This window comes from Rhinatrema bivittatum, chromosome 11, assembly GCF_901001135.1.
Source record: "Rhinatrema bivittatum chromosome 11, aRhiBiv1.1, whole genome shotgun sequence".
NCBI lineage: Eukaryota > Metazoa > Chordata > Amphibia > Gymnophiona > Rhinatrematidae > Rhinatrema > Rhinatrema bivittatum.
In genome coordinates, this window is record NC_042625.1 from 64,918,809 (window position 1) to 65,047,056 (window position 128,248).

General features: G+C 44.1%; 3 protein-coding genes and 1 long non-coding RNA gene across 7 annotated transcripts; 2 read left to right on the plus strand and 2 right to left on the minus strand.

The window, feature by feature from the left end:
• Window positions 1–2,314: 2,314 nt before the first annotated feature.
• Window positions 2,315–4,809, minus strand: LOC115073497. The gene is made up of 3 exons (XR_003852031.1): window positions 4,709–4,809; window positions 3,945–4,011; window positions 2,315–3,831 (listed from the first exon to the last, which is right to left on the minus strand). It is a non-coding gene; the product is annotated as an uncharacterized LOC115073497 (long non-coding RNA).
• A 302-nt stretch (window positions 4,810–5,111) lies between these two features.
• LOC115100799 (protein DGCR6-like) lies at window positions 5,112–24,799 on the plus strand. Of its 3 annotated transcripts, XM_029619689.1 has the most exons (7): window positions 5,115–5,290; window positions 7,529–8,258; window positions 8,659–8,819; window positions 9,244–9,344; window positions 12,166–12,306; window positions 21,850–21,963; window positions 24,090–24,799. In XM_029619689.1, exons 2-6 carry the CDS (start codon window positions 8,149–8,151, stop codon window positions 21,931–21,933), a joined length of 597 nt encoding a protein of 198 aa, XP_029475549.1. In that variant the 5' UTR covers window positions 5,115–5,290; window positions 7,529–8,148; the 3' UTR covers window positions 21,934–21,963; window positions 24,090–24,799. The 3 variants fall into 3 exon arrangements, with proteins under 3 accessions (XP_029475550.1, XP_029475549.1, XP_029475548.1); XM_029619690.1 differs by having other exon boundaries at window positions 5,112–5,290; window positions 8,659–8,807; window positions 21,850–24,799; XM_029619688.1 differs by having other exon boundaries at window positions 21,850–24,799.
• Window positions 24,800–31,404: 6,605 nt separating this feature from the next.
• On the plus strand, window positions 31,405–77,949 carry SLC7A4 (solute carrier family 7 member 4). The gene is made up of 6 exons (XM_029571519.1): window positions 31,405–31,501; window positions 50,179–50,279; window positions 51,206–52,291; window positions 59,423–60,111; window positions 65,002–65,110; window positions 68,192–77,949. The coding sequence occupies exons 3-6, from the start codon at window positions 51,310–51,312 to the stop codon at window positions 68,392–68,394; spliced, it is 1,983 nt and encodes a 660-aa protein (XP_029427379.1). The 5' UTR covers window positions 31,405–31,501; window positions 50,179–50,279; window positions 51,206–51,309; the 3' UTR covers window positions 68,395–77,949.
• Window positions 77,950–82,503: 4,554 nt separating this feature from the next.
• LRRC74B (leucine rich repeat containing 74B) lies at window positions 82,504–120,876 on the minus strand. Of its 2 annotated transcripts, XM_029571338.1 has the most exons (11): window positions 120,315–120,876; window positions 112,963–113,119; window positions 106,049–106,191; window positions 105,288–105,420; window positions 101,671–101,877; window positions 98,546–98,655; window positions 97,347–97,462; window positions 94,848–94,926; window positions 89,541–89,636; window positions 88,654–88,770; window positions 82,504–82,932 (listed from the first exon to the last, which is right to left on the minus strand). In XM_029571338.1, the coding sequence occupies exons 1-11, from the start codon at window positions 120,498–120,500 to the stop codon at window positions 82,930–82,932; spliced, it is 1,347 nt and encodes a 448-aa protein (XP_029427198.1). In that variant the 5' UTR covers window positions 120,501–120,876; the 3' UTR covers window positions 82,504–82,929. The 2 variants fall into 2 exon arrangements, with proteins under 2 accessions (XP_029427198.1, XP_029427199.1); XM_029571339.1 differs by lacking the exon at window positions 89,541–89,636.
• Between the last annotated feature and the right edge of the window lie 7,372 nt (window positions 120,877–128,248).

A 128,248-nucleotide genomic window follows, 5' to 3' on the forward strand; every position in this document is an offset into this window, starting at 1 on the left:
CTAGCTCGGGGACTGGCACAAGGATACAGAGCCTGACACCTCTAGGATTGGTTGGTCCAGCTCTGCAGAATGGTACAGAGTACACAGCAGTGATTACACTGAAAAGATGCCGATTTACCAAAAGAATTGATATTGCACTGAGAAGGCAATATCAAAAAGAAGAAAAGCCTTGACATTTTCAGGCCTAAAATCTGCCATCATGGATTTTTTTTCCTGGCCAGATGCCCCTACAGCAGTTATAAAGCAGGTGGATTTTACACTCCAGCACATTTTTGGGTAGTTTGTGATACACAGATAATTAGATAACTTGGTTTGTATTCACTGGGTGAGGTTATCTGCTGTCACTAGCCACATTCACAAAGTAATATAGCACGCTTGCTTTGCCATTTTAATAGTTAGATATGTGGAAATAAAGGTGAACAAATACGTCGTAAGTGATATCCTTTTACTAGATTAACGTATGAGGTGATTTACTATGCTGCAGTATTTTCTCCAGAATTCACTAACCTGCAGGTCCGAGTATCGCAGGTTTGTGAATCCTGTAATATTTTTGGCAATGGTAAAATACCAGGGGGGGAAAGTATCATGACCAAGCGGCAGCCCACGCTTGTGGCCCCACATCGCAGGGATACCATCTTTCAGAAGACGTTTGACCTTATATATCATGGTGCTGATAATTTCCCATCCGTGAAAGGGAAGTAACTTTCCATTTTTTATTTTCAAAATTTAAAACACAAAAAAAGTTCATTGCCTTACGGACCTATGATTAAACATGACCCATGTGTGAACCCTATTTAATAAGCGTATGGGGGTTATGAGGATCCACCACAGCAATTTCTGATTGAGCTGAATAAACTTCCCCTACCCATCTCTGGCGCAGTTTCTGGTACTCTGCTTTGTCCAATCTTGTTTCTTGAATCAATGCTATAGGTACCTTCCGACGCTGCAGAGACTGTAATGTTTTATATCGCTTATAAAACAGAGCCTATTCCGGATACATTCCAAGTCGCATATCTAATAGACGTGTGAGCCATTATTCTAGTTTTTCATGAATTATCAGTTTTAACGTATAAAGAGTCTTCCTAATATTCGGTCTAAGTCTCCCCGCCTGGACGCGGAACTGTATTGTACAAATTTGATATCAGACATTCCCGCACTCAATAATCTTAACTCCCTTACCCTTTCCTCCCCTCCCCCAACACCCCCCCCCTTCCATAGTGCTTCTTCATTCTTTAATACCTGACCCTTTAGACCACCTTTCCTATCCTCCACTTCCCAATCTCTCTCTAACCTTTCCCTACATATAGGGGCAGATTTTTAAACGAGCGCATGCAGGGTACATATGTGCGCGCTACCCGGCGCACACAAACGTACACCCGATTTTATAACATGCATTTACTTGTAAGTATTAAAATTGTGAGCATGCAAAAACCATTTACTTGATCTGAAAAGGTGAAAGTACTGGTTCCTGTACAATTAACCCTGATGTTAGTGAATGACTAATTTTAGTCTTGTTGCTTGTCATTCGCAAACTAGTAAGAGTCGCCTACTCATCAATTTCAAAAAACCTTAAAGGTCGATTTTAAAACGAGCGTGCGTGCACCCATACATGCATGTATCTGCGCGCGAGCGAGGATATGCTAGAATTTTTAATTGTGCGCACACTTACGAGCATGTTTTAAAATGCACCAACCGCGCATAAGTATGCTCCTAATTTTAAAAAGTCATTCGAGCGCATCTAGCACGTGTGTTAAATAGGACCATATCAGCTTTTACATGCGCATGTCAGCGAATTTTAAAACATGCTTGCACGAGGCAGCCCCAGTTTTTCCATTTGTCCACAAGTTTGTTCAGTGACTAGCGAGGTCTTTCAGGCCCCTCTGGTTCTTCATCCTGCATACTGCTATTGCCGTAGGACTTGCCTGCCAGACGGGTTCGGAAGCGGCTGCGCGGGTTGTTTGCTTCCCTCCCACCCACCCTTTATGCAATGGTGTCATGTAACGTTTTGTGATCACGAGAGTAATTGTCGCAGTGTGGCGGAATCCCGAGCCCAAGTTGAATGTTGTTATTATATTGGATGTTTAAAGGACACGGGGGGAGGCTGCTGCACGAGAAGGCCGGAATGAGCTAGGGGGCTAAAGCTCAAGGCCACGTCTTACCCTCGCTGGGACGCGGCGGAGTAGGATGAAGGGGGGGGGGTACATAGCTTACCACTGGGACGTGGTGGGAGTTAGAGCACAAAGGGGGGGGGGGGGAAATGTTCGGCTGGTGTGTTGTCAGCGTGACAGTTATATCGTTCAGGATCGGGTATGTTAATAAACTGCGGCCTGTTATAAAGGCAATAAGGTGTCTGTCTTTATTGGGTGGAAGGGTAAAGAGCCAAGCGCAGATCTTGACTCCGGACATTATAAGTAAAGAAAAAAATTACAATTAGGAAGAACTAATAAAAGATTTTATATGTGGATGCAGTTTTCCCTGCACCTCATTTTCCATTTGGTATACTGGACATTGTATCCTACAGACATGCTGCAATACTTTATAATTAAAACCTCAGAACATCACATAACTTGCAAGACAGACTGCCAAACACTTATTTATAGCCATTTCCTAAGAATGAATTCAGAGCGGATTATAACAAATTTCAGATCAGTTACAGAACATTGGTCGAGGATCACTTATGCTCAGAAGGTATAAGGAAGGGGTACTGTTACTGCATTATCAAAAGCGCAGGTATAAACTTTCACAGAGTCCTCTACAGATTTACAAGATTCTTGAAGGAGTCTCTCCCGTGCAAACTGTTCTTTATTAACAATCTACGGAGCTTGTGATGTTTGAGATGGTGCTGCACAAAACATCCAGACGTAAACAGTGACAGCTGAGAAAGTCAAATACAAATGGGCATCCCTAGTGCAGTCCTCTTCTGTTTCTTCTTCAGGAATTTCCTATTAATTCTTCGCACTTTACTTGCCGACATTTTTGCTCTCTCACCTTCTTTTTCCGAGTCGGAACCCCATCCTGGAATCCATCTCTGTTCCCTCATTAGCAATCCCGTTGTCTCTCCGACGACCCCTAGAGTTCCTCTCTGGTGCACATTGTCTCCTCCCCTGCTTCAGCGCCATCTCGCCCTTCCCTCACCAGCGCCTAGTGAAGCAGAGAGCAGAGGCGCGCCGCGCCAAGAATTGCCCCTCCAAACTCCAATCAACTGCCAGCTCCTTCATTTCCCCCTCCCCGCCCACGAAAAAAAGGGAACACCCCCTGAATTGAACACCTTCCCAGCCGCCAGTCCAGAGCCCTCACTCATTGGCTCCCGGGTGGAGAAGTGCACAGCCAGGGGTGGAGCACCGTGAGCCTCTCCTTCAACCTCTAGTCCACTGCCAGCACCGCCCCCGATGTCGAGCACTGCCCTGCTGCCTTTCCATGACCCTTGTTTATTGGCTCCCGGAGAAGGATTGTGTGGGATGGAGGTCGCCTGGCTGTTCAGTGACTGTTCCAGGATGTCTGCTGCTCCCGGCAGACTAGAGAAGGGACCCCGCTCTTCAAGGTTGCCAGGTTTTCATGAAAGAACAAGCACTTTTCCCCAAAAAACCAAGCCCCAAAAAAGCCCAAAACACGTAAGATTGAAAATCCAATCCCCTCACGCTCATTCCCCCCTCCTCCCATTCTCCTGAATTCATGCTTATTTCACATTCCTCTTCCCACGCTTTGCAGTACCTTTTATCGTATTTAGCCCAGTTCCTTACTTTAGCCATAGTAAATCAAAACCATTTAGTAGCGCAGCAGCCAGTGACGGAAACAGTAGGTATGGACTGGCTTTCTTACAGAGGTGAACTTCTGCAAGGAGAAGAAATGAAAGAAAAAAAGCAAAATTAGATGACAGCAAAAGTGGTGTAGAACAAATAAAAAAAATAACATTACAAGTTTCCATGTCACATTATTTTTTTTACCTGTAGTCAGCAGGTATGGACAAGCTTTCTTTTTGTCAAAATAAGGATTTCTTACAAAGGTCATCTGCTGCAGGGAGAAGAAATGAGAAAAAAATAAATAGATGAAATTAAGTGGTGTAGAACAAATTTAAAAAAAAAACACCAGCCCCTCACACTCATTCCCCCCTCCCAGCACATCCCTGGCCCCCGCACGCTCCCTCCCAGCACATCCCTGGCCCCCGCACGCTCCCTCCCCCTCCCAGCACATCCCTGGCCCCCGCACGCACCCTCCCAGCACATCCCTCCCCCCCGCACGCTCCCTCCCCCTCCCAACACATCCCTGGCCCCCGCACGCTCCCTCCCCCTCCCAACACATCCCAGCACATCCTTGGCCCCCGCACGCTCCCTCCCCCTTCCAGCACATCCCTGGCCCCCGCACGCACGCACCCTCCCAGCACATCCCTGGCCCCCGCACGCACCCTCCCCCTCCCAGCACATCCCTGGCCCCCGCATGCTCCCTCCCCACCACATCCCTGGCCCCCGCACGCTCCCTCCCCTCCCACCCCTGGCCCCCACGCGCTCCCTCCCAGCTCATTCCAGACCCCCACACGTCCATTCCCCCCCCCCCTCCTCCTCCAAGCACATCCATGACCACTACACGCTCATTCCCCCCTCCAAGCATATCCCCCACACACTCATTCCCCTCTCCCCCCTCCAAGCACATCCCTGGTCCCCCACACTTTCATTCCCCCCTCCCAACATACTCATTCCTCCCCTCCTTATACCTGGCTTTAGCCAGCTGAATACTACACTCCCTTCTGCATTCAGAGCTGCAGCTACACAGAAGATTCCTTCTCTGTTGCTGCAAAGCGTGCTGGCCTGCTGGGTCTGCCCACCTACTTCTGTGAAAGTTTCTGATTGGCTTACCTCTGCAATAATTTAGGGTACGCCTGCTGTGGACTGGCCTCATCGGCGGCAGCAGCAGCCAATCACTTCCACATCAAAGCACAAGTCCCGCCCACCAAGCCCAAAATAAAACGCGATTGGCAGGAAAAATCGCCCAATTAAAAGCAACCCGCGAATGACTAAGACAAAAAACCCAATCTCGCGGGAAATAAGCGAGGTCGGCAACACTGCCGCTCCTGGTCCTTTTTTTTTTTTTTTTTTTAGAGCTATGGCTGTCCCCTGCCGGCCCCTTTTTACTTCTGCGCTTGCTCTCCTACCCCGCCCCCCAGCCGGCTGCTCCTCCCACTGTCGCGCTGCTTAAACGTCGGTTCGGGTTGGCCCCGGCTTTTCAGGTCTTGAACGTCTTCTACAGTCTTGTCTAAGGGGGCTAGGGCCTGCTATTTAAAGGGGCAGCGTACCAGGTAATTAAATAATTAACTAAGCCACTAGCTCAGGGACCCATACGGGTTCCCCCTCAGCAATAACCGGTCCATGGAGGCCGGGTCTGGGGCTTTCAGATCAGGGCCTGGTATTTTTTGCTTACTGGCCGTGGATACAGACGCCTGTTGGGGTCCTATCATTTTCTGAGCTCTATGGGGATTGACGGAGATTTTCTCCAGCATCTCTCAGCTGCTGCGCCGCTAGAAGTTTTATTTTTAAGGATCTTTGGATTGGATTTCAAGTTACATGCTTAAAACAGAAAAGTTCGTCACGATCCTGGCATAATCTTTAACGAAAGTAAATGTTGCGTGGTTGCAAATTGCTTGTTAATATGACTGATATTACCAAATTACATAACTCTCATCCCCACGAGCAGGGGCAAAAGTAATTATCTGATTTCTCTGGATGCAGTTTAAGTTGTGCAATTGCTGAGAGGATGGAAGGAGTGACTTGAATATGGCATTCTGTCATGAGAAAATCAACACCATTTGTCCAGCTAAGCGTCGACTTAGCTGGACAAAGAACAGAATATGAAAATCCCGTCATGTTGAATGCCTCAGAGTTATCTTGAGTTAATGTCTGGGGTGAGTGAGACCCAGTCCCAATCTCCTTGCCCCACTGCAGCAAAAAAAAAAAAAAATTCCTCCCAGGGACTGTAGCTAGGGAGAGGCCTGATGCAGGAATGTCCCCCCCCCGGCAGTCTCGGGACTGACCTACTCTTTAAAGGGCCTGGCTCAGAGGAGCTTGACTGAAGGGCTGTGCCATTGGGTGTGCTCATTCATGTGCACAACTATGCAGCTGAAAATCCCACACAGACCCACATATCTCCTCTGCCCAGACACATCACCCACTAGTAAGATGCATTCTCTGTACGTACCTGGATCAGTTCAGACAGAGGGTTATATCCCCCTTCCAATCTGCCCTCACGACTATGCTGTTTTGCACACTGCACTTGACAAAAGGAGGAGGGGGGAGATGGTTATCAGGACATTTCTGAATTTTACACTATCTCCTACATAAAAACTAGATGGTATGGAAACACTCTTTCTGCAAGTGGATGCCCACTCCAAATGGGGGTTGCTCCTAATCTATAGACCACCATCAAGTAGTAAGTAAGCTCCCTCACCCTCTGCAAATTTTCTCTCTCACTGATGCAGCCTTGGGCACTCTTGAGACACCATCACCAAGGTCCATGTGCCTCACCAATACCAGGAAAAGGGACATTCACAGGGTCCACCTCCATGCTATAGATTTCCTTCCCCCTGCACATTAGATCTGCCGCAGACCTCACTTTCAGGAAAACATTGAAAACGTATCCTTTCAAGGCGGTGTCTGGCAATGTACAACTCTAAAAATCCCAAACATATGAAACTCAACCTGCTAATCTTACTGAATCTTTTGAACAACTGTCTGTCAAATATTAGATCTGACAATGTACTTCAATAACTTGCACACTCCTCAAATCAAACTGCCCCTACTTGCTCTGACCCTACCAGGAAGATAATGAAACTCTGCATTATGTATGGAAGAAAGGGGATTCATCAAGCACAATAAACTATCAATCTACCATTATGATGTAACAGTTATTTCTTAATACTGATTATTTGATATAACATTTTTAACTCTTGTTGGAAAAGTGTGTCGTAATTAAACACTGATGATGATAAAACTTGGCTGGATAACGTGGAGGCGTTACAGAATGGTGCCACTTACCCAGCTAAGTTAGCCAAATAAATACCGATATATGGCATTTTCTGGCTAAGGCAGCTGGCTAGCTTTAGGCCTGCCTGAAAACAGGCCTTAAGTCAACCAAATAAACTTAAGTGGCATACTTTTTGAGAGCTGGGTATTTTCAGCAGTCTATTTGTGTGGCTGAATATCTGGTGTAAGTTGGCCAGAAGCCCCATGGCTGAATATTAAAGTTCTATTCCATCTTTTTACAGTTAACAAAGATGCAGACCTTTTACTGTTGTAGCATTCGGTCAGCGACAGGCAGTTATCGGAGAAGCAGACCACTTATTATCCCAACTTTTAGTTAGTGATAGCACAAGCATTTAGGGTAAACATTTTTAAAGTATTTTTCTCAATGTGAAGGATCAAGCCAAGTTTCAGATCTGTTGTTTACAAAGCATTGGATTGCTACATGTATTGTTTAGGCATTTTTCACCTGGCAGTTTAAGATATGTATTTTTGCAATGTATCATCATTTTGTATTTCAGATCTGGCAACACTGCTCCAAGTCCACAGTCTGGATCTTTGGGTCGGGATGCGCTTCTTAGAGCCTAAGGCCATGAATCAGGCCCCGTGCTCTGAAATCGGAGCTTAAATCCTTGAGCCCAAGATTCACAGCCTGAAATCCCAGGCCTTGAGTCTACAGCCTGTGGCTTGAGCCCCTTAACGCTTGAGTCTGTTGCTTGTCCTCCTCCCCAAACCACCTTCTTAATCTTTTGAAATCACAGCCTGAGCCTCCTAACTCAAATTCATCTCCTATATCTCCACCCAAATCTAGGCATTAAACTCAGTTTGAGTCTGTTTCTTAAACTCTGCAAACATTCTGTGGTGCCCCCATTCCTCTCTCTGATGCCCTCTAGAGATACTGTCTCCTCCCCATGCCCTTCAAGATTTTTAACTTCAGCCTGAGTCACCCAAATGTACAAACTGTCCACCACCCTCCCCAATACCAATCCTAATCTAAAACTCAGCTTTTGAAACACTTAAAGCTCTCAGACCTGCAGCCAGATGCATCACACCCTGACCCTCTTGATCTGAGGTTCTCCTGGAATCTTTGGGAGAGAATGAAATAGCCCAATCCAGAGTCCTCTGTTTCCAAGGCATTACCATGGATGGATTCTTGGGGATTTATGAGGAGCCTGCTGACACATCCAAGCAGCAGGAGAAGCACTACTACTTGCTGTCAGAGTTGCAGAATCTGGTAAAGGATCTACCCAGGTAATGTAGAGCTTGCATGTCATGTTTGGGCCTTCAGTACGTTATACGTTTTCTCTGAGGCCTTAAGTATTCACAGTATTTCTTATGCGACTGTACATCTCATCAGGCCTTTGTTACTTGCCATGTTCTGTACATCTCTTGGGACCTTCATTACTCCATAGACACTGTACATTATCTCTCAGGGCCTTCAGTGCTGACTCTGTACATCCCCTTCTGGTACCCATCATACATTATACTTCCCATAAGCTCTCCCTCTTCTAGGGCCTTTAACATTCACCATAAATTGTTCCTATACCCCCAGAGCTTCAGCATTTTTTATGAAATCACTGTGCTCTGATGAAATGCAGAATTCCTCTCTATTTCTTGTCCCTACTGATGTGTGGTGCATTTCTCTTTGCAGCTCGTGCCAGCAGCGTCTGTCATACACAATTCTTAGTGACCTGGCACTAGCACTAATCGATGGAGCAGTATTTGAGATTGTTCAGGGTCTGCTTGAGATTCAGCACTTGACAGAGAAGAATCTTTATAACCAACGATTGAAGCTACATGGTGAGCACAGAGGTATGAATCATAAGTGATGGTATACGCGGTTCTCCTCTGAAACTTTAGAAGGGATGAGGATTACATACATTTTTTTGGGATAATGCAGTTGTAAAGGATCTATTCAGACTTTTGTACATACATGTGCTAACTGCTCTATGTTAATGCAAAGACATTTTTCTTTTTTAATTTTTAACTTGCCTTTCCAAATGATGATCAAGGTAGCAATGCAAGTGAGTTGAGTTATGAGCCGATTACAAAAGAGATGGTTCTGGAGTATCTTCTTCTTTCCCCATTAGATTTATCTGATGGTCAGAGAGAAAAAACACCGAAACTTCAGTCATGCAGTTGATGGTCTTCTACAGTATATTACTAATAATGATAAGCCACAAACAAAATAAATGGAAAAAATTATAATGGCTTTTTTTTTTTTTTTTTAATTCAGTGCTCAAGCAAGATTTGCTTCGCAGACATAGGGAGGCCCAGCAGTCCTGCAAAGCTCATAACCTGCCAGTCCTTAGAGCAGCACAGCAGAGGGAGCTTGAGGTAAGAAGGCTGGACTAAGATGAGAAGACTTTCCTGTAGTTTTCCAAAACTCTGCTTGATCTCTGAAGCCTGAACTCAGTGTGTTGAAGCATGCAAGAGTCACAGCAACATGAAGAGGGCAAGTTTCAAAGCCTTTTTCCCAGGCTATTCTTTTTGCCAGACAGTGGAAGCGTTCTTGGGGTGCATTTGGGTGGGATTGGAAAATACTGCACACAGATTGTATTTTTAAATGTGGACATGCTGTTTTCCATGAACTTGTTGCCTACGCAAAAAGGTGCAAAATCCACATAGATTCCTTTTGAAAACCAGCTACAAGGCCCACTGGTTCAAAATTACCCTCAGACTTTGCAGCCTGAGCGCACACACTACCCCACCGCAGAACAGGTACAACAGGCCTCAACAATGCAGCTTTCCCTTACAAGCTGCACCACTGCTGAACAGGTACAATACAGCCATCAACTGTGCAAGCCACACCACAGAACAGGTCCAGCAGGATCATGGCACTCTGTCGTGAAGCTCTTCGAATTCTGATTTGGGCAAATGCGAATGGAGTAACGCTTCAAGCTACTTACCTTCTGGGACTAGATAACGTCATGGCGGATCACCTGAGCAGAATATTTCATCCACATGAATGGACTTTAAATCGGGAAGTAGCTCTGGCAATATTTCAACGCTGGGGTTTCCCGACAGTCGACCTCTTTGCAATACAGAGCAATCGCCAAACGCAAACCTTTTGCTCCATTTACCCAAGCAGTCTTCGCTATGCTCCAGATGCCTTCCTCATTTCTTGGCAGGGGCCTGCTATACGCCTACTCCGCTAATCTCCAGGACAATCCAGAAAAGCATCCAAGACATGGCAGACTTGATCCTCATTGCTCCAGCATGGCCAAGACAACCATGGTATGAGTATCTCATGCGACTCTCCATACGCGGTGGGCTCACCTTTCAACCTCCATGCTGAGGTTGAAAGGTGAGCTTTTCTCCAGTGGAGAAAAAATCGGTGGGATTCTGCTGGAGAACCTCCCACATCTTTTACCCTACTCCATCAAATGCACCAATCCCTCCATCTGATAGCATGGAGGTTGAAAGGTGAGTATTAAACCACTTGGGCCTTCCTTCACATTTAGAAGACATACTGATCGTCTCAAGGAAACCCTCGACTAGACGTAGCTATGTGGGGAAATGGCACCATTACGCAGAATGGTGTCAGCCACGGAAGTTGGATCCCTTCTCATCTACAGCGACCCAGCTACTGGAATACCTCCATACGCTCTACATCTCCGGTCTAGCTTATACTTCAGTTCAAGTTCACAATAGCACCATTGCAGCTTTTCACCACTATCATAACGGTCTTCCAATTTCTAATCATCCTCTAATCTCCAGATTCATGCGCAGCATGCTACATTTGAAGCCGTCGATGACAAAACCATCTGTACCATGGGACCTGAACGTGGTGCTGGAGCAGCTCATGGTTTCCCCCTTTGAACCCTTAGACTCCTGCCACATAAAATACTTAACCTGGAAGACAGTATTTCTTGTAGCAATCACATCAGCACGGAGAGTATGTGAACTTCAAGCCTTGGTTCACTATTCTCCTTACTTAGAATTGGTCACTCTCCGGCCTCATCCCTCTTTCCTTCCGAAAGTGGTTATGCCTTTTCATATAAATCAAACAATTACACTACCAATTTTTAAGCCAAAGCCGCATCATAATGACCGAGACAAACTCCTACACTCATTAAATTGCAAAAGAACTTTGGCTTATTACTTGCACGGAATTCACTCTCCATCCAGACCATCTCAGTTATTTCTTTCCTTCAATCCAAACAACCCAGGTCAGCCTGTTTCCAAAAGAACCATAGCGAGCTGGTTGTGCCATTGCATGCAATTCTGTTATGACAAACGCTCTGCAAAACTTACCAGCAAACCAAAAGCACACCAAATACGCACCACAGCAACATCAGTGGTGCATTTACGAAAGGTACCGCTGATAGACATTTGCAAAGCCGCAACTTGGTCGTCTCTTCAAAACTTCATGTCACACTACTGTATTGACAAACAAACATCTGCAGACGCTACACTAGGTACGGCAGTTTTGTCAAATCTTGCTAGTACTTACGGTAGGACCGTCTACTCCACTGGGGGTTGTTGTCCCGAACTTCAAATACATACTGAATGGACACAACTCAGGAGCTTGGGACTCCCAGGCAGCATGGCTAATTCAGCCCTGCTATCAACGGGAAAAAGTAAGTTTGCTTACTGTAAACGGTGTTTCCATAGATAGCAGGATGAATTAGCCATGCGATCCCTCCCACCTCCCTAGACAGTCCAGGCCTATTTAATGTCTTCTTTGCCATACACCTTGCTTGGTTACAAAGAGACTGAGGAGAGAAACTGATTCGCACGGGAAGACGACCGCGCAGACGCATAGAGTTAAAAACTCTGTCACTATCTGAGAGAAACTCCACCTACTCCCGGTCATGTCGACTCTCCCAGGCAGCATGGCTAATTCATCCTGCTATGTACGGAAACACCGTTTACGGTAAGCAAACTTGCTTTTTCTGATGTTTATATAAATGTTGTGATCCATTTAGAATGAATAGTCTTATATAAATAAAATACAAAATCTTTTAAATAAAAATAAATATTTTATTATCCAGTTAACAAACAGCTCTTCATGTGTTAGTTTAACTTTGGATTATATCTGTGTTAACTTGCAGTCAGTTTTCTTATGATTTACCCCATGATCACATCTGCTGTATGCAAAAATGTTTGGCCTTTCCTTTTCACAGAAAAGTCCTAATGATGTCATCCTTTTTAGACTCTGGAGCATCGCATTAAAGAAGAACAACGAATGATGGATGAAAAGATTGTCCTTGAACTGGATCAAAAAGTTGTGGATCAGCAGAGCACACTGGAGAAAGCTGGAGTTTCTGGATTCTATATAACAACAAATCCACAGGTACAGAGTGACTGACATCCCCTCCCGCTTGGTCGTCTTTTGTGTCACGAAGATACAAAGGTATTGAGTGATGCTGATAACACCCTCCCCAAACTATGAGTAACAAGCTGGAAAGTGCACCCATAAGAGCGTGATACAATGGCGGATGTCTGTGAGGGGCATGGTGGAGTATGACTCATTAGGATGGCCAGGTTTGTGAGGTGAGGGAAATGTTTGTGCTGATTGAAAGTATGTTCCCTGTACGTACCCGGATCAGTCCAGAGTCCTGGGTTTTGCCTCCCTTCCAGCAGATGGAGACAGAGAAGTTTTAAAAAACAAACTCTGCCATATATACTAAGCTGCCACCTACAATCCGGCAGTATTTCTCTGTCTCCAGCAGATGGTGGAGGTGGATAACCTACAGTCTGTGCTAATTGCTTAGGATTTCATAGAGTTTAGTTAGTTTTGGGGAAGTTTTGTCTTTTCAGTTTTACTTTGATTGGGGGGAAAAAAAGAAAGATTACAGAAGGAGCAGTGTTTTTCTCTTCAGCCTCCCAGGGGGTTGTAAGGTCCTGAGGGGACCATCCCCCACTGGTTTTGAGGCAGCTGCATCACAGGGTCAAGGGCCCTATTGTTCCCATCCAGCAGTCTGGGTGTGATACCAGGGAACCCAGTTCACTCCACCCAGCAGGATCAGGACCCTGGACCACTGCTGGGCAAGTGTTGGAAAAAAAAAAACAAAAAACGTTTTATTTCGGGGTTCCTCCGTCGTGGCGGCTCTCTTCCCTACCTGTCTCAACGCATTGCTGTACCGGGTTCTCCTCTTTTCTTTTTTACTTGGTTTGTGAGTTGTCACTGCTCCTGTTCTCTCCCCAATGCCGCGATCATCAGCGTGCGGCTTGGCCCACGCTCGTCTTTCCCTTGAGGGTCTTTGTACTGCGTGCCTTTCTGTGGGGGAGGGATCCGCAGGGGCCGCAAAAATTATAAAAAAAAACCAAGTCTGCACGAGCTCCTATGGGGACTGCTGTTTCGTGACCGGATGAGACTGATCCGTTCCTGCTTAGCGTGGGAACGGAGGCCATTTTGGGATCTTGCAGATCAGTGACTCATGCAGCAATGGGGGAGGGGATTCTGCCGCCTCCTCTCTCTCCTCAGCAAAAGTTTCCTGGGGGGGGGGGGGGGTGACCCTTTGCAGCAATGCTCACTGGCAATGGAGGATAGCCCCGAGGGGGCTTCTGATTCCTCCTCCTCTTCCTCTTTCTCATCGGAGTTCATTTTATTGCTCCACAAGGCTTTTAAAGCGAGAAAGTCAGGGAAGCAGCAGGCTGGACTCAAAATGTCCTCACTGGGTCCCAAATCACAGTCACGAAAGCGGTCCAAGCCTAAGTGGGGTTCAGGGTCCTTAAAAGCAAAACACCCATTACGAACAGGGGCTCCGCAGTCCGCTACAGATTCCTCTGGGCAGGATTCGGACCCAGAGGACCCGGACCTACAGTCCAATCCCCCGCAGGGGGTGGACGCGGACCCTGACCTGCATCAGCAGCACCACTAGGGGCTCACATGTGGTGGAAGGCGATGATCCAAAAGTGGTCAGTCTCTTTAGGAAGGAAGAGTTGGGCCCACTTATCCCTGCTATTCTTGGGGAGCTGGACATTGAAGGGCTGCCAGAGGAATCCAAGCTGGGGGCTATGGATCCTGTGTTGCTGGGTCTGAGAGACCCGGCTACTGATTTTCCGTTTTATTTTTCGGCGACAGATTTCTTGTTCCATGAATGGGATACTCCGGATCTGGAGTTGAAGGTGAGCAAGGCCATGGATAAGCTATATCCTCTGCCAGAGGATGCTTTAGATCTGCTGCGAGTGCCTAAGGTTGATGCGGCAGTGTCCGCAGTTACCAAGAAGACCATGATCCCGGTTACAGGAGCTACTGCACTCAAAGTTCTGCAAGACAGAAAGTTGGAGTTGCAGCTTAAGAGGATATTTGAAGTCTCGGCACTAGGAGTGCGGGCAGCAATGTGCAGCAATTTTGCCTTGCAAGCGGGCCTTTGCTGGGTGCAGCAGTTACAGGCCAACGCTGGCTTCTCTGATGAGGAAGCTCTGCAAGCAGGACGCTTAGAAGCTTCAGTTGCTTACAGTGCTGATGCACTTTATGATCTGTTGAGGACGTCGGCAAGGTCCATAGTGTCGGCGGTTTCAGCCCACAGACTCCTGTGGTTAAGAAACTGGTCAGCAGATGTATCCTCAAAGGCTCAGCTGGGATCTTTACCTTTCAAGAGCAAATTACTGTTTATAAAGGACCTGGAAGACATGATCCAATCCCTGGGGGAAAATAAGGTCCATCGGTTGCTGGAGGACAGGCCCAAGTCAAGGGGATCCTTTGCTTCACGGACTCGATTCATAGGGAATTGGAGGTTTCCTCCATCTAGGGCTCCCAGTTCTTCATTTCGGCAGCTGTCAGGTAGGCAACAAAACTGGTCCCAGTCCTTTCGTGGGGGTCAAGTCTTCGCAATGAAGGGGTGCCGGCCCATTCCTTGGTGCCAGTGGTCGGGGGCAGACTGTCCCTGTTTTACGAGGAATGGGCCGAGGTGACTTCGGACCAGTGGGTCCTCACCATAAGACAAGGCTACGCTTTAGATTTTGCACGTCACCTCCAAGGCCGGTTCCTAGTCTCTCCCTGCGGGTACGAAAACAAGTGGAGAGCAGTGCAGGACACGTTGCAACACTTACTGCAGCTCAGGGCCATTGTCCTGGTTCCTCCGGCAGAAAGAAGAAAAGGGTGATAGTTCCATTTACTTCATAGTGCCCAAGAAAGAGGGGTCTTTTCGGGCCATTCTGGATCTAAAGCTGGTAAATCGATGCCTCAGAGTACCACGTTTTCGCATGGAGACACTACGGTCAGGCATTGCATCGGTGAGAAAAGGAGAGTTTCTAGCGTCCTTGGATTTCATGGAAGCGTATCTGCACATCAGCATTCGAAAAGCTCACCAGAAATTTCTACGGTTCTCTGTGCTGGGCCATCATTTTCAGTTTCGAGCACTGCCCTTCGGTCTTGCCACCGCGCCCAGGACATTCACCAAGGTAATGGTTGTGGTGGCAGCCCATCTCTGGAGGGAGGGGCTCACAGTGCATCCTTATCTAGACGACTGGCTGATTCGGGCGAAATCAGAGTCACTTGCCCAGCTGGCGATTCGCAAAGTGCTTCAGCTCCTGAGGTCGCTGGGTTGGGTGATCAACTTAGCCAAGAGATGGCTGGTGCCCACTCAATCCTTGGAATTTTTGGGGCCTCTATTCAACACTCAGCGCGGGAGAGTCTTCCTTACCATGGAATGGATTTGCAAACTGCAAGGTCAGGTGTGAAACTTATTGGTCAAGTATACTCCCAGAGTTTGGGATTATTTGCAGGTCCTCGGCTCGATGACTTCAACCTTAGAGCTGGTTCCATGGGCCTTTGCTCATATGCAGCCTTTACAGTCCGCATTGCTGTCCCGTTGGAACCCAGTCTCCGAGCTTTTCCATCTTCCTCTTACAGATACTGCAAGGTCCAGTCTCGATTGGTGGCTGGTCTCAGACAATTTATCCCGAGGAGTTCCCCTGGAAGTACCCGAATGGACAGTGGTCACTAAGGATGCCAGCCTCTTCGGTTGGGGGGGGGGGCGGTATGTCGGGGGAAATCTGTGCAGGGGCTGTGGTCCCAGGAAGAGTCTTAGTGGTCAATCAATCGTCTGGAGACCAGAGCAGTGTGGTTAGTGTTGCAAGCTTTCTGTCCTCTCCTAACGGGAGGTCTGTCGGACAATGCGACCATGGTGGCTTATATCAATCGCCAAGGAGGAACCAAGAGCCAGCCAGTGGCGGTGGAAGCTCAGCAGTTGATCAGCTGGGTGGAACAGCATTTGGTCAGCATAGCAGCTTCTCACATAGCCGGCATCAACAATGTGCAGGCAAACCTTTTCAATCGGCACCGCCTCGATCCCAGGGCATGGGAGTTGGCAGACGAGGCCTTTCAACTCATATGCGATACGTGGGGCATGCCCAACGTGGATCTAATGGCAACGTTTCAGAACACCAAGGCCCCGCGCTTCTTCGGTTGCCGCAGGGAGACAGGAGCAGAGGGGGTAGACACCCTGGTTCTGCCCTGGCCAACCAACGTTCTGCTGTACGTCTTCCCACCTTGGCCATTGATCGGCAAAGTGCTCAGACAAATAGAGATCCATCCAGCAGAAGTCATCCTGGTAGCTCTGGAATGACCAAGACATCCATGGTTTGCAGACCTGCTCAATTTGGCTGTGGCGGGACCGCTGCGGTTTCTGGGTCTCCCAGACCTTCTGCATCAAGGGCCCATCTGTTTGGAAGAAGTCGATCGCTTTTGTCTAGCAGCATGGCTTTTGAAAGGCAATGTCAAAGAAGCAAAGGTTATTCTCCTGAGGTCGCGTAAAACATCCACCAACATTGCATATGTTCGAGTGTGGCGAAATTTGAATCTTGGTGTTTAAACCGTGAGGATGTTCTTACCTGGACGTCAGTGTCGGCTATTCTGTGTTTTCTGCAAGCTGGACTATCCAAGGGCTTGTTGTGTAGTTCCCTGAGAGTACAGGTGGCAGCTCTTGGTTGTTTGCGTGGTTCCATTCAAGGCGTAGCATTTGGCTGCACATCCAGATGTGGCTCGATTCCTCCGGGGAGCAAAGCATTTGTGTCCTCCAGTACGACACCTGTGTTTGTTTTTTAAAACTTCTCTGTCTCCATCTGCTGGAAGGGAGGTAAAACCCAGGAGTCTGGACTGATCTGTGGTACTACAGGAACGAAAATTATCAGGTAAGAAACAAATTTTCCTTTTTGGGGGGATGTGTCTGTGGAGGGATATATGTTTCTTTACGTCTTGCATTTTCCCTCCTCTTCTATAATTTTCTTCAAGGAAGGATTAGTGGGCAGGACCAATAAAACAGCCAATGCAAGTGCCAGATTTTTGTTGACTAGTGGCAGTCAGACCAGCAAAGAATCCTGCCACCCCCTCCCTATATGGAAGACTGGCAGTGTCTAAAGCCGCGATGGTGGCGGGGAGCCCTGGTCCCATCACACAAAAAGAGGAAAACTGGCAGCCCCCTCACCTTTTTCTTGCCTCTCCCCCTTGGACGTTTTCTTACTAAAGTCCAATACTGGCGGCAGGAGCAGGTTGTAAAGGCAGATGGCGCCATTGGTGCACATGCCCCTTCCTCTCCTGGCTTCTGTACCGAAGGCAGGGCCTGGGGAACATGCACTGATGGCTCCATGTGCCATTACAACTTGGTACCACTGCTGCCACCATCAGACCTTGGACCAGCCCCTGCTAGTGGAGGAGAAGGAGCAGATGGATTATTGAGCTCTCTGTCATGTCCCACTGTGTCTGTCTCTGCAGCTGGGCATGTATACAGACAGCAACAACCTCCGAGATGGACAGGCTTACTTTTAGTGAAATGTACTTAAAACAGAAAACTACTAGAAATAAAATGAACACGTTGTTATATTACAGCTTCCTCGTATGAGCAGTCTGTAGATAGGTTTTTAGCTTTTCCTTGAATAACTATTCACTAAAGCAAAGTCTAACCCATACCCTCTCCTGAAGTGAGTATTAAATCCAGCAATAACTTAACCCTAACTCCCTTCCCAGAACATTTTTTACTTAAAAAAAAAAAAAAAAAAAAACAGCCAGGCAAATGAGTAATTAGTAAGTTTAATCCAAGTACAGTTTGAATGCAGTAGCTAGTTTTTTCATGTCGAGGAACCCTTTCTGTGTTTTACTGTGCCTGAGAAGCTTCTGGAACCAGGAAATCAAATATAAATTGCACCATATTCAAAGCAGATTAAAATCCAAGCTACTCTTCCAAGCAAGCAGCTGGCAATAGAAAGTTAAAATTCGAGTCTGCTCGGTGGCCTTGGTGAACAATATTGGGAGTTCCAGGCAAAATATAAAATTCCTGAGCTAAGCATTTTCAGAATCCCTGGTACTCGATGCAAACCTGAGGGACAGTGTAAGTAGTTGATTTCTGCTGTAGATAATTGAATGTCTATTTTTGAAAATTTGAAGAAAATCTTTTGCTCTTTATGACTCTGACCCAAGCCATCTATGATGATAAATCAAAGAGAAATAGCTGGAAGGCTATGATGAGAACAAATGCTCATAGTCTTAAAAAATGCAACTCCAGCTCTCCAATATCTAGTGACAGAAGCAGAGCTGTTTATTGTTTCTGAGACGTGATTCAATAGCTCCCATGAATGGGATGCAGCCACCGTGGTTATAATCTGTTAAGGAAGGGCAGGAATGGCAAAAAAGGGGAAGGAGAGGTTCGTTATTCAAAAACCAAATATGCCAAAGCACCTGAAATGCAGGGAGCAAAGGAAGAGGAGGATTATTTTGGAAAGGGGAGATGGCTCCAAAACAGGGGGACGAGCTGGACAGAGGTTTGGTCAAACACGCCCAAAAAGTGGGAATAAAGGGGGGAGCTGGTGTTGGGGATTTTTACCTGCTAGATATGGGCTAGAATATCTCATCTGTGGATATATATATATATATATATATATATATATAATTTATTTTTTTTTAGAAGTAGAGAAATGCTGGATTCCCTTTAAGGGACTTTTCTTAGACAAATGGTAATGGAACCCATGAGGTGATACTGAATCGTGTACCTATGAATGAAGAAAGTACTTTTTTTTAGCTCTTTATAAAGTTAAAACATTTGGCAGCAGATAGAGTACCGTATGCAGATGATTAAAAGGAATACATATCTAGGCATAGAATGCAATAACAAAATACCCTCGTTCAAGTCCCCCCAAAATAAAGTATTTCTAATGTGCAGCTAAGCAGTCATCTGAGCACCAGTGCTCATTGTAAAAGATGCCTTGTGATATTGGTGATATTGCAAGGAGTGTCCTGCACTATGAGGGAGTGACTTTGATACAGCTCACTGGTAATGGACTAGCCTGACTGAATGAAAGGGAAGGAGAAATGACTACTTCCCTGACTTTCCTTTCCTCTGGCCCGGTCTGTGCTTCCTCCCAAAGGTGCTTTCTGTCGGTGCATTTTTAGATTTTTGCCAGTTTGTCCATCAGTCAGAATCTAAGGTCTTGGTGAGTATGGGGGGTGTTCTTTTCCTTTTCCACATGTTTTCCACTCCTCCTGTTTTGGTTTCTCAGTATTTAGCATTCTTGGTTTGTGGGGGGGGGGGGGTTTTTGTGGTCTTCCTTATTCGTCTGGAAGTTTAAAAAAAAAAAAAATAAAAAAATTCAAAGGATGACTGAGAGAAACTAAAGTTGTTTATGGTTTTAAAATAGTGCACAATTAGCTTTTACAGAATTTAAGGGCAGGCTGACATCAGCGAGATTAGGATCTTTCTCCACCTGCTGGTTGGTGGTCATAATTCACTGGTAACGGACTGGCCTGACAGTTCTAGAGGAAAGGAAACTGCCAGGTAAGCAGTCATTTCCCCTTCTGCTATAAACGGGATGTACAACAGTTAACAGTATCCACACACATAAATTTGTACCAGCTCGATTTGTAGTGACTCCCGCCATGCATACCTTTTACTTATCCCACGTGGGTAAGGTTTCTCTGAAGCCATGGCACAACCTCCTGCCTTTCCTCGCGTTCCTCCAGACGCCGGGGATTAGGAACAGGTCCCGCTCACATTCCACCACCAGGGACGCAAAATGGACGATGGCCCTGGTGGCGACGTTGGTCTCTCTGGCTGGTGGCAGCATTTTACACATCCGCACCCCGAAGAACCAGACGTTCTGCGCGTACTCGTGTATGCTACGCACAAACTTGCACATATATATCTCTTAAACCCTGCGCAAACGTACACACAACTGCGTGCGCAATCAGCAGCTTCAACGTACACGTAATTTGTATTCTGTGTGTACATTTGTGCGCACAGTTCATAATACATGTGATTGTGTGCGAGCGCCCATCCACATGCATTTATGGGCGCACTCGCAGTTCTTTGAAAGTTATCCTTCCTGTGTCCGGGGGGTGTGGTGGGGGGGGGGGGGTGTTATTGTGTATATATCTAGCAGAGAGTAGGGGCCATTGCAATATATGGTCAGTTGCTTGCTGTAAATTGGTTTCATTTTGTATCTTTCTTCCAAATAGAATGTCTGTGTCACAGTTTCATACTCCACATACATGCAATCACCCCCGGGGTGCATGGACCATGCTACATACATCTGGCAACCAGAAAAGGTTGAGGGGATTAAAACAACATTGGTATTAAGTTGATTGAGCTCTGCTTTGTTTTTGTGCTTGCTCATGTATGTTAGTGTCCCTAAAAGAAATTTTTATTTTTTTTTAATGAAAATGTAATGTGAATTTGTCACAGGGCAGGACATGCTGGTTAAGCGTAAACCCCCAGCAGGCACAGAGCAGAACACAGGGCAGGGTCTTCACCTAACCGGCTACCTCCCCCTTGGGTTGAGCCTGCAGGTTTTGATGGCTGGTAGGACTTAACTAACAGGAGGCAGAGGTGAAGGCTGGCTGTGGTTAAGGTTGAGAAGTCCGTCTAAGGCAAGGAGTTGCAGGACAAGCAGGAACTAGTACAGGTGAACAGTCTGGGGCAGAGCAAGACAGGAAACGGGTCAGACGAGACAGAACCAGACAAACCAGGACAGACAAGGGACAGAAACTGGAACAGGGTGCAAGGCAAAGAACACACAGGCAGGAGCAAGGTAAAACACATAGGAATAAGGAACATAGACAAGCTAGGCCATCAGGAGACTTAGACAAGACAAGGTGGTCCAGCAGGAGGCCCAAACAGGATAGGAACAAGGTACAATATAAGCTAGGTCACTAGGAGACCTAGACAGGACCAGGGCAAGAAATATATAGATACGGAGGGCTACCGTAAAGCCCAGACAGGACAGGAACAAGCAAGGTATACACACAAAGCAGGAGAGCCACTGGGAGACTCACAGGGAAACAATCAGGCAAAGAATACAAGAACAAACAAGGCAAGAAGGACTCTTAACAGGCCAAACTGGGAACAGAGTCAAAGTGCAGGACTGGCCAGAGCAAGGAGTCAAGGCAATTCAGTGATGAGGGAAGGTTTTATAGGGCATCATGCAACCTTCAAGGCAGAGGCTAGAGCAAGGCTGAGCACGTTTCACTGAGGGCCCCTGCTGGCAGCCAGTATCATTCCAGAATTTTAATTAGAATTAAATTGTTTTGGCTTTTAATTCTGCCTCCTGTCACAGTGCATCTGTGGATCGGGTTGCAGTGCTGAGCTGGATTGTATTCTGCACCCAACAGGTACTTACCCAAGCAGATTACATTGTTCAGAGATGCTTCTCATTTATGATGTCACTAAAGATTAGGGCTTGGCAAACTTGATAATTTGCATTATGAGATGAAGAGTTACAGACTAAAATGAGTGAGTACTTGAAGAGGTAAAAAAAGAATGACAGCTTTCTTATCCACTTTAGATGTTCTGTTCCTTGCAAGGTGCTCAGCTTCTTTTCAGGAGCTGGCACTAGTGGGTATGATTCCTTTTTCCTTAGCAGAATTAAATCCTTTCTTGTCTGTCTTCTGTCCTTTTCCCAGGAGCTGACATTACAGATGAACTTGCTTGAACTAATCCGGAAACTGCAGCAGAAAGAATCAGAGCCTGTAAAAAAGTTTGCGTGAATAGGGTCATGATTTCCTTTCTCTGTTCAGGTAGACTTAGAGAATGGGCACCAATAATACTTTTTAGTTGTATAGTACAGTCCCTGCTGCAGATGTGTTACAAAATTTGGGCACAGGGAGACAAAAAGTGACCAAGTCAGGATTACTCGATGGTTTTCAAACTGTGATCCTTGAGGGCTCCACTTAGGTCTGGTTTTCAGGATATCCACAATGAATATTCAAGAGATGTATTTCCATATATTTAACCTGTGAGTCATGTTTTGGTCATCTTGCAAACCTGATTTGATGGCTCTCAAGGACTTACTTGTTGTTGCTACCAGATTAGCTATGCTGTTTATCTCTGGAAGTGGTCTGGTATTAGTGGTCAGCCGAACACCCATAAGCTAATGGATTAATGACCACCTAAAACAGAAACTCACTGTCACAGCAGAATTTTACTGCAACGCTGTGTATTTCCATTTGGCTACTATTGCCATTGTGGGAACCTGTGCAGGAAACAGGTAGATTTGGGGTGCTGGTTATTCTGACTCTGGAGAACCTCAGATTCCTACATTTAAAATGAATGATTTGGCAACTTGAAGTGATCGCAGAGTTGTGTAACTCCCCCCCCCCTCCCCCCCCTCCCCCCCAAACACACATGTAAACTCCAGAAAAAATAAAACCTCCTCTTCATCCAGTCAGGCGAGTGGGTTATGCTATGGGTGTTTGTAGTTACATGGTGACAGGATCCAGAGGCCTTTTAGCAGGTTCTCCCAGGGTTGCTCAGGGATTCCCATGCAGCTCCGCCAGCTCTACAGCAGCTCCAGTTTTAGGAGATTGTGAAGCATGAGGTCTTTGTGTCGTGTGCTTGTGGGCCCAGAGGAAAAGGGGCTCTTCCTTCCTATCCTAGTTCTAAAATGGGTCAAGAAGTTGTTGGAGGTGGCTCTGAAAGGCTGGCAATTTATGGCAATTTTACAGAGGACTGCTTGACTTTCTTGGCTTAAGGGAGGATTCTCTTCACGTTCTGCTGAGGAGGCGGCATCAGTTGAAAGGAGCCCAGTCGTTTCATGCTCCCTATAAACCTCACTTATTCAGCATTGTATATGGATTTAAGTCCCATAGATAGAGTGGCAGAGAACCTTCTGATAAATCAGATCAAAGATGATGTTCTGATTGTCTTAATAAAAGATGTGGCATTAGTGCTGAAGGTAGATGTCGGCTGTGCCTGAGCATTCCTCAGGCAGGCCTGCTCCAGTCCTAGTTGTCTCCAGGATGACGCTAAAAGTGGCCAGTGCTAGAACATCTGGAGCACTGCTGAAAGGCCTTGTGCTCAGGGAGTACCACGTACACCTTCAAATACAGGTGAACTGTGGCCACCCAGAAAAGAAAAGTAAGACTAAGCTTCTACTTTGGGCTTGTATGCAATTTAAGTAAATACTACAATAACAGGAATGTATTAGAAATAGACAAATAATTTAGATTTAATTATACAGTTCATTTTATTTACTAGAGGTTTATCAGTGTCTCACATGTGTAAGGCCCTTAAAATAGAACATTACTTTTAATTCTTCTTCCTGTTGCTTCATTTCAACTATAAATAAGGACCTTTGTTTTCAGTTTTTATTTTACTTTTGTTTAGAATTTCATTGTTTATTATAATGAATAAAAATGGGAGCAAAAGCTTCCACTGCAATTCTCTTATTTTTATTCATTATAATAAACACTGATAAATTCTAGATAAAAGTAAAAAAAAAAAAAAAAAACCCCAAAAAAATGAAAACAAAAATCCCTAACTATAAATAAGCAGCAAACATGTATGAATGTGAAATACTGCTGTTTGTGGTCTTGTGCTGTCATGAAATAAAAGGGATATCCCTGTTAACTAAAGTGAATGCCTTTGTAACATGATGCAGCTGATCACAGCCCAAGCAGTAGGATTGCACTACCATGGGTGTTAAAGCAAGGCAGTGTATTCTACTTCCCCTGCTAAAGGTTTATACATTAGAAGTTCTCTGGGCTGAACACCCTATTAAGGACACTTGAGCAGATTTGTCTAGGTCCTGTTAGCTCTCTCTCAGGCGGACCGATATCTAACCAGTTTACTGTTCTAAATACTTGTATTTCTGTGCTAGAGTGAAGATGTATGTTTAATAATCAACTGGACTTTGAATCTCTAGATTTTACACCATTGATACCATCTGATACTGAAGGCACTGGAAATGGACAGACTGACAGCTCAGTGAAAAAAATATCAGACTGATAAATAATAAAGCAAGAGGCTTTATTGATCACCTTCTTGTGGAAAACAGATGTATTCTACAGTGATGGTAGAGAAATGGTTTATGTTTAACCTGTTAAGTAAAATAGATTCGTGACTACCAGTTATGAGGGATCTGTGTTTTGGTCACTAGCTATTTGTTTCCTTGACTGTAAGTTGTGTTGATTGCATGGTGCCTCTGCACATAACTCTGTTTGGTTTGGTATTATTTTGTAAGGAAAGAATGAGAACATTCAATTATTTAAATGTTATTTCTATGTAATAAAAAAAAAAATGTTGTACATATTTTGACCATGTAGCTTTGAGTTAGTCCCATGGCTGTTTTTTCATAATGTCTGTTCTATATTGATGATATATAGTAACAAATAGATTAAAAAAGTTATTTATTCTGCCTTACTGAGTATGATGACACTTTCATGTTTATTTGACTGTTAGAATAATAGTAGGAATAGTTTATCTGAGGAATGCTCATCCTGTTTAGACCAAGTTTTCTATGGTTAGAATTTAATTTATTACCAGTTTCTTTAATGCTTTTACTGCCAGTGGTGGTTGCCACCTCTACATTCAAAGGAACTTTGTGTTTTGCCCAATAAACTTGTCAAACCTGAATTATTCATTCTTGCTTTGTGTACAGGGACATATAATTTTCTAATTTTTCAGCATCCATGCAAAGCTTACATGGAAACCTGGTGACATTTTAGCTAAAACTAGTGAGTATGTGGAACTATGACACTTTTAAACAATGTTCCAGTTCAGAGGGAATTATGAGTGAATACAATTTTGTAGGGGAATGGATTATCATCAACTTCTTTAGCCCTTATTTTTTTCCTAAGTGCAGGTGGTATAAAGTGTCAGGGTGCTGTTTCTTGGTGAGGCAAGATTTCTCTTGTATATAAATCCATGCTGGTTGTGTCCCATTAAATATGTCTTTCTCTATGTTCTGTGATTTTGTTTTTTAGAATAGTTTCCATGGTTTTTCCTGGTTCTGAAGTCAGACTCACTGGTCTGTAATTTCCCAGATCACGCCAGAGCCCTTATTAAAGATTGGGTTTACGTTAGCCACTCTCCAATCTTCAGGCATGACAAATGATTGCAACAATAGGTTACAAATTGTCAGTAATAGATCTGTAATTTCATGTTTGAGTTCTTTCAGAATTGTGGAGTGTATACCATCTGTTCCAGGGGATTTTCTACTCTTTATTTTGTTAATCAGCCTTCTTACAATTCACTGTGAAGCTGTTAGATGTATCAGTTCTTCTGAATCATCATCATTGAAAACAGTTTCCAGCACAGATATCTCTCCAACATCCTCTTCAGTAAACACAGAAGCAAAGAAGTCATTCAGTCTTTCCACAATGGCCTGATCATCCTTAAGTGCCCCTTTAACTCCTTGCTCATCTAATAGTCCAACCAACTTCCTCACGGGCTTCCTGCTGCAGATATATTTTTTAAAGTTATTTATAAAATTTATGAATCGTTTTATAGACCTTACCATAAGATCTGTCTAAGCAATCTACAACAACATATTACATACATACAATAAATGTCTATTAAAACAATAAAAATAATAAAACAATGAGTTTTTGCCTCTACAGCCAACCTCTTTTCAAATTTTCTTTTAGCCTATCATTGTTTTACTTCTAACTTTCAAATTTTTGAAAAAAGTTCTTTTAGCCAACATACTCTTTCATCTCATCTTTTAACCATGCCAGTATTCATTTGGCCTTCCTTCCAATTTGGACTAGGCTTCTGAAGTGGTAGTTTTAAACAGGACCATGTCTGATGTACGTTATTGAACGTTGTAGCTGCAATTTTCAGGGTTTTTTTCTCTATTTTCCTCATTTTATGAAAGTCTCCTTTTTTGAAAATGTAATGCTAGGTTTGTGGACTTACTTAATGTCCTCCCAGACATTAAGTTAAATTTGGTCACAGTATTTATTATTTATTTATTTTAAAACTTTTATATACCGGTGTTAGTGGGGACATCACATCGGTTTACATATGAACAGCGGGTAAGAAAATTACATTTTAACAGGGCATGGGACCTGGGTGGGGGAAAACAACAGTGAAGCATAGAAAGATAGGGAAAAACCGATAACATTAAATACATCAGTAACCTAAGGTGATGATAATGGGGTTTAGCAGACTGAGAGGGGTCCATGAATTTGGTGCGCATCCGGGGACATTTGGAAACATGGACTATTCTGGGTAGGCTCGTTTGAATAGCCAGGTTTTCAATTTCTTTTTGAACTTGATAGGACAGGGTTTGAGACGCAGGGTGAGGGGCATGGTGTTCCAGAGTGATGGGCCGGCAATAGAGAGGGCATGGTCAGGGGCGAAGGAAAGGCGGGCTGTCTTTAGGGGAGGGTACACTTAGTGTGCCTCTATTGGCGGTTCTGGAAGGGCGGGTGGAGTGGTGGAGGTTGAAAGGAATATCTAGCCAGTTAGAGTTGTGTGAGTGAATGGATTTGTGTACAATGGTGAGGGCTTTATAGTGAGTACGGGAGAGGATGGGAAGCCAGTGGAGATTTTTGAGAATTGGGGTGATATGCTCATATTTGCGTGTGTTTGAGATGATTCTTGCTGTTGCATTTTGCAACATTTGTAGGGGTTTAATTGTGGCATGGGGGAGGTCCAGGAGGAGAGCGTTACAGTAGTCCAGTTTGTTAGCAATGGTGGCCTGGATCACTGTACGAAGATCTTGGGGGCAAAGCAGTCGTTTAAGTTTTTTTAAGACGTTGAGTTTGAAAAAGCCTTCTTTGAGTATGGAGTTGATGTATTTCTTCATGCTTAATTGATGATCAAGGAGAACTCCAAGATCCCTTACGAATGGTTGGGCTGGGGCGATGTTAATATTGGGATCATTAGCAAAGGGTGGGGGGAGGGTGGCGTGTGGGGAGATAAGTAGGATCTCAGTCTTGGTGGCATTGAGTGCTAGATGGAGGTTGGTAAGGAGAGAGTTGATGGCATCAAGGCAATTTTCCCAGTGCTTTAGGGCATCAGAGATGGAACTTTGAATGGGGATGACGATCTGGACATCGTCAGCATATAGATAGAATTTAAGTTTGAGTTCGGAGAGGAGATGGCAGAGGGGTACAAGATAAATGTTAAAGAGGGTGGAGGATAGCGATGATCCCTGAGGGACTCCCTGTTGCAGGGGGCGTGGGGTGGATATAGTTTCACCGATTTTTACAGAGAAATACCTGTTCGAGAGGTAGGATCTAAACCAGGCGAGGGCAAGGCCTGAGATGCCGATGCTTTCTAGTCGCGTAATGAGGTGTTTGTGGCTGATGGTGTCAAAAGCTGCGGAAATATCAAGGAGGTAGCTGTGGCCTTGGCCCAAGCCCCTGAGGAGGTGGTCAGTTAGAGTGAGGAGGAGCGATTCGGTATTGAGGTGTTTCCGGAAACCAAACTGGGAGGCATGGAGGATTGTGTGATTTTTTATGTAATCCATGAGTTGTGCATTGACAACTCTTTCCATGAGCTTGGCAATAAAAGGGAGTATGATCACTGTTGCCGAGCAGCTCCATCACTGCTACTTCTTGCACTAAATTCTGCATTCCTTTAAGAATTAGGTCTAAAACGGTGTCCCTTTTCAGTTCCCAGACCAACTGCTACATGTAGCAGTCATTTATTTCATCTAGGAACTTTACCTCCCTGGCATGTCCTGATGTTACAATTCCCCAGTCAGTACTGTGCCTCTAAATTTATTAACTTCCCTAATCTGTTAGCATTTCTTCATCTGTCTGTTCATTTTGGCCCTGTGGACAGCAATATACCCCTATCACACATGAAATTTCCACTTAAGGATTCAACTGTGCATTTAGTTTCCTGCAAGATCTTTAACCTGTTGAACTCTATGCTATCCCTAAATAAAGCACCTCCCTTCCACCAGATTGATCCACCTTATCGTTGCAGTTTAATTTGTACCCTGGTATAGCACAGTCCCATTAGTTATCCTCCTTCCACCAGATCTCTGAAATGCCAATTATGTCTACTTCTTCATTCAGTGCTATACATTCTAACTCCTTAATTTTAATTTTAGACTTCTGGCATTAGCATACATACATTTCAAAATATGTTTTTGGTTGGTATTAACAATCTGTTTATCACTTGACAGGAATAGTTTCAAATGTTTTAACTCAAGTGGTTCTTTACTTATAGGCACGTGGGCTACTATTGCTTGTATTGGAATCCCTCTAGCAGGATGCCCTAACTCCTCTATTATTTTAGTATCCTTTGAAGATACCTCTCTTCAAACCATGCGCTGTTGAGCAACTGGCAGCTTTTCCCCCATGTTCTAGTTTAAAAGTTGCTCTATTTCCTTTTTGGAGGTTAGCATCAGCAGCCTGGTTCCGTCCTCTTTAAGGTGGAACCCATCCCTTTGGCAAAGGCTCCTTCCCCGAAATGTTGCCAGTTCCTAATAAAACTAAAGTTTTCTTCCCTGCACCATCGTCTCATCCACACATTGATAGAAGGCGCGCTGTCGACAACGTCCTCCAGCGCTGCTTCCTCTTCCGGGCACGTTGGGGGGCGGGGCGCTCGCAAATGTGCGCCCCCTCCCGTTGACATGCACACCATGTCACCGGGCTGCGATGCGCTCCGTCGGCGTGTTGCAGCACAGATATGTCTGCCTCGCCGCCACCATAGCCCTTTTCCTGTGGCGGCAAGGCCAGGCAGAAAAAACCCACCCACCCCATCTCAATTGCTTATATGCATTCCAATAACAAATGTTAGTTAAGGAGTTTCTAGAGTGATTATGTTTATTGTTATAGTTATAACGTCCGTTAGTTTTGCCTTTTAATGTTGCTTAGTTCTCTGTTAATCATTACAGTGTACAAATGTATGAACATATGTCGCAGCTTTAGGCAAACGGGTGCACAAGTCATGGCTGAATTTAGTAGGCCAGAGAGGGGGGGCCCTTGCTATGAGGAGCACAGTGGGGGCGGCTGGTGGAAGGGGCCGCCTTGCTCGGAGACACGGCGTGTGGCGCCTTGGATTTCTAGTTTGCTACTGAAGTGATATGATTGGAGACTCGTGCATCTCAATGTTGTTAACTAGATATAATAAAGCTGCGGCCTTTATTACCACACAAGAAGTGTCTGTCTCATATTGTTCGTATTGTATCTATGAAATACCGAGTGATAGTGAATGGAGCACTGCCCCGCACATCGGCAGTCGCGACGTTAAGACCGTGGAGGTCCGCCTGTGTCTGGGGTCCTGCACATGGAACAGGGAACATTTCAGAGACTGCTACCCTCGAGGTACTGGATTTCAACTTTCTACCCAAGAGTCTAAATCTGGCTTCCAGAGCCTCCCTCCCACATCTTCCTATGCCGGTGCCTACATGTATCACAATAGCCAGCTCCTCCCTAGCACTGTCTACAGTTTTACCTAGGTGACATGTGAGATCCATGTATCATGATAGCCAGCTCCTCCCTAGCACTGTCTACAGTTTTACCTAGGCGGCATGTGAGATCCATGTATCACGATAGCCAGATCCTCCCTAGCACTGTCTACAGTTTTACCTAGGCGACATGTGAGATCCATGTATCACGATAGCCAGCTCCTCCCTAGCACTGTCTACAGTTTTACCTAGGCGGCATGTGAGATCCATGTATCACGATAGCCAGCTCCTCCCTAGCACTGTCTACAGTTTTACCTAGGTGGCATGTGACATCCATGTATCACGATAGCCAGCTCCTCCCTAACACTGTCTACAGTTTTACCTAGGTGGCATGTGACATCCATGTATCACGATAGCCAGCTCCTCCCTAGCACTGTCTACAGTTTTACCTAGGTGACGTGAGATCCATGTATCACGATAGCCAGCTCCTCCCTAGCACTGTCTACAGTTTTACCTAGGTGACATGTGAGATCCACGTATCACGATAGCCAGCTCCTCCCTAGCACTGTCTACAGTTTTACCTAGGTGGCACGTGACATCCGCCACCTTTGCACCAGGCAGGTAAATTACTAAGCCATTCTCACATCCACCAGCCACCCAGCTATCTACATTCCTAAGAGAATTAACAGCTATGATGTCCCACCCAATCCTTCCCTCCTGGGCACTAAAACCTTGGAGGCTCATTCTTGGTGTGAGAGGATAACGCATCCCCTGGAGAGCAGGCCCTTGCTTACAGGATCACTTCCTGCTACATCAGGGTAGTGATCTCTGGGCACGTAACCTTGTTCCTCCAAAGAAAGACATTGAAAAAGAAATGACCTACATCCCTAGTCTTCCTTTTTAATCAAGGCACACTCAGACACTAAAACAGAAAGTGGCGGGGCAGAGTGAGAGGAGGAGAAGAAAGCCCTGTTCTCAGCTGTTTGGAGACCACGGGAAACTGCCCCATTGATATCACCATCCTCTTCTGTCTGCCTTACAAATTCTGGGCTTTGGCGTCATGGGTCTGGGGAGAGCAAGAGGAGAAGCAGCAAGCCCTGTTACTTTCTGATCCTGGGAATGTTTGCTTCCCCTCTGTCCAGCTATGAAGCACGCAGCCCCCAACAGTGCTTGTAGCTGGCTCGATGGAGGGCAAATTCCAGACAATCCGTTTAGCTGGTACATGGATCTGAAAATTGCCCACTGCATGATGCGTTTATGAACTTCAGACTGTAGGTGCTGGTGATTAGGATGCTGGCCCCTGCATCTCTCCTGATGCCTGCGCAGTCTTGTTCTGCCGATCTCTGCTGCCATCCTGGTAGGACACAAGTACTCTCCTCCAGCTCTCAAATTCAGTAGCAGTAGGGGGCTGAAGGACCTGGCCGAATGGAGAAATATGTGAAAGTATTACTCTCAATTTCCTGCCTTCAGCTATTCTTGAGAGTTATAACTGCCCTGACATCCCATATTATGCTCAGCACACTTTTGCAATATTAAATCACACGTAATTTTCTATGACATCTAACAAGTATGTGAAATGCAGAAGAGCAGAATCACTGACATGAAAATAAAAGGGAAAGATTACGCATATTTCACTTTCCTAACATACATTATAGCAGAACTCTGCTCACAATAGCTGAATTTCCCTTCCCTTGAAGAAAAGGCAGGGGAGCACCATGTATTTATTCTCTGCGCCTGAGGCTTACTTAACAGCAGCTGAACAGGAGCACACTGTCCCTTTAACTGTCACTAGCCCTGTGGGTTATTGCTCCACCTTCTGCTGTTTGTAAGAAGCTGAAGAGTAGCTGCGCTCATTCCCAGGGAAAGCCAGGAAGGAGCTCCTGATGGGAAGGCAGCACAGGTGGCCGCCCTGGACCCCTTTCGGCTGAGCATCAGAGCTGGAGGGAGGCAGATAACGCTGACAGGTGACACCCTATTGTATCTTAGTAACCGTAGCCGATGGGCCTCCACGGAATGGGTGTCCTGCGTGGCTTGGCTTTATTTAGTTGGACAGCATGTGATACATATTATTTGCTGGGTTTCTTTCCTGCGGATGCCTCTGACGCACACTGCTGCGTTGTCTCTGTGTGCTGCTGATGTGTTGCTGCTTCCATCTTGTTTTCAGAGCACATTTGTAAGGCTTCAGCAGCTCTGGAGACGAAGCGTAACCTGTTTGCCAGGCCTGGGGCTGTGTTTCAGGATGGCAGGTGTGTGTGTGTGTGCACTTCGGCAAATACTGTAATGATCTGACTAGGCTAGGTCTCCTAAGGCAAGAAATGAGGAGTACAGTTGTATTTTTCTTTTAAACGTGAATGCAATAGTAGATTACCTTATCTCATTAGGGCCAGGTGTACAACCCATTTTTCCCATCGAATGGGAAAAGCCCCTTTCATGCATCTGGTCCTAAATGCTGAAAACACTGTGGGGCACTTTTCCCTGAATAACAAAATGGGAGAAAGGCTTTTGGTGACTAACACTCTGTGTGCAGGAGGACTAGAAGGCAGCACCAGTGCGATCAGGAGTGAGTGCTCTCTTTGTACTCATGTAATTATTACTTGATGCCTTGCTAGGAAGATTCAATAAAGAGGTCCTGGAACAAATGAATATAGAAGAGCACTTTGCTGTCATGCCAAGATTTGCTGCTTCTTCCAGATGGTTAAGGAACACTGGAAATTCGGTGTGCTGAGCTTGCTACCTGTTCTGGGACGGGGCAGTGAGTGTATGTGACAGAAGCTTGCACTGCTGTTGCCCGTGCTGTCTGTTCCGGGGTGGGGGAAGCTTTCACTGCAGCCAGGATTGAAGCCATGGGTAGACCTGGTTGGGCTATAGCCACCCATGGGCCCGAAAGAGGGAAAAGGTAGAACCCCTATAGGCCCGAAGGTAGGTTAGCCATTGACTCCTTGGGACTGGAAGGAGGTAGAGGCTGCAGCAGCCTACATAAGCCAGAGGAGGGATGAGGCAGCTGAACGGGGCTGAGCCTGCTGGGGGTGGGGGAAGGAGGAATGCTGGAGTGAGGGGGTAAAAGTACTTTGATCTGGCTGAAGAAGAAGGGAAAGAGAGAGAGAGAGATAGAGTGTGTGTGTGTGTATGTGTGTGTGTGTAGTATACCTGAAGAAGTGAATTCTCTGTATAGCCCCCCCCCCCACACACACACACACACTCTCTGCTTCTCTTGCTACCTGCCCATGTTAACCTCATGCCCTGCCAAAAAAATCAATCCTGGCCATGTCACTGTTGCGCTGTATCTGTTCAAGAGTAAATTGGTGTGTGTGAGGGAAGCTTGCAATGCTGCTGCCCCTGTTGCACCTGTTCTATGGTACTGGTTGGACAGGTTGGAAGGGAAGTTTGTGTTGCTGCTGCCTGTGCTTCTCCTGTTCTGTTTTAAAGCAGTATATGGAGGATAACTGAATCTTTATTAGAATATCAGAAAATATAAACAAACCAACCCCACTTGGGTTTGCATATTCCGTGAGGTTTCTTTCTTCCTGTGTCTTGCTATATATTAGTCTGATTCTTGAGCTGCAGAGACGATGAGAATGTGATTAGTACAGCAAGGAGCTGAAGCTTTTGTCCTATGGGGTTCTGATGTTTTATGTTCCCTCTGTAAGGTCTCATGTCAAACAGCAGATGTGGTAGTGACGTTCCCAGGAAATCCAAACTGTGACGGATACGCAGGGCTGGTGCAAGGGTATTAGGCACCCTAGGTGAACCTTCTGCCTTGCTCCCGCCCAGCACCAGCCCTGACATTCCCTCCCCTCAGGCCTAAACACACAAGTAAAAATTATGCATTTATAATAGATTTTACATGAAAAAGGACATTCAAAGTAAGTTTTCTGAGATAAAAGTATCACTTACAGCAGTGCATGTAAATATAATATACATATTGTATGTCCACAGGAAAACCTTGCTAAAAGGCAAAAAAACCCCACTTGGAACCCATATGGTATTAGACAAATTGTAATGCGTGTTGGATATAGGCTTGGTACTCAAAGCCATGAGTAAAGTGAATTACAATTACAATATAGTAACCTCCCATACCAAAACTATGAAAAGGCAACGCTGTAAATAATGCACCAGGCCCTAAAACACCACTACACCTCCTATTAGAAAACAAAAACAAGCCTAGCTGCTATAGATCCCTACATAAAAACTACACACTACTGGAATACCTCATTTCAGTCACACATGCAAAACATAGATAAGACCCTCAAATACAGAATAAAGAGACCATAAAGTATAAATAGAAATTTACAGATAAAAACTGAACTGGAAACCACAACAATCCAAATTCTGTATGCACTGCAACAATGGAAAAACAGAAGCATTACCATTCCTCAAAATAATAAAATTAGTCAAATAATACCAATAAAAATAATAATTCAAACAAATGAATAGAATAGCATTCAATAATTGAAAACTCAAAAATTTTCCAAACACCAATAAAATATTTCAAAACAGACACATCAAATAACATCCAACAATTAAAACTAATATGGATTTTAATTTAAAATATTCCCCATTATTCATACCTGGGAACTTTTGATTTCCGGATGCTCTGAAATTGTCAAAGATTAGCAGGCAGAGAGAAAGTGGAGTTATTGTGCACACACATGCTCCCTCTCTTTCTCTCACAAACATACATGTTCTCTCACACATGTTCTCACTCACTCCTACATACACATACACACATACTTTGCCTCTCACTCATATAGTGATTTCAGTTGTATGTTAATATCAGTTAATGTTGCCCTTAAGTTTTTTATTGTAAGAAATTATGTGTAAACACTGTTGTTCACTGTTGTTTCTAGCACCTTTTGTTCCTATTGTTCCATGTAAACCGATGTGATATGTCAGATCGAATGTTGGTATATAAAAATAAATAAATAAAATAAATAATATACCCAAATGTTCTCACTCTCTCTCCCACACACATACACACCTGCTGTCTCTCTCCCATACGCATATACCCATGCTTTCTCTGATGCTCACATACCCATATACTCTCTCTTAGTCTAATACACATACACATGTGCTCTCTCACTCTCTCATACACACATACTCTCTCTCCCACACACATACACACATGCTCGCTCTCTCTCTCCCACACACATACACACCTGTTCTCTTTGTCCATACACATATACCCATGCTCTCTCTGATGCTCACATACCCACACGCTCTCTCTCTAATACACATACACATGTGCTCTCTCACTCTCCCACACACATACAAACATGTTCTCTCTCACTCCCCCACATATACATACATGCTCTCTCTCCCACACTTCGTTTCCTGCTTGAAACTGAGGTGCAGAGAGGAGTGGGGAAGCCCCACCACTACACGTAGTGTCATCACCATTGGCCTAGGAGAGCATTGCTAAAACAACCCCGCAGGCAGGCCCGCTGTTGGTAGGCCATCGGCAAAGGGCCTTGCCCCTTTGCCCCTTGCTCACCTCTTCGCTCGCAACTTTGATTGCATTTTGTATTACATAAGAACATAACATATGCCATACTGGGTCAGATCAAGGGTCCATCAAGCCTAGCATCCTGTCTCTCAGTGGCCAATGCAGGTTACAAGTATCTGGCAAGTACCCAAACTAACAGATCCCATGCTAATAATGCCAGCAAGAAGCAGTGGCTATTCCCTTTTGATTAATAACAGTTTATGGACTTCTTCTCCAGGAACTTATCCAAACCTTTTTTAAACCCAGCTACACTAAAAATCGTTGCCTGAGATGTCTGGAGTTTGCATAGCAGTGGTTCTAGGGAGAGGTAGGGTTGCCAACTGGCTCCAGATTTTCAGGACAGGTTGATCCAGTCCTGGTTTTACTCCATTGCATGCTGGGAAATATTCTGATTTACTTATTGCATTCCCTATGAAAATCAAGACTATAAGTTCCTACAAGCAGGGGAGTAAAACCAGGACTGGAGCAACCTGTCCAAAAAAATCTGGACCCAATTGGCAACCCTAGGGGGAGGTCAGTATAATAAAGAAGATTAGCAGAAACCCAAGTTGTTTACCTTATCCTCTGCGAAAACCATTTAAACCGGCTATTAAGAACTCCGTCTGTACCAGCCTGTCTATGCTGTATTCAAATGCTTCCTAAATGAGAAAGAACCTGAAATAATATCAAGCTTATCTTGCTGATGGCTCTCTGGATATTTTGTTTTTGACTGAAACATGGCTTTCGGATACATATATCCCCCTCATAAATTTACATTGTCTGGCAGGATATGCTTATTTACATCAGGGGAAGAAAAATACGAGAGGTGGTGGGGGTCATGTTATTTTATAAATCCTCCTAGGTGCATTCGTCTGTCATTGGCAATGATTGGGAGAATCTGACAGTGAAACTAAATGACTGACTTATTGCATTATTGTATTGCCCACCAGGTAAAGTCTCTGGTAAGGTGGTATTTTTCTTTGAGTTTGTAATGGGGTTACAGTTGCACTCCATAAGGTCCTGATTATTGGTGATTTAAGCACGCATTTGGATTGCAAGCGCAGAGGTATCTTTGAAGAGTACCAGGAATGTTTAAATGCTTTAAGGGAGGCCACATTCTGGATCAAATTCTTGTAACTCAGCCGCTTGGCGCTTACTCCACGGTTGAGGATGTTTCGATTCTGCCGATTTCTTGACCAGACCATTCCCTATTTTATTTTACATTAAACACACTTAAGGCTCTTAATTTGAGCAAAATATTTTACGCTACTAGGGCCTCCACAGGGCCTATTAACCCTGAGAAGTTTAAGTATAAATGGGAGCATGTGAAAAATCTTTTAGCTTTTTCTTCTGCTAAGAGTTTAGTAACGTCCCTGAACGCTGCCCTTTCCAATGCTAAAAGTAAAGTGATTTCATATAAAACTTAGGGGCTAACTGTTTTTTTTTCATGCTAGGGTCCCGTGGTTCTTTCAAGAGCTCCAGATGAGCAAAAGATCAATGCTTGGGGCAGAAAGAAGGTGGCAGAAGTCTCCTTGCGTTGAACTCCAGCAAGGTTTTCTAACAGCTCGGAAAGCCTATAAGGAATTATTTGAGACTCGCAGAAAGGAGTATTATGCTGCGCAATTGCAAGGCTCACTGAATCGACCCCATGAGTTATTGCATATAATTAAGTCTACAACGCTACTTTTCCACCTTTTAAGGCCCCACCAACCACGCTGTCGACTTTGGCGGGGCCGCACTGCTTTTTCTCTTACTGAGGCCTCACTGGCCGCACTGCTCTCATTGGCACATGGCGGCGCTATGGCGCCCTTTGGTAGCGGTGCCTGTGACCATGGCTGTATTGGCCACAGGCACTCTATGGCTCTGTCATAGGCAGCCACCCTGTACCCTGGTCCCTCCAGCAGCAGAGTGGGGGGGGGGGGGGGGGGGGTGGTGCAGATACTGAATTCTGCGCATCTTAGAGGTGACAGATGAATAAGACGTATTCATTGGTCATGCTTTACTAGTGACCAGCCCACCATGACTTTAAAGACCAGCAGTAGTGGCCTCCCGTCTTACTGGGACACCAGCTGGTAGTGCCCTTCAGCAATCTTTTGGGAAGCAAAGAGTGCCGTGGCACTAGTTAAAAGCACTTGGGGATTGTGCTGAGATGTTAGACCCAGCAGCAAAGCAGAAGACCTGAGTACTCACATGGATTTCTTTAGTTGAATGTGAGAAACGGAGGGAATGCCTACCTTGGTTTTTTTTCCCCCTTGGGGTAGGCGGGGTTTTTTATTACAGTGTACTATTTTGCTGCCTGACCGGCTCAGAATTCCATTACTTGGTGCACTCAGCATGCTGCTATGCATTAATTATGCATTATAAATGGTGGTGTGTAGTGCACTCAGTATGCTGCTGTGCATTAATTATACATTATAAAGGATGCTGTGTTGATATAACTCTATGCTTGCTCTCTCTATGTGCTATAAAAGAAGCTGGTCTCTGGGTCATGTACTCCGTTTATTTTCCTGACCATATAGCTAAAGATTTGTAAGCACTGTTAAATGTGGTAGAATTTGGTTTAGCTGTTTATTTCGCATTGTGAATGATTTTTTAAATAGCCCTCAATTGTCTCTGACTCCTTCATAGTATAACCAGGTTCCCTATTATATTCTAGGAGCACTGTTTGGTAATATCACTTTGTGCCTTTAAGCCCTTACAACACACTTTCCATTTTTTTTGTAAGATCCTAGAGGTCTCTTAGAGATTGGCACAGTTGTGAAGGAGGGTGTCTAGGAGACCACATGTCTCTCTCCTAGCTCCTATACCATCCAGGGATATGCCAGTCTATTCACCAAACCCCTATGACCGCTAAGAGGAATATAGAGAAGAATTAGTGAGCATTCCTTCTTCCAGGAGTCACTGCTGGAAGTCCTCGTAAGAGAACTGTAAGTAATGATTGGGTGTTTTGTGAATTGAGGGAGGTTCAACCTAAACGATGGAGCATCTCTGACTAACCTGTGAGACTGAATATTGCATTTGCAAAGCTTCACCCAGGACTATGCCTTATAGGGAAGTAATGATCAAAGTTGCTGCTACCTTCCCAAAGTCATGGAAATAGCCTGTTGACTGGACCCTTTAAATATTTCCCTGTTGTAAATAAACAGGCCTTTGTTTGGAACTATAACTACTTGCCTACATCTGGGATCTAGCTCAGCTAAGGTAAAAGATTGTGTGTTCCTGATTAAATTCAAGTGTGTGACTTAAAGAACTGATATCTTCCAAAGAAGGGGCTGTCAGCCCTCTGCAGCGAGTGATTCACCTGGCTGGTCCTCCACACCCACTGATCAGCCATGACTGTTAAAAAGCCCAGAACCTGGATTTGGTTTCTGCCCCCATTACTGAGGTGCATTAGATTCTCAGGATTCAAGCAGAATTGGATAGCACGATAGATACTCAGGCATTTCTACAAGACTGAGATTTTTACAATTCTCCTGTTCAGTTTACTTTTTTGTTAGTGGACTGTGGAGGTGTAGATAAGGTACTTGAAAGGATAAAACCCACCCAAGGTTGTTTAAAGTCTTTCAGGAAGGGACTCCTAGAATTTCTTAAATTGATAGCTAATGAATCCTTAACTAAGAGTCCCATGCCAGGTCCTCTTAAGAGTTAAGTTTTGTGGTTAGTCTGATCTTTAGGAAGTCCTCCTTATATTCTAATAATCCAGATAGGTACAGACCTATTTCTAGTATTCTACTTTTAGGTAAAGTAATTGAAAGCGTGATCTCCTTACATCTAAATGAGATCGATTATTTAGACCCCTGTCAATCAGGTTTTAGATGCAATTTTAACACAGAGGCTGCCTGTTGTGTCCATCGCTGTTCGACGTCTCTGCTCCGCCCACCTTACCTCGTTGGCGACTCCCTTTGGGGTTGATGGAAGGCTAGCTGCTGCGGCGTCTCCAGGCCGTCCTCCTCCAGCATTCCCGGACCGGCTCGACGCTGCAGGCCGCCATGTTGACCAGATGCCTAAGGGCACGCGCGCGCGCGTGGCCCGACTGATGTACCAGCGTTGGGGCGAACCTCAGGGGCGTCCCCCTGAGATGACGTCACCAGCTCCAGATATTTAAGGTCTCAGTTTTCGCTAACAAGAGAGTTAGCGAGGGATTGGTTTACCTAGCTTCCTCCTGGTCGCTACGGATGGGATTCGCTCTCCACAACCCTAGCTACTCTGCCTCCTCGGACTTCACTAAAGGTACCCGCTCCTCGGGGGCCTCGCTCTCTCTTTTTCTTTTCAAGTTGCAGTCCGGAACTGGTACTCGCTCCTCGAGGGCCCACGTCCCAGACTTGCTCCTGAAAACCACTTCTGCTAAGAAGTCTTCGCTGCTTACAACATTGTGAGTTTTCCATCTATCTCTCAGAGTTTTCCCTGGGTCCAGGTACTCGCTCATCGAGGATCTAATGTATACCATCTCCTGGGCTGCCATCAAGTGTTACCATCAAGGACTTGTTCCAGAACTCTGTATATACTGCCTACTCACTTTCTTAGTTTCTCTACAGCTCAGCCACCCTGGGATCGCTGTTCTAATACCTGAGGGACTACAGCCCAGCGGGGCGCTTCCAGCTCACTACTGCCACCTTTGATGGTTTAATATATTGCTTCTAAGAAGTCTGTGTTGCTTAACATCAGTGAGTCTGTATCTATCTCTCAGAGCATTCCCTGGAACCAGGTACTCGCTCCTTGAGGGCCTAATGCATACCAACTCCTGGGCTGCCTTAAGAGACTATTGTGTGAGTGTTACCATCAAGGACTTGTTCCTGAACGCCGCATGCTTTGCCTACTCACTTTCTTAGTTTCTCTACAGCTCAGCCACCTTGGGATCGCTATTCCAGTACCTGAGGAACTACAGCCCAGCCGGGTGCTTCCAGCTCACTACTGCCACCTCTGGTGGTTTACTATATTGTCTAATAAAAGAACTAGTGTGTGTCTGTCTCCTACACTAAGCCTGACCAGTGGTCCCTCTCGCGATTTCCCCCAAGGGCATGGTCACCTGCCACTGGTCCAAGGATCCACCCACATCTATTCTAAATAACTACAGATTGCTAAATACCAGCTTTATCAACATAGCTTTCTGACAGATTGCTAACTCCCAGCTTTCACTACAGAGCTTTGTTAACAGATTGACAACACTGCCCTAATAACTCTGGTAGATGACTTTCAGCTGGAGCTCGATCATGGTAATGTCTTTCTTTTACTTCTTGTTTCTGTTTTCAACAAGTAGCACATCTAAAATTAACTGGAGAAAATTCTTTTTCACTCGATGCACAATTAAGCTCTGGAATTTGTTGCCAGAGGATGTGGTTAGTGCAGTTAATGTAGCTGGGTTTAAAAAAGTTCTTGGAGGAGAAGTCCATTATCTATTAATCAAGTTTACTTAGGGAATAGCCACTGCTATTACTGGCATCAGTAGCATGGGATAGACTTAGTTTTGGGGTACTTGCCAAGTAGCCTGGATTGGCCACTGTTGGAAGCAGGATGCTGGGCTTGATGGACCCTTGGTCTGACCCAGTATGGCAACTTCTTATGTTCTTATGTTGATCATTCTATTTTGCCTTTCAGAACTAGATTTGGATGGCTCCATGTTAGGATGGTTTTTATCTTTTATTTATTTATTTTTAGAGTACAGAACATAGAGGGTCATTCTAGTAGAATTCTCAGCCCAGTCCATTGGCATGTAAGGTATCCCAGGATCCATTTTATCTGCTATATTGTTTAATATTTATGGCACTCCTGGGGAAGATCCTACAAAAGTTTGGCCTGCACTACCAGCCGTATGCAGATGATGTACCAGCTGTGGGCCCTGGGAGGAGCAAGAGCATGGCAGCATTGGAGTAAGTGAGGCTGGTCACCAGCTGTCCCATAGCCAGCTAAACGATACAGCTCACTTTTTATTGGCTTATGGCAAAAAAAGCTTATAGAGACTGCAGCTAGTCTGGAATGCAGCTGCAGTTATTTATTTATTTGATACATATTCCTCCTTTCGGCTAGTTGATACAAAATTTAGTGATAACATCTCTCCAGTCTTAAAAGACCTGCATTGGCTCCCACCTAGCCATTATGTTGTCTGTAAAAATCTTGTTTTGGTTTTTAAACTTTTAAGGGGCTCTGGACCAGATTATCGAAAGAGCCAGTTAGACTTTTATATTCCTGGCTGTACCTTGCACTCAGCTAGTGAGGCATTGTTAGTTGTGCCACCATTGTCTAAGGCAAGTCTTACCAGAACACAGGAAAATTATTTTTAATGTATGGCACTCACTCCCTCCTCCCCTGAGAATGAAATACCAAAAGAAGCCCATTTATTAAATAACTGTCTTTTAGAAAACTGGTCAAAATGTGGCTTTTTAAACAGGATTTATAGACTATTTAGCTGTGATTCATTTTTATGACTCCTTTTTTCTAATATTTACTTTGGGTGGCTGATTTGTTTGGTTAAGAAAATTATTTGATTTTGTTAAATTACCTTTCATGGTTTATGCATTTTTTTAATTTTTCAAGTTTGGAGTTCTTTTTATTGTTAATTTTATTGCTCAATTTTGTAGCCATTGGATATGACTATGATGCTTTTTATCTTAATTACTTGTTCTTGGTTTGGTTTTATGTTTGTCTTTCTTGCTGTTTTATTTGTTGCATTTTTGTCTTGAGTTTTGATTTGGAAAGACTTATGATAAATTTAAGAGTTTGAAAATTGAAAGCTGTCTACAAAATGTGTTGATAAAACCCAATGAAATGATACGGGAAAGAGAAAAAGATTATCTTTGAGTCTGATATTCAAAAGAGCTAGTCACCTCATTAAAAGTTAGGCACCTAGCTAGGCTCTTAGCCTTAATTCAGGTTCTGTGAGTCTTCATGTATCACTCTAGAGGTTTTCTTTCTTATGCCAGCATGGTTAGACAGAGAGGTTTTGCATACTGATATGTGAAACAAGGAAACCTGTTTAGTCTAACAGAACATGTGCTTCCCCAGCAGTGATCATGTTAATAATAATATAACAGTGAGAAGACCGTTCCAAAGAGCAGAAACTGAATTAATAGGTAAGAAATCTTCCTTTCTGCATCGTCATATATTCTGAATAATAGGATTTAAGAGAGCAGACTAGATGGACTAGTTGGTCTTGCTCTACATGTTACTGTTGAGTCAATTTCATAAAATAATCAGCTCTTTACCAAAGTTTTAAGAGATTTGATGTAAGTAAATTTAAGCTTAAAATTTTCTAAATTTTGGGTCACAAATCATTTGCCAAGATTTAGGTCCTTAAGCTAGGTGGCTAGTATTGAAAATCAGGGTTGAACACCTAACTTTTTTTTTCCCCCTGCAGTAACTCCTCCTTCATAACTGCCCACATTTTAGGTACCTAAATGTAGGGAATCAACCCTAGTTAGTTTTCAAAGGGGCAAGTTTAGGTGCCTGAATCTCAAAGGTAGCCACCTTAACCCTATAGATAGATATAAATGTCCCATGTAGAGATGGCCTCTGCTTTATTACAGCTTTAGAATTCTCCCAAAAGCATTACTGAAAGAGGCTTAGGCATCCAGTCCATAAGAACAAGGAGAAGCCCAAGTTGCAACTAAGATCAAGTCTAAAATGGATGCTTCAGCCATTTTAGCCCATGGAGTGGATGAGACCCTAGTGAAGTGAGTTTTCTCGGAAGCCATTTTTTTTTTGTTTTATGGAGCTCATGAATACAACACTTTATCCATCTGGCAGCTGTTCCGCTTATGCTGGAAGCCCTTTCCTGTTAGTTTTGAAGCAGACTGTGTGTCTTTATACAGTCTTTTACAGAAAGATTTTTACTAAAACATGCCTAATCTTGTCTGTTGAATTAATTCTAGTTAAAGGAAGGAGAATCTCCTCACTGAGATGAAGGGTTGGGTTGGTCTGTGCCTTAAAATGAGGAACAGGCCCCTGCCTACTTTCTTATTGTCACTATGAAGAAAGGGGATCAGAGATACATTTTTGCTTATGGCACCCTGCGTATGGTTCTCTTCGTGAAAAGGCTTGCGATTCACTAATTCACCTTGCTGAGCACATCGCAAGAAAGCTGTTTTGATTGAAAATCAAAATTCTGATGCTTTTCGATAATAATGCTGAGGGAAACCCACTAATTGATTAAAGGGCTAAAATCCCGTATTGGGCTTGGTTGAAGAAATCCTGATGATAGGGTACCGCTATGGAGCCATCAAGTCAGCAACTCAGACTGCCCAGTCCACTAGCTCAGTTAAAATGCTGATATTGGACAACCACTACAACTGATACAGGAATATGCTACTGTGGTATCCCAGTCCAAAGCATTACCATAGGAATCCTGCACTATACTGAGCCACATCAGAGCATTGTTATAGGAATTACACACTATAGTATGCCAAATCCAGAGTGTTTCCATGGGTATAAAGTACTATATTATGTCAAATCTATAATTATACTGTATGAATAGAGTACCATAGTTTGTAAATTCCAGATCGTTACCATAGAAATATTGCATGGCACTAAGCCAAGTTAAAATTGCTACCATAGGAATACCATGGTGTAGGGTAGTAAAGCAAGAACGTTACCATATGACTACCCCACTGCCAAACTCCAGGTTTGTAATAGTAACATGGATTCCATTATCTGACCTTTTGTGGCTTTCATGAAAAAACTTAGCAAACCAGTTTGGCATGATGGAATTGCAGCCAAAGCAATGAAATTTATACTGAGCTCCTTGTGTATTTCAGTAATGTTCTGACTAAAGAGTGTATATCAGTTGACATGGGGCAGGCTATTATTTCAGTTTTTGAAGCAGGAGCAGGAAACACATCTGTTGATTCATACCAACCAAGAACTGTAATGCAAGCTGTGGAGTTACCTAGTACAGATTATTGTAATGCCATTTATTTTGGGATTCCTGCTAAGCTTTTGTGAGTGCTGTAAATTATCCAGATTGCAGGAACTAGGTTAATTTCATGTATGTGATATTAGGCACATATTACCCCAGTGCTCTATGATCTTCATTGGCTCCCTGTTCAATGGAGAGCTAAATTCAAACTGGTAATGCTAGTTTTTTACACAGTATGTAACATGAGTGAGTTAATTTGGATTTATATTCCTTCCAGAAGTTTTCACTCCAAGAATCAAATGAAACAAGTGCCATTAGTTAGCTCTCCCCAGATCTGAGTAGTCCTAGGGCACGAGGTAGATATGTGCAGAGGCTAAATTTTTATTTTGATTCATTTTATAGGTCACCTCCATTTGCTTGACTTGTTTCCAACAAAAACATTCTTTTTTCATTTATTTATTTTATTTGTTTACCATTAAAGTTAATGGGAGAGGCAATACAAACTATTGTGGGCTCCAAAATTCTTTGTTTCTCATGAATTCCAATGAAACTTGTGGGAAGATGTCATCAGAAGGGAGAAAGAATTTCAAGGCATCTAGACTGTGGCAAAGTGGCAACAAAAGTGGCACGAATCGTCTAAGGCACCACAAAAGGATACTAGCCCTGGCAGGAGCAAGAGAGGGAGAACACCCCCAAAGCTTCAAAAGAGGGCAAAAACAAGAGTGGCATGAATCCTGATATAAGTTTGTATTACATTCCCTACTTGAAATTGATCTTGCTGCTGGGTAGAATTTTGAGTTTCTTATAAAATTTGCTTTCCTGTTAAAGCTTTTGTCACAATCAGAGCATCAGTGTGGCTTTCCTGGTAATTTGTGAGGTTTGCTTTATTAAGAAAGCTTTTCCTATATTCTGCAGCTGAACACAGTCTCTTCCCTTTATTGATTTTCTGGTGTTGCATTAGTTCTCTCTTTCACATTCAGAGAATGTAAATGTTTTCTCAGGAGTAAATTCTTCAGATTGGTTTGTTTTGCACATACCTTGACAGAAATGAGCCTTATTCATAAGACAGGGTCAGGAATTATCTCAGTCTCTCAGATTTACTGCTGATGTTCTTAGCACTTGCATTGGGCCAAAGAGAGCCATCTCCTGCAGTTCATAGGGTCTAATTTTTATAGGCAATATATCGAAGTGTGCTTGGAAATATTTCTTAAACAGGCCAGTGGCACCCAATATAATTGGGACTATTTCTATATCTTTCTGACAACGTTTTCTTGGCCTCTGATTGCATTTCTTGGTACTTAAAGATCTTTGCTTTCTCCTTCATCATGTTATCTGATTTTCTAGCATCGACTTTCCTGGTCTGTGGGAATAGGAATGACCCAGGTGATCACAACTTCTTCATTCTCTTCTGTTCTTGTAGGGTTGTGCTCCCAGTGTTTGTTTGATACATTGATGTTATAATGTTTACACAGTTTCCAAAGAATAAGCCATGCCACCAAATTTGTTTGCCTTTCTGTTTACAGGTTTTCTGATATTAGCATGATTCATCCAGCGATGAAATGTGTAACTGTTTCCAGTTCTGTTCCGCAAATTCTGTATTCATTCATTTTGCCAGTCTTTTCTATACTGGCTATGAACCATCTTGTCTTTAGTCCACCATCTTGTGCTACAATTATCAGTCTCTCATATTTAGGGTTGAGTTCACTACTCCTTAACCACTGCTGTATCAAATCTTGATCTATGAGGGGTTTCTTAATTAGCTCTCTGTTTGTGCTTCTGCCAATTATCCTGCCTTGTTTTCTGGTATAATTCTTTAAAGAGTGGGGTTTTTTTTCTCTTGTTTTGCTAATTCTGTAGCTTTCTTCCTTTTGCATGGTGATGGATTTTGCTCATTACCTCCATTTGGCAGAACGATTGTCCAAGCTCAAGGTCTGAAAGTGATGATGCTTGCTCGCTTTCATACGTCAGCACTATTTGAGCATTTGTTGCTGCCATTAAGTATACCTGAAGGCCTCTTATGGAAGCTCATTATGTATAATCAGTTTCTATAAGATCCATACCACCTTCAGCTCTAAGGATACACTGGTTTTTATAAATTGCCTATTAGGCATGGAGGAGCTTTCTTATCCAATTCTTCGAGATATTTATTGGGCCAGTCCATAGCTGTATGACAGTGCAGAAATTGCAACCTTTTAATAGCTTTTATCTTATTCCATCCTGTTAAGACATTTTCAGTTATAGTTTTGGTCTCCTGTAATACTCCTTACAGATCTTTTCTCTCAATACTTTATGCCAATTTAGAGGCAGTCATGGAAGAGGCTGACTTGTATATAGTGGCTGTCACGCAGATATGTCACACAGAAAACCACAACTGGATTATTCCATACTACAAACTACTCAGGAAGGACAGGGTAGGAATAAAAGGAGGTGATGCACTACACATAAAAAATATTAAAGCAACAGAACTACAGGGCTTACAAGGTAAAGAGGAGGCATCGTGGGTTAATCTATAAAGGGGGAATAGAACATTTATTTATACTGGTGTAATATACAGACCTTTGCAGACAGAAGAAATGGATAGAGATTTAATGGAGGATATTTAAAAAATTGCTTTTAAAGGGGAGGTGCTTTTGCTAAGTGATTCAATCTGCTGGATATTGATTGGGATCCCAGCTAGGATGTCTTCTAGAAGCAGGAAGGTCTGGATTCTCTGCAGGGAGAGCTATTCTGTCAACTGGTAATGGAACCCACATGGGAAGGGGCAATCCTAGACCTGATGTTTACCAACGGAGAAAGTGTTTCTGATACTGTATTGGATGATCATCTGGGATCCAGAGATCACCAGATAGTGTGATTCAGTATTATAGTGCAGGTAGTGATGATTCATTCTAAGGTGAAGGTTCTAGACTTCAAGAAAATTAACTTTGTTAAAATGGGGGAGTATCTCAAGGAGTCATTAGCTGGATGGAAACATCTAGGGGAGTAGAAAAGCAATGGCAAGGGAAACTAACCTTTTTATTAGGCAACTAAAGAAAGAAAGAGGAAAAAGGGGCCACTATGGTTTTAAAAAGGAGTGGCTGAAAAGATAAGGAACAAAACTATTGACATTCACAAACCACAAGAAATTGCAAATAGAGGAAGACGGGCAACAATTTCTGGAAAAGCTAAGAAAAACTGGGCAGTCATCAGGAGAGCAGTAGGGATGCGCATTGGTTACATCTGTTTTGGCGGGTACCTGTGTACCTCACCGACTTTCCAGTACACGCGGGGAAATGGAGAGTGTACGTGCATCTTGTTATTAAGATATGTTAGTGCAAATGTGGCATTGTGAGACTCTGAGGTGAAGGGGACAAATATGTAGAGGCTGAAGAGGAAAAAGCAGAATTGCTTACCACATTTCTGTTCAGTGTTCACTGAAGAAGGGTCAGGGCTAGGACCACAGAAAATGGACACACCCAGGACTGAAAGTGAGGTAACGTTGATCGATTTTCAGAAGACTGTGTTCGTGAGGAGCTAACTAAACTGGAAGTAGATAAAGCAATGGGGCTGGACAGGATAAATCCAGAGGTTTTAAGGAAATTCGGAGAAGTTCTGGAAGGTCCGCTGGTTGACCTCTTCAATGCTGGTTTAAAGTCCGGAGTAGTTCAGGAGAACTGGAGACAGACGGATGTGGCACCTCTTCGCAAACGTGGCAGTAAGGAAGATACTGGGAACTACAGGCCAGTTAGTCTGACCTCTGTGGTGAGCAAACTAATGGAATCGCCTCTAAAACAGAGGATAGTGCAGTATCTGGAATCCAGTGGTTTACAAGATCCGAGGCAGCACAGTTTTTCCCAGAGGTAGGCCTTGTCAGACAAATCTGATCAATTTCTTTGACTGAGTGACCAGAGAGTTGGATCAGGGGAGAGTGTTAGATGTAGTGTACTTGGATTTTAGTTAGGCATTTGATACGGTTTTGCATAGGCAATTTATAAATAAACTGAGTGCCCTTCATATGGGTCCTAAAGAGAGTGACTGGGTTAGAAACTGGTTGAGTGGAAGGCAACAGAGGGTGGTGATAAATCGAGTTCACTCTGAGGAGAGGGGGTGTTACTGGTGGTGTGCCGCAGGGATCAGTCATTAGACAGCTTCCTTTTCAACAGTTTCCTAAGAGATATTGTGGAAGGACTTTTGGGAAAAGGTTTGTCTTTGTGTGGAAGATATCAAAATCTGCACACTCAGGAAAGTGTGGAAAGCATGAGGAAGGGGTCTGGCAAAGCTTGAGGAAAGGTCTAGAGTCTGGCAGCTAAGATTTAATGCTAAAAAAAATGCTTTTGGGCTGCAAAACCCCAAGGGACTGGTACAGTTTAAGGGGGTGAAATTCTTCTATGCATGAAACAAGTTTACCAGTATAAGACGCCCGTTTGTAAATTGCTTCCCTCTGCACAGGTAAGAGTATATGTGCTGGCTCACGGCATGCACACTTTTTACCTGCAGCAAAAAAGAGGACGGGTTAGACTGGGAGAGGGAAAGTATACTCGGACATATTTTTGCGTGCATACTTGGTACCTGCTTCAGTGCTAGTGATCCCGATGTGTGCATTGGTCCAGATTTTTAAAAGAAAACTCTAGTTTATTTAGTTATTCACTTTTCCATAGTAAAACGAGAGTGGAGTTTTCCTTTGAAAATGAGCTTGCAGGCCTGCGAGTAGTTTGTGCCCATTGTCCTGCACCCTAGCCATGGGATTCGAATACTGCCCTGACCTTCTGGAGGGCTGCAATTGTTATCATTTGGAGAGACGTTCAAGGGAGAAAAAGGAGAAGGACATCCAGAGATCCACAGCGTGAGGGCTCAGCTCTAAGGCTTTGTGATCAACAGTTGTGGGCTGCAAGAAGGCATGAGGTTAAGCATTTTATGAAGTTTTAAAGGACAACTAACGTGGCTAAATTAAGGACATCATGTGCTTTTAGTGCTTCTGGTTTGTGCCAGCAGTAGGGCAATGGCCTCACCATATTGCACCCTATCCCCTCCAATGAGAAAAGTGGGGGATAAGATGATGGCATTGAATGCTCTGATGCTTCTGTCACAAAAAAAATAACCCTGCTAAACAATTTTTGCTAAATTACCCGATGCCCCACTAAACAATCTGCTACTCTACTAAATTGCCTGGTTTCTTGCTTATCTTCCTGATGCTTGCCTTCAGTGGGCTGTGCTTATATATCTGATTTGCCTCATAGAGCTGCTATTTTTTGCTACCATTACATGATCAGCTCTCACGTGGTGGAGTACATCAAAGGCTATTTTTTGGCATTAGTTTACATGCATTAAAACCAAGGACCAGGTGGTTCATTCTCTCAAGAACTGGAGATAGGGGCTGCGTTTTACACCTTTTGTGATTAAGGGCTGAGTAAGTAAGCAAATCCATTTAGAGGACTGCTTTTTTTTTTTTTTTTGTATTGTTGAAGCTTTTCTTTGTATTCACTTCCAGGGATGGTTTCATGTGAGGGTTGCTCATGAAAATGTACCGTGCGAGGATTGAACTTGGGCAGGGGGCGTGGTACCGTGTGAGGGGAAACTCACAGGGAAAGTGCTGTGTGAAGATGATTCACAATTTGCGGGGAGTTGAGTCAACGGTGGAGGAGCTCCATGAAGGTTGAGGCTATTGGACAAACAGTGCCCACAACCATGACCATGCCCCTTGTCTTTAGGGATATCTATCATTTGCATAGCTTTCTTATTTAGCTTGATTGCATGTTGTTCCTTTTTAACATTACCAGACCACATCTGTTTTCTGTACTGGTATGAAAAGAATTCTGTATAAGAACACTACTGCTCTATGGAGAGGACCTCAGAGTTGCTAACTAGCTCCATTTCTGCTCATCATACTAATCCTATCCTGGTTTTACCCTGCAGCATGCAACCTGTAGCTCTGATTTCCCTAAGAAAAATAGAACTACAAGTCCGGGCATGAAATGAGGCAGGAACAATGCTAGTGGTCAACCTTACCTTCCACAAGTGGCATTATTATGATGAGTCTGACAAAAACAACGGTTTTGCCAGCCAAAGTCATATTTTCCATTTGTATCACCCAGGGATGAGAGTGTGAAAGGACACATAATCCATACCCCATGGCTTATCTACTGCATGGTTAGCAAAGACCTGTGCAGGAGATCAGCCTTACTTTTTAAAGGAGATTAGCAAACTGCTGCCTTAACATTATTTATACATTTCTATAATGCATTTACCAAAGTATAATGCAGTTCAATCAGGGATACACATATTAGAAAATAAACAAAGAAATTCTGAGCCTTAAGTCATTTTTATTTTCACAGGAGAATTTTGACAGGAGCTCGTACCCTGGAAAATGTTCTCACCACCCTGGGAAATGTAGAGGGTCCTTTTTCAAACAGCCTGCATAGGCTCAACTCTGCAGGTATTTTATACACACAGGCTTAGTCCAAATTTTCAAAGTGGATTTATGTGCACAGATCCGCCATGCAGCACACACACACACAAAGTTGCATTTACTCCAGAGAAAGTATAACTTTATGCATGTGGATTTACATTCATACTTTGGAAATTCAAAAGTATGCATGTAAAACCCAACCTTGCCCCTGGCCCCTAGATGCTTATTTAGTATGTGAGTAAAAGTACGTGCAAATTCCTGTTCTGCACATACCTGATAGAGCTATTTTCAGAGAATCACAAACAGAAAACTGGGTTTTATACACATAAGTGCCTTTGAATATTACTCCCTAAATGTGCACAGAGTAAACTGGACTGACAAGATGACATCTTCAGCACGATAGTTACCCTTACCCATGGGAAACTGGTTTAGTGCTGGTTCAGTAGAAAACCTTTTGGTACTATGCTGAAGCATTAATTCAGAGGGAAGTGTTCCCTATCACCATTCTAGGATACTGGGTCAGTACTAGTTCATAGGGAAGAGTGTCCCTTATCACAATGCTTGGACATTGGGTCATTGCTGGCTCGATGGGAAGGTTCCCTCCTCCCTACTTAACACCATATCGAGAGGTTGGTTCTTCATTGGCCCAGAGAAAGTTGTATCCCACTTCAGCCACCAGCACTACGTCTCCCATCCAAATAATAAACCGTTGCAACACTGCTTAGATCTTTCATTATCAAGGCCCATGATAGGATTGCAGCAGGCTACATTTGGCTAATATATTTACATGAACTGGTACTGGACATATTGTGATGTTTTTCTTTTCTTTCGAGCAGCATCTTTTGTATGAAGTGTGGCAAATTAAATGCTGTTGCAAAGTAAGCAGAAAGGAAGGGGGACAGAATTGATATGAAGCTTTTATATATCTCTTTTCTATTCCTTTTGCTTTCTAGGTGTTCCCCTTGAAGGCATATGTTGGTCACAGTGAACTAGTCAGCCTCCTGCTACTCACAGAGCCCCTCTCATCAGTGAAGGAGTAGGATCTTCTCTGGCAAAGATGGTGAACAGACTGCCTTCCTCAGGGGATCTCGCCCGTTTCTTCCAGAAGCTCAACCGAGTCAAGACCCTGGAGAATGACATGATGGAGACCTCCTTGAAGAGATGCCTTTCCACCTTTGACCTGACCCTGCTTGGAGTGGGTGGGATGGTGGGCTCAGGCTTGTACGTGCTGACTGGCACAGTAGCCAGAGATATAGCTGGCCCAGCTGTGGTCATCTCCTTTCTTGCTGCTGGTTTTGCCTCGTTGCTGGCAGCCTTCTGTTATGCTGAGTTTGGTGCCCGGGTGCCAAAGACAGGCTCTGCATATATGTTCACCTATGTCTCCGTTGGAGAAATGTGGGCCTTCTTGATTGGCTGGAATGTGATTCTAGAGTACATGATTGGTGGAGCTGCAGTGGCCAGGGCTTGGAGTGGATACCTGGACTCTGTGTTTGACCACAAAATCAAAAACTTCACAGAAACTCACATTGGCACATGGCAGGTTCCCTTCCTGGCACACTACCCAGACTTTCTGGCTGCTGGGATATTGCTGATTGCCATGGTATTTATTTCTTTTGGAGCTAAAGTGTCCTCGTGGCTCAACCATGTGTTTGCTGCCATTAGTTTGGGGATCATACTTTTCATCCTCATTTTTGGGTTTATTCTCGCAGACCCAAAGAACTGGAGTGCCGCAGAAGGGGGCTTTGCGCCGTTTGGTTTTTCGGGCATCATGGCTGGCACTGCCACATGCTTCTATGCCTTTGTTGGTTTTGATGTCATTGCAGCCTCCAGCGAAGAAGCGAAGAATCCACAGAAGGCTGTACCTATAGCAACAGCAGTTTCCCTGGGACTGGCAACTTCAGCCTACATTCTGGTGTCAACTGTCCTGACCCTGATTGTTCCCTGGAAGACGTTGACACCAGACTCTGCTCTCTCTGATGCGTTTAACCAGCGGGGATACAGATGGGCTGGATTTATAATTGCTGCTGGCTCTATTTGTGGTGAGTATCCTCCAATAAGCAAATGTTGCCCTGATTTTTACAGCTGTTTTATCCTGTGAACTCAAAGCGTGTCACAGGCTCTTCCATGGAAAGGTTCTTGGCTGACCTGAATGCTCAGTGACATGATGCACACTACCACACAGAAGGACATTGATTTAATTCTTGGCCCAAGTTTTCAGCTGCCTGGGTTGACTGGGCTGGGAATGCTGTGGATTTTGTCTTTTGAAAAAGATGCTCTGGCTCATTAAAGCAAAGACCTACTGTGCCATCCTGGATGATATATTTCTTTCCTTTCTGCAGTTTACTACTACTGCTACTACTTATCACTTCCACATTGCTACTCAGTATACTCAGCACTGTATAAAAATATATGAGAAAGAGTTCCTGCTAAGTAGAGCTTACAATCTAATCAAGACAAACAGACTTTGGGAATTTCATTTATTAAGAATATAGTGAACATCAATAAGGCTATAAATGGGATAATCAGGAGTTAGTATTTAAAAGCAGCCTCAAAATGGTGGAATTTTAGAGTGGATTTGAATAAGACAAGAAAGGGAGAATGAGGCACAAACAGGAAATCTATACTAAGCATACAGTGCAGCCAGATGGAAACAACAGAATCAAGAATTGGTAGTAGAGATGAAGTACAGATTTATCTGATAAATAGAGTTCACGAGGAGAGATGTAGGGAGAAATAAGAGGGGATAGGTAGTCAGGAGCTGCAGAATGAAGACTCTTATAGGTGAGTAAGCGGAACTTAAACTGTATGCATAAAAGCACAAAAACATAAGAATTGCCATACTGGGCCAGACCAAGGGTCCATCAAGCCAACTACCCTTCCAACAGTGGTCAATCCAGGTCACAAGATCCCAGACAGAAAATAGATCCCGTGCTATTATTCTCTAAGGGGTAGATTTTAATAGGTGCATGCGCGTGTTCATGTGCGCTACCCGGCGCGCGCACATGGACGTGCCACCTGGCGTGCACATATGGAACCACCGATTTTATAACATGCGCGCCATTATGGATATCTTGAAAACCAGACTTGCTGTGGGGTCCCCAGGACAGATTTGGGAAGCCCTGCCCTAGGCTATTGAAGGGAATTAATTCTTCCTTCAAAGTTATCCTGGTGCCTAAAGTGCATTAAAATAACAAAATACAACTTGGATCCAAATAAGCAACTTCTGATTTCAGTAACTTCATTGGAATAACCATTTATACAGCCTGGGCAGTTTAGAAAGATCTGCATTCCTTAAACATCACCAAAAGTAAGCCATTTCCATTTAATTGTAAACTGTGCCTTCTCATCAAACACTTGCTGCTTGTATTATTCTTGGGGAAATAGGGAATATCAAAAACAACATGACCTTTTTACTTGAGTTCCCTTTGGACGATTGTGTATCTAAACCAAAAGGGGAGATATGATAGATACATGTTTAGCAAGTTTCCATAAAGTAGTAGGAGGAGTTTTCCATAATAAAGACATTCAAGAAAACAGGCTCTTGATGAATGTTCTTCCTTGGATGAACAAGCAGATGGAGGGTAATGCCGATACCTTTCATTCTGTCAGGTACACTCCAGTCATTTCATAGTTTGAACTGTGTGGTGTGCCGTAGTCTGGAGAAGTTGCTGGCCCCACATGGTTCAAGCCTCAAAGCGGAATCTGCCTGGTGAGGAGAAATGTGTTGGTGGTCTACCACATACTTTGAAGGGAATATTGGTCATAATATGAATTTGGAGAGAAAGAGGCTTACTTCTTTACTGAGAGGATAGTGAATGCCTGGAATAGCCTTCCAGCAGATGCAGTAGTTACCAAAAACATGACAGAATGTAAATAGCCTTAGGACATATACAAAGGGCAATGAGAAGGCCAGGTGGGTGAGTATTAGGTAAAACAACTATGGGAGATCTGGATGTTGGACTAGTTATGGAAACCTATTTTCTCAACAAAAAATAAAATGAATGAGATGAGGGTATACTCTCTGGTAAAGCTCCATATAAAAATAGTATAGTGCTAGAAAATTGTAGGATCCTTGTAGAAATATATAAATTGAGACGTAATCAGTGTGGAATATTTCCAACAAGTTTATTCAGATGCTGTAGATCTCATTTCCCCAACACAGACTGTGTTTCACCATAAGGGCTGCATCGGGAGGGACTGAAGCCCAAAGCTAGTAATGTGGCGTCAGTGAGAAATCAATCAAGCAGCTGCAAGTTCGCGTGAGTAGAGAGGCGCGATGGCCTTAATTGCCCGGATCAGGCAGGAACAACAAGGACTTGGTGCCCCGAACTACAACACAAAGTACATTAGAGTAGTACAGTTAATAACTTATACATTTAAGGTTGGCCAGTATTGGGTACAGCAAAGACAGGAACATGGCAGAAATGCCGTCAAGCAACTGGGAGCAGGGCACCCATCATGGAGACAGTCTCAAGAATGAATATTGTATTGTATGGAAGAGCAAAATGGCTACAACGAGGCTCCTAAGTCAACATGCTGTGGCAGCAAATATTTGACACACTGGGGAAGATGGCAAATTTACTAGCATGGGTTTCAGGCAGACTTGACCACACTTCCCAGTTAGGGAGAAGGAGCATGGACTTGCAGGTGTTGAGGTTTGTATGACAGCTGGAAGATACCTTCAGCTAGAGTAGTATGTCAGGAGCAACAGGCAGACTGGTTGGGCAGGTCAAATGATCCTTACCTGGCGATATCTATTTTGCTACTATGAAATGGCACCCAGAATGCATTGGTAATGCTTGCAGTGCTGCTCCTTGGTCAGGCACTAGCCAGTACCTTGAAAGCAGAACTTGGCTTTACCTAAGTAGTCAGATAATCCATACAGGACAGAATCAATAAGGTGATCAAAGAAAAAGTACATTTGCACATAATACAAAAAATAAACTAAAACTAACTGAACTACCCAAGGAATAAGTAGAGAGAATAAAGTCTCAGCTCCTGACCTGAAAGCTCACAGTGGGGAAATTGGGAAGCTCTAGGCCTATTAACTGAAATAGATAAAGAAGCAATTAAAATAGGACTGAAGCCAGAATAGTACTACAGAGACCCAAGAAAACTATAGGTGAAAACTGCAGGCAAAATGATGTGTACATATATGTTTCCATTTAAAACTTTGCTTTAGTGCTATCATCTCTTATAAATAAATGTAATTGGAGCATGGCATGACAATAGTTGGGTATATATAATTAAATGCTACAAAAGCATTCTCATTCATAATGAAAAGTACTAAGTGTCTGGCAAAATAGCATAATGTATTGAGCAGTTTTTCACTTGGTTGAAACTGGTCTATGGATTGAAAAGTTGGTTGTTGGGAATTTGGCCCCACCCTGAACTATTCCCTTCCTCCAAGTCAAAAGGGTCTTGGAGTTTACCTATCAAAATCTTGTCACCCTTGCTCTGAGACTCTCTCTCCCTATCAGTGCTGCTTCCTTGAACAGCCGAAGTCATTGCAGTTGTCTCTCCTCCCTCCCCGGGACTGAGTGAGTTACCTCTGCAGTGTGTAGGACCTGTTGAGGCTCACGCAGTTAAGCCATGGGACTGGCTCCAAGTTCTTTTTCTTTTGTCCTGTGCCTTTTTCCCATCTGATCTCATTTGCTTGTCTTCTGCCGTCTCCATTCCTTCACCTCTTTTCTGGCCCTGATCCACTATTTTGGTCACCTCGTCAAAGAATTAAATCAAGTTTGACAAGATCTCTGCTTTGTGAACCCAAGTTGTCTAGGGGTCCAGTAACATGCTTAGTGCCCAGTGCACTATCCTTTTCTTTAGCAGTGTTTCTATAAAACCCACATTTGTGGAGTGAGGCTAAATCTGGCACCTTCTCCACATTTATAAATAAACAGAGCTGCAAAGGATGCGGTGATGTCATTTTTCAATATTCTGGGATTTACATCATTAGGGGTTCAGATCTTCTTTAATAATTACCTCCCATATCTCTCCCTAGTAGAAGTGCTGCTTCCTGGTCAGTAGTGACCAGGCTATATTTTAGAACTCTGCCAGTGAGGAAATAAATACTTGATGCAATGTAGCATATGAACTATCCACCAGTCCTCTGCCACCTTACCTGCCACCTGAGTCTCTGATATTAGGTGTAAGGATCTTTCCAAAACTGCACTGAACTGCTGAAGAACCCTCAGATGAATATGACCTGGACCTGGTGCAGGTGGGAATTTTCTTAAAAAAAAACCATGTCAGGGCCAGAGGTAGCTCCATCCTTCCTCTTCAGGTGCAATGGGGAAAAAGAGGCAAGTTCAGAAAAGTTCCAGGTCAGCGACCTGGCAGAAAATCACCACTGCCTGCTGCCTTATTACTTACAGGACATTCGTTTTCCCTGTATCCTCTTTTCACTATTTCTCATGCTGCCCATGTCCCGTGTTCGTCTGTGCACCGTGCTAGGCACTGTTGGTTTTTCCCTAATAAATATCAGTGACAAAAGTGGCTATTTCAGATGTCCTTATGTGTACAAGTGCTTACTCCTAAGCACAGCCCTGGGGTGGCAGCAAACACAAGTAAACAAAGAACTTTCTAAAGCAGCCACAAACCTCCTGCCATCAAATATTTATTCTGCATCCCAGCTGATGAGACAAAGAAATAATCTCCTAGTAAATGGCAGCAGGTATAGATCAAAATGGTTCCATCCAGTCTGCCTAACGACGTTTAGAATTAACCTTAACGGGATGGGCCACTTTGGTCTTTACTAGCTGTCATTTGCCATTACTTGTCTCCCCAGCTGAGACGCAGAATAGATATTTGATGGCAGAAGGCTGGTGACTGTTCTAGAAAAAGATCTTTGTTTCCTTGTGTTTCCTGCAGCCCCAGGGCCCTGCTTAGGAGTCTTTCCTTCAGCCTCCGGGAGACACTGAACACAGATGAAATATTAAACATTTGTACCCCCATTGTTTTTCTATAGACGTGTGGCCCTTTTCAGTGAGAAATATATAGTGACCAGGTATCCAGACTGCTTTCTACTGCTCTTCCTGAGTCCCCCACGGCTCTAGCTGCCTGCTTCTTGGCTGGCAGCAGGCCTCCGCAGATACTGCTGCTCTAGGAAACCCAACAATATATTTGGGAGGGAGGCCAGGCAGACCATCGGTCTCCCGGAAAATCTAGGAGCCTTGGAGTGTCTGCTGAAATCTGTAGGCCTTGCGTGGCTTGTGAAAATAAGTTGGTAGGTGCCACTTACACCTCCCCCTGCCCAACTACAATTCTGGATGAAGCAAGTTAACACGGCAATCCTCTACATCCACCCTTCGAGTCATGAAATATAGTTCATTTTGTTCTCTTGGTTTAAAATTGGTTTGTAAATGAGCTTGCTCAAAGTTACTGCACTATAGTCAGGTTTTTTGTAGGTCAATGCAAACAGTGCCGCTGCACCAGGGGTGGGGTGGGAGGTGCCAGTGGCTGTCACACCACATAGGCCTAAAGACAGCTCTGCAGCACAGGGACGGGAGGAGGGTACAAAGTTTCACATACAGGGCCTCTTGCTCTTCACACTCCTCCCCCATGATCTAGATGGGCCTCTTTTCCTGCTCACACTCATCCCATCATCCCTCCCTTCCCCTGGCTAGCAGGAGGAGAGCAGGGTTTTATACCCACTAAATGCAGGCTACTGCCACCATCACATTGTTCCTAGTTCCCCATAGATATTGTGTGATACATTGGGCACTGCAACGTTCATATCACAGAACTAGGAATAACACTGGAAAAGCAGAAGCTGGCAGGAGGGGGCTATGAAGCTTCATTTTCCTCCTGCCAAGTGAGAGGAGAAGGAAATAGAAGAGAGGATCTGGATGAAGGTAGGGAGATGGGGAAGGATAGAGGTTGGGATGCAGCGAGGACCTGAGATCAGGGTAGTGGTGAAGGGTGAAGGGAAAAGGGAGAGAAGGCCTCTGGGGATAAAGCTGGTGGGTGGGTAGAGAGAAAAAGGACAACTGGGGCTTCAGCTGTTAGGAGGCGAGAAGGAGGAGAGAGAGAAAAAGGATAGAGAGGGAGGTGGAAGAGAGAAGGGGAATAGAGGAAGAGACAGTGGAGAATCAAAGTGAGAAGGAGGGAAGGGAGCAGTAAAGGTGGGAGAGAGATGTAAAGTAGGAGGAAAAAAAGATGGGAAGTTTAGAACATAGTAAATGATGGCAGATAAAGACAAAATGGCCCATCCAATCTGCCCATCTGAGAGTTACCCTCTTTTGGTAGATGTACATATAAAATTCCCAAATGCCACCTTCTTGGATTTTCCAAGGAGAACTGGAAAGGAATGGAAAAGAGAGAGGGGAGAAAGCCAGAGATGGAAGGTAGGGAGAGAATGACAGGTAGAAGGAAGGGAAGGCAGTGAAGGAGAACAAATGGAAGGAAGGGAGAGAAAAACAGAGGTGAAAGGAAGAGGCTGGAGTAGAAGAAGTGGACTGATGGAAAGAGGGAAGTAGAAGGCGAGAAATTGGGGTATGCAGGAGAGGATGAGTTAAGAAGTAGAAATGGAAGGAGGTGAGGTTTTGATGGTGATCTAGGGTTTGGGGGCCATTTTTACATGCAGAGTGAGACGTACGAACAGCACAGTTGACCTCGGTGAAGTTTTGACGTGATTTGGAGTAAGGGAAGTCAGATCAAGATGAGATTACTTCAATGTTCTCTCACCCTAGCTTGATAGTACCATGATAGAGAGTCCATCAAGCTAGGGCAAGAGAACATTGTAGAAATCTCATCTTTGTGTGACTTTCCTCACTCCAAATCACATCAAATCTTCACCGAGGTCTACTGTGCTGTCCTCTGTCTCCTCTTCCTTCATTTCTCATCCATTTCTTGTATTTTCTCCATTTCTTCCTTACACAAACCTGAAAAAGGTGGGGAAAATCTGTTTACTGTACTCTTTCCCCCCCCCCCCCAGAATCTCTAAATACAATTATAAAATGGCCGGTTTCGGAGGTAAAAACTTAAACCACCGCCCCTTTTCCAAGAGACTTTGCAGGAAGATCGTGGATAACAATCTGGTAAGGGGAATTTTACTGTGTGGTCATGGGATCTCTTTGGACCAATGGGGGCTTGCAGTCACCAAGTGTTTTATAATGGTGTTTAATGTACAGCTCATGAATCTAACCCCATTGCTTCTCCCTGCCCTACAGCAATGAACACGGTTCTCCTGAGTAACCTCTTCTCACTTCCGAGAATCATCTATGCGATGGCAGAAGATGGGCTGTTCTTCCAGGTTTTCTCCAAGGTGAATCCCCACACCAAAGTGCCAGTGATCGCGATTTTGGTTTTTGGCAGCCTGATGGCTCTGCTGGCTCTCATATTTGACCTGGAGGCACTGGTGCAATTTTTATCCATCGGCACGCTGTTGGCATACACTTTTGTTGCTGCTAGCATTATAGTCCTGCGGTTCCAGCAGAACAAAGTGGAGTCGCCCTCACCCGTGGAAGCCCAGGCTAGCCCACCGCCCAGCAATGCCAGCTTATGCAGCGAGAGCTACACTGAGCTGAAGGAGTATGAATCCTTCTCAGATAAACTGCAGCTGGTGGACCAGGAGAAAAGAGCAAAGGAGCGCAGGCAGCCCGGCCAGCTGAAAGCTGCCTTTGAGCCCTATCTGAAATTCCTTAGTAATTATTATCCAGGGGAAGTAGTTACAATTGCCATGGTCACCCTCATGGTGTCTGCTCTATCCATGTGCTCCATCCTGGTGTTCGGCAGCACCCACCTGCACCTGCCCACGTGGAGCTACGCATTGCTTATGGTCCTCTTCACATCTGGATTCTGCCTGAGTGTATTCTTCATTTGGGTTCATGAACAGCAGCAGAAGTCCAAAACCTTTCAGGTAATTAGTGGCTCTGACAGTATCTCTCTTAGTCCCTCTGCAGTTGCTTTGGTGCTGTGTATGGGTGCCCACGTATGCTTTTTGTAGAATATTCTCATCAGCTAAAAGCTCAAACCCCTCCTTAGCCTTCAGTGGGCTTTGCCTTCCTCGATATCCCATTAAAGGTTCAGCAGAGTGAGATGTGGGGGCTCACACCCCAGACCTCACAGGGTGTGAGGGTGCCAGACACAGAGGATCAGCACTGTGGGCTGTGTGCATTTACACATCATTCAGGCGATAAGGCAGGACAGAAGAGGGATCTGTAGTCTCAGGGGAGGCTAATTTTCAAAGGTCATTTTCCTGGATAAATAGGCCAGTCTGAAAGCTGCCCACCCTTTCCTTGGATAAAAGTCAGTGTGGACATCAACAGTGCGTATGTGTTTACCTGAAGGAAAAGGAGGTGGTTTTGGCTCAGAGGCAGGGTTAGGTTGGGGGAGGTAACAACGCATGTAGTTTGGCATTTTCAGAACTTGGCACATTGGTTTTCAAGGAAAAAGCACTCACAGAAGTGGTACGGATTTCAATGGGCTCTTTTTTCCCCGGGGACAATTGTCACAAGAAGAGGATGTGCAAGCTTACCCTTTGAGAACTGGTGTGAGGTCCGTGCGGATAAGAACCTGCGGACTTTGATTCTGCCCGCACACTTTTGAAAATTTCCCCTGTAGGAGACAAGTCATTATTTTGTGTGTAATCCTGTGGGAAATTATTGGGTTTTATTCACTCTAAGAACTGCAGGGGTGGGAGAGGAGAGGAGAATTCACTCAGCACTTTCCAGTACACAACATAGTGCCAGGATTCGTATGGGCCAGCACTTCCCAAACCTGCCCTGGAGGACCTGCAGCCAGCTGGGTTTCTAGGATATCCACAATGAATATGCATGTGATAAATTTGCATGTACTGTCTCCATCTGCCTGGGGATGCCCCAGGACAGACTTGGGAATCTGTCTTATAAGCTACTTGTGCTCCTGCCTGGCACCAATACAGAGATTTCTGGTATCAGAAAATGCCAAGACCCCTCTTCTCTTCTCTTCTCTCCTCTTCACCATTCACCATTTCCCTCTTGTCCTTCCCTTTCTCTTACCTCTCTCAGGTCTGCCTCTTTTTTGCCCGTGCTGGAAACCTTTTTTCCTCCCTCTGTCCCTCTCTTCTCTCCCCTTGCTTCATGTGATATTCTTCTTCCTTTCACTTCCCTGCAACCTGTACCACTATATCCATCCACCCTCCCCTCTTATACCCCCCCAAATAAAGAGGGACTGTAGTGCAGGGGAGGAAGCACACTTTCTCTCTCTGGCACATGTTACTTCAGCGTGGCTTACACTGGCAAGGGGAGGGGGTAGAAGAGTAGTGTAGGCTCCTCTCCTGCCACGCTCTTCAGTCCCTGGAGCATTGTTGTATTTTTTTATGTTAAAGAAACTGCCTCAGAGAATCTGTAAACTCTTGGAGGTGAGGTTGAAAACCAAGAGATTCCTGGTGAAACCCAGAGAGTATGCCATGCCTATAAATTTAGATCTCAAGATAGATGTGCCCCCCCTAATTTATGTTTTTATTTCCATGTGATATTTTGCCTTTTCCTAGGAAAGGCAGAAAGCGGATTACAAAGAAAGCTGTAAATTTTAGTGCACATGTCAGGGAATGGGGAGGAGGGGATGCAAGAACATAAAACTGGGAAATGAAGAATGCAAAACTGTATAGGTAGCAGTGCTTCTCCGAGGGCAAAGCAGGAAGGCAGTCCTCGCACCTGGGTGGTGTCATCAGACGGAGCCCGGCACGGATCTATGATCTCAAAGATTCTAGAGCTTTCAGCATGCTCTACTGAGCATGTGCAGCTGAAGCCCCCTCCCTGCCTCTGTTTTTCCATGGTTCTCTGATCTCTCCCTCACAGCTACTGCAGCCAAAGTTTGGGAGCTGTTCCAGCCCTTCCCCTTCAGGTAGCCTGCAGGGAAGAGCTGACAGAAAAGCCACATGATTTACAGGGCACTAGAGCAGAAACTGCAGAGTAAAGAACAAATACAAAAAAGGGGTCGAATTAGCACAAGTTTGAAACTTATGAGTGGCAGTAATCAAGGCTTCAGCCCTGGCCTGGATGCTGGGCACTACAGCTCATCATTTTCAAATTTTGCTGATTCAACCCCTTTTTGTGTCGGTTACCCAGGGCTTGATTTCTGGTAGAAAAGAACCCAGAATGCCGTTTTGTCTCCTTTTTAATGGGATCCAAGGAAGCGGAGTAGAGCTGGCGACGTAAATCATTTCCAACTCCCCCACATTACTGGGAGAGAGCCGGTGGTGGCTTCTATCATTTTCTGGCCCCCGAGTCCCAGAGGAAGCAAAGCAGAGTGCATTGGAGCTGCTTATCCTGAGATGAGGCAGCCACATGGCCTTGATGTATGTGTAATTTCCTGGCACTATTGAGACCTCGAGGGATAAAGGCTAAGGTCAGAGACACGAGGTGAATGCCTGTTTCTGCCGCCTCACTGAGTGTGTCGTCTTCCTGGCCAGGTTGCTGCTTACCTTGCTGGCTTCCCAGGTCCTGCTGCTTCTGCCGCTGGCGACCACACAAGGGGAAGGGAGCAAGAGAAAGAGTGAGGGGATGGTGGGGGGGGGGGGTGCGGGAGAGTGAACAAAGGAATCAGAGGAAAGCAGAGTGCGAGTGGAGGAAGGGCAAGAGAGTGAGTGAGGAGATGTGGGGGAGCAATAGTGAGTGAGTGAGGGGATGGGGGGGAGAGGAGGGCAAGAGAGTGAAGGGATTGGTGGGGCTTTGTGTTGTGTGGGGAGAGAGAATGAGTGAGGAGAACAAAGTTCTGGGGTATGAATGTATGGATCAGAGGTAAGTGTGAGATAAGAGTGGGGGACAGACTGTGAGTGAGGCGGTTGGAGGGGCAGGGAAGAGCGAATGAGGAGAGGGGAAGGGAAGGGATAGGAGGGTGAGTGGTGGGGGGATGGAGAGAGTGAGTGAGGAAAGAACACGGTGCTGCCCTTTTGAATTCCAGATCCTCCACCCTGTCTGAGGAGGCTGAGGAGAGCGGGTGGTGCATGCCAGTCTGCGCCCCCCCCCCCAAGGCAGAGGATAGCCAGCTGAGTCCAGTTCAAAGAGGAGACCTGTGCTTTAATGACCAAGGACGAGGATCAGAGTTGCCGGAAAGGATAATATTCTGGAAAAGGGAAATTAGTGACTATCAGGGGGATGAGGACTTGAGAATCACTGGGGATTGGGGATGAGACTTGGGAGCTCTAGGGCCACTGGAGGGAGATGATGAAATCAGTGGAAGTGAGGGCTGTGGATGAAGAACCAGGATCACCAGGGCAGAGAAGAGGAAGCTGAGGGTCAAGCAAAAGGGCCCCATTCTCTCTGCCCTTCTCCTTACCTCAGTGACTCTCCATCTGCAGCCCCCAACAGCATTCAGCGCATCTGTTGTCCTTAACCCACCAGTGCATACTGAGCACTGGTGGGTGAAGAATGGCTGGGGGTAGAGCACTGGGGTGGGCTGGGGAGGAAGGTTCACTGGGATAAGGAGGAGGAAGCGTGTGAAGAGTCTTTTCACATGTATGTGTGGGAGAGAGTTTTTGTGTTTCTGAGAGAGAAAGTTCACACCCGGTCATGGTCCTGGCCTCCCCCCACACACAGGTGTCACACCCTGCCCTGGTACCACTCCTCTCCCTCCCCCCTTCGAGGAAGCTTACACACACACACACCCCACTTCTTTTTTGTCTGCAAACTAAGCCCTAGTTCTATGTCCGTTGTTCCTCCCGGCCGAACATCGGGCGTAGCTATGTGTTCTTGCTCTTTAGATGCTAGTGATCCGCAGTTTTCTTTCTGGAGGGCTCTCTAGCCCCAGATTGTCTGGTTGGCTATCTTTCTGACACCAGAGAAAACTGCGGTCTTGGTCCAAGAGATCTTTTCTCTTGGTTAGTGATTTGTGCCCTTTCCGGTCCCCAGAGGACAGGGCTTGCTGTGCGGGAGCTCTGACTGCGTTGGTTTTTGTGTGGGGAAGGAGGCTTCTACCATGAGATCACATCACACCCCTGTCTTCGGCAGGGACCATTGCCATGCAATTGGAGTTTTTGTCACTCCTCTTGCCCTTCGGGTCTCTCTGAAGTGTAGATCAAACTCGTTTCCCTCCTAGAACCCATTTTGGGTCCAGCTGCCTAAAAAAAAAAAAAAAAGAATCATGCTTTAACAGAAGAAAAGGGGATAGAGTGGTTTCTTCTGCCAACCACTCAGGTGGTGTCTTTCACAATTTGGTTTCCCCCCTTTTTCTTGTTTATGGGCAGCCTGTAGCTTGGGATATCACCTGCCATCCTGCTTGTCCTTGGAAAAATGAGGTTACTTACCTGTAACAGGTATTCTCCGATGGACAACATGATATCAGTCCTCAGGATTCTCTCCCATCTCCCCTGGGAGTTGTTTCTCCATGTGCTAACTTTTATCATGGACTGAGGGATCCTGTCTGGGAGGCAGAGAGGTAACTACATCTGCACATGTTCAGTAGTTCCGTGCTAGGGTCCATCAGATGACGTCACCCATGTGTGAGGGCTGATGTCCTGCTGTCCATTCAGAACACCTGTTACAGGTAAGTAACCAAATACCTAGCAATAAGATTAGGAAACACGGCACATAAAATTAAAAAAAACAAAACACTGTGTAATGTTTATGAATCAGCTACCAAATGTTTTGGGGACTCTGTGCTGCATTCCCTGGAATCTTGATATCATATTCTTTGGGACTCCTATAGTCCATCTCCTAGGATCTCAGTGTCATATCCTTGGATAACCCTGTGCCAAATGCATGGGAATCCTCTGCCATACCTCCTGGGTTCCCTACAGCAAGGTTCATTGCTCTTTGGTTACTTGCAGGTTCCTCTTGTTCCAATGACACCCGCATTAAGTATTCTTCTTAATATATACCTCATGCTGAAGCTGAACTATATGACTTGGGTGCGTTTCTCCATCTGGCTTGTTATTGGTGAGTTTATTATATTAATCAGCCACTTCTGTGCTGTCCATTACTTTGATTCTGATTAAGATAAGTTGATTGGTATGACAATTTTTACATGAGTTGCCAAATTGATTCATAAAGAAGTCTATTTTCAAAGGGGTTAATATTCAGCTGGACACACTTATCTGGCTAATTTAGGCCAGGATTCATCATTCTTCGCAGAATGATGAATCCTGCGAAAACGGTGGGCCTGCGAAAGTGGTATGATTTTGGGGGCCGCGGTGCGCCCGCTGCCGGCTTTCGCACCGAATAGCGCCACCGTGAAAGGTGGTGCTATTCGGCGCGCTACTGCCAACGATAATGTTTGTAACATTATCGCTGGCAGCGAACACACCGCCGACTCTGCCCCTCCCCGCCCAGACTCCTCCCCTCCCCCTAATTTGCATGATAGAGGCTTATCGCACGCGATACGGCCGAATCGCGTGCGATAAGCCTTTAGAAAATAACCCAATTAACCAAGATGTTCAGCAGCGCAGCAGCTCCGCTGAAATACCTAGGTATATCCGTCTAACTTTAGACCAGCCCTTCGGGGAGGCCAGACTTAGCTGGATAGGTTAACTGGCTAACTCTGAATCTCTGAGTTAACCAATTAACCTATCCAGCTAACTCCGCCCCTTCTTGGAATGCCTCTTATCCACCCCCAGAACACCCCTGACTTATCTGGCTATATATTGGGAGTTAGGCACCTAAATGGGTCCTTTTGAGAATTTACTAGGGCTGATAGGCCGATTAAATAAACTGAGCCTGATTAAATTTATTTATCCTGATAAGTAGCGGCAAACCACTGCCAGATAGCAGGATAAGCCAGTATTTAACTGGCTAAGGGGCGGTGGCTGCCACCACCTACCCACATAAGTCAGTACCTATCAGTGGACTGTTTTCCACATTTTTACATGGATAGTGCTGGAATCTTAACTCCACCTCTGACCCACGGTTAAGTTTCCAGTGCTAAAAAAGGTGCGTGGCCAAAATTGCAGTCTCTTCGCATTGGGGTCATACTGCTTAATGGGATTTCCATGCGAGGACACTAAGCAGTGCTCCCGTTTATGAATGCACATTTTCTGCGCGCAAAACTTTATGCTGCATTGGCAATGAGTTCTGCGCACAGAAAATGTGCATTGAAGTGCAGGTAGGAAGGTGCGTTCGGCTGAACACACCTTTATGCGGTGGCCTCAGAGTGCTACATTTAGCCTCCTAGTTTCACTAGGCTTCTAAATATACGATCTTAAGAGTGGGCAGCTATGAGGGTGGATTTAGATAGGGCAGGGTAAAAAGTTAGGAGCTTAGCTCTGATTTTCAGCACCTAATTTAGGAGCTAATTCTAGGCAAAATAATAGCTTAGATTTAAGATGAATTTTTAGCTGAAAGGTTCCTAACATTCGACTGAAAACACGAGCCAACTTTGGTGCCTAAATTCAGAAGCTCAGCTTTTATTGAGCATCAGCCTCAAAGTGGTTAAAAATAAAAGGGAAAAAGTACAAAATAGTGGAAACAGTAAGTTAGGCTGACAGGGTACAGGGGGAGACAGTACTTACATTAGGAACTTCGCTTTGCCCTGTCACAAATTGATATGCCACCACCACTACAGTGAGATTTAGGGATGTGAATCGTTTTTCTAACGAATTGAAATATCATACAATATTTCTAAATTCATTAATATATCGGGAAAAAAAAGAAATGATCACTTTTCCCCCCGAATTTTCGTAAAAATCGTTTTTCAGGTTAGCACGCGCTAACGGGAGTTAGCGCGCACTAACAAAAAAACGTTTATTTTTGTTATTTTGGTTACTTTTTGCTATTTTTGTTGGTGCGCACTAACATGAATTAGTGCGTACTAACCCGAAAAATGATTTTTCACTGAAAAAAAAAAACGGGGATCCGCGGGAAAACGAGATTTTCCCGTGGCCAGACGAACCCGAAAGCGGGAACGATCGGGCACCCGATTCACATCCCTAATGAGATTTGATGTCCAGTGAGATTTGGTGGGCTGTGCTGCATGAGTTGAGGCTGTTGGTCCTGCTCCCATGGGCCAGGTGTCCACATTATTTTATTTATTTAAAATCCTTTATATACCACCTATACAGATGTTTTGTAAGATCTAAGCGGTTTACAATAAAATAAGAAAATACAAAATTCAAAAGGCGGAAAGAGAGTAAAAGAAGTCTAAAGGAGAATAAAATGCATAAACATAATAAGGTAAAACCATAGCATATAAAAACATAAAGTGATAAAAACATTAAAATGAGTAGGATTAAAAAAGGGATATAACAAACATTTTTCAGTCCATGCACAGTTAAGATGTGGAATTTGTTGTCTGAGAGTGTGGATAAGGTTAATAGTATAACTGAGTTTAAAGACGGTCTGGACAGGTTTCTGGAGGACAGGTCCATTAACAATTAACCAGATAGACTTGGGTGTCACCACTTCAGACTTCTGAGAGCGAGAGATGGGGAATGGACTTTCCTATTAAAATCATCTTCCAAGGACCCAGGCTGGCCGCTGTTGGCGAAAGGATGCTGGCTTCTGTTTCCAAGGGCTGCTAGTCTGGCACCTGTGACTAGCAAACGATGCAACTATATTACTTGGCCACTATTGACATGCCATCTTATTGCATTGTAATACCGTCATATTATAGCATGGAGAATATCTCCATGACTAGGAATAAAGCTCCTCGCCACTCATCTATACCTTCAACATCTCCCCACCCCCAATAACATAGATGCAAAGTTACATTAAATTCCATTGAAACTAGTTGCAGTTGATATAAAAATGTCTAGAAATATGGAAGTAGATCAGATCTCAGGGTCACTCTGAGAAGTGTGGGATGATGTGGCATCAAGTTTTGCAGTGTTTTGGAAACCCGTGCTCAAGCTAGGGAAGGTTCCTGAGACTGTCCTGGCAGCAAACGTCCTTTCTTTGCATCCATTGGATGGAGGCTTCCTTGTAACACAGATTAAATTCACTATTTCTGCTTTTTCTGGGACAGTGACCCCCCCCCCCCCCGCCTTGTCTTTCTCACACGATGTGCCCTGTCTTCCCTGGCTCTAGGTCTTGTGGTCTATTTTGGCTACGGCATATGGAACAGCAAAGAAAATCTGCGGGAGCCAAGGTCGCAAGGGGTGACAGCCCGGTACGTGGTCTTCTCCGGCAGCAGCCTGAAGGAGACAGTGCAGGCTGTCCAGCCAAGAGCACAGGATGCAATGGGGATGGCAGAGGCGATGCAGGAGGAGGAGGAGGAGGCAAAGAGATGATGTTGTGCAAAGGAACGCCCCCCCCCCCCCCCCACAGCGCCTCTCTCCTGCCAAACCGACGACACTGGTGTACAATGGAACCCTCGTCCCGCCGATACTGCCTGCATCACTGACCTCCCATACTGACGCAGTCAGCCATATTGATGCAGGCAGGTGCCCCTCCGACACTACCGCTGCCAGCATTACTGATACCAGAAGGAAGCTCCTTGCACACACTGGCAGTTAATGTCCTTTAGGAGCTTTTGAGGCCTGGAGGTGAAGCCAGTTGTCATTAACCTTATTTGCAAGCATGAAATTGTAGTAGCTGTACCAGCTGTTGGCGGATAAAGATCGTTTGACTTACTCAGTCTGCCTGGTCCCCTCTGCCTACTCTGTTCTAGCTAAGGATATCTTCCAGCGGTCAGTCATACGAGCTTCACCACCTGCAGGAGATTGCTTCTTCTGCATTATTTATTTATTTATTTACTCGATACATTTGTATACTGCATAAACAGCCAAAAGCAATAGAAGCAGGAAGCGGGAAGCGTAACCAATTCAGCCTGCTGCTCAGACCAGGAAACGTGCCACCTCCCCCTGATTATATCTTTAGAATGTCCAAGGGAAAGGAAGCAAATCGAGGGTGTAATGATTCCCAGCTTTTCACCTTTATTTTTTTTTCTTTTTGGATGTGTAATGATGCCCAACAGACTTTTAGATTGCACCATTTTAGGCCTTGTCGTGGACTTTTGGTCTTTTATATCAGAGTATATCAAATTCCTGCTACTTCATTTTCTTGTAAGTTGGCTTTGTCATCTGCCCTTTTAGGCCTTCTACTGTTTCAAGAGGTTGAACATTTAAGTTTCTATACCTAGTCCATCTCCCAGGCTCTTCACATCTTTTATCTACCACTCATCCCTGCTCTTACCACTGCCTTCTGTATCTGTCCCAAGCAATTGTCAATTCTTCTGCAGGAGTCTATTCCAAGCACCCACCATCCTCTCAGTAAAGAAGCATTTCCTCTAAATCAGAATCCCTCCAGCTTCATACCTTATCTTTATTGTACTTAATATTCTTTTTGTACGACATATTTGAATATTTCCTACCTTTCTTCCAGTGAGTACATTTCCTTAAGCCTTTCTTTTTAGGGTTTGCGAGTCAGGCCCTGGATGTTGTTGAAAGGACCTTCTCTGAACTGCATTCAATCTTTCAGTGTCCTTACAAAGACATGGTCTCCATAACTGAATGCACTGCTTAAAGTGGGGTCTTAGAAGTCATTTTTACAAGGGCAATACTATTATTTCTAGGATTGAATCTTATCCTGAACATCCTGATCAGGCTGATCCACATAGTTCTGAAAATTACAGTCTTGCTACTAGTATTTGTAATCGATCATTAAAAACAGTCACAGTTCCTTGGCCTGGAGGGTGACCAATGTAATGCCAAGTTTTAAGAAAGTCTCCAGGGATGATCCAGGAAACTATAGACCAGAGAGTGTGACATTGGTGCCTGGCAAACTGTTAAAAGCCATTCTTAAAAACAAAATTGTTGGACATATGGATAGGGTTGATCTACTGGAGAACAGGTGGCATAGAAGTAGTCGTCTCATCTTAGTGAGCTACCAGATTTTTTTGAAGTTGTTAATAAATGTGTGTATAAGGTCACTATAGTGTATCTTGACTCCCCAGTAAATTAAAAAAGTCATGTGGTGGAAGGTTATGTCCTATTGTGGCTTGGTAAGGCTAATTGGTCAGTTTTCCCAATAGAGAAAGGTGCCACAGGGACCTATGTTGTTTAAGATATTCATTAATGATCTGGAAAAGGGAGCAAGGAGTGAAATGATCAGATTTGGAGATCATACAAAATTATTCAAAGTTATTAAAACGGGAACAAAATGTGAGGAACTCCAGAAAGATCTTGTGAGACTGTGGAACTGAGCATCTAAATAGCAGATGAAATTTAACATTGGCAAGTGCCAAGTGATGCACATGAGGAAGAATAAGCTGAAGTAGTAGATAGACAATGCTGGGTTCCATGCTAATCAGTACCCAGGAAAAGGTCTTGGAGTATCTGTGCAAGGGTCTCTCTCGCTGTCTCTACCAGAGCCAGAGAAAACACCCTCCAGGGCTTGGATAAGTAAGGTTCACAGGTGGGCAAGGTTATTCTTATTTAGAAAAAAAAAAACCCTCTAAAACTCACAAAACAGTCTTTGCACTTGCAAACTTCTCTCTTTCCCCAGGGTGAACTCTCCAAGTGGGATCCCCAGAATATCTCAGAATGATCTTACAATTCTCCAGAACGTTTCTCTCTCTGGATCCTTGTTCCAGCACGTTCCGTGCTGGAACAAGGATCCAACTAGGAATGTACAGTTCTCTCGATGTTCCTCCTTCAGGGTAGGGAGGGGGCAGTGAAATCTTCCTCCCAGGTCTTCTAACGCAAACATTTCGTTTCCCCAAATTCTGAGTCCAAACGCCACTAGGCCATCACCCTCGGATTTAGGATGAAGGGGGTAGAGTCTTCCCTATCTGCCCCCCCCCCCAAGAGAAACAATCTTTCTACAGGTCAAAAACCAGGAGTGTTACAAGGTTTCCCATCACTAAAATGGAAAAATCCCGAAAAGCAACCAGGAAGGCAAACCCAACCAGCCAAGGAGAGGACGGGAAAGGCAGCTTCCTGACCTTTGCCCAGGGACACCAGCCTGGATCAGCTTCTTCAGGTTGATATGGCTGAGGTATCAACCCTACCTCCTTATGTATTGGAGCATACAGTTAGTATTCCATGCTGTGTTATTCTGACTAGATCCTTTTCAATTCTAACCTAAAGAAGGTGTTAGCTCTCAAAAGCTAGACAAGAAATATACTGTACTTAGTCTAAGGCACATTTGCATTCCAGCCGCATGATTGGAGTTTTGAGAACTAGATCACTTGCCTTTCCAAACCCAAGCATGATTTTATACTTTTTTACACAAAGCACAGCTTCAAAACCCTTCACCAGTTTTTCAAGTCCCCTTTTGTTTTTTTCACCACCCTTCCACCCCCAATCATTTTTGCCCAAACAAGGTGCTTTACTCTAAATTACATACAGATATGATGATTTCCTTTCCCAGACAGTTTATAATCTAGGTGCTACCCGCAGCAAGAGGAGGTAAAGTGACTTGCACAAAATCACAAAGAATAACAGAAGCAGGATTTGAGCCCACGTCTCCTGATTCTCAGACCATTCTTAGCAGAGGAGACTCCATTGACCACCATTCTCTATATTGAGTGTTTTAAGCAATTGCTCACCCAGTTAACAACCTTCTGTCCTACTCCTATACTGATTGGTTTGTTCACTAGCCTTCTGTGCAGAACAGTGTCAAAAGCTTTATTGAAGTCCAGACAGGCCTGATCCACCGCTTTGGTCACTTCATCAAAGAACTTAATCAAGTTTGTTTGACAAGATTTCCCCCTTGTTAACTCAGTGTCTGACCGGGAATCATTATTGCTACTAAACATCATGAATTTCTAAAACAAAGCTAGGACTGGGGCTAAGCAAATAGTCCATTCCAGTCATGCCCACCCATTATTGTTTGGATTCTCAACCCAAAAGCAGACAGCATCATCCCCAATGACCAGTGTCATTTCTCAGCCCCATGCTCTACTCCGGTTATCTTAGTTTTATAATTGTTAGTGTAATATGAGAGTATGTCAAACGAACATAAGCGAGAGGGCAACTTTGGTGTAGACAGGCATAGGCAGCATAGACAACTGCCTCCAGTGCCAAATTTTGATAAGATGCCGGAGTGTCTTTGGCTCTATGACCTGGGCCTGCCTTGCCCTCTTCAGTGGGGCGCCATGCTCAATCACAGGCCCTATGGTAGCTCTGACCGTTGCACAGGTTTTCCTGGTAACAGAAAACCCTGCCAGAGGAACGGGCAAGGCCATCACAGGGCCTGTGAGCACACGCTGATTTTTGCTCAGGTTGTTACTGCTCCCTGCTGAAGAGGACAAGGCAGCCCTGGGTGAGTACCAGAAGTGAACAGGGGACTCAGGAGGCCAAGGAGAGAGGGGATGATCTGGGCAGTAGCGCTCCTATACTCTCCAATGATTTATAGCGGGGTGTAGGAGTAATAGGAACCTCCAACTGTACTAATTAGTGTCTAAGAATTATTAATTACTCAAGCTATTGTCAAATCAGAATTTATTTTTAATAAGAACAAGGATGAATTGTTTATCTAAAATTAGAGATTTTAATGAGTTTTATCAATTAAAATAGAATTAATTAATATAGCCTTTTTATTTATTTGTTTGTTTGTTTATTTATTTATTTATTAGTGGCATTTATAACATAGTATTAGTAACATTAGTTTTTTTGGCAGTCTGCCCAGCAAGATCCCCGTGGCAACAGCTGCCACTCTGCAGGTTACACCTATGTGTTTGTCAAGGGTAGTAACTGCCATTTTGTACAGGTTATCCCCAAGCTTATATTAAGAAAAGTAATACTTAGAAGCAAAACCAAGCAAATATCATAACAAAATTATTTGTTAAATGCCGCAGCAAGAATATTGACTGGTAAAAAGAAATCAGATCACATCACCCCAGTACTAAAAACTCTTCACTGGCTCCCTATCAAGCAAAGAATAGAATTCAAAATCCTAACAATAGTTCACAGCGCATTATATAAAACCGACAACACAGCAATCAAGGACTTAATCCAACCACACAAACCTCAACGACTGACCAGAACTACCAATAAAATACACCTTGATATACCCTCACTCTCTCTAGCAAAACTAACCAACACCAGGAACAGAGCGTTCTCCATAGCTGGTCCAAACTTATGGAACTCCATACCACAACACTTAAGTGCAATTCGCGACATCAAATCCTTCAGAAAAGAACTAAAGACTTGGTTATTCAGCCAAACGTTCAGAGACAGTGTAGGCTAAGTAATGTACACCTATCCGGAACCACTACACGTCTCTGGCCCCACCCATTTTGCTTCCCCTCCTCGCACCCCCCCTCCCCTCCACCCCCCACCCCTCTATCCACCCAGCCACCTCTCCCCAATCCACTTTTAGTCTTGACCCGCCCCACCCACCATACTCCGATATCCTATCTCAGACCCCACCGCTGATCAATCAATCAGCTGTTTAGCCCTTACTCTGTTAATTTGGTTAACTTGCACTATATAGAAATGGTATAATAGTTCTAGTAAGTAATATCGTATTATTATACAAATTCGGATGTAATGTTACTCAACGTTCTAAGGTTCTAAGGTTAACTGTATGTATTATGTTGTTCCAATGTAAACCGGAGTGAAGGCAGAATGCTATACTTCAGTAAATAAAAAAATCCTAAATAAATAAATATTGCTGCATGTTATAAAATAGCCTGACCGGGCACACATGTACACATAATTTATGTGGACGTGTGCCTATGCGTGCAAATGCTTCTGACGCATAAATGGAGGGGTTTTAAAAGACACGCGCACCGACGCCATTACCAGTTTTACCACAGGGGACCCTGGCACGCTCCTGTGCGCACAATAATTTACGTGCTAATTTGAAATTGAAATCTAAGAACGCCCATGCCCCACCCAGATCATGCTCATACCCCGCCCTTTATTTGGAACTTTTAATTTGTGCGCATAGCAGGAGATACGCGTGCCCTCGGGCAGCATTTAAAATGTGCTCGGTGTGTGCCGGCCCGACATATTCACGTAATTCCCAGTTTTGGTGCGCAGCGGGCTTTTAAAATTCACCTTTAAGCTTGTAGTTGCCTCAGACAGGAAGATCTGCAGACAATGGCTAAGTTCTCCTACAAACTGCTAACCCCACCTCCCCTTCAAAGGCACTAAATAATACAAAATATAGACAAGGGATATACTTAGCCCAGATATGATAAATAAGCAAACAATTCCACTTAGCTTGTAGTTGCCTCAGACAGAAAGACCTGCAGACAATGGCTAAGTTATCCTGCAAACTGCTAGTCTCCAGGCAAATACATTCTAAAAAGAGTCCCTTCCCCTAGAGACACACTGATAACACTTTTTTTTTTCTTTTCTTTTTTTCAGCCACAGTACATCTTTTACATGAACCTAGGCCCTAGCGACGTACAAAAATACATACCTAATACGAACATCAAAATAGCACAAAAGAAACAACAAATAAAATAGCCATAAAACAACAGCTCCAAGATAATCTTAACAATTACATGCCATCAATACCATCAACAAAGTATGAATTTGAGTTCTTATGGAAATGCAAGCCTGAACAAATGTGTCTTAAAATACCTTTAAAGTTCTTCATGCAAATTGTCAGACATAAGTCCTGTGCCCCACGAAATATTGCTTCAGTGATTCAAGACAGATGCACTTTCACAGTTTCTAAACTAGCACAATGGACTGATCAAATGTTTATATGGATTGAATTTTTAAAAAATGATCTACCCCTAAAAACTGAGAGTAACCAGACCTTCTTAATTAAAAGTTAATTTGTTCTCTCCCCATGCTGACCAGCAGCGACTCGTACAGTTTCTCTCTCTGTAAAGACATCAGTGTCTGTCTTCATCTGTGTGCAGGTCTGTAAGGCTCAGCAGTTTGATGCAGGCATCTCCAAAAGGATGAACAAATGATAAATAACCATCCTTTATTTGCCTGTTTTACACCACTGGTGATTGTATACATTTCTATCATGTCCTCTCTCAGCCATTTCTTTTCCAAGCTGAACAGCTGTAGCCTGCAGTGGTGCTCTCCTCTGCACCATTTTTAAGTCCTCTATGTGTTTTTCTTGAGATGAAGGGCCCAGATCTGCTCGCAGTACTTCAGGTGCGGTGGCACCATGGCTCGATACGGAGGCAGTATGGTATTCTCCATTCCTTTACAGGTCATTCCTAACATTCTGTTGGCTTTTTTGACTGCCGCTGTGCACTGAGCAGAGGATTTCAACAGACTGTTCACAAGGACTTCAAGGTTTTTTTTTTCCTGCCCTCATGTTTCTATTAAGTTTTCTACATGCATTTTTTTAATTCTCCTTTATATATGCTTAATAAAGCAATGTTGAAGAATAGCATTATTGTTTTTGCCAGTTCTTTTCTTTTTTCTGACATATAGAATAATATCCACGATACTGTGCTGTCCATTCTTCCATCTTCTTTGGTTCAAGGAAAACAAGCTCCTTTAAGAAAACTGTGGCCTGAATTGCCTCTACATGGGACTTCCGCCCACCCCCTCTCCCCGCCTCCCCCCAGCACCTTTGGGTGCCTAAACTTCAGCCCTGGGATCATAGTGGTGCTTCACAGCTACTCAATGAACATAAACTTCTAAGCATGCACAGCCATGAAAAAAAGCACCTTTCAAGGGCCAGGTTTATTTCCGTGCACCTTACAAACTGGCCTATCGTCCATTTGTCCAGCTGCACCAGTTTTAGTAATGCCGGTCTTCCTTCCAGGCTTTTCCGTTACAACCCGCCATGGATTTCGAAAGCTCCTGGGCTGTAGCCACTTATGGTCCTGCTGGTCATTCCCATCAGGGTCCCTTGCCCCACGAGTAACACAGTTGTTCTCTGCCCTGTCAGCGGATTCTAAACTCCCTTCTGCCAGTGACACGGGTGACCCGGTATCAGTCATTTTCAGAATTTCCTAATCTGCGAAAGCAAAGCAGGAAGCTGTGACCACCGCTTTCCTCAGTTGTGGAATAAGAGTCATGCAGGGGCCGAGCACATGCAGAGGGCTCCCTTCTTAATTCTCATCTCACTGCGTAGAAAAAACAGCACTGCCTCCTACACACAGAGGCTTTTTAAAATGTCTTTTCTCAACCCCAGGAGAGGTTTTCTTTATAACTTTCCTCTGAACTTCCTCTCTATCTTTAATTTCAGTGTGTTTTTAGCCTACACTTTTATGTTCGCTATCGTGGCCACACCAGATTTGCAGGACGTGTGGGGGGAGGGGAACATACGGACTCTGACAGGGATGGGAGGTTGGGGGTTCAGACCCATTCATATCTGGGGGCATATGTGTATCCTGGCAGGCAGGCTCCTTTACTTCTGAGTAGAACTTGTTTTCCTAGTCGGTCACATATGGTCCAAGGTTGCTACTACTGCTACTACTACTTAACATTTCTATAGCACTACACAAAAAAAGACTGTCCCTGCTCAATAGAGCTTACAATCTATTAGGGCAAACATTCAGGACAAGAGACTTGGGGTATTTCAGAAAGCAAGACAATGATGAAAAAAGAAAAGGAAGTTAGTTAATGAGGCTAAAAGCAGGCTGTCAAGTTACTTTCTCCGTTGTTGCAGGATGCATCCCTGGAAGAGTCTGATTATATCAAATAAAGCTAATAATGATGCCGCCACAGCAGGAATCGGACTCCCTTTATGCATTGCTGCCCCAGGCATCTGCGGTATCCCCACACTTCTGGTCTCACCCCCTGCTGTTTAATATTCCAGAGTGCGGGAAACAGAGAGGAAACATCTCAGCAGTGCACAGGCCGATGCAATGAAGTGCACGGAGAAACGCACATGCACAATCACCTCTCCCGGGCGCTCGATGCAATAGGCAAATGAGCTGCTGCGCTAAAAAGATAAATTGTTCGCCCCCTAGTGCCTCCATGGCATCGGGCGCCCAGGAGACGTGGCTGTGCGCCGGTTACGAAAATGGACGCTCGGTTAATGGGTGTCCATTTTCCTAACCTAACCACTGGCAAGATTTTTTTTTTTTTCATGCTGCTTCCTGCGGTTCCTACTACTTAGTATCGGGACAGTCGTCCCCTTGATCATATCCTCTGGCTCAAGTTCCACAGAAAATCAGTATTTGGGGCTTTTTTTGTGGCTTTATGGAGCGTTTTTCAGATGGCTCAGAGCGCTGTAAGTTTTCCGTGTTAAAACATGCGCATCGGGCGCACGTAATTTTTTGCCTCGGGGGTAATTGCTTATAGCCTCATCTTACATGCATTTACATGTGATGAGCGCTCTTAGCTACGCGCTGGTCTGGGCATGCACTATGGACGCGCTTTTTGGACAGGCTTTTCCCCTTATTGCACCGGATGTTAGCCTAGCCCGTCCAAAATGCACAACCAAGCGCTCGTTAACCTCTGCACCAGGCTCAGCGCACATTATTGCATCAGCCTGTGACAACATTACTCAGATGTAGCAGTGTTTACAGGATATACCACCACACCAATTTTACGAAAATTGAGCAACCAGTATACACTGCTACTTTATGCACTAGAATTCCTATATGAAAAACCAAGTAATATTGTCTCAGTAGTGACTTAACTACCCTGGGGAAGTTAGTCCCTTCATTGTTTTGTGTACACCTTGCTTAAACTGTACCCTACCAGCTGAGAATACGTGAGTGAAGAGCCATTGGAATATCTATTTCTAGGAGTCTCACTCACCGGGGCTTTGCTGTGGCTTGTGTAATTTGTCTACGCTGGCAGTAAATTCTGTTTTTGTTGTCCCTTATGGTTTGTAATGCCCTGTCATGGACAATGTTTCCGATAATGCATTCAAGGAGTGCACTTAATTCTAGTCCATTTCACTATGTTTATTGCTGTATTTATTAAACAGATATACAATTTTGTGAATAAATGTTCAGAAGCAACACAACATGCCTCTTGTCATTTTTTATAACTATATTTTGGTATACTGGAGGTAATTTTCAAAGGGATTTAGGGTTAAAACTGGGTTTTATGTGTATAAATGGGCTTTTGAAAATTTCTATGATATATGCGTTCAAATTGTCAATAGGTTTTACACACGTAAAGGCTCTTTAAGAATTGGGTTTTACACATGTAAGGGCACTTTAAGCACATAAATGGGTTTTTGAAAATTATTATGATATATGCTGCTTTTACATTTATTTATTTATTTATGAGCTTTTATATACCGATAACTGTTTGCTATATAATCGTATTGTTTCTTGTAAACCGATTATATAGCGTAGCATAACGTTTACATAGAACAATTGATAGCATATATGCTTAACAGACATATAATTAAACAAGTTAGTATGTATGTAATAATAAAGAGATAAGAGTATAGAATTAACCTATATGAATTTAAACTATGTACATGTGCAATACTTTTGAAAATTATCCCTATAGTGTATATATAGTAGCCCTTCTATGTCTCTGTACCCATGCTCCTGGGATCTGATGCAACCCAATACTCCAGGTTTGTCCAAATCGGGTGGAAGGAGAGCTCTCTCTGCAGGGCCTGTAGACCTGTGGGTTGATACTGGTCCTGAACAGTCACTCTTGCACAGAGAAGGGGAAATTAGTTTTTAGAGGGGTTATTTCTTCAGAAGAAATATTTATATTTAATGTCTTTGTCTTAGAAATATTACATTTAGAATCTGAAAATATTCCAAATTGATGTGATTCCTCTGAGATGCTTGGCAGCAATGCACACAGCATGTGAGCAATTCGGAGCTCAAACAGATCATATCCCCCATCAAATAATGCTGCTATGGGCTCCCCAGGAGTTTTCTCTCTGAGTCAGCAATGCACACGTAACATGTTGCCACAGAAACAGACACTAGCCCACGGATATTTTCCAGGATCAGGAGCCTTTCAGGATGATTAAAAACAAATTTATTTAGCACGGTGAAACAAGGTTATCAACCATCAGTAAATTTACTGACAATTAAAAAAAAAAAAAAAGAGCAAAAAAATGACATGTCTATAAAATCTGGCAGCAGTGGATGGGGAGGCCAGTGACACCAATTCCCTGAGCTCAGCTATGAAAGCTTGCAGCACTCAGAATTTGTGTGTGTGTGTGGGGGGGGGTTTACATCTCAGCTGGCACATGCATCCTCCCATCAATACTTCTCTGTAAGCTGTGTCTGATCTTAAAGAGCATCTGTAAACAAAATATAGCACTAGCATCACTTCAAGAGACTTGAATCAGCATATCTTCTTTACTTAATGAGGACCAGCATAACACCCCCACAGATGCTTTAGATTTCAGCATTTTTCACTGCTACGGGGACATTTTTAATCATCAGTCCTGGTGCTGTAAACTTTTGAATAATTTTTTTAAAAACATTGTTCAATGCTTATAAAACATAAGAAGAGTGGCTACTTCCCGATTTTGATGTGACTGACCACCAGCAAGTGCAGCACCGCAGCAAGGAAGAGCTCCGGTAGCAGCACTTACCACTTCATAGGCAGAGGAATGGAGGAGGGATCACCGGAGTCAGGGCCCTACCATCCTTTTGCCCCACACGACATCAGCAACTAAGGCATTTATGGGGCAAGGACGGACATTGATATTTTTGGCCTACCCCAATCAAAAAGGGGTTCTACTGTCCCTGCAGCAATTAACAGTATGAAAGAGGCAAAGGTTTTCGGACCTTCTGTGCCTCCGCGGATCATAACAGATTGCTGTTCAGGTTGGTCCTAGCCCAGCTGGAGAGCAGACACACCCAGCCATGACAGGATCTCATGCATAGCCGGGAGAAACCTGTTGCAGCAGTTCTTTGACTGAAACACAATCCCAAAGAGTACAAAAACAGGCAGAGGTAACCCTGCAGCACATACAAGGTTGCATAAAATAGCAATGATAAAATATATCAAAAGAAGAAGTGCCTGCCAGCATAGCTCATGGGACTGTGAAAGAGGTTATTAAAGTCAAAAAGGCATTTTTTACAATATAAAAAACAGGACCTAATAAGGAAAATGGAAAAAACATTAAGTACTGGCAAATTAAATGTAAAACATTAATAAAGCCAAGACAGAAATTGAAGACAGACTAGTAAAAGAGGCAAAAACTAATAATAAACCTTTTTCAAGCACATTAAAAAGAAGAAAACTTCAAGGAAGTCAATTGGGCTATTTGATGACCAAGGGTGAAAGGGCACTCAGGGAGGATAAGATAGACTATGGGCCAGATTTTAAAACTTAAGCGCGGGCATAGATTTGTGCGTGCAACCTGGCGCACACAAAATCTACGCCCGATTTTATAACATGCGCGCGCAGCCGTGCGCATGTTATAAAATCCGGGCTCGGCACGTGCAAGGGGGTGCACACATGTGCACTTTGCGCGCACCGAGCCCGAGGGGAGCCCCGATGGCTTTCCCCGTTCCCTCTAAGGCCGCTCCGAAATCGGAGCGGCCTCGGAGGGAACTTTTTTTTTGGTCCCCCCCACCTTTTCCTCCCTTCCCCTATCTAACCCGCCCCCCAGCCCTACCTAAATCCCCCCCTACCTTATTCGGCGAGTTACACCTGCCCCCGGCTGGCTTCCGGCGTACGAACCTCTGGCACGGCCGCTATGCCGGAGGATTAGGAACGCCCCTGGCCCGGTCCGCGGACCGCCATCACGCCCACAGACCCGCCCCGCCCCTGGACTGCTGCTATGCCCCCGGCCCCGACCCTGGCCCACCACCACACCCCTGGCCCGCCCCCGATCCACCCATTTTCGAAAACCCCAGGACATACGCGCGCCACCAAGCCTATGCAAAATAGGCTCGGCGCATGCAGGGGCAGATTTTCTCAGGTTATGTGCGTATATTACATGCATAGCCTTTGAAAATCTGCCCCTATCGCAGAAAAATGAAATGAATTTGGAAGAACTGCTAGAACAAATTGACAAACTAAATAGTAACAAATTACCAGGACCTGGTGGTAATCACCTCAAAGTTCTAAAAGAACTCAGATATGAAATTGTAGAACTGCTATTGGTAATTGTAACCTATCATTCAAATCTGCCTCTATACCTGAGGACTGGATAGTAGCCAATCTAATGCCAATTAGATTGCAACTTGACATGAAAAATCTACTTGCAGTAAGTTTCTCATCTTGGCTGTTTTTACCTTTTTATAAATACAGGGATTTATTGTTTTACAGATATTCTTTAGAAATGTTTGCCTTCTATGCATTGGGTCAGTCTTTATTTTCATTTATTTTTTACTTTCTCATTTTGACAGTGTATGTAGGGTCTTCATAACCATGCATTGAAAGTAATATTCTCCAAAGATTTCCTGTACACAGCGAGTTTAAAAATAATTTTTTCATGCTTAGGCATGTTTACCACCAATCTGTGTTATGTGTACTAGATGTGTGCTTGTATAAAAATTATTCATGGCAATGCACTTTCAGTATTTTTCTGTCTGTATAGGTAAGATCGGGTCAGATTATATTCTGAAATAAAATTGATTCAACATTCCCCTGAAGAAGGAGGGTTTTCCCTCCGAAACATTGCAATGTCGGGTGATCTTGACTTTGAAGATATCGTTTCCCGGTATCAGATATATTAGAACATTGAGTAACAAGTGAAGGACTTTGGAAGACATTTGAGCAAATTGTTGAAGTCATTTCTGGTGTTTACATATATTCACATTACGAAGTGCATGCATTGTTTTTTCTTTTATAAAAAAGTGAGAAATAGTATAAATAATTAGGAAATCATTGACAAATGGTCAGTTGACATATGAAATGACTGATGATTAAAATTTTGAGCACAGGAGGATATTTAATAATCATTTAGCATTAAAAGGACATATGAGTCCTAGATTGCTTTGCCATTGCCACGTTATGATGGTCATTCATATTGTTATGAAAACAATTTTTTTGCATCACACATCAGTTGGTTTGTTAAAGTGAGATCAATTTTTGTCTATAAAATTATTCAAAGCAATTTAAACACAAGCAGACTGTGAGGAGCTGCAGAAGGATCTTGAAAGACTGGGAATCTAGGAACACAAAATTTAATGTGGACAAGTGCAAAGTGATGCACGCAGAGAAAAATGTTGGGTTTCATATTAGGAGTTATCACCCAAGAAAAGTGATGAAGACAGAGGAGAGAGAATCCTGTGACTGGAATATCATTGTCTGTAAATTAAGTTGTTAAATATTCTATATAACAAATGAGACTGGAATATCATTGTCAGTAAATTAAGTTGTTAAATATTCTATATAACAGCACTGAAGGAACCTTCAGCAACCTTTCCTTCAGTGCTGCCATTCAGATGTGAGGGAGAGTGACTCCCCAGACTGGAGATGCCCTTGAGTGCAGAAGCATACCCTTGAACTTTACTCATGAGATCACAATCATGTACACTTGTAGACAGTGTACAAAGAAGTAGAAATAAATATCAGTAGTAGTAAAGCACATTTTGCATTATTATATTAAACTAATGAAGACTACACAGATAAACGTGATTCAAATTTATTGAACAATTTTCATTCCATTACAATTAACAAAATTAATTAAAAACGCTAACTATATAAAAACTGATAAGGTTATTATCCGACATGTTATTTTATTCATTTCAATGCAAAATACAACCAGAGGGGGCCAGCGGGCAGGAATGATGTTCTTCCTTTAAGAACTGGTGCTGTAAAGTTGGGTGTGTCCAATTCAAGCTCTGATCTACTGTGAAAACTTTGATGAGCAGTAGTACAGTACCCAGGTAACAAGGTATACTCATGGTACAATGTGGATGCATGGCCATGGAGTGGCCAATGAAGACAGTGCCAGAGAAATAGTCATGCAGATAATCCCCAGGTGTAAAAATGAGGACTTGTCATATTTGGCCCCACATGACCAGAGGTCACACATGAAGCAGCTTGATGAATTCACTGGAAAAAAAACAAACAAACAAAATATATAGACAAGTGACAGATAAAATGCAACAATACTCTGGATTTCATCTCCCATGGAATGTCAGAAAAAAAGCCCTACGAGCCTTATTCACTAAGAGGTCAATTTTCAGAGTTCAGGTGCTGAGTTTTGATAGAGAATTTTGCCGTTTTGAAAACTGCCTAGGGTGCAGCACCACATAAGCTGGCTAAAGCCTGGATTCACCATTCTTTCGCAAAATGGTGAATCCTGTGAAAACGGGGGGGGGGGGGGGGGGGGCACACATACATGTGATTTTTTACATAATTTATATATTCTTTATAGATGTTTTGTGTACACACATGTTTTATATTTGGAAATATTTATGCATTTTATATGTATGTACGTTTTTATGTTCTATACTTTACTATTTATTTATGTATTTAATTCATAAGTGTATTTTAATTTAATGATTTATTTATGTTTATTTTGATTTTACACATATTTATGTATATGTGTTTTTATACTTGTTTACAATAGCCCCTGAGGCAGCTCCTAGAAGAGCGAAACTCGGCCAGAGTCGGGCAAGATTCAATAAAAGTCCTTTTTACCGATCCTTCTCTTCGTGTTTATGTCTAGGAAAGCTACATGGCAGTACAATAGCTGGATAAACGTATCCAGCTAACTAAAAGATAGACAAGTATATTCAGCAGCACGGCCATGTCGATGTATATCTCGGCCAAGTTAGCCGGATCAGTTTATCAGGCTAACTTGCTCAGCCGTATAAAAGCTGAATGTTGTTCTCTGGGTGGCTATGTAGGGTGGGGCCAAGACAGGGAAAGTAAGTTGGGCACTGAGCACTGATTTTCAATGTTAGGCACCTAACTTAAGTGCCTAAGTTATATGAATTTTCAGTCTAAATCTTACTATATGAGTGCTTATTTTACCCTGCATTTTCCTTCTCTTCCTTCGTAATTACAACTCAGTGTAACCAGGACTGAAAACCTGGCATCATGAGCCTTCATTTGCAACTATCTGGGGATTTTGCCCCTTTTATTTCCCCTCACAACATATAATTAGTCCAGTCACTGCAGCAATGGTCTTGGACCAGGAGCCACACAACTGGAGCTCCTTCTGAAAACCCTGACATCATGGGCCCTGATTCCCCATCCCATTGCCTCTGTAGCATCTTCAGCCCTGGATGATGTAGGGAGCAGGAGATCTGAACCAGGGATCTTCATATAGAAAGTATATACAAACGTTTATACTAGTTTGAGTTCATTTCTATTTTCAGTGGAAGAGCAGGTGCCAATACAACAATGCAGTGTTCCACAATCAATGACAGCTTGAGTTGACGGAAATATAACATCAGAACCTAAAATACCAATACACCTCTTATTAGGAAAATAGAACAAGCCAAGCTGCTATAGATCCATACACGGAAACTATATGTTAGCAGAATACCTCACCTTGGTCACACATGCAGAATTTAAAAAGTCAACCATACTAATAAAAAGAATAAATATTTCAAAATAGCTTATGTTTGAACATCCATAAATTACGAAGCCAGCATTTATTTCAAAGTGTTTTGTGGGCTAAGAGGCGGTGGGATTGGGCCTGAAGGCCCACAAACATTTTTTTTGTTTTATTTTGGAGCCACTTAACCAGCTATATGTTGAATATACCTGGTTAAGGCTAAATTTATCCAGGTACATGCAGCTGGATAAACCTAACCAATTACATTCAAAAATAGTCACTCGGTATCCTAGAGGTGAGAGCAGCAGGCTGTGAACCAGGGAAGCTGCAGTTCAAATCCCACTGCCACTCTTTGTGATCCTGGGCAGGTCACTTCCCCCTCTTTGCCTCAGGTACAAAGGTCCTCATTTACTAAGCATTTTTCTCATAGACAGAGAAATAAGCAGAGAACAAACAATATAAAACTAAAAGAAACTATAGAAACCAAACTTAGGGCTGGACTCATCATTCCTCGTGGAATGATGAATCCCGCGAAAAAGGAGGCGGGGGTGTGAGGGGGGGACGGGCCTGCGAAAGGCCGCAGCCGTTCGCACCACGGCGGTGCGATTTCGCCAGCCGCGGTGCGGCTGGCTGCCGCCTTTCACAGCAAATAGCGTCACCGTAAAAGGTGGTGCTATTCGCCGCGCTACTGCCGGCAATAATGTTCCTCACATTATCGCCGGCAGCGGTGCCACAGCCGACTCCTCCCCCTCCCCGCCCAGACTCCTCCCCTCCAGCTAATTTAAATCCTATCGCACGCGAAAAGGCCCTTTTTGTGTGCGATAGGTGTTTACCTTTAGTAAATAACCCCCTTAGACATTTCTCTTCAATAAAGCAAAACCTATTTCTCAGTCTGACTGGATCCAGCAGTCAGAAGGAAAGAAAAACAGGAGCAGGATATCCTTGTTGGCACCTGTGGGCTGTGATCACTTGTTCACATAGAAGAGCTAATCCAGATTAAAGACTGCTTATGTTTCCTTATCATTGGGCCTTTCTGTAGCCAGCACAGGAGAAATAGGGGAACCCAGACTCCTTGAAACAGCATGGATTACGACAAGTGTGGGGTAACAAAAGAGGAAAGCTCAGCTTGCATCTGGTGTTGCTGGATATTTGATTTGATTTTTCTTTGGCTTGACAGGAAGAATCCGGCTCTGACAGGAATTGCGCAGCCAGTGCCAGATTTAGGCACGAGCTACCCTAAGTAACAGTTTAGGTCCTCAGATTACAAGAGGGCTTCTAAACAGAAACAAATCACTAAATTTTTCAAGTTTTACATTCTTAAACTTGAGATGGCTTAGGGTCTCAGCATGTTTCATCCAGCCCTGTGAGCATCCACAGGAGAGCTGGACTGCTCTGCAAATTTCTAGTGTTCATGGTCTAAGCAAAGAGCAGACGAGATCTTTGGGCTGTTTCTACCAGGACAACCAAGGTGTACGATTACACAGAGCATTCTATTGCTGCTTATCTGCTTCACCTCCTTAGTTCCCAACAGCAAGTGTGGCACGAAAACTTCAGCAGTAACCGAGTCTTTTGTGACCTCAGCTGGCCCCACAGGCAAGGACTCCAAATTCCATTGTTATAGGAAATGATACTGAGCAGTGAAAGAGCATGGAAGCCCCTCATTTTATGGCTTTGAAATCCACTGACAAAAGAATATGTATTAATGCGGATAAACAAATAACCCCATAACTGTACTTGTCATCATGAGTAGGAACGGCTGACATTTTAAAAATAAATAACTGGAGGTGGTCTTGGTGAACTGTGTTGTTGCTGAGCTCCGGGTTCCATCCCTCAGATGACCACAATTTTTACACATTTTTGCATTTAGGGGTAAATTTTAAAACATCCGCGTGGTCGTACATGTGCGCACACTACACGGCGTGCACAAATGTTCGCCTGATTTTATAATCAGCGCATGCAAGGGGGAGCACACTAGTGCATCTTGCGCGTGCCGACACCCGCAGCCTTCCCCCTATTCTAACCTTCCCACCCCTTCCCTTATCCTTTCCACGCCCCTAGCCCTATTCTAAAACCCCCCCAACCTCTATTTTACCTTTTGCGCGCGCCTGCAGCCTGCCGGCACACGATACCCCAGCAAATGGCCGCTGTGCCGAAGGCCTCTTACCTACAGACCGCCCCTTTTTTAAAGCCCCGGGACTTAGATGCGTCCCGGGACTTTACGCGCATCTACGTGCGTAAATCCACTGGATTTACATGCATAGAGCTTTTAAAATCCAGCCCTTAGTTTTTGGCATAACTTGAACATTCAGTGTTTCTAATGTATGGACAAGTTCATGGTTAAAAGTGATGAAGAGATAACCATGAAATTAACTGGAAAAGACAAAGACAAGATAAAGACGAGTGAAAACAAGATGGCTGCCTCCAAAGAGGACACAATACCTATTCAGAGTTGGTGGCAGGGGTAACAGCAGGTGTAATAGCGGCGCTTGATAATAAACTGGAGCAGATCTCTGAACAAATTGCAGAACTTAAAAATTCCATGTCAGACATTGGAACATAGTTGGATGATAGCAGAAGGCCATATTACTGTAGTAGAGGATGAGGTTGGAGAAGCGGATCTCTGTATCAGAGAAGGCTGCAATGGACAGAGAGGACAAGCTGGATGATCTTAAAATTCAATCCAGGCAAATTAACCTGTGATTTGTAGGGATATCTGAAGCAGTTCCAGATCATGAGCTCATACAGGTACTGGAGATTTGACTGGTGTCGGAGTTGGACCTGGGTGACTATCAAGGCTGAATTGGTTTTGAATGAGCGCCTCGCTTAGGCCCCAAAGCTATTGGCCACTTAAAGCCACAAGTAGTAATTACAAAAATGATAAAACTATGCACACAAGATGCTTATTCTGCAAGCCTACTGGAAGAAAAGGGGACATTCAATGTAATAATCAGAAAGTCCTGATTTACCAAGATTTCTCAAATCATGTTACTAGTAAACTCAAGAAATTTATGCCTAGAAGAATATGGGAAATTGTCATACAAGGTCAGACCAAGGGTCCATCAATCCCAGCATTCTGTCTCCAACAGCGGCAAATCCAGGTTACAAGTACTTGGCAAGTACCCAAGCAGTAAACAAACTCCAAACAGTATATAGATCCCATGCTGCTATTGCAAGGTGATAAGCAGTGGCTTTTCCCTAAAAGGGGAATTTTAAAAACGGCGCACAGGTACACGTTTGCACGTGTGTCGGTCCGCACCCAGGGTCGTGGTTATTTTACAACATGCGCGCGTATATGTGTGCATGTTATAAAAAATCCATAGCTGCATGTACAAGTGCGCCCAATTTCAAGTGGATACACGCCTGTGCGCACAAAAGCCACACCTATCGCGTAAGTGGGGAAATTTTAAAAGGAACGCATGCTGACGCCATTGCCTGTTTTACCAGTTCTTCCCCAGGTCGCCCAGTTATCAGCTAGGTCCTCCAGACCTCCCTGGCTTGATAGCCTCTACTCCCCCCAATTACTCCAGACCTTTATACCCCTCTGAAATTGCTTGTTAATTATTGTTTTATATTTACGCACCATCCATAGCAGGACTTCGGCATGCATCCAATTGTGTAAGTACCTATGCTCAAATTTCTGGTTAAAGTCTCGAAGCACCCATGTCCCGCCCAGACCATGCCCACGCCCCACCCCCTTTTGAGAAATTCCGATCTGTGCACGTGGCGACATTTACGCGCTTATCCTGGCGGCTTTTCAAATCTGCTCAGCACGCACGAGCCTGACATATTCACGCATCCCCTAACTTAGCTGCGTGTCAGGGTGTTATCTTTATGCCTTTTTTAAACTCAGCTACACTAACTGTCTTAACCTCATCTTCCGGCAATGAATTCCAGAGCTTAATTGTTTGTTGTGTGAAAAAGAATTTTCTCTGATTTTTTTAAAATGTGGAGGTGTTTTGAGCAAAAAGGGTCCATCCTTTATTCTTTCTATGTGCCCCCGGGTGCCAGTTAAAGGATCCGTCTTGCCCAGGGGTTGCCCTTATGTCACACCCTTGTTGATATGGCTAGTTGAAGGCACTTTTAGGTAATCACAAACATTTTAAAAGAAAATCACTATTATAGATGCATTAAACTCCTCTAGGAATTCATGTATGCAGCATACGTGTGTCATGCATATGAAGTTGAGGTCCGAGATTCCTGCAGGAAGAAAAACGAGAGCCAGTGTGTTTTCCCATAACATTCCACACTTCATCGTCTCTCCTTACCTTTCTTTTATCCACAAATGAAATGGGATTGTTGCCCTTGTGCCTGACGGAAAGGACTGGGTTAAGTGATTTCATGGTATAATACAGCTTATCAAATGCTTCGTCCACTGAGATATCCTAAAGAGAAAAAAAAACAGCCTAATAGAAGTAGAGCACCCCCATTGCACCCCAAATGGCCTCCGTACTGTGCACACAGTTCCTGTGCTATCACACCCCCACTGTGTTATGTACTTTGTCCCTGCTTTAACCATTTCTGGACTGTACAGAATTTTGAGGTGCTGAACCGAAAAAAAAAGAGGGAGGGCTAAATTGTTTGAAAATGCCCCGATTTTAGCATCTGAGCCTCCTCTGCGGTTTTAGAATACTGTATATGTGCTTTGGTAACGACATTATATTCCATATGAGTTGGATACATTTATTTTGTATCACTTGTATAGACTTCAGTCCAAAATGTAATCAGAGGCCCTAAAAAAAAAAATGTACAATACATTAGTTTGGCCCCTGGACTGGTAAACACAAAATGAAGATACCATTGGGTAAGAGGGTCCAGGGGCGGTTGGGAGGGATCGGAAGAGATCTGGAAGGTGTGTGGGGGGGGGGGGGGGTTTAATGTGGTGGCCTGACAAATTTTTTGGTTTCGTTTTTCATTTCTTTTTCAAAATTTCATAGTTTTTGTTTCAAATAAAAAGAAACAAAAAAAATGAAATAATCTAAATTTAAAGAAACAAAACTAAATGAAGAAAAAAAGAAATGACTGTTTGCACCCCTAGTGTAATCACTTCAGTCCCCTGCCACTTTCCCCAATTCGCCAACACTAATCTTGCTTTATTTCATTACTGTAGTGCTACCTCCACACTCACACAGCTGCACACATGTGTCGCACTTACTGAAAAGTCCAGGAATTCAATGGCAGACTCCAGGTTTGCTTGGATAGCTTTCAGGACTCCAAAACAACCCGTGCTCTGCATGGGGTTCCGAGCCATCTAAGAACAAGACACAGCTTGATTCACTGGGCTTTTATTATGTGTTAGTGTGCAGTAGGAGGTATGCGAAGGAATCCTGTCCACTATGGAATGGCCTGCAGTTCTTTGGACAAACTGGTCATTCAAAGATTGAACTCTTCAGTCACCTCAAAAACCATGAACAGACTAAAGCAGAGCTCATTCTCAAATTAAGCAATTGCCTACTACTGCCTACAAGAGAAGTGTGTGTGGGTGGGGGAGGACTTGCTACAGAAGCATGTGAGAGGATGCCATTACAGGAGTGCATGAGGAAAGCTGGTTATTCAGGTGTGCAAGGGAACCCTTTACAGTCATGCATGAGAAGCGCAACAAAGCAGCTTGCTTCTTCATGTGAGATCATGTTCCTTAGTCCTTGTAGGTGGACTTTTTCATTGCTTTTCTAATTTGATTTACTTAATTTTTTGGACTGCTGCTGTACAACATGAGTGATGTGATTCAGATAGTGCTTGGACGCGGCCGCTATGTGGCCTCCCTATGCACTGTGCCAATCATCTATTTACGCTCCAGAATATACCCTGCTCTGCTTTAGTTACACTACCCAGAGATGAGTTTCATTGGGCCTCTTCTATCACAACCCTATCTGTTTAGTGAACAGTCAAGCTATCCATAAGAAGCTCGCTATATTCTGTTGAAATGTGACTGTCCCGAAATTTTATGTACCTCTAAGACTAGGTGGTATCAATCTGACACCATTTTACTCAATTACATCTTTCAAATTATTCTTTTTTTCCCAGCCCCATCTACATAAAGGAGGAGGAGGGTTATTAATTGCTGCGAAGAATTCCCATAATCTGATGTTCTGGGTTTTTTTCTTCAATTGTAAATGTTTCTCTGTTACCTATACAAAACGGTGGATGGATTGGGATATACATTTTTTAAATAAATGTAAGGGGGCCCCAAAATCTGCCCCTTACTAGCGGTGGTTGCCCCTGGTTGGTATGGCAATTGTGACCTCGCCAGGCCCTCCAGCCAGCAGTTGTGTCAAAGGTCTCAACAGACTCTGTCCTGTCCTATGATATCAGTGTATTGTTAGTGTGGTGTACCACTCCCCATTGGGAAAAGTGAAGGCAGGGTATAAAACCCTTGCATCCATGTGATGCAGGAGGCTTCTGAGGTAGGATTCCAAGATCTGGAGTCCTGGGGAAATTTGCAGTTATCTCTTCACAGAATGGCACCATAGGGCCTACCCTGCACAGAAGAGGCTCAGAGGAGTATTGAGAAGAAGGATTCTAGGATAGAAGTTCCTGGAAATCCAGAGAGAGTGGAGAAGAGAAGGGTCCTGAAGAACAACAAATCCTAAGGAATCCTGAGGAAAAGAGGATTCCCAGGAAACTGGAGATGAGTGTACTGCCTAGAAAAAGTCTCAGTCTTGGATTCAGTCACAATCAGCCAGAGACTCAAGAGAGAGCAAGAACAAGAGAAGGAATCTTTTAGAAAAGGATTTCAGCTAACAATCGGGTATTGGGAGGGCCCAGGGTGGAAGGGATACCCATCACAAAGGGCTGATCTGTGTTGGGAAGCAGAGTGAGAAGAAACTGGTTTATTTTTTGTACTGTGGATTGTGTTACAGCACTGATGCATTGTCCTGGAGGATGCCAGAGTTTTTGGACTTTTGTTTTTCCTTGCCTTCGGATCAGTAAAGATTTTTGCTTTGAACAGCAGAACTTCTTTAAGTTAGTAGAAATGATTTATCTGTTTTATGGTTTTATTGTTTTATTTATGTTTTATCAGTATTACTTTTATTATTTATGTTTTATTATGTGAATCACTTAGGCCTTTTTGTGTAAAGCGATCAATAAATTCTAATAAATACAAAATACAAAACACTGATGTGGATCATGTCTTTTTGGAGTGACTGAAGAGCCCCTGTGTGAACAAAACCTTAAAGGCCTTGAAGACTGTACTTCTGCCCCCCCGTGCAGGAACCATGTTTCTTTGCCCAGTACCACACCAGGATTGGATAAATAATAAACAATTGCATGACTGGAATCTATTACAAGAGAGTGCGATGGAAATTTGTTATGGGACAGGAATCTGTCACGTTACTGTATGACATAAGCCAGTAATATGACTGTGTGATGGGAGTCAGACATAGGAATGTACTCATGGGGAATATAGGCAATTGCCTATGGCACCAAAATTTGAAGGCACTGTTCCAGTACTCAGAGCACAACAGCAGAGATTCAAACAGGGCTGAGCCCATAATAGAAAGTCAGGGTGGGGCCTGTGAGCCAGTGCCAGCCCTTGCGTGAGTTTCCTTGGAAAGCACTCTTCTTATAAACTCGTACCACAGGATATATTCACACTGTGAAGTATATGCATGCCCACCATAAAATGTGCTGATACTGTACAGTATGATCGCAACGCTCAGTTTCCTGCAACAGCTAAAGAGTAAATTCTGCAGCAAAGTTTCTGAAATTCTGTGGCATACTTGCATATTAAGTGGATCATTTTCAGACTGTCCAGGTTCTTTTTACCCATGGGCTTTGCACCAGTTTTCAAAGTATATGTGTTGCGGTCCGCTCCGCGACCCTCGCGTCCCGGCCCTTACCTCAAAGTTCCAGCTGGGCCACTCGATGCCTGAACCAGCTCCGTGAGCGTCTCTCCGCGGGGGAGATGCCATTATCCTGGGCTCCTTAGGCGCACGCGCGCGCTGTCACGGCGCTGATATAGCCCGTTTCCCGCCAGAGCGCGCTCCGCCCCCACTCCTGACGTCAGACGCCCAGTCCTACTTAAAGTCCCCGCAGACCCTACTACGACGCCTTGCAACCGGGTCCCTTGCGGTGCCCAGTTGCCCTGAGCCCCAGTGTGTGACTCCCTCGCACACCGTTCCTGCCTGCCTGCCTGCCTGCTTGGTCTACTACGTGACTTGCTCGCACTTCTAACCTCTTAGTTCTTGCCTGCTTCAGCACCTGTCCAGGTTCCTGCCTGGTCCCGCTCTGCCTGCCTTCAGCTTGCTACAGTTCCCGCCTGGTTTCTCTCTCTGCCTGCCTTCAGCTCGCTGCAGTTCCTGCCTGGTTTCACGCTGCCTGACTTCGGCCCACCGCAGTTCCTGCCAGGCCTCCTTCATCCGCTTCAGCTCCAGCCTGCTCAAGATCCGGACCAGAGATCACCTAAGTCCCAGCGGCCGGGTTCCTACGGGCTCCTCCCGGGGGGACCCCGGCTTCCAGGGTGAACCTCCTGAGTCCCAAGCGGCTGGACTCCCAAGGGCTCCTCCCGGGGGAGTACCAGCTTCCGGGTGAAGCCTACTGTCTACATCAGCCTGGTCTGCCTACCAGCCTGCTGCCCCGAGACCATAGTCCAACTACCCCAGGTCTCCCGCAGGCCGGCCTAAGGGTCCACTGTCTAGCTAGTCCCCAACACTATGCATGCTTTTTGCTTTGAAACTTGCTGCAAAATCAAAGGATGCTCGGTCACGTGCTTCTGCTTTTTCTGCAGTTAGAATTATGGTAGAAAACTACATCCATCCAGTTACAAATTCAATCTGTTCCCAGACTTTTCCTCCCCGACCTCCTTTCTGGGTGCAATGCAAGAATGTGCAGACTTTTAGTCACATTAATGAAGGGGGATTTCCAAACAGCCACTTAATGCAGGTAAAAGGGTTTGAAAATTGTCCTCCCTGAAATTTCTTGTGTGTCTGGATAATTTTATTTTGCGGAAAAGGGATCTTTTTGATTGGTGCTGGGAAGGGATGAGGAGAATAGAAAATAGAGTAGGGTTGGGGATCTAGGGAATGGGGAAGAAATGTTGGAGGAGGGAAATGGAGAAGGAATGCCAAAGGGAGGGGCAGAGGGATAGGAGATGGAGAGAGGATGGAGGAGGGGGAATCAGGAGAGAGGAAGGAGAATTAGGGGGGGATCTGGGATCAAGAGAGGGAGGAAAGAAAGATCCACTCCCCCAGCCTTGCCATTATCTCTTTTCTCACTTCCACACTTATACTAGGGATGTGCTTTCATTTTAGTTTGATTTTCTTTTGTTTTGATTTCAAAACAAACACAGTTTTGTTCATTTTCAATTTGTTTCATTTTAATTTTTTGGCTGCCAGTCCCAACCCCCCACCCACTCTGCTGAAAATACTCATGCTCCCCCCCCCAAAATGTAAGACTCCCCCACTGCAATCCCACCCCACACTTGGGCATCCCTCATAACCCACAAACACAAACACTGTACCTTACCTCATTAGTGAGTGAAAAAGAAACACGAGTGATCCCCAGTCACTCCTTCCTCACCAGTGCTGTAGTTCAAAATGTATTCGGCCAACTTGAGGTGGGCACCATTTTGGTACACATCCATATTAAAAAATGGCACTGGCCTCAGGTTGACTAGTGTCATTTTGAAAGACAGCATCAGCAGGACAGGAGCAACTGGGGATCACTCCTAGGGTAAAAAAATGGGAGGAGGGGAACTGGGAAGGGTCTTGGGAAAGTATGGGAGAGTCCAGAGTGTTATTCTTTTTAAAAATTTGGGGAAAGGAGTTTGGCCTAGACTTGACATTTTTTCCTTTTATGCTGTTTTTTTTTTTATTTCATGTATGGGGGATTTTTGTATGTTTTAAATAAATGAAACAAGCAACAAACAAAATGAAAAAAACAAAACCCAAACTAAACAATTTTTAGTGCACATTTACAACACATATCTCATACCCCATCTATTGCCTAACTCATTCACACACACTCTCTACCCCCTCTTATTCTTATGATTTACTGCTTTTACCTTGTATTTTGTTTTATTTTTGTTGATTATTATTGTTTTATTGCATGTTTTATTGTTTTATCACTTGTTATGATTATTTATATTGTCCTAATCTTGCCTTGGACATTTTTAATGAAAATACATGTAATAAATAATGTTCTTAAATTATGTTCTTACGTTCTTTGGCTGCCTGACTGCTGCCATAAGGTAATATATATTCATTCTGTAGGGAATGCTATTACCTATTTGAAATATGTTGATTCTTGCAGAAATTCCTAGGTTTGCCATAGTGCTAGAAGAGGTTTTTCAATGTAGCAGCAATGGATGTAGGTACATCGTGGTCAGCTACAGAGGACTTAAGGGCTACCCATGGGAAAGTTCACTGGCATTGTACACTGTAACATTACCCACCTAAAATGCACCTAATCAATAAAACATATGTAAACCATACAACATACTCATACTGTAAAGTATACTCACACTGAGTATTTTCAAGGATTTGTTTTCTTGCAGGCCCAATGACAACTGCAGGGCTCCTGCCAGAGTAATGCGATTGTTGCTTAACAGAGAGAAACAGATTGTAAGTGAGGAGAAGCAAACCACCTACTCACACACAGTTATGGAAAGTAGAGATATGTATCCATTTGGAACAAATGGGTAATCCAAACCAAAAAAGTTCATATTCAGTTCATTTTGTTCCAAATGAAATGAATGGACGGGGTCCAAAAATAATGAAATTTGTTTTTCCTGTTCTACCTAGCCGGAGTGGAGCCAGGATAAGAAGGGTCAAAGAAGGAGCAGACCAATCAAAATGAAGCGCATCTTCAACCGGCCAGTCCCAACTGGCAGCTGTAGTGATTGACAATGACCGCCTCATTTTTTTTTAACATGAAACTGAAAGGAAATCTAGACCTTGAGTAGAGTCAACAATTTGAAGTATTTCTCTCTTTCGCTTCAGAAAGAAGAGAGTTTGAAACACACAGAGCTATAAAGACAAAGTGAAACAAAAAATTGTTCTAAAAAGATTTACTTAGTATTATATATATTTAATACTTAGGAGAGAGGACTGTGGGCTACTGGGTTTTGGTTCTTGGTGCCTCTTGTCAGTGTGTGATAGAAGACACTGTTAGGGTTACAGTATCAACAGGATTTTGAAGGCTGTGGAGAGACACAGTGATTCACTGACTCCAGCAGATAGGAGGAGAGATCTCTGTCTTCTGTCACTCTGACTGGAAGGTATATTATTCATCACGGCAGCATTTCTGTGTCTGTCTCGCTTTGTGCAAGCACACAGTACAGTTCTTTTCATTTTGTTTCCCCCATTGACTTTAATGGAAAACAAATGAGCAAATGACACGAATACATGAATCATTTGGGGGGGCCCAAACCAAATTAAACAAATAAGCAGGCAAAACAAACAACAAATGAGCCAAACCAAACAATATTTTTTTGCATGCATTCCTTATGGAATATGAGAGCAGATAAGGGCCACAAAACCTATCCAGTCTTCCCAATTTGCTTCATTTTGCTTATGCCATAGGCCCCAATTTATCTCTGGTATTCCTTTTTCATTTCTTTGCTGTGGAAAGAATTGATCTTCCAGGTTATCACCTATAATCTTTCTGTATTATTTCATTCCATGCCAAGACACACTGAACCCTATCCCTGTAGTATGAGAAACCACTCTGCAAAATGTCACATCAAGCGTTTCTTCAATAAAATCCCGAGTTCCAAATGATCTGGGATATATTAACTACAGAAAGCTACCAAATGAGAGGAAACAAAGCCATAAAATTCTGATTACCTCCTTACCAGACCTTATAAACAGAAAATCTGCTCATCTACAAAGTTTTGCCTACATTGATGGTTAGAGACATGAATCCAAGGCTCCTTTAATTCACTGCAATATATTTCGATTTCGTTATCTGCTCAAAATACGTGTGATTTGGACCATTTTTCTTCTATTTTTATGCCTTTTAAAAAGAAAAAAATTAATCTGCAGGACTATGTTGTTTATGTATACTCTTGATATATTGGTTTGATAATATTGACTATATCCTTGACTACAGGACCAATAGCTAGTGAATAAAGAATGACCCTTTCAACATAAACGACACTTACCAGTCTTTAGCTACATAAGATGACATTATAGCTAATGTTTCAGCTAATAAAGTCAATAAAGTATAAGTTATAGCTACCTCCTTCCCTCATAAAATGCATGAGACCCTAGTTGCAAACCCAGCCCCATGTCCTGCTTCTTAGGCTGGCAGAAACTGGGATGCTGCGAAGGCACTGACTGCAGCCCCTGAGGTGGGGGAGAGTGTCCCAGTCATCGCGCACCTGCCGGTGGACTTAAGAGGAACACGTGTGGCAGATTCGGAAAGGAACCGCAGTTCAGAGAACTCTCACTGCAATGGCTGAGCGAAGGGAAGGGAATAACAATGCAGGCACATAGCACCGATGTCCCGATTTAGACATGTTCTAAATGAGCCAGAAACCTAAAGGAGCAAGAGAAAGCTGCCAGGTGAAAAAAACAACCCACAAACAACTTTATGTAGGCTCCTGTGCTTTATTTCTCTAAATATATTTATAATTATCTATCAACCCCCTATCCCTGTTCTGAACACCCAGGGTTGGTGTGCAGTGAGAGAAAGGGAGCTCCAGAGACGGAAGACAGCACAAGAGTGGTCTTGGGCAGACAGGAAGGCTTAGAAGCAAGAAAGAAAAGTGGAGGTGGAGAAGGCAGAGAGCAGTGGGAGGGGGATATCAGGCCTACCTGAGGTTTGCCTTGAGCACAGAGCCTATTAGTCATAGGAGATGTAAGAAAGCAGCACTGGGATAGATAGGGATGGGAAGCAAGTGGAGGGACTCTTTAGGGGGCTAAAAGGAAGCAGAGAGAGATTGCAAGGCTGAGAGAAGATCCTAACTGTTAGGTTTAGGGTTTTATTTAACACTCTTAGCTAAGCTCTGATCTCTCACCTGATGTTCAGTTCCTCCAATCCATTGTTGATTTTCAGGGCTTCCCCCAGCATTGCTGCTCCTTCATTGCCAAAACCATTATAGGAGAGATCTAGCACTCGCAGGAAAATATTGGCCTGCAATAAGAAGTGAGCAAGGACAGACCATATCATAATGGCAATAACTCCCAGGATTGAACAATAACAACCCCACCTATAAAAAAAAAAAAAAGGCAACACTGCACATATTACTCCAGGCCCTAAAATACCAATGCATCTCCTTTTAGGAAAACAGAACAAGCCAGGCTTCTACAGATCCTTACATCGAAACTACGATCTAGCAAAATGACAAATCAGAATAGACAGACTCTTGCCAAATACAAAATAAAGTGACCATGAAAAAAAATAGAAACGTATAGACAAAAACTAAACTGGAAACTGCAACAAGCCAGTTTCTCCCATGTTGCCCTGCATACAGAGTAACATGGGAGAAATGAAAACAGAAATGCATCTCCTCCTGTGCCATGCAAAATACAATGATTTCAGAAATGCACTTTGCTAAAGCTATCAGAGAAAATCAAATATGTTCCACAAAGGAATGAGCAGGAAAAACTCTGTATAATCTTGGGAGAAACAGTGCCTATTGCAGCAAAATGTAGTGTTCCCTGCTGCTAAATCAGAAACTTAATCTGACCAGCACCAAACTGACCATCAGCAGAACCCAGGAATTTCCTTGCCTTTGCTTCCTGTCTCTTGTGTCTCTTTCTTTTTATCACACCCTTCCTGAAGATCCCACACTTGGCTTTGACTTTGCATTGAGGAAGCGTAGCCTGAGTAGTTGCTTGGCATTTTTAACAAATGCTCTTGATAGCTAATTTTCAAAGGGAAGCTCCACTTTGCACCTGCTGTTTGTGTGGAGGGATGAACGGAGTAAAATAGCGCATGTACATTTAAAAATCAAATGCAGACATGCTATTTACCTCCCCTTACCCTAAAAACATCCCCAGGAACACTTATTTTAAGCCTGGCTAAAAGTGTGTGCTATGGAAGCCTATGCATGCTTTCAGCCAGGTTAGTTAACTTGTTAATCGCTATTTCCCTAGGCTAATGGCTTTGAAAACTGTCCTCTAAATTATACTGGAAATAAGCAGGCTTAGAAGGAAAATAAAAAAAATCATCTGAGTTTGAAAGCTTGCTAACACCCATAGAAACATGTCTTACTCCCAAGCCTTTGGCAATATGGACGGCTCCATTTCCACGGAGAGCATTCCAGCTCAGATTTAGCACTTCCAATCCAGCGTTTTCTGCAATTGCAGGTCCAAGAATCTCACCTTAAGAGAATTTCAGTTGGAGATGCATTATTTGAAAAGATTTTAATACAGAATGTTGCCTGTACCAGCTCACACACATCAAGAAATAGAATTATCAGTCTGGAGGTCTGAGGAGACCGCAATCCCTTTTGGGTCTTCTAGGCTAGTCACAAGGGGCCTTGGAAGACAGTTTTCCTCCTTTCCTCCCACCCAAGTCTATAGTGAGCCATTGAATACCTCCATATTCCAAGCCCCACCATAGCTGTGGCCCAGGCCCCAATTCTGATCCATATGTCACTAATATTTTAATCCCTTTATGTCTATCAAATCTGCACTTAACCTCTACCCAGGGAAGTTATATTTTATTTATATTTATATATATATTTTTAAATATACCGGCATTCATGAACAGGTCACATCATGTCGGTTTACATAGAAACAAGGGGTGCAATGAACAGTAGAACTAAACTAGTGCAAGGGGGATGCAGTTACAAAAAACTAGGGGTGTAATAACTGGGAGAGAGAAAAATAGGAACAGAGGGGAGTAAGAGAACTGTATGGGGATAAAATAAATAACTTAAAGATTATTTACAATAACAAATGGTAACTTTGTAACAGGAGTTGGAGGTGGTTATGCGTTGTCCGGGAAGGCTTGTTAATGGGCTCTATTGGGTTCTAAAACAGGGAAGATCATATTGCCTCTCTGTTGAGCCATAGTGCAACCACACCTTGAGTAGTATGTGTAATTCTGGTTGCCTCATCTCAAGAAAGGCATAGCAGAACTAGAAAAGGTGCAGAGGAGGGCGACAAAAATGATAAAGGAGATGGAACCTCTCTCCTATGATGAGAGGCTAACGCAGGCTAGGGCTTTCAGCTTGGAAAAGAGTTGGCTGAGAGGGAACATGATAGAAGTTTATAAAATCATGAGTGGGGTGGAATGGGTAAATAAGGGACAGTTATTTACCCTTTCAAGGGGACACTCCATGAAACCAACAACCAATAGAATAAAACAAATTGTAAAAAGTACTTTTTCACTCAGCACACTATCAAGCTGTAGAATCTGTTCCCAGAGGACGTGATCAAGGCAACTAACATGGTGGGGTTTAAAGGAGGTTTGGACAAGTTCTAGATGAAAAATCCATATCACATTATTAGCTAAGTAGACCAAAGAAAGCTATTGCTATTCCTGGGAATGAGTAACAGGAATTAGATCTAATTTATGAGATGAGTCAGCTGAGAAAATGAAAAAATATTCCCTACACACAGCTTACAGTATTTACTTTTCTACTCTCATCCCATCTATGTCAAATACCATAGCATCCTTCTGTGACCACAACAGCAGGATCAAATTAGTTCTGGAACTCCTGCACTTCCATTGCATGTTAATGACCAACCACTAAGTTTTTATTGAGTTCTATTGGTTTAAACTATAAATCAGAAGCCTTAGATATAAGGTAAAGCAGCACCTATTGCATCTCCCTACACCTTATGATTATATGAATGATAAAGTTCAGGAGTACATGTTATGTCTCCCAACACCAGGAGGTCTATTTTCAAATTGTTTAAGTGTCTAACATTCAGACTTAGGTGCCTAATTTTGAGTTTTCAAAAACTAACCAGGGCCGAGTGCCTAAATTTAGATGCTTAAAAAGTGGGCGGGCCAGAGGGAGAGCCAGACAGGGAAAGAAAGTTAGGGACTCAGTGCTAGGTGCCTAATTTTGTGGCCTACATTTACACATGTGAATAGCGGGTCTAAATTTAGGAGCTTCAGTTTTAGACTCCTAAGTTTGACAATTTTCAGCTTAAAACTTAGGACCTTACATATGGCTGAAATATCACCAAACTTTAGGTGCCTAAAACAGAGACATCTAGAACAAGCACTCAGTGTCCTTTGAATATCTGCTTGTCTGTTTATAAGGATGCAAGATTCAGAAGGACATGCTGTTATCTCCCTGCCCCATATAATTATAAGGATATAAAGTACATGAATCACCTCTTTTTATCACCACACCATGTGATTATAAGGTACATGAAACCTCTCTGTATCTCACTACAGCATGTGATTATCAGGTACATGAATCCCCCTGTATCTTACCATACCATGTGATTATCAGGTACATGAATCCCCCCTGTATCTCACCACACCATGTGATTATAAGGTACATGAAACCTCTCTGTATCTTACCACACCATGTGATTATAAGGTAGATGAATCCCCCTCTGTATCTCACAACACCATGTGATTATAAGGTACATGAATCCCCTCTGTATCTCACCACACCATGTGATTATAAGGTACATGAAACCTCTCTGTATCTTACCACACCATGTGATTATAAGGTAGATGAATCCCCTCTGTATCTCACAACACCATGTGATTATAAGGGTCATGAATCCCCTCTGTATCTCACCACACCATGTGATTATAAGGTACATGAAACCTCTCTGTATCTCACTACAGCATGTGATTATCAGGTACATGAATCCCCCTGTATCTTACCATACCATGTGATTATCAGGTACATGAATCCCCCCTGTATCTCACCACACCATGTGATTATAAGGTACATGAAACCTCTCTGTATCTTACCACACCATGTGATTATAAGGTAGATGAATCCCCCTCTGTATCTCACAACACCATGTGATTATAAGGTACATGAATCCCCTCTGTATCTCACCACACCATGTGATTATAAGGTACATGAATCCCCTCTGTATCTCACCACACCATGTGATTATAAGGTACATGAATCCCCTCTGTATCTCACCACACCATGTGATTATAAGGTACATGAAACCTCTCTGTATCTTACCACACCATGTGATTATAAGGTAGATGAATCCCCCTCTGTATCTCACAACACCATGTGATTATAAGGTACATGAATCCCCTCTGTATCTCACCACACCATGTGATTATAAGGTACATGAAACCTCTCTGTATCTCACTACAGCATGTGGTTATAAGGTAGATGAATCCCCTCTGTATCACATCACACCATGTGATAATAAGGATATAAAATACAAGCGTACCTGCTATATCTCCTAGCACATTATGGCTCAGGTCCAGGGATTTTAACTTCCGGTTGTTAGAAAATGCTTCAGCAAAGTGTTCCGCCACTTGATCCTCCAGCTTGTTTCCAGAGAGATTCAGTTTCAACAGGGATATGTTTTCCATAAGCATTGCACAGAGGGCTTGTGCTCCTTCATAGCCAATATTATTGTCTGACAGATCAATATCTAGGAGAGGAAAACAAGCATTTACTGTACCGCTTGCACTCCTGGCAGGTGTCCAGTAACATGGTTGAGATATTACTGAAGTGCAGTGCAAGTAAGTTTGCTTAACATAAACAGTGTTCTCCATAGACAGCAGAATTTATTAGCTATGACACATGAATTACATCATCTGATGGAGTCAAATGACCCTTCTCTCTAAGCTCATAGAGATTTTGCTCTACTGAGCAGATACTGGAATTCCCATGCAAGCCCCCTCAGTCAATATTAGAGCTAAATCTAGGAAAACGGTTGACTCTCTACGGAGGCAGATGGCAATTTAGCATGGCTAATTCATCCTGCTGACTATGGAGAACACCACGTTTGGTAAGTAAACTTGCTTTCTCCATTCACAAGCAGGGCTGAATTAGCCATGACACATGAGGACTCCTAAGCTGAGAACTGCAGCGAAGCATTTACCCAATAAGCAACCCAGACCCCCACTGTGGAGCATGGACTGCTGGGTAAACAGGTTACACAAAAGATATTTATATATATTAGTCAACAATATGTTAGATTTTAACTGCTATTACCAATGTGCTACCTCTGATATATATATTATAGCTGTTATCAATCCCTTACTATATCATTATTGTTATCATTCCTTTACTATATCATCATTGTACTCATCTATAGCATTATTGTACTTTCCTTGCTAAATGTTTGTAAACCGTTATGAAGGTCCCAACTGATATGATGGTATAGAAAACCAAATAAACCTTAAACCTTACTGTCATGTTCTGTCCAAATTTAGTCAATTTTTGATAAACTGTCCAGAAGTAAAGCACATGAAAGTGTGCACCGATGATCAAGTTGCAGCTTTTCAGATGATGTCAATAGGTACTACTCTCAAATGAGCCACTCATGAGGTCATGGCTCTCACTTGATGAATGTCACAAGCTTGGGACCCTGGAACCGCTGACAGACAGGGCTAAGATATGGTCAGAATTGTGAGGCAGGGACATGGTCAAGCAGGCAGAGTCCATTCAGAAGCAGGAGGCAAATAAGGATGAGGGCAGGTGGCAAATGAAGCAAGATCAGGAACCAGGCCAGATCTCAGTCGGTAGTCAGAATCAGGAACAGTCAGATCCAGGAGAATGAAGAATCAGAACCTGTTGTTCAGGCACCTGCCCAGAGGAATGAGCTTTCTTTTGTGTCAGAGCAGTGGTGGGATAGGATCAACAGATACAGGTCGCTGACCATGGTGCAGCACCACATGGTCAGCCACATGTTACAATACACCCCCTTAAGCCCCCTCCCTCAAGAATCCCTTCCAAGACCCCTTTTCTTGGGCTTATGGGGAAAAAGGCAATAAAATCACTTGATCAACAACAGGGTATTGACATTTTACACTGGTTCCTATGACCTTTCCTCGGAGCCATAACTCTTCCAATTGACCAAGTAATAAAGTTTGTTTCTCAGCAACCTTGGAGTCGGTTTAATTGATCTCAAACTTCGCATCAGGGATAAATGAGACAGGAGTGGGAGAATAGATTTTCTTGGGGTATCTGCAGAATATCAGTGGTTTTGGTAGAGATATGTGGAATGAGAAGTATGCCTGAACAGAAAACCAACATGGAGAAAGAAAAACCCCCAGAATCCTCGGGTTTTCTTAGCCTGCTTTGGCTATTTTTCACTCAACACACAATTAAGCTCTGGAATTCCAGTGCTTGTGTGTTGAGTGAAAAATAATTTTCTCTGCACAATTAAGCTCTGGAATTCATTGCCAGGAAATGTGGTTAGGGCGTTAGTGTAGCTGGATTTAAAAAAAAAGGTTTAGATAAATTCCTGGAGGAAAAGTCCATAAATTATTAATAAGTTGTCTTATGATCTGGTAAGGTGCAAAACTGAGGGTGGGTATCTTGAGTCAGAAATTTCTAGTGCTAAGCCAACCTTTTTCTCCAGGAACAAATTGAGGTGCAGTCCATGCTTCCTGTTAGCTCATCTTTCGTAAAGGTCAGCTGTTCTCATGAGAAGACTCTGTGTATTCTCCCAAATCTCTTGCAGATTGGAAGAGAGAAGATCTGCCGTTGGAGTCTCTGTGGACAACTGTATGTATTTTAGGATATCTTCCGTACACAATATAAAATTGTGTATCTTCTGTACACAATATAAAATAGAAAGGATCCAGAGGGTTCACTAATTCGAATAGTGTAACAAAAGTCGTCCCATAGAAGCAGTTGTATCCAGTCATTCTGCCTGGCCATGTAGGCTCTAAGGAAGTTCTTGAGACTCTGGATAACCCTTTCCATTTGGCCATTAGATTGGGGATGATAGGCTGATAAGAAGTCTAATGCCATGTTCAACTTTTTACAGAGGTCACGCCAAAACCTTGATGTGAATTATACTCCTTGGTCACTGATGATATGTTCAGGAAGCACAAGTATATATGTTGGAAGAAATGATTGGAGAGACTTAGGGCTGTTGGTAGGGTTGCAAGAGGAACAAAATGGGCCATCTTGGCAATCAATTAATGACTACCCAGTGTCCCTCCAGATCAATAGCCAGACACTGCAAGACATACCCGAATCTTTGGCGCCTGGACCTCAATCACCAAATTGAATAGTAAAGGATATAACAGGCAACTCTGCCGAGTCCCACTAGAAACAGAAAATAAACCAGATCTACATCTGTTGGTCAACATCCTAGTGCTGGGGTGATAATATAAAGCCCTAATCCAAGCATGAAACTAGTCTGGAAGACCAAATTTCTCCAAGATAGAAATAAAAAAGGGCCACCTCAGCCTATCAAAAGCCTTTTCCGCTTTGAGCGCAACCACTGCTCTAGCCACCCTCTCTCTCTTAGCTAAGGACATGATATTAAAAAGTCTCCAAGTCTTAGCTGTCAACAGGCGACCCCTGATGAAACCCATTTGAGCAGGCCTGGTTAGATATTCCATTATTGTTTCAAGTCTGAGCTGGAGCAACTTAGCAAGAAGCTTAATGTCAGCATTTAGGTGTGAGATGGGACAGTATGAACCAGGATTTAACCCTTTTTTTAATAAATAACTTATCTGGTTAAGTGGTGACCGCTGAACAGAGCTGGATATTCAGCAGCTGCCACTTAGGTGGATAAATCCTACTTATCCAGCTAAGTAGTGTTAGAACACCGACTGTGCTATCTTCTGAGTCTGTTTTATCTTGTTCACTGCTCTCCTCCCCATCCCTCACCTCCACCATTTGTTTCACCAGCTAATGCTCTTTGTTTTCATCCATGTCCTTTTTTTAATACTTGTTCTTCAGCAATTTATTCTACCATGGCTTTTGAGTGTTAGTTTTTAAGTGATTTGTTAAAAATCATGAAAACATATCATGGCACTAATAATAATGAGAAGTATGATTGATGTATTTGTTCTGAGTGCCAATAAGCAGTCACACCTAAAATAAAGCAGTTCTCTTTTAACATATCTGCAATGGCTTCGGCACCATCTGCTTCCATCCAGTTATCACCCAGGTTTAACTTCACGATAGCTGTGTTGGCAATCAGAGTCACAGCCAATGCTTTAGTCCCCTGGAATATATAAAATCATCTTGAGAAGTAAATTATCAAGTAGTTACAGCAATCAGTATATAATGCAAAAATCATCTGCAGTACCCAGGAACCTGTTGTAAGATCACTGTCACACCGTCATTGCATTTACCACATATTGTAATGACCTGCAGTACCAGGAACTGTTCCACAATGTCATCAGTGTCAATGCGTATGTGTCAGCATGAGTTTGTGGACATGTGTGCCAAGTGTGTCAGTGTAAGTGTATCGGTGTCTGAGTATCACCACCAGTGGCAGTGGGTCAGCTTGTTTGTGCATGTGTCATTGTGCAGTGGAGAAGCAGCCCGAGAAATGGGGAAGCCAGGGTCCAAATCCCATTGCCACTTGTTGTGACCTTGAACAAATCACTTTACCCTCTGTTGCCTCACTAGCAAACTTAGGACAACATTTACTAAGCCTTTTTTCCCCATAGACACAGAATGGGAGAAAAACCTTAGTAAATCAGGCCTGTCTCAGGCAGAGAAATACCTACAGTACCTGAATGTAATTTGCCTTGAGTTACCAAGGAAAAGACATGATCAAAAAATCCAAATAAATAAAATAAATATATCATTGGCAAAATTTGTATCAGTGTCACTATGTACAGTACCTGAGGTCCCAACCCATGATGCCTCATTGTAAGGCTAGCATCTACCATGTGACGCAGGAAGAAGGAAATGGGTACAACACCGTATGCTTTACAGGCTTCTAAATACTTTTTCCTTCCAGTGGGATCATATGCCTCCTTAACTTCTGAAAAGTAACAAAAAGAAGCAGTTAGTGCAACCAAGATAGGCTACTCTAAAGACCATGTAAGGCATTTCAAGTTGCAGTACCAGGATCTCCCCATGGGATAGCAGCAGTACTGTGGTTCAGATGACCTGAGCCCCTGCTTCGCAATGGAGAGCATGTAGGGGCAATGGGTAAGCCCAGTAACGTTAGAAGCACAATTAGGTTAGTTGATTAAGAAGCTTTTTCACCACTCGGCCAGTAATGAACTTGCTCTGGATACAGGGTGGGACATGGTAGAAACTCACTTTCCAGATCTACACCCATGCCTCTAAACGGATTCTTCTTCCAGTTGAGATTGATTTAAGTAGCATTTTCCACCTGTCATGACTAGTATGAGAGAACAGGATGCGATGGAAAAAGAAACACAGAGAAGGGAGAGCAGGGGGCAGAGGTAGAGGTAGAAGGGAGAGAGAGAGAAGAGAATAGAGACAGGGAGGGAGAGGAAAAATCAGAGTTAAGAGTGAGGAATAAGGAAGAAAAGAGGAATAAAGAAACACAAATGTAAGAAAACGCAGACCAGAAAGAGCCCTGTCAGTGCCTGGTTTCTAAATGATTCTGATTGGCCTCCGGATCTCCTTTGCACGTGTAACCCCATCCTGGGCGTAAGGCTGCACTGCGATAGGGCAATAAAGCTAGCTGTTCCTGCGCTCTCTTTTCCCCAGGTATGGATTATTTTTGTGGGGTGGGAGAAAGAGTTAACTTTCAGGGCCCCGAGTGCTAAGGGTAACTTTCCTTGGATTTCCCCAGGGAGAGGGGTCTCACTTCTCTGTCTCTGTGTCCCCATGGAAAGGGATACGTGTCCTCAATGTGAGCGGGAGGTGCCAAAAACCACTCTGAAGTCACTTGTTTACAGTATCCAAAAAATAAAGTCTTTACTGTTTAAACACTGATGAGATGTGGTACAACAAACTGATCTTCAGCGCCACTAGATTCCTTTTGTCTTATAGTCTTTCTTTTCTCTGTCTGTGCAGGGGGAACTTGTACCAGGGCAGGGAAACATCCACCATCTAGGGCATAGAAAAGTGAAGTTCCCAGGTGGACAGGAAAACCCCTCCACCACTGGCAAAAATGTTAAAACTTCCCTTGGCACAGAGAGGCAATTCTCTCTCTCCCCCCCCCCGGGGGTGAAGACTCCGGATGGGCGCTCTCAATGGTCTCAAATTGATTTTAGGCACAGTTAGCAGGTCTTCTAAATCTCTTTGGTTCTCTCACAGTCTCTTTCCTGGATCCCTTGGAAACAGGTGGCTCACTCTACAGCAATACAGGAAGGAAGGGGGCAGCCAAAACGTACTCCTGGATCCTGAAACTTAAGTCCTTTTTCCCTTAACTGAATTTAACACCAGAGATCCTTCTTGCAACGGGCCACCACCTCCTCTGTGCTCACTGAGGGATTGGAAGGGCAGGTCTTCCCTAATCTGAACAGCCCCAGACAGACGTAGGGTTCCCTGTACCCTGAGCCCAGGTGGTGCGCAGGCTCTAGCAAGGCTCCTACCACTTAAAATGCAAAGATCCCCACAATACACCCAGAAGGAAAACCCTAACCAGCCAGGGAGTGGACTGGATAAGGACAACCCTCCCGACCCTGGACAGACTCCCCAGGCAGGGGAGTCTCTTCTTGTTGGGCCTCAGGAAAAAAACTCTTTTCTACCTCCTAACTCTAAGCAAACCATAAGGGACTGTCTACAGAGCCTCTGGAGCGAGCTGCTTAAAAATAAAACTCTCGAGGGGCAATTCCAGACCCCTCAAAGGGAGGGGCTGCATTTGAGTGGTAACTTCCCCCATTTACTAACCTGATCTTCACTAGCTGAACGAAGGATTCACCCAGGCCTTAATGGTAACAGAACTAGCTCTCCGTTACACACATATCCAAAAAGCTCCTGTGGTCAGCTGGCACCATTTACTGACAGTGGGGCGGGAACACCTGGGGATCACCAAGATTACCAGGCAATTTAGATAACATATGAGAGAGATAGAGGGGGGGGTGCTCACATGGGCTGTGAAGCCCCTTTAAAACTCTGTAGCAGTTTACATCAACTGCCACTTCCCAGTTCAAGTGTTGCCCTAGCCAAGAACATGCAAAGTTCCTGACCGTGGCAATAGATGTGAAATTTATCACTCCAAGTTCATTGTAGCAAAATTGCATGCAAAATGGCCACTAGCTCATAATAAGTACCGCTTGTTGGTACACTGTTCTCTTAGAGGTACATATTCAGTTGCCGCATGGCTGTGCTAGTTAGCTGGTTATACATAACTAGCTAAGTAATGATGTGTATTCAGCGGCGCAGCCACACCCAGATGTCTTAATGTTAACTGGTTATGTATAACTGGCTAAATTTAGGACAGCCTGTGGGACAATGCGGTGATCCCCTAGCACACACCTGGACTGACTCCAGCCCTTCTTAAAACACTTTATCTTTATTTACTACTTTAACACATACTCATTAGTAGTCTGCCTTTACCTTCAGAACATTTCACTCCAATTACTCACAGTTCACTATCGCTTCTATCAGTACTCTTACAGCTCAGTGTTTGGACAGCAATATTCTACAGGAGTTGCCTTCCTCCTAGAGACCTGGCTCTGGTCTGACTAACCCACCTAGGTCCCAGCTCTTATTAAGAACATAAGAACATAAGAAATTGCCATGCTGGGTCAGACCAAGGGTCCATCAAGCCCAGCATCCTGTTTCCAACAGAGGCCAAACCAGGTCACAAGAACCTGGCAATTACCCAAATACTAAGAAGATCCCATGCTACTGATGTAATTAATTCACCAACTTAAACCTTTTTAAGGGAAACCGTATCTGGTGGTTTTTTTGTATGGAGGTTTCTAATAAGGGTAACCGATTTGCAGTTATCCTTTTCTCCACCTCCGTCTATTATTCTTTTATTAATTTTTAAAGATATTCACTTTTTTTGTTTTTTTGTTAATTCTTAAAATCCCTTCTCCCCAGCAGCTTTGCCGACCCGCTTCAGTTTTTATTTTTATACTTATCAAGGTCGCCGCTTTTATTAATGTTCACGGGTACGGAGCTGGTGAATTAATTGAAAAGGGAAAGAGGTTGGTTAGTGATCAGTGAATACTGATGTAATTAATAGCAGTGGATATTCCCTAAGTAAACTTGATTAATAGCCGTTAATGAACTTCTCCTCCAAGAACTTATCCAAACCTTTTTTGAACCCAGCTACACTAACTGCACTAACCACATCCTCTGGCAACAAATTCCAGAGCTTTATTGTGCGTTGAGTGAAAAAGAATTTTCTCCAATTAGTCATAAATGTGCTACTTGCTAACTTCATGGAATGCCCCTGTCCTTCTATTATTCGAAAGTGTAAATAACCGATTCACATCTACTCATTCAAGACTTCTCATGATCTTAAAGACATCTATCATATCCCCCCTCAGCCGTCTCTTCTCCAAGCTGAACAGTCCTAACCTCTTCAGCCTTTCCTCATAGGGGAGCTGTTCCATCTCCTTTATCATTTTGGTTGCCCTTCTCTGTACCTTCTCCATCGCAACTATATCTTTTTTGAGATGCGGCGACCAGAATTGTACACAGTATTCAAGTTGCAGTCTCATCATGGAGCGATGTATTGGCATTATGACATTTTCCATTTTATTAACTATTCCCTTCCTCCCCTGCTGGGCCCCACCTACAGAACTCTCTTTCATAAGGGGAATTAAAAGGGACCAGGCACCTAGCCTGGTCCTACACTGGTTTAAGGGGGAACATAAAGGCACTGCCTCACATACCCAGTCTCAGCTTGGATCCCCCGATGCTGTGACTGGCCTCCCCGGCATCAACGCAGCCACCCAGCGCAGAGCAACTATGCCCATGCCGCTGCCAGCATGCTGCAAGGATCTCCTTAGGTGCGTGCACGTCCAATGTGCCGGCACTTAAAGGACCTGTGGCGGGAATCCTCCTGTGGCACCCCCTGATGACATCAGTAGTCTGGGAATATTTAAGACCACTTCTCCTGCCTCTCCTTGGCTCAGCAATAGGTTTGCTCTGTTGGAATAGCAGTTTGCCTCTGTGCTCCTGGTTCCTGATCCTGGCCTCCTGGTCCTGCTCCAGGAATCTGTTGCAGCAGGGACCTGTTCTTCACGAATATCTGACTTGATTTTGTCTTACAGTATGGCTCTTGAGGGCATGGTTGCTGAAACATGATTATTCTACTGCATTGATTGCCACCTTGCTATGAGCAAGAAAGTTCTCCACTTCCATAGCCTATGTGCGGATTTGGCAAGTGTTTGAGACTTGGTGTGAAGATCGAGGTGTTCCTCGTTCAGTTAAGATCCCGCTCATTTTGGAATTTTTGCAGGATGGATTGAATAAAGGGTTGGCCCTTAATTCCTTAAAGGTGCAAGTAGCGGCTCTTGCCTGTTTCAGGGGTCAGGTGAATGGTGAATCCTTATCGGCTCATTCAGATGTGGCCTGTTTCTTGAAAGGAGCAAAATATCTTCGTTCTTCCTTGAGGTGACCAGTACTCTGGTTTTGGATTTCTTAGCAGGCTCTACGTTTTGACCAATGCATAGCCTTTCTTTGTGGTTATTGACTTTACCACTTTGCTATGAGATACATACATATTATCTGTTTTTTTGCATGCACTAGGAAGTCAGCAAGTTGCACGTGTATCACCAAAACGGCTGAATGCACATCCCTAATAGATAGTCATAGTTTAATGGGACAAACCAAGGGAAATCACCAATCTGCTACATTTTTTTGAAGGTGTGAATAAACATATGGATAAAGATGAGTCAATTGATATTTATATATATTTTGCTCTTTGGCACTTCAAAGCAGATTACATTCAGGTACTGTAGGTATTTCCCTACCCTCACAGGGTTTATAATCTAAGTTTGTACCTGAGGCAATGGAGAGTAAAGTGACTCACACAAGGTGACAAGGAGCAACAAATGGGACTTGAACCCTGGTCTCCCCAGTTCATAGCCCACTGCTGTAAGCACTAGACTACTCCTCCACTCCATTTGATGGTTAAAACTAATAGGATTAAAATTAATCTCCCACTTGCCCCATCTGGGCTGTCTGGGATGAAAGGACTGAGATCTACCGAATCGTCGAGTCCTCTGTAAGGTCACTCCTCTGAAGGGTCAAAAATGCTTGGATCCCTAGCACAACCTCTCATGCCAAAGGAGCGCGGCATCTGCATCTTATCCTCCAATAACTGAGGAACTGGGGATTTGCCCCACTTACTGGCCAGCTTCTCCAACTCACTCCCAAACAAGAGCGAGCCTTCAAAGGGCTGAGACACAGGCTATAGGATCAATTACATTAGGTGGCAGTCTTACCCCATGCCGCACTGCATAATCACATGCTGCAGCATACCGATGTGTGCAATACCAGAATAAAACTGAAAAATTCATAAAGCGGATAAGTAACACCACAACATCAACCTTACGGGCATGTGATAATCCCTGCTGACATTTATTGCCCCTGAGGCAGCTCTTGACCAAAAAGCGAAACTTGGCCAGAGTCGGGCAAATTTCAAATAAAGGGCAATTTATATACATTTAACTTGCTGTATACTTCCCTGGGTAAATGATTTTTAAAAAGGCATTTAATAAATGCAAATAAATTCATTCATTAATACTGCCAAGAGCTCTGGGGGCAGTATAGGTTTGCAGTTCAGGAGGAGGGTTAGAGATTTTACCTAGGCTGATTTGGGGCCTACTCTTGGGCCTTTGGCCGTCCCAGCTGGCAGTCTGCGAGTAAGGTTGGGGATTTCCCTGCCCATCCACTCCCTGCTGGGTAAGGATTTCCTCACAGGAACATTTTTTGAATTTTGGGCTTTTACTTGGTAGGAACCTTGCTAGACCCTTGGGCCTTTCCTGGATTCAGGCAATGGAAAACCCTGTGTTTGGGATACCCAGTGATAGGGAAGACCTGTCCTCCAAGGTTGCCCATTGTAAGCAATAACTCCGGTGATATTTCATTTTTGGGGCCCAGAAGAAATTGATTTGTGAAGATCTGGGAGGAAGAGTTTTTTTTCTGCCCCTCTTCCTAACCATCTAAGGACCTGTGGAGATACAGTTCCAGCTAGGATCCCTCCCAGCAGGGATCCCCATTGTATTTAAAGATCCTGAACAGCTACTAATTGTGAGTAAGAGACTTTTGAAAATCAGTGAAGACATCACGACCCATCAGGGGTCTTCACCCCCTGGGGGGGAGAGAGGATGTACTCTCTATGCATGGACAAGATTTTGGCCATCTTTGGAAGGAGTTTTCCTGACCATCTTAGGACCACCACTTTGCCTAATCCAGAAAGGTGGATGGATCCCTTGCCTGTTTAAAAGATTCCTGCACAGATAGAGGATAAAGACTGTAATCAAGAGAAGAAAGACCGTGATGCTGGGATTCGTTTAATTGTGCCATTCCATCTGACTATCATTTATTCAGTAAAGTTTTATTTTGGACACTAAGCCAATGCTTCCTGCGAGATTTGTTGGCACATAGCACCCACAGTGAAGAGAATTACCACTCTCCCAGAGATACCACCCTCAAGGAAGTTAGCCACCCCGCTGTTACAGAAAGAACATAGCCTGAGCTTTGTAATCTGTTCATGCACTGCTTGCAGTAATACTTATTTGCTAGCAAACTAAACAGATCTGAACTTACAATCATAGGGCAGGAACACAAGGGCGTCATTATTCAACTTCATAGCTCTAGTGATATAGAGTGGTAGAAAATGATGCCATGATATTTGGTGCCATACCTCTTAGTTCAAGGTCCATGTCCAAGTCCTCATCAGTCTCGCTGATATTCCGTGAATACTGAAAGAGTCCTCTTATACTCTCCTCATCCTCCTTCTCTGCATCAGTAGTGCTTTTTGTTAGTAGCAGGCCTCGTACACTAGATGATCGGTGCACAGTCTAAACAACATAAGTAAGAATGTACATCTGTTTAGCTTAGCTCTGTAGTGCCATCAGCGTACACAGCACTGTATAAGAGATATCATGTGGCTGCCATGCCCCTGCTTCAAAGAGATTCAAAGCTTGAGCTTAGAGTGGCTAAGTACCTTTACTGATGGTCTCAGTCCATGGTGCATGAAGGAACAGAATAATAGAGCCATAGGTTCAGATCTGTGGACTGATCACTGCACCACAAGGGCAGGCCAGGAGTACATTCACTTACAAATCCTGTCCTCTTGCATTCAGAGAATTAAGGACCTGCATAAAAAAGAGCTATTTTCCTATATACTGGGCTTGGAGTAAGGAGGACAACTGGAGAGGGATACTAGGGGTTCTTCCCAGATATGGATGTATCGGTCCACCAGGGAAGCAACTCTCCCAGGTGTCTTAAGCATATAGGGGCCGATGCAAAAAAAGTGTGCTGAAAGCAGGCGCTCAGTGTTGAGCCCTCACTTTCCTATCTCGTGCCCAGACACCTCTCCTGGGTGCACCATGCAATATTTAAATTGGGAGTCGAGCAGTCAAGGAGGCGCTAGGGTCAATTGAGCGCCCCTAGCGCCTCCATGGGAGCGGGTGCCCAGGAGAGGTCGGCTGTCTGCGAGTTAGGAAAGCAGACGTTCAATCTTACGAGCATCTATTTTCCTAACCGGTGCACAGTCACAGGTTAGGAAAATGAATGCTCGTTAACTGAGCATCCGTTTCCCTACCTTGACCCCGGCCCTTTTTTTTTTTTTACCTTTTTAAACTTTTGGTTCCTCTGACTTAATATTTCCACGATATTAGGTCAGAGGATGTACAGAAAAGCAGTATGTTCTGCTTTTCTGTACAACTTTGTGGGATGCTCAGTAAGTAACACCTGCTCTGGGCAGGCATTAATTTCTGAGCGTAAAAATGCGCGGGTCCAGCGCACATTTTGTTTTTGCATGTGGGGTGAATAACTAATAGCCTCATCAATATGCATTTGCATGTGATGAGCACTATTACTTTCACAACACTTTGGATGCGCGTTATGGGTGCACTAATCCCCTTATAACTTAAGGGGCTGTGGATGTGCCTCCAAAACGTGCACCCAACTGCAGGTTAAATAGTGCGCTCGGCTAAGTGCACTGCTTTGCATTGGCCCCAGCAGGAAGAGGAATCTTATTGAGTTTTGTTCACCTGACTTGTACTTGTTGTTCCCCTTCTTTTTTTCCTGCCTTTCTCTTCTCTTTTTGTGTTTTCAGGCTTTTTTTGTTTCATTTCTATTTGTCTCTAGTGAGGCCTGCCTTTCATTCATTCTCTCTTTCACTGTATAGGTCCCTTCTTCATTCTAGTCTGTTTTTTCTCTCTTTAATCCCTCTCTCGTCTCACACTTTCCCCTGTGTATCATTCCTTTACTTGGTCTCTCCTTGCTTTCTGTCCTTTGAAACCTAATAAAAGAGTGTGACAGCAGATAAAGAAAGTGAGGCCTGTCTAGTCTGTTCCTTCCTCATGCAACACTGTAGAGTCTTCACCCCCACATGTAGTTGTAACCCCTTCTTTGTTGTAAGACTGAGTAAAGGACTATCATTTTCTCAGGGCTTCAGCACAAATGTCTCAAATCTCTCTCTTCTCTTTCTATCTTTGATATGAACCAATAAATCACTGAGCAACCAGGGTTCCACTGGCAGGAAGACCTCCAAGGCCCTCAGTGATGTAGGGGAATAGTCCTTTCAAATAGTTCACTGAATACTCACTGCAATAGGATGGTAGACCACATCAAGGAGACCAGGAAAAAGTACCGCCAGAGTCTTTTGGTGGGGTTCAACATAAAAGTGAGGTGGCTAATTAGAAGGCCTAATGTTGTTAGGGCCAATGGAGTTTAGGTATCAAAGCAGGCCAAGAGGTTGAAGACTGTGCAAGTAGATACTAATAGTGTTACAATTCCCCCTGTTGCTGCGCTACAGGTGGTCTCTCACCTTCCACCGGAGGCCGCTCCGAAGCCAGGGCCTCGCCTGTGTTCCATCCGGGACTTGCTCCAGGGCCTGAGAGGCCTAGCTGTTCCTGTGGCTTGCTTGGCTGTTTGGACTTCCTGGTTTCCAGCCACGCCCGTTTCCCTAGGGGCTGGCCCGCAGCTCTCCACCTTACTTATAGGACCAGTGAGGGGCGGTCCTGGCAAACTCCTCCCAGGGAGTTGCCTACAACCTCCAGTATATAAGGACTTTCTTGTCACTTGCAACTTGCCTTCGGATCGGGCTCTACAGTTGTCTGTAACCTTGCTGATCCAGGTCCTCCGTGATCGCCTATGCCTTGATGGGTTCCTGTCCAGTGTCGCTGCCTTGATGTCCTGTTTTGATGTCCGCTACCTGATGTTACTGATGTCTGCCTTGATGTGTTACCTGATGTCTGATCCAGTTCCTGCTCTTCCTTGATGTCCTCGTCTGGCTCCAGAGCCTTCTGGCCTGTTGGGCCCTGGTGTGGCCAACAGGAGGGATTTGTCCCCCGGGCTCTTGAGCTTCTGTTCCTGCCAGCTGACGGGGCTTCGGATGTCATTGGTCCTGGCATCGGAGTTCCTTCTCGACTGGACCTTTCCTGGTGCACCCTCCTTTCCTCAGTGTGGTCCGCGACCAGCCTTCCTGGGCTGTGTAGGGCGTGTCTGGGATGGGGTGGTCCGCGACTCAGTCCCACGGGTGGGCTGAGTAGGGCGCCCTGATGGACAGTGCCATGTCTTCCTTCCAGCCCTCATCTTCGTTGTTTGCACCTGCCTTGTCTACGATGTCTTCAGTGTAAGGACTCTGTCTGCCCTCGCCTCTGTCCGGCCTGCCGCCCATTGCCGTCCCCAGCGGCAGGTCCGAAAGGGCCAGGAACAGTCGGAGGACCGTTCATCAGTCAACTTCCCAGTGTTGGCTACCATGGGCGTGCAGGTCCGGCTGAGGGTCGGACTCCCTGCTTTTGTACCCGCCTGGCTCCCCATGCCTGCTCAGCTCACCTCCCACGGTGTGGCTTTGGGCTCCTCCTTGAGTCCTGCCGTGGCCCAAGGGCTCACCACCCGCTGGAGACGACCGCGCTCGTAACAAATAGAGAATCAGCAAGAATTAAAATAACTAATGGAACATAAAAATGCTTGGCAGTACAATGCAGAAGCAAACAACAAAAAGAAGAACTGAACATTCTGGACAGCACTATCCAAGAGAAGGTGAAAAGGTAATAAGGGAAAATGGAGAAGTGAGTCTTGTGACAGTGTTATGACAAAGTTGCTTCCTTCTGAAGTTTAAGTTATTAGGCACTGCAGATTATTGGTAGGAGATAATAAGATAATGAGCTAATGACTAATGTCACTTTAAGTAAGAAAAGAGGAACTGTGACAAAAGTATGATTGGTAGGAAAGGGAACTGCAGCAAAATTATTATTCATGTATTTTGATTAGACTTATATGATGAAAGTGATAGATTGAAAATGAGGATTCTGCCTATTATGCAGTGTTAAGGGTCTTGCACTGGCCCATCCAATAGTGCAAGGCCCTTAACACTGTGCTTGTGCCAGCCCACAAAGGCTGGAAGGAGGAAGACACTTCATGCTACTCTTGCATGGCCTTACATGGGCCAGAAAAAGGTAGAGGCATGCTTGTGTTGGCTTACACAGGCAGAAGGAGAAGGTGGCGTGCAGTTGCCTTCCCATCAGCCATTACAGAGGAGCTAAGCTGCAGCAGTAGGCTGACAGCATAAGATTAACAGGGAGATGAGGGAAGAGAGAAGGAAGAGTGCTGGGGTTGAGGAGGCAAAAGATAGTGGTGGTCAATATTATCCTAGTGGTTAGAGCAAACAGCTGAGAATTAGGGAAGCCAAAGTTCAAATCCCATTACTTCCACTGATGCTCCTTGGACCTTTGGCCAAGTCACATCACCTTCCATTGGCTCATATACAAATTTAGGAGCTAATGTAATAAACTGTGCACTGAAATTCAGCACACAGTTTTCTTAACACAAATACAACAAAGAAAAATTAAACCTCCAATGCAGTAAACTAATGAATCAGGAGTTAAATAAAACACGTCAACTTGAAAATGTACCGAAAAAGATTCTTCACACATATAAAAATATGTTCTATGCAAATAAACCGTGCTTTGTGTGCAAAAAACATACAGGTCCATATTCAGTTACGATTCGGATAGCATAGTCAGATAAACTTATCCAGTTATTTTGGAGGTATAATCAATAGGGTAGCTTCACTATTGATTATACCTCCCCCCTCCTCCCATGCTCTTCTCCTTTTCCTTCTGTGCCCCTACCCTCCCCCCCTGGAACTTTGCTTCACTTCATAACCCCTATACCACTTTCTCATTGTTAAAGATAAAGTTTTCTTAGTTTGTACAAAGTTTCTCTTTCTTTCTTTCTACCTTTTTTCCTCCATAGCTATTTAGTTCTTTTATGTTATTATATATAATCTCAGAATGTTTTTACAATGCTTATATCTTACACCATTTGCGTTTAACTATGACATGTTATTCTGTTCACTGTATTTTCCTCCTTTCAGTTCAATGTAAGCCGGTATGATGTGCCTCACGAATGTCGGCAAAGAAAAGTCTATAAATAAATACATAAAATAAATAAATAAATATAGCCAGCTATCTTAAAGTTAGCTGGCTAAATTTATCCAGCTAAGTTTAGGACAGCAATTAGCTAGCTAATTCAGTTACACGCCTGGAATGCCCCTAACTTAGCCAGCCACCTCTCCTTGCAGAGACCTGTACTCAGGATCTATGTGCAGAAATTATGCTTCGTGCACACAAAGCATGTTTTCTGTGACTAAAATATGATTTATGCGCACAAAAATGTTTTTAGTGCAGAAATAATTTTTTGTGCGCATACATCACATTTTAGCATAACATAGGAATACACGATTTGCCTGCTGAGTGAGATCAAGGTCCATCGAGCCCAGCATCCCCCTTTCAGACAGTGGCCAATCCTGGTTGCAAGTAGCTGGCAAATCCCATAAAGTAGATCTATTTCTCGTTACATGCACAGAAAACATGCTTTCTGTGCACATAACGTATTTTCTGCACATAAATCCCAAATACAGGTCCTGGTATGGAACTCCAGCTTCCACCCCCCCCCCCCTTCCCCGACCTATGATAGCCCTGGAAACCTTACTCTACCCAAGGCTGGTGCAAGAGTATCAGGCACCCTATGCAAACTTTCATTCTTGTGCTCCCTCCCTCCTTCTGAGAGTTACCTAGTGGTGCACAGCGCTTCCTTCTTCAGCAGTATTCGCTCTGGCACAGCACCTCCCTAGATCTCTTTACATTCTGCCCAGCACCTCCCTCTCTTTGCCCTCTGCCCATACTACCCCTCTGTTTCTCCTCCTGCCCAGCATCTCTTCTTTCTTCTCCTCCTCCTCCTAATATTTCTTCTCTATCCCCTCTACTCCATGTCTAGCAAACCAGCATCACCCCGACATTTTGCACTGTTTCTGCAGTGCCAGCATCCTCTCTCTCTCACTCTCTTGCTCCACCCTACACTCGTCCACCCGTCACCCTCTTCAGCTGCTGGCAGGATGAGTTTCTCTAGAAGCCGGGGCCTCACGTTGGTGGAAATCTTTCACCCCCAGGTGAAAAATTCACCCCCAGGGTTGGACTTCCTAGTTCAGCCATTGGAAGTCCAACCCTGACTCCACTTCTTTATTATGAGTTAAGTTTCCAGTGCTAAGAAAACCCGAGTTAAGGAAGCCCGTCTCTGTACATTGGGGATTAATAGCTAATGTCTTCATTACTATTATATTTACATCAGGGGGGGTGCTGACTATATGCACATTGTTTTGTGCACAAAAATGCGTGCACAAAACTCCGTGCATCAGAGTAACGTTTGCGCACGAAAAGACTGATGTAATGTGGTGCGTTCAGCAGAACACATAGTTTTTACCCCCTAGCTGTGAACACAAACCTGACTGCGGATGGTGGCATAAAATGGGCATGCAAAACTGTATACCCAGTATAGCACCCTCGCATGGAAATCCTATGTAAATGAAGGCATTAAGCATTACCCCCATGATGCAGAGAGGTGTGCCAGCTTAACTCGCTGTTTCTTCGTGCTGGAAATTATACTCCAGGTCAGAGCTTTGCCAACCTGAAGTTCTCCAGCTTCCCTGAAATGCGGGTCTTTGTGGCTGCACAACAGCAGGTGGTACCGACCGAAGAGGGCGCAGGAGAGGCCTCATGAGCACACACTAACTTCTTGCATTTTGTTTTGTTTATTTTTTTCCCCCCTAATTGCCTCAGTCTCATAGTGGCCTTCCCCGCACCAGCCCCCACAGTACCGTCCCTGGCACCGCTGCAGGTTTAAAAAAAAAAAACTTCTGTCTCCTATCAGGGGCCTGTCCTCGCCACCCTCTTTTTCTCACCACACTTTCAATGGTTCTCTCCTCCCGGCCAAACATTGGGCAGGCCAGACCTCACATGGTTCCTTTGCTTAAGCTTTCTCTCGCCCCCGTCCCCCATTGCTCCTAAAGGAACAGCACCCAGGTTTAAAATATGTGTTCAACTTGTGCTGATCGCAAATCTTCCAGTTTGCACCCTTTTTTTTTTAATTCCCAGTGCATTAGCACAGCTTTAGCTTATTGCATTGGAAGGTAAAAAGAAAACTGTAGTCTGCGTGTCAAGAACCTGTGCGCTGAATTTCAGAGTGGCTTTATTGCACAGGTTATTGCATCAGCCTGAAAAACTATGCACAAAACTGAGGATAAACATGTGTGTCCTTCTGAGCACACCCTTATAGTGTAAGCCCTCTGGGGCAGGGGACTACCCACTATACCTAATGGTGATTTGGAAAGGCAAGTAATTAAATCTAAAATCCAAACACAATATGGAAACAATAAAAGGTGACTCATCCACAAAATTTGCCTAGGATCCCTTCAGCAGTTAAAGCAGTCCTGGTAAGAAATGTCCAGTGAGTGTGTGGGACTGTCTGACTGAAACCCCTTAACCTCTGGTCTTGTACCACACACTCACTCCACCCAAGATCTAACAATAACTTGGATCAGAGCACGGCTCTAGTTCTCCAGCTCCCTGCACAACCTGCTCTCTTCCTCGCCCTAGCGGGAATGTATTGCTATAGACTGTAAGGAAAGCTGGGTTGTAATTCAGCTTTGTGAAAGTACAGCGTGCAGTCACTACAACTGGCGCTGTTAATGGGAGTATGACTTACCTGTTGGTTGACGCTTCCCCGGCTCAAATTTCCCAGGGGTCGGCTGGCGGGCCTGCTGCTGACACCCCCCAAGCAACAGGTCCGAACCTCCTCCTCCTCCTCCATCTCCTGCTCTGCATCTTTCACCTCCTTTACTGCAGGCAGCTTGGACATCAGGTCTTTGGCAAATCTCCGGCTCAGCACCATCCTGCAGCTCCGAGATTTTGCAGCTCCCAGGGCACTCGGGGACTCAAAGAGACTCCGGTGTGAGACTCGTACACTCCCCCTGAGAAATATCCTCACACAATAGGTCTACGGTGGCACTTCAGAGGACAAATATCAAACTGGGGGGGAAAGATTAAAAGATTGCATGCAGCAATGATGAATTTCAAATAAACAGATAATACAGATAAAAGCCCAGAAATGAATCTGGGCTGATATAGGAGCTCGATTTAGGAGGCTGTACTAAGAAAGTTTGAACAGAGCAAAGTAAAGTAGTAAAATGCAGCTAACAGATGAGTTCAGGACCCTGGAAGCCCAGGTTTGCTTCTAAACTGGAGAGAGCAGGCCCCGTTCTTTCTTGTTGTCTCGTTGCCATGGTAAAGGTTCCAGGGAGGCCTGTGGGGGGAGGAGGAGGAGGAGGAGAGTAACAGGGAAGGAACAAGTGAGTGGCTGTCATGTGCTCTGGAAAGGTGTCCATCGCAGTGACCGGCCAGCAGGCTCTGGGTGGACCTCTGGCATTTTGTAAGCCCATTCCGCAGGCCCTCATGCCTGGGACCTGAGGATGGAAGAATCAGCTCCCTAAACTTAGTCAAGAAATGTATTGTTAGTCCAATAAAAAGGTCTCGTGTTTTATTTATTTATGTTGCTGTTGGGCTTTATTTCTGTGCATTTGAGTGGACTGACATGGCAACCACAATACTTTATTTATCGACATTTGATCTCAATCGAGATATCACACCGGTTTCCATTCAGGTACTGTAGGTATTTTTCTATCCCCAGAGGGCTTACAATCTAACCTGCCGATACAGTAAAGTCCGCGGGAGAGCGGGCGAATGCCCGCTCTTCCTGCGCATGCACCAACCACTCACCGGTGCGCGCAATGCAGTATTTAAATTAGGTCCGGCGGTAGATCTGGGCGAAAGGAGGTGCTAGGGACACTAGCGCGTCCCTAGCACCTCCTTTTTGACAGGAGTGGCGGCTGTCAATGGGTTTGACAATGTCAATGGGTTTGACAGCTGACGCTGCCGGTTCTCGAGCCCGCTGACAGCCACGGGCTGGGAAACCAGATGCCGGCAAAATTGAGTGTCTGGTTTTTGGCCTGACAGCTGTGGGCTGAATTCAAATTTTTTTTTTAACTTTTTGGGACCTCTGTTGCAGCACACTGTACTGTATTGGCCTGTAAGTTTGTACCTGAGGCAATAGAAGGTAAAGTGACTTGCCCAAGGTCACAAGGAGCAACAGCAGGACTCAAATGCTGGTCTCCTGGTTCATAGGCCACTGCTCTAACCACTAGGCTATTCCTCCTCCACCATTTTAAAACCATTTTTATTCCTTCCTATTAACAGATCCCGGGCTTTACGCGGTCACACCACATTCTGGGCGCTGGCTAAGGCTGTGAATATGTCTAGTAACTAGTATGATAGGCTAGTTCCGAAAAAAGCAAATATTTTAGTGATTTGTCAAGCAGCATCATATAACCATTCATTTACATGCTCCAAGGCACTGTCAGCACATAGCAGGACAGCTTTGCACATGGAACCCGGGTCCCTTTCCAGGTTACCAGTAAGCCCTGGGTATCACGTGTCAAATAGATCTAGAGCAGGCTAGTGTGGGAGGTTTCATTCAAATGCAGCCCCTCCTTCTGCGGGGTCTGTAATGACCATCCCTCTAGTGAGCTTTTAAAAGCAAGGATCTGGCGACTGCTAGAGAGGCAGTCCTTTGAGTTGTGAACAGTGTTCAGAGGTAAATAGGAGCTTAGCTTTTGTTATTTTACAGGTCCAGCCAGAGGAGCCAAGCAAACCCTGTTAGTTGGCCTTGGCCAGGGTTGGGAGGGGTTTTGCCTATCCAGTACACAACCTATCAGGTGAGAATTCTCCTTCTGGGCACATTTTTTGGAATTTAACCTTTTAAGTGGTAGGAACCTTACTCAAGCCTGCTAAGATCCTGTTTCCATTTTTGACTGCTGCAGCACACTGAGCCAACAATTTTAAAGTATTATCCACTATGATGCCTAGATCTTTTTCTTGGGTGGTAGCTCCTAATATGGAACCTAACATCTTGTAACTACAGCAAGGGTTATTTTTCCCTATATGCAACACCTTGCACTTGTCCACATTAAATTTCATCTGCCATTTGGATGCCCAATCTTCCAGTCTTGCAAGGTCCTCCTGTAATGTATCACAATCCACTTGTGATTTAACTAATCTGAATAATTTTGTATCATTTGCAAATTTAATCACCTCACTCGTCATATTCCTTTCCAGATCATTTATATATATATTGAATAGCACTGGTCCAAGTACAGATCCCTGAGGCACTCCACTGTTTACCCTTTTCCACTGAGAAAATTGACCATTTAATCTTACTCTGTTTCCTGTCTTTTAACCAGTTTGTAATCCACGAAAGGATTTTGTAGAAGCCTCTCATGAGGGACTTTGTCAAACGCCTTCTGAAAATCCAAATACACTACATCTACCAGTTCACCTTTATCCACATGTTTATTAACCCCTTCAAAAAAAATGAAGCAGATTTGTTAGGCAAGACTTCCCTTGGGTAAATCCATGTTGACTGTGTTCCATTAAATCATGTCTTTCTATATGCTCTACAATTTTGATCTTCAGAATAGTTTCCACTATTTTTCCCGGCACTGAAGTTAGGCTCACTGGTCTATAGTTACCCGGATCGCCCCGGAGCCTTTTTTAAATATTGGGGTTACATTGGCCACCCTCCAGTCTTCAGGTACAATGGATGATTTTAATGATAGGTTACAAATTTTAACTATTAGATCAGAAATTTCATTTTTTAGTTCCTTCAGAACCCTAGGATGCATACCATCCGGTACAGGTGATTTGCTACTCTTTAGTTTGTCAATCTGGCCTACTACATCTTCCAGGTTCACAGTGATTTTGTTCAGATTGTCTGACTTATCACCCCTGAAAACCATCTCCGGAACTGGTATATCCCCAACATCCTCATTAGTAAACACGGAAGCAAAGAATTCATTTAGTCTTTCTGCAATGGCCATCTCCTTTGCTGTCCCCGCCTTTCTTTTGCATGGCTCAGTTTTCCAGATTGAGCAGTCTTTTTAACCTATTGCTAGCTTTTAAATATAATATTTCTGAATGGGTGTAACCCACATGGAGCAGCAGGTACTACTGTGATGGAGTCTATAGGAAACTCCCTCAGACCACCTTAAGGGACCGGCCACAACTATCTGGCTTGGTCTGCCTTAAGTCCCAACCCAGCAAGGGAATTTGGACCCAGGGAGGATCCCTTCAGCCTAGCATAAGAAGACAGGGCCCAGAAGGGTTAGAGAGGCCCCCAGGGAGCAGGCAGAAAGCCAGCCTGTATGATGTCTCTGTGCTTCCTTAATTTTAAGGTGAGCTGCATCATTTGTTTGTTTTGCTTTGCACTTTGTTCATTGTAAATAAACTGCAAAAAAAAGAAACAGCCAGAGTCTGCCAGGGTATTCCTCCTGGCTGTTTCTAAGTTGCTATCATCCAAGTTCCCACATTACCCTTAACAGAAGGCACAGGGGGGGGAGGAACGTAACATGTACAGAGTGGCAGTTACCACCCAGGCTGGATGGACCCTTTGGATTTTTATCTGCCATCATTTACTATGTTAGGTGTCCAGACTTCTTACAGTAAAAACACACCCTGGCTTCTGTTCTTCCTTTTATTTCTGTCCTTGCCTCTCTGCCTGACTTGTCTCTCTCATGCGGTCGTGTTCATCAGTTTTTCTTTCACAAGCTCTAGTGTGAATTCAGTTTCTGGTCTGGCTTCTAGGGTATTGATTAGAGCGCCATAGGATTCAGAGAGTCCGCACAGGACTAGGGCAGTAAAGTGGATGTCTTTCATTCCTTCCTTGTCCTTTCAGCTGCTCTGTGATTTCTAGCATTGAACTCTCATGCTCTGGCACTTCCTGGCACTTTTGCAGTCTTGTCCCATACAACTTGCAGAGCTCATGCAAACTCTGCAATAGAATCCGCACCTCTGGCAGAGAGACGGGGGGGGGGGAGGGGCTGCTGGTTGGAAACGAGGGGGGAGAGATACCATCTAAGATGGAGAGATAGATGCTGCTGGAAAAGGTCTGTGCAGGAGAAAGGGATGCTGCTGAACAAAGTGAGGAGGAGAGGAAGAGGATGCTTCTGGGTAGGGTGCAGGAAGAAGAGAAAGGGGGTGCTACTTTAGGGAGGGAAAAGATAAAAGGGATTCTGCTGAGCAGGGGATGGGAAGAAGAGAAAGGGGGTTTCAGGGATGGTGCAAGAGAATTTGGCACCCTAGGCGAACTTCAGTCATGCACCCCTCCTCCAGCTTAGCAATTGGTGGCAGCTTCAGCAAGTTGCTCCCTTCTTTGGCAGTATTCTCTCTCCCCCTCTGGGCCTCATGCTATTGGATTTGTCGCCCCCAAAATTTTGGCATTCTAGGTGACCTAATTTGCCTAATGGAAACACTGGCCCTGGGGGGGGGGTATACTGATAAGCAGAGAGGGGGGAGGAGATAGAGGGTTTGCTGCTACACAAAGGGTGGAGAGGAGGGAGGGTGGAGAGGAAAGAGAGAGAGGAGATACTGCTGGGCAGGGAGTGAGGAAGAGAGAGTAAAGGGAATGGATGCTGCTGGGCATAGGAGAGAAGAGGAACTATTGAACAGCAGGTGGGAAGAGGCAAGGGGGATGCTGTTGGAGGGGCAGACTTCTGGTGGGGGAAAGAGAGAGGGATGCCGCTAGGGATGAGGGGAGAGAGACAGTACTGCTGGGCAGTGGGTGGGGAGCAGAGTGTGTGCTGCTGAACAAGGGCTGGCAGGAGAAAGAGATGAATGCTGCTGGGCAAAGGGTGGAGAGAGAAAGAAGGAGGGATCTTGTGGAGGAAGAGGAGGGTGAAAATCTGAATATCTTCCCCCAAGGTGCAGATAAAGCTGGTCTTGACAATGTCAGTGCATGTGGGAAATAAAAGCTCTTGGTAAATGAAGGGGCTATGGCATCAGTGACTTGTGGAAGCCTGGCTGCACCCTGAGATTAATGTGAAGATGGGACACAAATAAGCTGTGACAGAGTTCTGAGTGGTGTGGAGCCCATGCAGTGAAGGACCTGAGAACAGCAGCCAGGCTGGGAGAGCTCATAGCTCTGACCCTTCCGCTGCTCTCTGCTCGGCAGCAGAGGGGGAGAGATGCAGGAATGAAAGGCTTCCATTAGGCAAACAAAGCAGCTGCCTCGAGTGCCCAGATTTTGTGGGCGGCGGAATTCTACAGTGTGAGGACTAGAAGGGTTGCTGTATCAGTCAATACCGTCAAAGAAGGGAGCACTGTGCTGGAGCCATTGGCACCAGTAAGATGGAGGAAGAAGGTAAATAACCACAGGGTCGCCTAGGGGACCAAATATGCTTGCGCCAGCCCTGACAGGAGCTGTAGCACAGTGAGGGGGGGGAAAGTAGCAGGAATTGCCGTGCAGGAAGGACAGGCACGTGCAGTTTTCACCCCCTGTTCTACCCCTGTCCTGAGAATGCTTCCACTTCAGTGCTGGTCAAAGTACATGCAATGTGGAACTACATGCCCACTTTTACCCACAGACAGGGGGGGCAGTTTTCAGACAGACTATATACCCACAAAAATCTCTTTAAAAATTGCCCTCTTAAAGAACACATTGTGAATTCTGTAGACAACTGCTCAGTTTTGCATGAACTTTGGTACAGGTTGTAGCACCATGTCAGAATATAATTCAGTCCAAGTTGCTGCCACCGACATCCAATAGATTTCAGCAGCCACTGAGAATGAGCCTGCAGGTCTGGATTTGGAAGAGGGCTCTCTCACCATATTAAATATTCACCAGTAAGTTGTAACCTAGGGTTACCATCTGGATGACGACCAAGAACAAAAAGTCCTATTTACAAATGCTCACATGTATAACTGCCCAGGTATTTACATGGAGGAGCTGTATAGCGAATTTAATAAATAAATAATAAACACATGTCCGCCTGACCTCTGTGATGGTTGCACATACAAAAGGGCCTAATTCACCAAGGGGATAAAACTAAGTCCCATATATGTGAGTATCTGGGCCTAGCACGAGCAGCTTATATTTTAAAATGGCCCAATGATGTGCGGGTATGCACGTACATGAGCAACCAAATGCATGGGAAAAAGGGGCAGAGTTAGGGTGCGTCAGGAGCTTTCTGGGTCAGGGATGTTTTCCGTGCATAAATCCATATTTTAAGTCACAGTGTGCGGTGGGCTGTTAACCGCGCATATTTATTTCTGCTCTTGATGAGGTGTAAGTCTGGAGAAATCTCGTTAGGCCTAAAACCACTGGGTGAAGGGTCTGGTTAAACAGGGAGAAGTGCAGGCTGATGAAGCAGAAGGGGTCTGGATGACCTCGAGAGACTGGGCACACTGGTGGACTAATCAGTAAAACTGGGAAGGTCCTTCATGCAAGCATGTTTTAAAATCTGCTTTCCTGCACACGTTAACGCCGACATATTTCTAAGGAAGATACGAGAATTACTTTTGCTCGAGTAACCGCTTAAAGTTAGGAGCGCACATATGCGTGGTAGGCGTATTTTAAATCATACCCGTGCATTTTCATACACGATTTGGAATTCCAGAGTATGTGCGCTCGTATGGTCGTTTAATCATTACCATCTAAAGCTTTTCTCCCATTCTGGGTCTATCAGAAAAGACCTTGATGAATCAGAACCTAAGTGTTGCTGTCCCAGAAACAACATTTAATCCTGCTCGTTTTATGCTTGCTTAGCTGTAGAATGTCATAATCCGTTGCAACTTACCTGTGTAAGCAAAATGACGAAGTCTGAAATTTTGTTCAATTTTTGTCCCAAAGAGAAATTATTTTCTTAAGATTTTCAAATTTAAACGTGGGCTATACTAACATGATGGCTAGGTATCCCACTTCTATGCTATTAAAATATTCTCGCAGATCTCAGCTTTTGTTCAGTTTTGGTTTCATGGCTCTATCACCAACCATTGTTTCCCAAGATATGGTCAGGGGAAAGTTTTAGCTGCCATCTTAAAATTAGACCAGAAGGTAGATTGATAACATCACTTTTCTAAGTCTTTGGGACCCATAGAAAATGAATCAGAAAAGAACAGCTCCAGTATACTTTTTTGCACATGGCTTCTATCTATGCCAGTTCCCAGTGCTGACAGATTGGTAATGGCCAGATACCATCCAACATGGCCACAGGGACCTAGCAGGCTGGATGCTCCAGCAACTAGTGTTCACATTATTCCAAAGCTTGGTGAGGGGTAGAATACTTGATAGATTAAGTATGGGAACTTGTATGTTCATCCACTCAGGATTGTAGAGAACAAAAGAAAAAGATGGGATATATCCTTGGTAGATTGGATAGGCCAATTGGTCATTTTCTGCTGTCACTTACTATGTTACTGTCTATAAACCTGGACCAGGAATAAGGTCTCTGAAGGTGGTCCGATTCCCAGGTTGCACATAAAGAAAATGAGCCTTCATAGCATAAGATGCAGGGCCTGATCGATGAGTAGCTTTTCTCACTGGGGAAAACTGCAGCTAATTCAGATCTATAGAGTGAAGTGCACATACACAAACACTGAGGAACACCTGCTTCCTAGAGTGAAGGAAATATATCTCAATATACTCAACCTCCCAGTGCAATTATTATTTCTGAGTTATACCGAGATACGCTGAGGGGATTTGAACTCACCTCCCAGGATCAACGTTCTACAGATGGATATATTCCCTTACTT

Bases quoted from the DNA above. Each gene is read 5' to 3' on its own strand.
- LOC115100799 (XM_029619688.1), top strand. From the start codon at position 8,149: ATGGATGGATTCTTGGGGATTTATGAGGAGCCTGCTGACACATCCAAG. The intron at 8,820-9,243 runs GTATGAATCATA...TTTTTAATTCAG, and splicing joins GCTACATGGTGAGCACAGAG to TGCTCAAGCAAGATTTGCTT. The intron at 12,307-21,849 runs GTACAGAGTGAC...TCCTTTTCCCAG, and splicing joins ATATAACAACAAATCCACAG to GAGCTGACATTACAGATGAA.
- SLC7A4 (XM_029571519.1), top strand. From the start codon at position 51,310: ATGGTGAACAGACTGCCTTCCTCAGGGGATCTCGCCCGTTTCTTCCAG. The intron at 60,112-65,001 runs GTAATTAGTGGC...GGTTACTTGCAG, and splicing joins AGAAGTCCAAAACCTTTCAG to GTTCCTCTTGTTCCAATGAC. The intron at 65,111-68,191 runs GTGAGTTTATTA...CCCTGGCTCTAG, and splicing joins CTCCATCTGGCTTGTTATTG to GTCTTGTGGTCTATTTTGGC.
- LRRC74B (XM_029571338.1), bottom strand. From the start codon at position 120,500: ATGGTGCTGAGCCGGAGATTTGCCAAAGACCTGATGTCCAAGCTGCCT. The intron at 94,927-97,346 runs GTGAGAGATCAG...CTCTCTGTTAAG, and splicing joins TTGGAGGAACTGAACATCAG to CAACAATCGCATTACTCTGG. The intron at 88,771-89,540 runs GTAAGTGCGACA...TTTTCTCTTTAG, and splicing joins TTGAATTCCTGGACTTTTCA to GATATCTCAGTGGACGAAGC.